Here is a 144,179-nt window from a genome sequence, read left to right on the forward strand (position 1 = left end):
AACTTATTATTTATTATTATTTAAAAATCTTACTAAGAAATTAAAGCTTTTCATGACTATATGAAAATTTACGATTTTGGACAAGTAACTGATTTTGATCTTCAATATCTACATAAAATTTGCTATAAATGCTGAAATTTTCATAATTTTATGACTATGTTTACTATCTTTCTAAGACTTTTGAACATGTGTAAAAAAATCGACCTTTTTCCATTTTTGCCATTCTTTTTCCATTTTCGTCATGTCACCGATTTCATGAAAACTGCTGTTATTTACTAACTAAAAGGTGTAGAATAAGAAAATATACAGCATTTTAGTCCTACGACAACAGTAATAAATATAGAGGACGTTTTAATTTTAATCAAAAATAGTTTAAAAACAAGGATCCAAAAAATTAATTTTCTCACAAAGCCAAGGTCCAAGGTTTCTGAATCTACATAAAATTTTCTACAAATACTGAAATTTTCATAATGTTATTGCTATGTTTACTATGTAGGAAAAGGCCGTTGAATATCTGAAAAAATAGCAAAAAATGGGCATATTTTCGACTGTTTCTTCATGTTACAGATTTTGCTAAAACTGCTGTTATTTACTATTTAAAATGTGTAGAATAAGAAAATATAGGTCATTGTAGTCCTATGAAAACAGTAACCGATACAGAGGACGTTTTATCCTTAAACCACACCAAAAATAGCTGAAAAACAAGAGTTCAAAAAATTAATTTTCTCACAGAGCCAAGATACCTAACCCTTCAAAAGTGTATATTCTATAATCTACATTATCCAATCTCTAATTATCAAATTTCTAATCCAATCTAGGGCCTTTGAAAATATGTAAGCCATATAACCAAAATTGTCATTTTTACTACTACTGTTATTTACAAATTATAATACGTAGAATATATTACATATACAAATATGGGCCATTGTAGTCTTACATGTACGGTTTTAGATGTAGGAATATTTTTAACTATCATCAAAAAGCATTTCAAAACAAGTGTTCAAAAGATCATGTTTCTTGCTTGATTTGTATAAAATCCGAAAATTTAAAAGAAACTTATAAAAAGTAATTTATCACAAGAACGTTTGGAAAAATATATTACAAGATTAGGTTTTTTCGAAAGTCTCAAAATATTGCTTTGACACTTTGGTAAAAAGACGAAATCTTTAGAAGAAAAGACACTTTCTAGATTTAGGAACGTTTCAGAGAAAAAAGGGACAGTAACATAATCCTAATTGAAAAATTCTTGTGTTTAAATATATTCGAAGCTTTTACTGGACGGCTTAAAATTGCCTACGGTCGGTTACTTTGGTCCTTTTTCTCTAAAATGCTTGTAACAAAATTAGTCGAGGAATTCAAGCCATTAAGTATAATTCGCTAAGTAAGGTATAATGAATAAATGTATGCTCAGTGTGAAGTAATTTTGTACAAGGAAGACTAATTCGAAATATTTTGTTTAATTCTTTTGGCCCTATTGACTTTAGGTACACAGTTTATTAAATTTACGATTAACTATCCTTTATATGACACTCTTTTTCAAAGAAAATGTAGGAACTGGGGTAAGAACTATCGAAAACAGGAAATATTCATCTTATCTGATAGTCAAGCAGCCTTAAGAGCGATTAACTCAGTAACCATCAATTCGAAGTTGGCCAAAGAGTGCCTAGAGAAGCTGAACAAATTAGGCAAAGAAAATAAGTCCACCTACTCTAAGTGCACCGAGACGACAACCATTCGTACCATATAAACTTTGGTACGACTGATATCGGAGATGGAGAACTAACCTCTGTAAAACAGTCTTAGATACTGACTTTTGTCAAAGCCCTGAGAATGCATGATGAGTTATAACTCGAAAGTGGGACACAATCTTCATTCCTCCCATAAAATCTACAAAAATGCGTGGAATAAATTTTAAACTATAAAATAACGGGTTCGAATAATAATTAAAATAAATTAAGTGGACAAGAATATGTCAAGAGCCACTCCGAATATAATTTTATGGAATGGCTTAAATATGGGTTCGCCCTCGTAGGTCAAAGTAATTCATTTAATTTGTGTAGCACCCTTGCTCTTCTGAATATGCAGTTTCGGATAACAGCAAAATTGTTATCCGCTCTGCCCCTCGATTAGCGAAATGTTTCACGAACAGATGCCATTAAATTACCTCATTTCACATGCATTCCCTATGAAAAGTTTTTATGAACGACGCGACGCGACGCAGCCCTCAGGCCTTTCATAAAACTTAATTTTTATGCACTATCCGATTCGGGATTTTAACTGCTAACTGCCACGTGACCAGATGCAGTTTTGCCAGGATTTGCCATTTAAAAAACAACTTTTTTCGTACAACAACAATCGATTTTCCAAATATTAGTTTCATCGTGTTTCATTTTAAAAAGGCCGATTTTGATAAAACTACTGTTTTTTACTAATTAGCAGGCATAGTATAGGCAAATATAGGACATTGTGTATTTACAATTACGGTTTTAGATGTAGGCACAGTTTTATTTATCATCGAAATTCTTTTCAAATCAAAGGTGTAAAAGTTCAAATTTTTCACCGAATCGAAACATTTAAGTCTATTAAGACTTAGGTACTATATCTTCGAAATCTACATAAAATTTCCTAGAAATGCTGACATTTTCATGATTTTATGACTAAGTTTACCATGTTTCTAAGGCCTTAGAATATGTGTAAAAAATAAATAAAAATGAGCATATTTTCTACTTTTTTCCATACATAGACATGAAAATAGTCGATTTTCGTCATTTTACCGATTTTGTTAAAACTGCTGTCATTTTCTAACGAGAAAGTGTAGAATAAGAAAATATAGGCCATTGTAGTCTTACAAGAGCAGTAATATTCTCAATCTATATAAAATTTTCTACAAATTCTAAAATTATTCTTAAAATAATATGACAATTCCTTATGTTCTCTTAGAGCTCTGAATACAAGCAAAAATGTTCAAAAATGAGCTTTTTTTATTTTAATATTGTACACAAAAATAACTGAAAAGTTTGGTCAATGGATTCCAAACCCAGCGGAATTTTACAAAAAATATATATTATTCTTATTTCATACAGGCTTTTTTCTTTCAATAACGAAATATTTAGCATTTCTAGTTCTGAACCAACCACAAAGGTCTACATTAACTCCAGTGTTTTTGTTTGTTGTTTTATTGTGTTGGGAATCCAAAGAAACGGTCAGGAGTAGACCTTTGCCAAAAATATGCAAAATAAATAATTGAGATTCTCCACATTGCTGTCTCTAATTAATTTACATTTTAATAATCCCAAACTAAAAAGGATATTGCCTAAAATAATGTTTAATTTTGTATTCTGTCTGGAAAACTTTTCAAATCGTCTCGGCTATTGTATAAATTAATTTATTTAAAATGATCAAACATGTGCATCAAATTGCTGGTGTTTATAGTTATAAAGATTTTTATAAAAAGAAGAAAGAGCAAGCTACAACTTTTTACACAGATATGTATTAAATCAAACTTTTTTTCCTTTAATCCGTCCAATTCTCTTCTGCTAAGTTTTCGGGAAACTTCAAATAATTAAAATTAATCGACAAACGCCAGATTATTAAATCATTAAAAGTTTGAATAATTAGAAGTTATATTTAGTACAAAGCTTCTATTCTGAATAAAAGTTTGCAAAAGAATTTGAGGATGTACTCGAGCTTATGCTAATTACAATTTATTAATAACGAAATAAATTTTTTATGAAGCTCGTTAAATAATTTGAATGTTTTATTTAAAACTTTTCTTTATTATTTTGACATTGTGAGCCAAATATTCTGTCCTGAAAAATGAGAAAATTTGTATTTTTGCGAGGGTGTAATTTTAGTGTATTTTGATTTGAATTATATGCGGGTGTTCTTCATCAGTTCACATTTTTTAAGTTCTACTAATAAAAAAATGGTTACACCACCATTTATTCTAAACGATAACAGAAACTTTAACATTTTGTGATTGTCTTATAATATTTAACACAGCATGTGTTATTTTCAGACTTTTTATCTGGTTAAATATGAGTCACTCTTGTCTACATACTGACTTTTTTAGTGTTACTTTCAATCTAGTTATACTTTTGCAATAGTCTCTTTACCCCCAAATGCCTTTTATAGAGGAAATATTTTTGTATTTAAATGGGTGTGGTTAAGAAAAAAACTAAAAGTTTTGAATATGTCTCATTTTTACACCACTTGACACCCTACTATCAAAAATATATAGGAAAAATAAATAATACCTAATACCTGGAAATTTTTGACTTTAAAGTGGAATGGTTTATTAGTATTAAAATGTCCCAAGAATGTATTTAATTAAGATCTTAGAAATTGTATTAGGCTAGTTTGGAAGACAACGTGTTGCCAAGCCGAATAAACAACTTTGAATTCCTCTTCTGATTTAGGTTACCTTGATTGAGGTAATTAAATAGACATAAAACGAAACCATTGTCCCATCGTATCAAAGCGTTATTAAGTCGGTTTCTAATCTAAATTTATACATAAATATGTTGAGAAATTGGAACAGATAAACGCTAATTCAGGTTTTATTTATTTATTTAGTGTTCTATTTTTGTTTGTTATATTTACAATAACATTTTGTAATCCTTATTAATCTTTTTTTATGTTAGAATTACTATTATTACTACAGGGAGCAATATTAATGTTATATGACATTAAAATTTATATTATAATTTAATTTGAAGAGCATTGCACTAGTATTTTTATGTGTATTTTTTTTTAATTCAAGATCCCAAGATAAAATCCTGACAAAAATTAGTTAATGTATTTCATATTTTTAAACAGCCACAATGCTTTAGTCCATAATTTTTATATTAGGGCTTTATTGTAATTTTGCAGAAATATTAAATATTTACAAAAAACGTCAACAGAAGTTGTAAAAAAGTCAAATATTTATATTTTTTAAAGCAATCCTTTTTTATAATATTTTTGTACATATAAATATATCTATAATAAGAAAATAAGCTGTAAAATTAAATAACTGCTTACAGCGATTAAATTTATCCTGATCATGACCAAAATAATCTGCTTAGTAAAAATATTCACAATTCAAAATTTAGTAATTTATTTTAATTTAAAATATATACTATGTACACACAACCGTAATAAAGAAAATGGGATAATTTTGAATTATATTTATATAAGTGAATTAGTGGTAAAGTGGTAAATGATAATTATTTATTTAAATGTGAAGAATTATTATTTTCAAAGTATTGAAAATTTTCATAGATATATAAACTCACCTGCTTCATAGTAGCAGCGAACACATCCCAAAAAATGCACCACAAAAACAAGAAACCAATATTCCATTTTGATCAAATCATAAAAATGCAAGCGACTTGGCACAGCACGAAATTTCACCGATCTGATTTAAAAAAAAAATGATCTAAATTCAAAGAAGCGGTATTTAGGGTAAAGAACGCATTATATCGCAGTCTGGCTGGTTATTATATTAACAGTGCACGCTTTGGCAAGCCATTATAACGTGTTCACCATATATATTCCTCGATTTGCGTTCAAACGCAACTCATTAAGAACGGTGTTAAATGTGTCGTTAAATGCTAATTTCGTTTATAAAGATGTTTGCAGTTATTGTTTTCTCTTTTTTTTTCTCGGGGCAATTTTTTTAATTCGTTTCAAACGCGAGCACTTTTACTTTGCTGCCCAATTCATACAGGGGGTTCTCAAAAAGAAATACCTATCATTTGATTAACAGAACAGATAAAACAGTTCTTTATTGTTAAACAACCGAAAAACTAGATAGATATTTCTAATAAAATAAAATATATAAATAAATTAAATATTAGTGTTAACAATTAAAAATTATCACTGTTTTAAAATATAGACACAAAATATACAGCTCTCAAATTACAAGTATGTAACGTAAACGAATGTATTGTACCGTTTAAAAAATTTATAGAAATGTTGAAACGTACAAAAACATTGTTAGAAACCTAAAAACCTTTGAATTTTCCTGACTTGTTTTATATAATTTATAATACAATTTTTATAAACTAATTAAAAATTAACATTAGCTATTTTAGCAATTAAGAACCAATACAAATACTTCATCTTTTACCACTTTATAACAAGGTAAATTGTAAAAAAGTTCAGAAATCACCTCGTTTTTAGATGCCGTTCTGTCATTTTTATAGTTTTAAATAATAACAAGAGAAACAAAATATTAGCAATTCAATTATCTGTATTTTAAAGTATGAGGATACACAAAATAATCTATTCATTTTGTTTTCTTTTTTGTTTTTTGGCATAATGGAGCTAAGATTTTATTTTATTATAAAAATTTACATGTATAATCTGAAGGGATGGATAGTAATAAATATTTCCTAAACAGCTAAGATTATCGGTTTGAGCAAAGAGACAATGGATTGAGGTGGCCTAAGTCTTTGTATAATATAGGTTTCATCCCTACACAACCCTTTTTGGGGGTAATTCCGGACTTTATGAATATCTTAAGAGAGCTTGGGGCTATCGGTTTAATCAAATGCATCATAAATTATTACATAAAATTATGAATTTATTAGTGAAAGTTTTTAAGGTTAAAATTAATTTTTTAATCGAGAGAAATAACTTTTTTTTAACCATAAAAAGTTTCACTAATAAATTCATAATTTTAGGGGATATTTGGGGATGTTTTAATATTTTTAAATAAATTTTTAATAGTAAGGGAAGAATATTCTTGCCCTGTATATATTTCAAAATGAGAGGGTGGCAAGTTTGAAATTATTTGACCTTGGCAGTAACCGAGGAAGTATATATCGCACTCTGAATATCAAATACGATCTCCCCGAAGTTTTTTTTCTTCCTTTATCCAATTCTTTACATTCGGTAAATAAGTTGTGACTGTTTCATATTGCATACGTATATAGTATATACTCATATATACGCATGATGTTGAAATTCTGATTAAGATATTGTGTTGACCCCCTCCCCCCTTTACATACAATTTTAATAAAACGTATTTCAAAATAAGAACTCTAATATTGTATAATAATTTTATAGACATTTTATTACTTATGCATATATGTGTGTATAATATTACAAAATTTGTGGCATAAAACTATTTGTTATTTTGTATCCATATAATGCTAAATTTAAACCAATCTTCAATGAAACAAATTATTTCCAGAACAAATATATAGGGATTATATTAAAAATTTATTATTCCGCACACATAACACTGGCCAGTAGAAAATATTGATTTGTTTTACAATAATTAAAAGGGTTTGGTTACAGAGATTTGATTTTATTTTATGTATTTTTGTCCCTTCAATAATATTTGAATGGTTTGGTTAGGGTTTCAATAAATAATAACAATTTATTTTTGTAAATAACCTCTTAATTTTAGGATTTATTTTTAGAGAAAATGTACAGAGTGAAATACATTTTGTTTTATGCCCCGTCAACACGTAACGGTTTACCTGTCAGTCTTACCTGTTAAGTAAATTTACAAAAACATAATATACGGATATATTACAGTAACTTTAGTAAGTGATTTTTAAAATTGTAATACGTCGTGTGTAGAGGGGGATTGAGAAATAAGAAATAGCCATCTTATCCGATAGTCAAGAAGCATTAAAAGCGATTAAGTCAGTAACCATCAATCCGGAGTTGGTCAAAGAATGCCTACAGAATCTCAACAAACTAGGCAAAGATAATAAAGTCCCCTCACTCTGGGTGCTAGACCATCAAGGGATAGAAGGCAATGAAAAAGCAAACGATTTAGCTAGAAAAGGAACCACTCCACTAACTGGACCAGAATCTTTCTGCTTCCCAAGTAGAAACTTACTTAAAGCGGAACTCAAGAACCTGGATGACCTCATCCGTAAGCTGGAATGGGAATCCTCCAACGGTCTAAGACTCGAAGAAATTTATCAGTACCTACGACTGAGACAAATCAAATATATTTCTTGAGTTATGTAAGAACAATCCAAAATAAAAACACTTAATCATCTGCTGATGATTCTAACATGGTTAGCGATACGCGCGTCCAGTGTAAAAGTAAAAGTGTTTGGTGTATTGTGGTGATTGAGTGTTTTTATTTTGCTGTGTAACACCAAAAAAAAACAACCCCTAACTGTAATCTGAGAACAATCTCCGAATGTTCACGGGATTTTTAACAGGACTGTCTTCTCAATGAACACCTCACTAGATTGAAGCTGAGAATCAACGGCAAATTCAGTTTCTGTGGGGAAATGGAGAAGCACCAGAACATCTCCTCACAGAGAGTGTCGAAACGACAACCATTCGTGCCATAAACTTTGGTACTACTGATATCAGAGATGGAGAACTAACCTCTGCAAATCGGTCTCAGATACTGGCTTAATTTTCTGTAATAGTCGCTGTAAAGTCGCTGTGATTAACCCCCATACCATTCTACATACGAACATGAGTTTTTAAAGGGGTTATGCTTTACCTGACACGCAAAACTGACAGGTAAAACGTTATGTGTAGACGGGGCTTTACTATTTAGGGTGTGCCCTGAAAAGTGATGAAATTTAATGCCAATAAATCAATTAAAAAGTAATATTTTTTATTAATTGGAATATCACAAGCCGAACAGGGCGATATTTCATCGCAGAATTATATAAATTAAAAGTAGAGTTGAAATATTTTGATTAAAATAGCACTGATTTACAGCAACGAACCGAAATATCAATTCTATTAAGTGTTTTATGTTCCGCCTTGTCGGTTAATAAATCTACTATCAAAAAAAAAATATCTGATATCTGACAGTTACACGTTTTGACTGAATTACATTTTCTTTTTTTTTGGAAAAAGTTAATTTTTGCTTAAACCATAAACCATACTTTAAAAAGCGGAAATTATATTATTAAAAATTAACTAATTTTACATTAAACATATTCACTTTTTAACATTACTTTAAATATTTTCCTTTTTACGTTCTCATATCATAAAAAAGCTAAAATAAGCTGCTGGGTATCGACTTTAGCTACAATATTCAAAACATTTCAAATACTTGTACAAAGGACATGCCTTTCAATATAAGAAAATATTTACATTCTACTGTTTTAATATTTGACCAGAACGGTTCTTAAAAAAGCCTGCAAACTCATTGAGTGTCAGGAAATATTGTCTTAGCGCCTACATATGTTTTTTTTACAAAAAAACATCGTTTTATAACAAGTTTTTTTTTTATAGAAAGTGATATCGTAGAGTATAGTTTTGGTTTAGCGTGAAATCGATATATTTACTGTAAATTTTTACGATACTCAACTCTTCTCTAGGTTTATATATCATACCTCAGGCAAAGACTGGAATATAGGGAGTAACTCAATGCTGTAACTCAATTCCATGGGGATCTACACTTCTCACCCTACCCTAACTAGAGAAACCACTAGAAATTTGCTTGACATTTGATATCCTGCCGTTGTTCTTTCTTTATAAGTTCTTGTTAGGGTGTGTTTTCTATAAAGTGTATCAGAAAATACAAATATAAATAAAAACGTGTAAGGATTATTTAAAAAAAATTATATATTAGAAAATAAGGAAAGTATTTATTAAGCATATGAAAAGTAAAAATAAGCACCTTACATTTTCTTAAAAAAATATTTTCTTCCAGACTTACTAAAAAACTTCTTTTAAAAGATTTCTTTTTCAGATAACAGGAAGTAAACGCGAACAGGACCATTATCTGCGTTTTTAATATACTAAATCTTGGTAAAAAATGAGTAAAGGTTTCAAAAAGATATAAAGCATAGTTAGAAAAATGAGAAGAATCGAGAAAACCTATATAAAATGTTAAAAATCACAGCTATTTTGGCTGTTTTGGTGTTTTTTTTCAGTATTAATTTGAATATAATATTAATATTAAATTTATTAAAATAGTAGAATGTCAAGAAAAGTTAATTTTGAAAATGTTTACAGCAAAAGTACGTTTGCAATTAATGTGTGAAATGCTACGAGTCACGCGTTCTTCATTAGTGTAATCAAGCGTGTGCTATGTGTAAAATGTAGAAACCCAATTAAGATATCAGAGTGGCAGAGTCAATAAGCCTCAGACCTGTAGCAACATTTACAATTTCAGTTAGGAATTCAGTTCTCCCGTATTTTAATCCAAGAGAAACTCAATGAACTAGCTGAAAATCGTAAGATTTACACCTTCTATCTTCTTTACTTTACTGTTTAATATTTTACATTCACCTGACAATTTTTCTTCACATTCTTGTTAATTTGCGTAAAGGAATTTTTTATTACATTATTGTCAGAAAAAACTGTACTTATTGGATTTTCTAACCAAAAATCAAAATATCGAGAATTTTGTTTTGTTTGCTGTTGAATACTCCAGACTTAAGAAGCTTTGTGGGCCAAGGCTCAAGCACCCAATTATTAATTAAACGGGAATAGCTATCGCTAAATTAAATCGCAGATACCGGTGGAGAATAGATTTTGCCAGGCAAAACTGAATAATTGCCTGAGAAGTTGTCATGACGTCATTAATGTTTCATTGTCATACAGAATTTACTTTTTTTTAACTAATTTATATATTTCATACTGTTGTTAGAAGAAGATTCTAGATTGTAGTTTGTATGGGAGTGTGAAAGTTAATCACCGAATTATAGATCTATGGTTTCCCCCTTTGTTGAGGGCTGAGATAGTTTTACAGAGCTTAGCTCTCAATCATGACATATAGAGTCATGCTCTGAAACTTTTTCTTCGAGTCATGCATGCTCGTATATACTCGAAATGTGAAGAAAAAAGCGGAGAGACACAGTTCCGCTTCATTAAGGGGCTGAGTACCAGAGAGGCTTTGTTTTCAATCAAGCTACTAATCCAGAAATGTTATGATCAACGCCAAGATGTCTTTGTGTGCTTCATAGATTATCAGAAGGCTTTCGACAACGTTAAACATGATATTCTCCTAAACAGACTGCTCGAGATAGGAATAGACCCCAAAGACATTAGAATCATACAGGAACTATATTGGAACCAAACTGCAGAGATAAGAGTTAACAAAAATGTATCCACAGACACCTTCAATGTCTGTCAAGGAGTCCGCCAGGGCTGTATACTGTCACCAATACTTTTTAATATATACGTCGAAAAAATATTTCAAATGGCCCTGGAAGGAGAAAGGGAGGAATTAAGATTAACGGAGTTCCAATTAACAATATAAGATATGCAGATGATACGGCAATACTAGCACGAACTTTAGAGGATCTCCAGCAAATAATAAATAGGATAGGGGACATGGGAAATCGTTTCGGTCTTAAAATCAACGCTGCCAAGACCAAACTTATGGTAATAGGACGCCAGCCTACAATCAACACCGCATTGACCGTGGATGGAAATATTATAGAGCGAGTTCCACGATTTAAATATCTGGGTGCCATGATCAATGAACGATGGGACTGCGATGAGGAAGTTAAACTTAGAACGAATTATGCAAAGTCGACATTTTTTAAACTTAAAAACTTCCTATTAGCACGCAGTCTCCCGCTAACACTTAGACTACGGGTAGTGAAATGCTACATATGGCCCATCTTACTATACGGCGCAGAAACCTGGTCACTCAAGGCTAGAACCCTGAACCGCATCGAGGCTTTCGAAATGTGGACTCTCCGGAGACTCTTACGTGTGTCATGGACCGCACATGCAACCAACGAAGAAGTTTTAAGAACTGCAGGCTATGAACGAGAAATGATTAATATAGTTAAAGAAAGGAAAGTCTCATACCTCGGCCATATCCTTAGAGGAGACAAATATTACATTCCTAAGCTGATTCTACAAGGAAAAATAGAGGGACGGTGAGGCCCAGGAAGAAAACAACATTCCTGGCTAAGAAACATACGGGATTGGTGTAACATCACTGACGCAGCCACCATATTTCGAAGAGCCGAAAACGGCACTCTACACATTGTATGAAGAGTACAGACAATCGCCAACGTGCGGCTAAGCACAAGGCACAGGAAGAAGAAGAAGCTCCCGAATGGTTGTCGTCTTTGCGCACTTAGTGATGAGGTGTTCTTGTGGTTCCCCATTTTCCCCACAGAATCTGCATTCCCATGGTTTCTTAGCTCCAATCTACTGAGCTGTTGATTGAAGAGGCATTGTTCTCTTAAAAAACCCGTGATAATCAGAAGATTGTTCTTACTGAAATCAAGGAAAATCTTTGATAAATCTTTTAAATTTTTGAGAAATTTCTTCGAGTGTCTTGGATGGAATCCTCCAGGTTCTTGAGTTTTGCTTTAAGTTGGTTTTCACTTGGGAAGTATAACCATTCTGGTGCAGTTAGTGGAGTGTTTGCTTCTTGTCTAGCTAGATTGTTTGCTTTTTCATTATTTCTATCTGTTTATAAAATTGTTTTATACTTTTACATCATCTTAATTGTAATAATGTATTTAATAAATAACATTAGATGTAATTAAGCTTGGGTATTTTGCTAAATTGCTATTCAATTCGGACGGTTAAAAGGTCTGTTAGCTCTAATGTTCAAAGTAAATACATAAGTTTGTTAAGTATAATTGATTGTAGCAAACAAATAGATATTCCGCACTTAAGAGGAACCGCACTATCAATGTTTACATTCGTTATATCTTCTCAGACCCTAACGTATTTGGTAAATCGATATTAACGTTCTAATTTTCTACGTCAAAAATAATATCACCATTCTATCTTTTCTAGGTGAAGCCTCACATTTATTTTTAAAATTACTTGATTATTTTTTTACTTTAAGATATGTTTACCAGAATTCAAATAAAAAAAATATCCAATAAAAATTGAAGACCTGTTTAGTAAAATTAAAGTAAAAACGATAATTTTCATGACTATATGTAGGGAGAGAAGTAAAAAATGTAAATCAATTGCTATTGTTTGATTTTTATGCCCCTTAATTAGTTAATGAGAGGAATTTTACTAAAATCTGTGACTTCGCTATGTACTTCGCTTTTACAAGGTTTAAGAGTTTTCGAAAAATATAGGAAGTATATTATAGTGTTATATTATGAAAATTTCAATATTTGTAAAAAAATTAAAAATTACAAAAATTACTTTTAGGATATATAAAGCTTGAAAAGTTTGTGTACTTTGGTTTTACTTAAAATCTCAATAGGGTTTTCAAAATTGATTTTGAACAATTTATGATAAAATCAAAAGTTAGTTTATATCTAGCACCCTATTTGTAAGGCCAAAATGGATGATGTTTCATTATTCCATGTCATTAATTAGTTAATAATATTGTAGTTTTTTTACAATCTGTGACTTAATAATAATCGTTCATTTCCTTGACTATAAAAAAAGAGGAAACATTTGTGAGACTTTGTTATCCCTTTTTTTAATATTGGGCTTTTTTCAGTAAAAAAGCCCGTGCATAGATTAAAGATATAAATTCATCAAGAACGATAAATCTAGATTTCCTGGATACAAAATATTATTAACATCTTTTAGAAGTTTTTTTTCGAGATTACAGCTAAACAGGCCATTATCTGCTTTTTAAAGTATTAAATCTTGATAAAAAAGTAAAAGAATAAAGGGAGTAAGGTAGGAACATAAAATTAAAAACACGAACTGAGTGCTTCGGTTTAATAATAATACAGTAAATATAATAAATATTAAGAGAACAAATATAAATAGGAAGTCAGTCTATTGGGTTCTAACGTAATTTGTTATAAATTAAAAAGTTTAGAAATTAATTTGTAGTATAATGTTATAATGTTTTGTTTAATTAAAATTAATTTTGAAGAAAAACTAAGAGTTTGTTTCAATAATTACTTATCTAAATTTTATCAAGGAAGAAAAAAAATTGAAGAATATTTCTGACTCATCATAATGTGACTTGAGAGAATGCGTTAAAATTCTAAAAATAAATCAAATACCTATTCCTATTAGCATTACACACAAATATTATCTAAAATATTGATATGTTTGGTCAATTAAAAGCCAATATTGCTGTTGTTAGCTATTATGAAAACACATTCGACCCATTGAATGAAAATACGTTATGACAAGGCCAGTTGGTTTAGGCAAATATAATTTAACAGTCTAATATACTCATTGCGTATGTGTTCGTCAGCCCTTGTTAAAACATTGCTAAATAGTATTACATGTTTTAAATCTGCTCTATATCTTTGTATAATAATATTTGAAATTTAGTAAGTAATTTTGGAGCTCTTCAGAAGCTTTAAGCGTTATTCTTTTCCTAAATTATTTAATGTCAAAATGGTTGTTTTTGACTTAAAGGCAAATTGATAACAATTGTGTAAAAATAAACAGAGGTTGTTAAAACATTGCTAAATAGTGTTACACATTTAAAATTTGTTCTCTATCTTTGTATAAATTTATCAAAAAAATTGGAGCCTTTAGAAAAAAAAACTTTAAGCGTTATCTTTATGCATTTTAAATTAGTTAGGTTAAAAAGATTTGTAACATATAAATGTGTCATGTTTGATTTAATGACAAATTGGTGTCCGTTGTCTAAGGAGAAACAAAGGTCGAGGAATATAAATTAGGCAGGTTGTAAATTGAAGCTAACGTGATATGAAACTTTGGGTGTATAATTATATTTAGAGCATCGGCTACCTGAAAGAAGCTGCTATAATAAACCTTTCACCTTCCACCCTTTTCACTGAAACTAATCGTCTATCAGGCGATTTGCCTTCGAGTCGCTGTAAACTGCGATGAAATATAATTCTCGATCCTTTGTCATAACTCAATCCCTTCTCAATCGGGATATTTCGGGCACTATCATCGTAGTCTTCGTCGGTTTGGTCTTCCGAATCGATGGGCTTCTCCGGCAAACCACCGCCATCTTCCTGATTAACAATTTGGAATCCGGACAGACCCATACGGACACAATCGAAGGACCATTCTACAAGGGTGAAGTCTGACCAGTTCGCCTCGGCATCCACGCAAAGGTGAACGTTGCGGTTGAGGAAGTAGACGTTGGAAAACTCGACGCAGAGAGTGATGAAGCGAAAACGGGGCAGTCGGAAGCACATAGGCGGTGGGTTTTTACCTGGAAATTCATAAAACAATGTCAGACTAAAAGGAATAAAGCAATACTCAAATATTAAGTTATATCGGAATATATCGATAACAGCTCAGATATGTAGTCGAATATTTTAAATAAGTTTGAGTAAGTAGTTTTTAAAGAAAAGTTTAAATAAGTTGTAAAAATTTGGCTGGCATGATGCAAACTATAAATTAATCTTTCATATATCGAGGTGATATCATGTTCAAATGGGTTTGTTCTTTTCAGTCTTCTAACTAAGCCATCACTATCCAGGAACTGGTAGGCCTCGATGTTTATGTGCTAATGGAGCCTCTTTTCATGTCTTAAGGCATATTTCCTGATGACGTTATCGACATCATCCACTTCTAAGTCTTTGTAAGTACCTAACAGTACTTCGTAGTACCTCGTTTTGGAATCTTTGGATAACATTTCGGTTGCTTTGATTGGTACAATCCCCGTGGTTTAATACCAAAAATCCATATTATATATTATGCCAACATATTTAGCTGTATTTTCGTAAGGAACTACTTGTTGATTTATATATACTGGCTTGTACTCGATTCGTTATTAGTGAAATGGATATCCACAGATTTTTTTTTCATTCCATTGAAAAAAAAATGATATCATGTGGCATAAAATTTCACAATGATAGCATCATATTTTTGCTGGTATTTTAATTGTAGCTTTCAAAAAAACAAAAGTACAACTTTAACATCTCTTTAAAAAATTATCATACAACTTTTGCACAAAATCATCTGGGGAGATAATATTTGACCTTTTCAAAATTTACATGGGATTTCTTATGTCCCGTATTCCGATGCACCATACGGTATAGGCCTTTTACTTTTTTTGTCACTCAGTATAACTAAACAATTTTTTTCTTGTTTTCTCAAATTAAACTCTGAATAATTCTGGATATGGACAATGCTTGAACTAACGAAGCAGTTCGTCGGCGGTTGATTTATAGGCAAACAAGTGTGGAATTCCTGAAAGATTCCGAGAATAAACAGATAAATATTGATTTTATACATTTGAATACCGTGTGCCGGGAATACACACTGGAATAACCAAAACGCCAGAACGGGTATAATCCACCTCAAGTGCTGGATGAAACTCGACAGAAAAAGTATACACGCCGTTTTCTTTTCTTTATTGGAAACCGTTTACTGTTTGTTCGCCAGCCTATCCTAAAAAGTAAGTGTTAGCAGAAGGGGAAAGGTAAAATTCAAAGGAATTTTTCACATTCAATTCCCGAAAAGTTTTTTATAGTTTTACTTTATAGTTTTTTTTACGTTACAAAACCAAAGCATTTAAGCATTTGGAGGTCCATATATTCTGAATTTACATAATGCTTCTTAAAATCTGTAAAATTTTCAAAATTTTACTGCTATGTCTACTATTTTTCCCTTTGAAAACGCAATTTTTCTGAACCGAAAATAGTTGAAAAACAAGGGTCTAAAAAATTAATTTTCTCACGGAACTAAATTACCTAAGCATTCAAAGGTATATATTTTCTGAATATGCATAAAATTTTCTACAAATTCTGACATTTTCATAATTTTATGACTATGCTTATTATGTTTTTAAGACATTTGAAAATGTTTAAAAAATAGCTAAAAATGAACATTTTTTCGACATTTTTTTTCACGAAAATTGATGATTTTCGCCATGTTACCGATTTTGTTAAAATTTCTATTATTTACTGATTAAATGGTATAGAATAAAAAAAATATAGATCAACTTAGTCTTGGGAGAGCAGCAGTGAATGTTTGGGATGTTTTAACCATCATCAAAAATAGCAGAAAAACAAGGGTAAAAAAAATTGTTTTCTTGCAAAACGAAGGCAACAATCTAAGCCTTCCAATATCGTCTAAGTCTTATGAATCTACATAAAATTTCATATATATGCTGAAATTTTCAAAATATTTCTGCTACGTTAAAACTTTACCGAAAATGAGCAATTTTTTGACTTATATAATATACGGAAAAAAGAAAAATTTATTCCAAGCTGGGAGAATTGTCCTGTGTTTCGACAGGGGCTGTAATTTTTTTATTAAGTTTTAATCTTAAGCAAATACTTTAACTGGAGGAGATTTAAAAAATTAAAATTCTCAATTCGGCAGCGAAAGAATCACCTGGCGCGCCTTGCGGAATAGAAAAAGTTTTAAGTAAACAATCAGTCGGCTCGCCGTGAATGGAAATTTTGAATAGTACTTAGCTTAAAAATTGAACTTAAGATTTTTATTTGTTCAAGAATTGAGGGTTTCCCGACAATTTTATTCTTGAAATTACTTCGCGGGCTTTATATACGCCTTCTGTTATTTTTCAGGACGCGAGACAATATTATTCATAGTTTTCTTTTTTTCACTTTAATGGCTATGAATTCAATTTTGAAACAACGTCTATTCTTCTTCGACCAGGCACATTATTTAAATAATTAGAACATTTTTATTCTTCATTACAACATGCTTTGAGCGATATTTGGGTTATTGTTATTTTTTTTGTAAATCAGGTTCAGTCTTATTATTTTAGTCTCTCTTGTCGCACTGGCATAAAATGTGCTTCGTCGTTTCTTCTACAGATTTACAAAATCTGAACATGGTTTCACCGTGACGGTCAATCCCATCAGTTGTAGATGCCTATTCAGCTTACAATGTCCTAATAGTACACCCACTACAGCTTTGAATGCTCAAGAATTCTTATTTTAATGCCCAAGTTTTATAGCCATATTCATATCCATATCTCTTACAGATTATGTAATTTCAATTAAATTGATAATAATTATTATTTTTACATGTAACAGCGATTAAAGAGGAAAATGAATTAGGGGTGAAATCCTCTGCTTTAAAAATTTCAATTCTGATTAAACGGTTTTAATGTTGCCGATGGTAGAAAACTGATTTACCAACTTCCAAACAAAAAGAGAATAATTCGTGCGTACATTTAGGATGGCAAAAAGGTGTATTATGATCCGTCTGCATTTATGCCGCATGAAATTTTTCAGCAATTTGGATTATATAATCCAAGCATGTAATCAGAATTTATCGGCCGGGATGAAATTACAGCCCGACATTTAATTCCCTTGTTTGAGCCCGAACTTTAAACAAATGATTACAGCGGCACGTGTTAAATTTGAAAAATATCTAAACATCCATCGGCTAATTTCTTTTAAATGTTAATTTTCAAATTAGCAAACTCGATGAACATAATTCGACCGTTTTTTGTGATAACCGCGCAGCTTTGAGTGAAAAAAATATCAGGGATTAATTGGGGCTTGAAATTTAGGCATTGTTGAAAAAACCAACCAGAAAATCTTTACCCTTTCATTTTTCCTCTCTCGACTTTTAACTACAATAAGGGACGTCATAAAAAAATAAATTGAGCATCCGTCTTGACTTTTTCAGTCGTCAAAAAGATTTTATCTTGCAAGGAATAAATTCATTGGCTTTACTGGATTATTTTGTGAATTTCAGCAATGTAAGATTAGATAAAATAAAATCTGTAGATGACACTACTCGTACTTGATCTTCATATATAGGGCATATATTAATAGGAACTTTTTCTTTTATTTTTATCTATAGTATGACTCACTGAAGTCTGGGACATTATTTCTTTACACCTTGTACAACTAAAATGAGAATAATATAATATACATTTTTTTTCTGGCGTGTTTTATCAGCAATTATATAAATATTTTGTTTAAATATAATTATTGTTTGACAACAATTCCAAACGACTTTCTCTACAATAAATTCCATGAAATTAGCATTATAGAATCCTTTACCCTTCGCTGAGTATTTTATTTTTTCAATCCTGCCCTATTACGTTGTCCAAAAAGCCAATTAAACGAAGATATAGAGCTGCAGGAAACCTATTCTGACCTTAACAATCCAACTTGCCTACTATATCAACCCTGCGTCCATTTCGATATGTTGAGATTCACAGACGCAGATTCATGAGAGTTGATTTCAATGGTAATTTAATGCTCTTTCAGATTATAAGATCAAGCTGAAGCCCAACGGTTCGAGGGCTAAGGAGGGACGATTTAAAAAAAAGGTCTAATTCTTTCAGGCAATTTAATTTACCGGGGACCTTTGGATTGTGCCAGGGAATACTACTTGTTTTCACAAAACAAGCTAGTTAAATCTAAGTAAATCTATTTCTGAATATAAATAAACAAAATATTTAATTCGAGATAAACAAACTATTCCAAATAAGTTTTAATTTATTAGTATTGTAAAAAAATAAACAGAATGATATAATTTATCAATCTATACTAATATATAAAATCCTGTGAAAGTGACTGACATACTGATTAATCACGATCCTGCTCAAACCACTCATCGTAAGAAGCTCAATTTTGGCATACAGGTTGATTCTAGGGTGTAGAGGTTCGATAAGAAGGGATTTTTCGAAATTCCAGTTCCAAGAGGGTGAAACCACCCCTAAAATATTACAATATTTTTTATTTAAAAACCGGTGAGTTTTTCGGAAAAAACTCTTAAACACGTATATTTTATTTTGGTGTTTTACATATTTTAAGATTTTTTATAAATTTATACAGGGTGTTTCATAAAATATGACCATTGAGTAATCACGATTCTGCTTAAACTGCTTGACGTTTAAAGCTGATTTTTGGTAAACGGATTGACTGTGGGGTGTAGAGGTTCGATGAGGAGGGGTTTCTCGAATCTCTAATTCCAAACGCGTGAAAACGCCCCTAAAATATTACAATATTTGTTATTTAAAAAACGGTTAGTTTTTCGAGAAAACGCTTGGACAAGCATAATTTATTTTTTTGGTTTTTTTACAAATTTTGAATTTTTTTAAAAAATCATACAGGGTGTTCTAAAAAGTTGGGTAATTTCGTAATCACGATTCTGCTTAAACTGCTTGACGTAAAAAGCTTATTTTTGTCAAACGGATTTTTCGAAAGTCAAATTCCAAAGAGATGAATCTACCCCTCAAATATTAACAAGTTATATAGTAATATCGCCATATTGTTTTTTCTCATGCTGACATAAATGTGAGAAAACTTATTATCCCTTAGCTTTATCATCACCATTACAAATGATTAATTCGATGTGAACGAAGTCGCTGGTACACGCTAGTATTCATATATTTACCTTACCGATTTAGGGGTAAAAATACTCTCAGTTACTAATTAAAGGTGTAGAATAATAAAATATAGGGCATTGTGTAGTATTACGAGAAAAGTAATGGACGTAGGGGACGTTTAAATATCATTTAAGGGACGTTTACATTATTTAAAAATCATTAAAAATAACTGAAAAACGAGGGTCTAAAAAATAGTATTCTCACAAAGCCAATGTACTTAAGCCTTCTTTAACTTTCACTTCCTTAAAAAAACTACATACATAATTAAAAAATACATAATTTTTCTACAAATACTGAAAGTCTCATAACTTTATGACTACATTTACTATGTTTCTACGGCCTTTGAAAATGTGTAAAAATAGTTAAAAATCGCATTTTTTAAATATTTTTCCAGTCATAGAAATTGACGATTTTCATCATCTCACAAATTTTGTTAAAATTGTTGTTATTTACTAATCAAAATGTGTAGAATAACATATAGGTCATTGTAGTCTTAGGGGAACAGTAGTGGAAGTAGTAGAACAGTACTGTTTTAACGTTCATCAAAAATAGCTAAAACAAATTAAAAAAAATAATTTTCTCACAAAGACAAGGCCTTCAATGTTGTATATTTTCTAAATCTACATAAAATTTCCTGAAAATGCTGAACTTTTCAAAATTGTTTCGATAAAACACTCTCATTAACTCTGAATAAACCTTTAATATTTTTAATATGTAAAATTTAATTTAAATATATTTTTTTAAATAATTTAACCATTTTAAAGTGTTTCAAGAAATTAAACATAATGATATTACTTATCTTTCTAAAAAAAATAAACAACTCTATTTAATTAAAAAAAACAACAGTAATATTTTAATAATCTCCCATTAAAATTTTAATTATTTGGCAACTCTATTTTATAACATTATTATATTTGGTATTGCGGTAAAAAAATAAAATTATTATTGCTAGATAAAATAATATATCTGTGCTGAATTAAATATTAGCGGTATTTACGGCCGTAATATTATACGTAAATAAACACTTTAGCATTGACATTATCCCTTCAAATTAATTGCATTGTTTTAGATTGTATTTCACATTAATTTTAATGGAAACAACAAATAAATCACTTTTAGTTATTTAATATTCTATGATAGTGGTAGGACTAATGCGATTCCATGAAATATATATTTTGTAGCTCAACTATTTTTACTACAAGCATACTCGTAATTAAAGTTCCTCTATTAATATTAGGATATTTAAATATTTTTAAAACAAAAAATCAAGGCATTTCGAGGTGCACTTCAAAAATATACTATACTTCCTAAACTTTTGAATAGTAATAGAGAATGTATTAATTAATAATAATTGCATATTCCAGTAAAATATTTGAATTCGTGATAGCGTAATTTTGTTATATAGTAATCATTGTTTGCCGTCCTCAACTGTAAAACAAACGGTTCCTCCTTATCGATACATCTTCAGTAGGGACGTGTTATACATTCCCCATGGAACGGTTTAATCGAATTAGGCATAGATAGAAGGTTGGAGAATATACCCTTAAACTTAGAATTTATGTAAATTCGCATCGAGGTGTCTTGCGGGGCGCTGACAAGCCTGATTCGCCTTTTGGACAGTTGAGCTACTATTTGATTATTGTCCGACAGCCATAACATGATCACTAATTTCGTTAAAATTGAGGTTAGGTATATTTCTAAGCCCTTTACTTTGGGGACTACGAATGACAAAGTACAACGGCATTAATTATATAACAAAGACTCCTACATAGGACCCCATTTCTCGCTGTCTGCTGTAACTTTTTTTTTATTCTTACACCTTGTAGATTTTATAGGAGGAGGAAAGTTAATCATTATTGTGTTTCACTTTCTTGAGTTACAACTCATCATACGTTCTCAGGGCCTTGGCACAAGCCAGTATCTTAGACGGTTTTTTGCAGAGATTACTTTAGTTTACATAAATTAGGATTGTTTGACGTATTCAATAATTGTTTTTGTGTTACTTCCTGTTTCACCGGAAATGACTACAACTTATGATTTTTAAATGGTACCCTCGGTATATTTTTACTTCATTCAATAGAAAATGACATTCCGAATAGAATGACATATCATGTGTGAACTTTTTACTTTTTCGAATATGGTTTATTTGAAATTGTAGCATGCGGTTCATAACGACAATTTGACTGAAAATACAAAGTGTGTGGTATTAAATTATTCGAAAAAAATGCTTTTTCTAAATATGCTTATGAGTTACCCTTATTCCATTTAAAAAAAAATCGAGATATGATTAAAAATTCGATTTGGGTATATTTTAAACGGCCAGGACAAGACACGAAAAATATTAGACAATCTATTTTTTCAAAGCTCCTTGATTAAATATTAGTATTTTAAACACAGCCATGGCACTCTAGATTGAAATTTAAAATAAGATTTGTTTTTAAGCGAAAATGTCAAAAGTTGACATGTGATATGTCATTCTAGTCAGAGATTCATTTTCTAACGAATAAAGTAAAAAATACCGCGAGTGCTATTTAAAAATTAAAAGTTGTAGTCATTTCCGGTGAAACAGGAAGTGACCAAAAAACAATTTAATACGTCGATCAATCCTAATTTATGTCATATACTAACATACCAAATTTCGTTTTCTATCTGAAAAAATAAAAAGAATATAGGGTTGAGCGACTTTTGAGACGCATCCAGTATATTTTACCTTTGATATTGAAAAATAATGTAACACATTTTTAAAACGTAACAGTGTTTAATAAACAATTTACATTAATAAACATTGATCAATTTTCTAAAAAATTGACAATTAAAAGTATATCTGTAGGGTATGTTCTCGTGTGTGATTTTAATTGATATTGCCGTTACTGTACGTAAACATCAACCCTTAGTGTTGGAAATATCAATTAGCAGATTTCATGTAATTATCTGTTGCTACAAATTAGTGGGTGTTTCCAGCATAACCCTAACTGATATTTAATTGCTAATATTCTAAATATCCCTTTAAGCTTCTTGCTAAATATATAGCTGTTTCTTTGAATGTAGTAGAAAATGATTCACTACTACTAAAGAATTTAAGACTTTATTTGTTTTAACTTATACACCTTTTGGGTGAGATATATCAATGACTGTTACCAAGTATAACTTTTAGTGTGAAGCGACAACACTGTGATGCTTAAAGTAATTGAAACAGATGGAGCAGGGGATTTTATACAAAAATCACCGGTTCTCCTTAAACGTTTAACGTGCAATAGCCGTGAATCACCCTGTATAAGTAATACAGTTAAAATAATAAAAAAAGTGAAATACTATTAAAAATGGGATACCGAATGGTTTATTACTGGCAAAATCGCTACAAATTAATCAGCATCAGTTTAAATTACAGTCAGTATTAATTACACGAAATGAAAGTTTTAAATGTACATTTTCATAGTGGTTTTATAAACATATTAAAGTTGATATATCTGTCAAGTATTAAAAAAAGCTAGATCGATATATGTTACAGCTTTATATTCGCAAACAAAATGTCATACACGATGTTATTTATACATTTGATGGAGAGTACGGGGCTAAAATATATGTAAAAAATATTGAATTTTTTTATTACGGTTTATATTAACTACATATATATATTGGCATTTTAAACTGTATCTGTTTGCCATTCGGAATATTTTAAATGAAATTCCAAACTGGCATTGCGCAAATATTTTTTAAAAGTGGACGTAAATGAATTAAAGCTGGTTTGTAGAGGGAATAAATTCTGTTTGTTTGTTTTTCTATATTAAAGAGTGCTAGAATAGCAGTTTTGTGGCCAAAGGGAATAATTGAGTGACTGGGCAATATTACAATGTGGAAATCTGGTATTAAACCCGTTGTATGTAAAGATTAGAATTAATTCATGTTTATGAAATCGTTACAAGTTAAACAGAGCTCTGAGTACGATGGTAATTTTTATATTCCATCCACATCTGAAGACATGGATGGCTTCTTAGTCACCTTCTGGTAAATACACTAGAGGCTGTTAAAATCATAAAAAAGAGTTAAAATCTTTTTTCTCTATTACAATTTAAACAAGAAGGGCTCTCAGTAAAATGGTACTTCTGATGTTCCATCAACATCTGAAGACATAGATGGAATCTTGCAACTTGCAAACCTTCTGGTAAATATACTAGAGGATCTTGAAATTGTAAATAAAGAGTTGAAAAAAACTTTTTTGTCTATATCATTATAAGTTAAACAGGAAGGATTTTCAGTGAACTGGTACTCCTGATGTTCCATCAACATCTGAAGACATGGATGGCTCCTTGTACACTCTCTAGTAAAAATACTAGAGGATGTTAAGAACAAAAGTAAGAGTTATAAAAACTCTTTTGTCTAAGAAATCGTTACAACTTAAATAGCAAGAACTCCGAGTACTATGGTAAAAATACTGGGGTATAATAACAACAAAATACAATTTTAAAAATACTTTTTTATCGAAGAAATCGTTACAACTTAAACAGGCATTTAAGTATGCTTTTAAGTAAGGCTTTTAAGTAAGGCATTTAAGTATGCTTAGTACTTCTTATATGTCTAATGACATATTCTACAATCTCTGGTAAAAATACTAGAAAAAGTTAAAAACAAAAATAAAGGAAAAAACTTTATTTTATTTAGACAAGTTTTGTGTTTGAGCAGAGAGCAGGGGTTGGCGAAATAAGTGATTTTCTTGAGCGCTCTGGGTGTTTCTCTAATAAAATTCAGGACTGGATCTAAACAAGCACCCGAGGAATTAGCTCCCTCTTAATAAATAGCTATTACACTTGTGGAAACTGAACCAGGGCTCAATGAAAATTTTATTAGGGCTATCATACAAATCTTCCTGTGAATTGGATTAATACGTCAGCAATCTCATTTAATATGTGGTCTGATAATTAATTCGCCTTTCCTTAAGAACGTCTGGATTACCAAATTATTCACGGGGAGTTTTAACAGGGAACCTCAAAGATTTCGTATTTTAATTTATAAGATATTTTAACTTTTAAGGAAAGAGGCCAAGAAATGAGATTTTAATTTCAACTCGTAGAAAGAAAATAAAAAAAAGAAATCAGGAACATTTTGTCAAAATTTTGCAGAAATTCTAGAAAACGTGGGTTTTTAGTAAGAAATTTGCGACAAAATAAACTGGGTGTTTCAGGAAACTGGATTTAGAGGACAAGGATGTCTGAAAGAAAATTTCAAGGACTGTTTTATTACTTTCTCTATTGCAAATATTTATCATTCTCCAGAACGCTGGTTATTTAACATAATTTGACAGAAATAATAACCTTTAATTTGACATGTTTCAAAAATCTTAAGTCGAGTTCATACGCATCTGCATCCGTGCATTGTTCGGTCACTCCATGCACATTGAAATATAAACTGTCATTTTTCGTGACGGATTTATTTAGATTGGTATTGACGTTATCTGCCCTTTCTGTCATCTTCCTTGAGTCGTAAAACAGAGTATATTGAGAGCGCGATTTCAGAGCTTGAGCAACTAAGGGGTAACGGTACACAGTGCGATAAAAATGTTTTACCTGAAATGGAGTTCTTGTAAAAGGGCACCCCGTTGAGGGACATGACTGCAGTGACGGCGAATTCCTCCGGCTCGTAGGTCATATTGACGCAGGCCTTTTGGTTGAGTCGGTCCAGGATGTATCCGGTGCAGCATCCGCACTGTCCCTGGGAGCAGGAGCAGGGCACACGGAACGGGGACTGGAGAAACGGTTTTCGGGTGGTCGTAGATAAGACGGCGACGGGCTTTGACGGGGCGCCGCTCGAGATTGGCTTGCCCTCCGACACATTCTGTCCTGAAACTGGAACATTATCTCGTAGGTAAAGGAATTTATGTTAAATTGGCTAGTTTCCGAGGCTGGCACCGATCGGATAAACACACGATACCCCAACTCTATTACAGAGATGTCCATTTTAAGAAAAAAATACCGATACACTCTACAAACCGCTATTTTATTCCTTTTTTATCAAACAAATTTTAAATTCGCTTTTAAAGTACGATATATGATATTGTTCCTTATAAAGTCTGGTTAAACGATTGACAACTACTATTTTTTTATTGATTTTTAGAAGCTTTCATTTATATTTTAAATAAATGACTTATAGTAGTCGATATCATCGATAACGATCGATGTCATACACTACTGTGACTCCGTATTTTTTTAGTAGGTACTTTATTTTAAATCACAGACAAAAGTAACAGTTAAAAGCTAATTTTTCCTTAAAATAGGACTCCTGATGTCCCATCGACATCTATAACTTTGCTGTCAATTTTAATTAAATGACGTATAGTGGTCGACTCGATAATATCTAATTATTATTGATAACGATCGATCTCATAGACGCTTTCTTTTTACTATATTTTAAATCAGATTTTCAAAAATGTTCGATAAGTTTAGTTTATAAAACTAAAATTGAATTTATGGCTGTTAGTGAAAACATGATTATCAAAACATAGGATCCAGATCAGGAGATAAAATGTACGATCGAATTAACAAGCTAGAACACTTTTCCTGAACCTGAGACTAAATTAATTCATAATTTTTGACTTAATATTTTTTGTCGTTTCTATGGCTAGTGTGACGCTTTTTTTTATTTTTTTTTCGATGAGTTTGCTATTTTATGAAACATTAAAATTTTCTAAAAAACTACGATCACGAACTTAACAGTTGTTTATAGAGTGATGTCGCTCACGTCAGTGATAAATTCAAAAACTTGGCCATAGCCTGCGTTGGAAGGAAAGTTTTAATAGTAGCTGGTTCAATAGTTTCTAGAATATGTTCCAAAGGTTATCCGTCAACGTTATAACAGCCCGGATATCGAACCACTTAAACGCAGTTGGAAACCACTTTCATTAGATTTAGACTCTCTGCATTATACTTTCAAATTCGTCCAGAGTAACAAATATTTTATTTATACCCATCTTGGAGAATTTTATTTGAGAAGAGGCTAGAGTCGTTCTTGCCTTTTCCCGATGATAATTTATTTTGAATATTTTAATAAATATCAGTTTTTAACTAGACGCTTTAAGTTCTCCGAAGCTCACCCAATAAAAATTAACAAGCGGAATAATTATTTCTTGCCATTTCCGTTCTAGTACTGCTTTGAAATAATACGAAAATGTTGAATAATGCCGTTTCTTAATTCTGGTTATTTGTTATTATCATTCTAGCCAACATCTCGTTTAGGTTTAGCCAGGCTTTTAAGTAAAAAATAGTATATTTTAAATATGAAGGGAGATATTTTTATTATTTTTTTTTTAACATAAGGCTCTAGGGTTACCATTAACAGTTTCTTTTTGTTCAAATCTCACATTTCTTTTCTGGTAATTTTATCTTCTTTATATTTTATATTTGCCTTTATATAATTTATCTTTTATCCTTTACTTATAATCTATTTTATCTTCTATTCATAATTTTATTACTATGCTTAATATTTTTCTAAGGCATTTGTAAATATGTTTGTTGGTTAATATTTGTAAAACATAGTCAAACACCAGGATTTTTCGACCTTTTTCCATACATATAGTCATGAAAATTGCCAATTTTCGTCATGTCACCGAATTTGTTAAAACTGCTGCTTTTGCTAATTAAAAGGTGTAGAATAAGAACATATATACGCCATTGTAGTCTTACGAGAGCAGTTAGTAACAGATCTAGGGTACGTTTTCATCAATAATAGCTGAAAAGCAAGGGTCCAAAAAATTAATTCTCTTACAAAACCAAGGTATCCAAGGATTCAAAGGTGCATATATCATATATTATAAAACTACATGAAATTTCCGTCAAATGCTGTTAATTTTATTACTATTTTGATTCTATTTCTAAGACCCACGAAAATATGTAATTTAGCCAAAAGTCATTAGTCATTTTTTCGACTTTTTTCATTCATAGCCATGCAATTTGGCTTGTGAGAACTGTATAGAACTATATAGCATTATAGTTTTATATTATTACAATTTATTGAACAATTTAAAAGTATTATCTAATCAATTTATAAAAAGTTCCATATTTTCAAAAGTTCCAGAACTGTATAGACTTTACAATATTTTGAAAGTTTATAATCAAACCGAAAATAATTATGGTATTTTTAAATACTTTCTGTACACATGTTTACCCGAAAAATTAAACACCTAGAGGAGTTTTTACGTCTTAAACCCAATCCTGTTAAAAGCAGAACGCTTGACATCGCTACATTTATAGCTGGCACGAAAGCGAGCAACAAAAATGTGAGAAATACATAAAATTCTCTTTTTTTTTCGTTTCCAATAGCTAAGAGGACGTTCAGTATCTGAGAGAAGGTTTCTTTTCTCATCAATCAAATGTTTACCGTTTGACCAAGTCAAGAGGAATAACCATGGCAAACCTTATACATGTGCAATGCTAGGAAATACCCTCCTCCCATTTTTGATTGATCCTTTTCTATATCGTTCAAAAAGGATATTTTTATAGGATATCGGTGTGTTGATATTATACATTATAAAAATATTGTATTGTATTTTAATATAATTATTCAATTTCGATTTTCTCATTTTTTTTAATGCTGACATATTGAAGAAAGTATATTATACGTTAAGGTAATATATCCCAAAGTGAAAATATTGACTTACCTATATTAATTTGTCTTTGGAACGCGATATAAACAGTAAGAAAACAGAGGAAACTTCGTGCACTATCCATTTCAAAACGTATTAACTTTATGTAAGTAATATGTCGACTGAAAGCAAGTTAAGAAAAATAATGTACTATTCTTCTTTTGCCCCACTTCAGATTTTACTTTTTTTATAATAAAAATGCTTTCTCTTGATAATATATAAGTATTACTAGTCAATATTCAATAATGGTTGCCTTCCGGCCGTAACACTTAGTATTATTGTATCTTAAAATGCCGGTGTTCAGATTTTTTTTAACTATAATTTAAAGGTAATAATGGTAATAAATGGACAACATGATAAGTCAAAATTCATTTTATTTACAACTGGTAGATTTTCTAAAGTAAAAAAATAAATAAATAAATTAATTAATTAATAAATAACGTCAGGTAGAAAGAGCATTTGAGGAATAAGGATATAAAAAATATAAATATAATTTTAATGATATTAACCAAAAAGTTTAAGATGGCTTTTCATATTTTACGGGTTATGTTTTTGTTAAATTACATCAAACGATACAATTTCAGGGATACATAAAATTTGGCACTACAAAGAAATTAACTTTTTGTTTATATCATTAAAATACTTTTATCTTTATAAACAATAAATATAGACGCCTAGCTTCTTTTCTTTTGAGAATGTTTAAAACTTCTAAATAATTCGTCATCATCATCATCTTCCTCATCGTCTTTTTCGCTGCTCTCGTCATCATCATCGGCATCATCAAATGTCTCAGCAACCCCATCAGCAATATCGTCAAATATATCTTTTCCTTCTTTTTCTGCTGTAGCTTTTACTGTAGTGGATTCAGTTGCTACTTTTTCTGTACTCTCTTCTTCACTTGACTCATCACTTTCCTCGTCACTATCTTCCTCACTATTCTTTGTATTTTCACCACTTTCCTCGTCATTAATAGCATCTTCCACTGCCTCAGCTAAAGGGTCATCTTCTTGACTGTCCTTAATGATCAAGGACTCTGTACTACTAACTTCCGTTGGTTCAGTTGCAATTGTTGTAATTGTTGTAGTGTCTAGAGGCATATCAGTCTGTTGAATTGAGTTTAATTCGATATTATTATCTTCTGTATTGTTTGGTGAAGATTTAGTAGTATTCATAGAGTCAATTAGTGATTCAGTCACATTTGTTGTAGTAATGTTCATTTCAGGGATAATTGGAGCTACAGTAGATTGTACTTTAGTTAAAGGAGATTTTGTTGTAACTTTAATAGTTGGTTTGGATGTAGCCTTCTTTCTTAAAGGTTTTGTAGAAACTGGCTTCCTTCGTCTGATTGGTGGCTTAGGTGTTGTTGTAGTTTTTCTTTTTTTGGTGCCTAAAATAATATAAAAGTTGTAAAAATGATGTACCAATGTTCAGTGAGCAATACTACAGATAAAAAGAAGTACACCTATGAACATATTCTCTAAAATGCTTCCTGAGAAAGTTACAGCTTTTTAAAGCTTTTATAACCCCTACAGCACTCACTTGGAACATATATTGTAAATGTTTAGAGCATGTCTAGTATGTAATTATATTGTTAATTAATGGTTTGAATATACTCCATTCAAACTCCATCTAGTTACCTGTTAACAATTACTACATTATCATATGATACAACTCATGATTTCATTCATTATTGATACTTTTGTCAAAGCCTTGAGACTGAATGATTAGTTGTAAATAAAGAAAGAAAGACAAAATGAATCTATAAGGTTGCAGTGATCAACTTTTCCCTTCCTATACATCTACAACCTACAAGAGAAAAACTACCCTCTACCTTAATAAAACTGTTCAGAACTGTTTTGGATTTTTACACTACCGTCATTCGCTTTGGTATTAAAGTGTGTGCAAGAATACCACATTACAAGGAAAATTGTTTACAAAAATGTTTAAAAATAAACAAAATTATTTTTGAGTACCATTTCAAGGGCTGTACGTTCCTCTGGAAGCACCTTATGGTATATGTTCATCGAAACATTTTATTAAATTTTTATCTGTAGTATCACCCACTGAAATTTAATACACTATTTTTTGCAGTCTGTACTTTTTATATTAAATCTTATTAATTGTATATAATATAATCTTATTAATATTTTTAATAGTTGTATACCTGAAGATGATGCCGAGGACGAGCTACCGCCAAAGTATCCTCCAATAAAATCGTCATCAAGAACACTGAAAGAGGAGTAGCTGGGTGAATCTACGTCGTTTTCCGAGTCATCATCTTCATCATCATCATCGTCGTCATCAAAATCGAAATCGTCGTCGTCGTCATCATCGTCATCATCATCATCATCGTCATCATCTTCATCTTCTATGACAGGTAAGGGCTGTGGAGGTTCCAGTTTCAAGCCTTCAGGCCCAAAACGGAAACAAGATACTCGCATGGCAGCTTCAACGTCGTTCAATGATCTTAGTTCCAACCCAAGGCACGCATTGAAGTTATCTCCTTTTCTACCAATATTGTAGACCCTTCCACAGAACTTTGAGACTCCTCCTGGTAGAGGCATGCAAATTGGATCAGGTCTTCTACCTAATTAAATTCAAGTTATATGTTTTCATTTGATTACTTTTAATAAGAAATACGCTTACTAGAAATAGTTGTATTTGTCAGGACTCGTTCGCCAAAGCTCATCGAAATAGCTAATCGATCCCCAGTAAGATATTGTAAAGCTGCACATCCTGGACCTCTTAAGGCGACAACAGGTATATTAAATTCTCGACAGCAGTTACACATTCGAGTCGAACAAGTACAAAATCTGTTAGTGGTCGATTCTTGTCGTTTCGTAGGAACTTTTCCATTTTTCTTCGCTATTATTCTTCTCCTGGACTTTTCCAGATGACTTTTATCTGAAACGAAACCGAAATCTATTAGATTGCGGCGAAAATAAACGTTAAGCTTAATTGTTCGTTTGGGCCAGTTTTTATCTTTTAATTAAACCTTAATGTAATATAAGGCAAAACGTAATAATAACGGGGTTAATAAGCAAGGCAAATATTTTTTTTAAACGACATCATTTTTGGTTTACTCTTTCGAGTTTAAATACGATTTTAAAGGAGGAATAATTCGAGGAATTAGAAATTCGTTTAAGGAAGAGAATCTAGGTAAATAATTATTTATTTAAGGATCTTAAAGGGCACGGGAAAAAGCAATAAAATAATTTTTGTTAAATGAAGCGTTTCTCTGTTGGAACCGTAAAATTCAAAGATCTCAATGCACCTCTTTGGGTGGTTTTACAGCGCAAAGGCGGTCAAATTACAACAGGCAAGAGACACGGGGAACGTTCAAGTTTTCCTTTAACGATCACAGATGCTTAAGACAGAAAGAAAACTCCAAAGCGTAAAACTCTTATTTTTATTGTAATGGCGGCCGATATTTTTTATGCCTCTTTTCTGGCTTGAGCTCTCCTAAAAAACGGTCTTTTAATTTATCGTACATCTTTAATTTGTTTGGAAAGCAATATAAATATCTGCATTCTTAAGTAATATGATTAAATTTTCAAAATTTTACTGTTATGTGGTGGAGGGCATAAACTTATACATTATGGAGTATGATTATTTATACTAAAAATATTTAAATTGTCAAAATTTAACATTTTAGGATATTTTTTTGGAGTTGATGGCATGTGTCTATTAGCAGTTTCCCAATAGGTGAAGAAGTATTATACTGGAAAGGAGAGGGCATACATTTCTTATGAAATATGATTATTTATGATAAAAAGGTATTTAAATTGTCAAAATTTTATCGGTAACAAAAATATTTTACTATAATTTTTAAAAGTTGATGGCATGTGTCTGTTAGAAGTTTACCAATAGTGGACGAAGTATGATGATACTGGATATGAGGACATGCACAGACTTAAAAAGTATTTAAATTGCCAATAAAATAAATATAATTTAGAGGGAAATAGCGAATGGATCGATAAGAAAGGCTATCAATTTTTGTGGGGTAAACTTAGAGATGTGGTATATAGCATAACGAAAGACACGTACTCCAAGCTAAAAGAAATTTACTACATAATGTACGTGCTTTCTCTTATAATCCAAATCGAGACAATTTCGTGGAAGAGGAGAATGGAAGGAATTGGTAAAACCGAATCTACACCTACAGGCGAGTTCGTTATTCTCCATGGCTCTAATAGAAAATACTATTTCAACCTAAAATAGATATTGACTCCAAAGCAATCGTTCTTCACTCGAACTAGGTCGCTTCAAAGTAAAATAAAAACAAACTGAGCGCTATTTAAATAGAAATAATAAATTTTAAATTACAAAGTACCCGTGTTCGTATTACACGCGAGCATCATTAACTTGCTTTCTATAACTGTCAATAAATTATTTACGTTCATTTGTTCTAATTTGCCATATTAATTGTAATACACTTAACGCAATTAGGTTAATAATATACAAACATTATTAACGTTTCGTTTAGAAATTATCTGATTTGATATTTCAATTTCCCCTGTTTATTTCAGCGGTTTTTGTTAAAACGGATTTTTTGGGAGGCCTGTTAACACAAAACTGAACGTTTCAATAGTTTCTTCCTATTTAAAAGCCCACTGGTAGCTTTAATTACTTTTTTTTGTGTTAAATAAGCCTGTTTGGGATATTTTTGTTCATGTAAAGGGTAAAGGTCAGTTCGATGCTTAAAAAACAGATTAATATACGAGCCATGGGTCCTTTCTAAAAAGTTATGTTTATATCTGTATCATTTAGAATTAGAATTTAGAATGAGTGGGAGGGGGGTTAATCACTTCGACCTTACAGATCCATTGTGTCCCCCTTTCTTGAATCATAACTCATCATACAGTCCCAGGGCTTTGACAAAAGCCAGTATCTGGGACGGTTTTATAGAGGGTAGTTCTCCATCTCCAATATCAGTCGTACCAAAATTCATGGCACGAATGGTTGTCGTCTCGGCGCACTCAGTGATGAGGTGTACTGGTGTTTCACCATCTTCCCCACAGAATCTGCATTCGCCGTTTCTTCTTAGTTTCAATCTACTGAGGTGTTCACTGAGGAGACAGTGTCCTGTTAAAAACCCGTGACAATCCGAAGATTGTTCTTACTCAGACCCAGGAAGATCTGTGATTTTTCTTGATCATAAGCCCTCAGAAACTTCTTCGAGTGTCTTAGACAATTGCAAGATTTCCATTCCAGGTTGCGGATGGAATCTTCCAAGTTCTTGAGTTCCGCCTTGAGTTGGTTACCACTTGGAAAGCAGAACGGTTCTGGTCCAGTTAGTGGAGTGTTCGCTCCTTTCCTAGCTAGATTATTTGCTTTTTCATTGCCTTCTATCCCTTGGTGAGCAGCACCCAGTGTAGGAGGACTTTGTTTTCTTTGCCTTTTATTATAATTTATTCAGCTTCTCTATGCATTCTTTGACCAATTTCGAATTGATTGATACTGAGTTGATCGCCTTTAACGCTGCTTGACTATCAGATAAGATGGCTATTTCTTGTTTCCGATAGTTCCTATCTAAGATAAGTTGTACGCATCTCTCGATAGCGTAGATTTCTGCCTGTAGGATACTAGGGTAAGTGCCCATTGGTTCGGAGTAATTAGCTCTCGGCCCAAACACTCCGATCCCTGTTCCCGTATTGTTTTGGAAGCATCAGTATACCAAGTTATGGTATGGTCTTTTAACTGCTGGGCAAGCGTTTCGCTCTTCCAATCCTTCTTATTGCTCAATACTACATTGACATGTTTGTCAAAGTTGTACGTTCTTGGCATATCGTCCACTGGGAGTTGCAGGAGAGGTATTTCCTTTTTGAGGGTGTTCCAAGCCCTTGATCTGACAATTCTCCCAGTACTAATTCCGTTAGTGACCATTCTAATCATTGTCGCATTGGCATATCTACCAATGACAATGTGCAGTGGTGTTAGATCTAGAATGACCTCCATTGCTGCTGTTGGACAGGTTCTCATGGCTCCTGTGATGCAAACACATGCTAGTCTCTGGACTTTGCATAGGTTTAGCCTTGCCGTCCGTTGCTCTAGTTTTGTGTACCAGGCAACTGCTCCATAAGTAATCATGGGTCTTACTATCATGGTATACATCCAGCGCAAAATGTTAGGGGAGCAGCCCCATCTATTTCCGGCCAGTCTTCTGCATATCATGAGAGCCTTTATGGCTTTGCTGGTAGTGTTCTTAATATGCCTGTTCCACAGGAGTTTACTGTCCAGGGTTATTCCCAGGTATTTAACTTCCTGTGTTGGCAGTATTTCCTTTCCATCTAGTTGGATTCTTTTCAAGTTTTTTAGACTTCGCCTTCTGGTGAATGGCACTATCGCGGTTTTGTCTGAGTTGATACTCAGCCCGACAGTCCTACACCATCTCTCAGTGATACGGAGTCCTCTTTGGATAATATCACACAAGGTGCCTTCATATTTCCCCCGAGCGATCATGACTATGTCATCTGCATACCCAATGCAGTGTATTCCCGCTAGAGTTAATTCATCTAGTAGTTCATCCACCACCAAGCTCCACAGCAAAGGGGAGGTTACTCCACCTTGTGGAGTTCTTTGCGTTGTTTTAACAGCTACAGTTTTGGTGCCCATCTGAGCCTCTGCTGTTCGTGTTGACAGCGTTTCCCAAAACCAGCGAATAATTGTTCTGTCCACCCCTCTTGTTTCTAGAGATCGCCTGACCACCTTATGTGGTATATTGTCAAATGCCCCCGCAATATCCAAGAAGGCACAAATCTGTGTCATGCAGTACAATCAAAATATAATTAAAAATAAAAATGCTTTTCTAATTCAACCAACTATAAATAAACAAATAGCTCATTCTACAGCTTGTTTGATTTTTTTTTAGTGTATGGTATGTATCTGTCAGCGGTTTACCAGAGCTGAAAAGTTAAGATACTGGGAAGCAGGGCATAAATTTCTTAAAAAATATGATTTAAATTATCATTGGGGTGGAGAGCCTAGATTTCTTACGGAATATGATTATTTATACTAAAAAATATTTAAAATTATCAAAATCAAACTGTAACAAAGACATTTTACGAAAATTGAACTTTATTGGATGTGTCCATCAAAAATTTTCTTTTTTTTATATATTTTATCGACATACCTGAGTACCTATATACAAATTTACCAATAATTTACTACATGCAATATTTCCTTCTTTCCGCAGAACCATTGTTAATTTGTTTGCCAAATCCAAATTTGGCAAAATAAAATAAGCTATCGCAACTGAATTAGCTCATTAGCAAATTTTGTCAGTGGCAAAAATACTGCTGTAGTCAAATGTGAGCTAGTCGATTAAAGAAAGTCCTTCTTGAATCGGAATCTCTCTTTAAACTTCTGGCGTCTTAATTTTCTTACCTGCTTAGAAGCTAAATTACTGTTTTATTCGAATTAATGCAGGTTATCTACATTTTTCTGAACTTGTCAAGCACATCAGAGGTCCTCGCTGAGCCAGCAAAACAAGAACTAGAAATATATAAATTAAACTTTCTAGCTTATAGAAAGTTCATACGAAGCAGTATAGAAATTCTTATTTACTGAAAATAGAAAGAAAATTATTAAATTTTCTATTTAACACTTCCATGATATTGTTGGAATAAAAATACATGGTCGATAAATATATGAAAAAAGTAGGTTTTAAGTTAACAACATTTTTATTTTTAATTTAGCGCTAAGTGTAAAGAGATGTATTTCGAAGAATAATGTTTATTTCTTTTTTAATACGAAGTGGAGAAAGTTGGCGATTCAAGTTCCCGGAACATGACCGACTTACATAAATATTGTAGTACATTTTACTTTTAGGGTAAACCAACAATTAGTCATCATAATTTGTACGGAAATCTTAAAGATGCAATAAACTTTATAGAATTTGAGTGACTACCTACTTTAAAACTTGCAGCAAATATAATCCGTAAACTGCAAAGTTTGAAAATTATAAATTTGATTGCAATCACGACTTCCCGAAGAGACGACTTTTATTTTTCCATTTTACATTTTATCGAGTCTTTTTCCCATTTTTTCTTGATAATAAATCAACCACAGTGCTTGAAATTGTTGAAAATAAAATTGTAAGTATCTGTGCTATAATATAGCATGGCAAAAAGTTGAAAAATCGTAAAAAACATTAATAATATAAAATAGAAAACAAATTTCTTGCAGCATAGGTATATAATAAAATTATATAAGGATTCTTGCCACTTAACTGCTGATATAGAAATTTAATTCTATGCTGTGTTTGTCATTTTGTGGATCTGCCCAAGCTCACCTGATGATGGAGTAGGGCTCCGAAACCGGTAGTGAGAGCAGGTTGATCCACATTATGACAAACACAGCGTAGAATTAAATTTAATAATAAATTATATCAGCAGTTAAGTGGCAAGAATCCTTATATAATTTTATTAATAATATAGACAAAATATAAAAAATCTAGATTTGTGAAAAAAACTCTTGGAAAAATAATCAACATAGACATAAAACTCATGTTATCGGCTTAAATAAAATTCTTAAGATTAATTCACTTTGAATTTTTTTCCAATTATAGCATTTTTTATTATTAATATTTTAATAAATTAGCTACAGCTTTAAGTTATAGGAAATAAAAATGAACCTTGTATTATAATCCCACAAAATGTATGTGAAAAAGATAGCACATCATAAATAATTCCAAAGTTATCCGAAAGGTCTTGTTTTTCTATCTGTTGCTACGTTTCAGACCTATAACGCAGCCCCTCGCAATGTACATTGACTTGCAAATTAAAAGACAATATATGTCTTGTACGATTTCAAAGTGATTTGAAAATGTCCGGGTAATAGATGTTTGAGATAATAATATTTTAGGGAATTTATTCTGAAATTTGTACAATAATATGACAGTAATATTGTAGTAAACTATTAAAATATTGAATTCATCTTGTTATTACTGTATGATTTTAATATCCCATTCTGTTTATAAATAACTAACAGTTTTATTTTATTATTTTTTTATTGAGAATTTGTTTTCGAGATATTCAGTTTTAATAGTCTTTGGGGCATTAAAAACACTGTTTAGCATTGCCTTCTAGAAGAAGATACAGCGTAGGATGGTAGACCTATACGAGGAGCTGGGATACACTGTCAGGAAATTGGAATCAGGACTGCTACAGTGATGCGATGTTGGACAGAGCGGTATATGCATCGTCAGAAAACACGTCGTAGGGGCACTGGGACTTTAAGAAGAACCAGTGATCACTAAGAAAGGATCCTAAGACTTAGTGCTTTAAGAGATCACCTCAGCACAATCATCCGTGGAGGCTAGCTTACAGGTCAACACATATGCATGAGATCGATTTATCGAAGAATTAGAGCTCATATGATAGGCTACAGACTGCCACTTCTGACATGCTGTCAAAAACAGACTCATTGGAATCAGCAGTGGAATCGGGTTGTTTTCGGTGAAGAGTCATATTTTTGTTTGTGAGAAAGGCACCAACTTCAAGTTTCCAAGAATCCTGAGGCTGCGCTTAATAGAGGCGTTAGGATTTGGAGTGCCATAATAGTTGGATGTAAGTCACCTCTATTTTTTTTGGACAGAAACATGAATGCTCAATTCTAATCTGTCGCGTTACCCTATCTTCAGCAACTGTATGATTTGGTTTGGTTTGATACCAATTTTTACTAATTACTATTTACTGGCTACTAGAAACTACTAGAAACACCTCCGATACGCTAATGTTGTCCTTCTTCAGTGGCCCGCAAAGTTACAAGAGTTATAACCTATGGGACATGTCTGGGATGTGATAGGTAGAAGTCCGAGTCGGTTGCCACATTTTATACTGGATGTACAAAGTCTACGTCACGAGGTAACATTAGCCTGGATGAATCTACCGCAGGAAGATAACGATCTTTTGATTCGCAGCATGCCACGAAGAGTTTACAGAATATCAGAATTTACATGGAGGTGCAACTCTCTATTGAATTGTTAAGAATTCTTTTCAATAAATTTGTTTGAAAATGTCATCGATTAATATTCATATTTATCTCTCAAGATATTAATGAAATCTATTTACACTTACTACGTGTTCCAATTTCTATGACACACGGTATATATTACAATATGAGTATAAAATAGTCAATATAAATGAAAATCGGACCATACGGTTCATGATACATATCGCTGGAGGTTCTAATGGACTGTTTCATTAAACCAATGACCTTATAAAAATGACGAAATATTATTCGGGAGTATGAGCGAAAGTGATGACGAAGGAAAAAAAACTGATATCAGCAGAAAAAAATAAAACAGGCCAAAGGGTGAAGTACAATTGCCTTGTTATCTTGCCCTCGCCTCACCAAATCGGTATTATAAAACGATATATCGGGCGATATAATGATTCGGCGTCACTGCCGGTGCTAAATTTTTATCTTACCTATAACTGCGGCCGATGCGGCGAAAGCTATTAAAACAAAAACTAGGAGCAGCTCAAAGATAAAAGAGAGTTTCATGCTGGAGGGCTGACGTAGGGCTGGCTAAAACCGAATTTAAACTCTCCTCTTCCTCCACGCGTCGGTCTGATTCTGCAGTAGTGCGCCACCTGTAAATGAAAAAGACGTGTTATTGCCGGCGGCGTGACGAGTACACGGTATAAGAAGCAAATTGCCGAATGATAGGGAACGGAATATCAATAGCCGTACGTCCCGGTAACGTATTCTCTATTCATATCTCTCGTATATACGTTCCTCTCTTCGTAATCAATCATATTTGTCGCACAATTTCAGTTTTCACTGTAAATCAAATTTATTTATCTAACGTTCGTACGAAACTAACTATTTTTCTTGTATTACTTGATGTACGTCATTTGTAATTTAAATATTTAGCTTGAATCTTCATTGTAACAACAGAGATTAGATTAGAGCCTTCGAGGTGGCTATCGGCCTGTTCCATTTCGACCTTTCCAGGTCTATTGTGGTCTCTTGACCTTTAGGTTACATTGTCCAGTCCTATCCTGTTCAAAAAGTATAATAACTTAGAGACTGTCAATAGTCTGCCATTGCCTGGTACAAAGAACCGCACATTTGCCAGTGAGGCTGGTCTTGTTCTTTCCCAAAACAAGACCAAGACCATTACTAGCGTCTGATCTCCAAGACTAAGCCCGACCAGTGCAAGACTTCCGTAAGATCAAGACCAAGCATACAAGAGTCTTGCAATTCTTTCTCACGTTTATATGAAATAAGTAATTCCTTATTTTTTCAAAATTATTTTTTTAAATTTATTACACAGTGCTTTCCCAAGTATCGCATAATATTTTAAAGAAAGAAATGTTGATTCAATAAAATATATCAAAAAATAAAAAAATTCATCAGAGAAATAATCCAATTTTTTAAAGTTTTCTATGTAGAAAGTACCTCAAGTAAAAATTTGTTAAGAAATGCAAGACTTGGAAGAGTCTATCTCCTGCAGCTAGACTAAGACTAGTCAAAGCTGTAGTGAATAAGCATATAAAGGTGATGGGACTGACAGAAAAAGCTATGTGTAGGTTCTGCCAATCTGAAGAAGAAAGGATAGAACACATTTTATGTCGGTGCGACAGCCTGGCAAATGTGTGGTTTTCGGTAGTAGACAATAATAGGCCATTGCCAGGGAGCTACATGGAGGGTTCAGTCTCCAAGTTGCTAAACTTTGTGAAAAGGATAGAATTGGAGAATGTAATCTAAGGACCAGAAGAGGACCACAATATATCTGAGAAAGTCGCAGTGGATCAGGCCGAGATCCACCTCTAGGAATCTAATCTAATCTAGATTAAGACCAAGACTGGACCCTGCAAAACCAGACCAAGACTTCTTAGTCTTGGTTTTACATTTGCTCATCACTAGTCCAGTCATTTCTTCCTCAGATTGACAAAACCTGCATATGGCTTCTTTGTCAATCCCATCATCTTTAGATGTTTATTCAGATTACAATGCCTTGTTAGTAGACCCAATACCGCTTTGACAGTCTTTCTATCTTTGCTTATCAGATCTACCGTGAATTTTGAAGAATGTTCTACTATGAACTTTTTCGCCTGTCTCTGCCCTGGTGAACAACAGGAAATTTCTTTCGCTCTCATGATCTAAGATTCATTATCCACATTTAAGAACATTTATGGCTTTTTGTACAACCACTGTTAATTTAACTCTAATTTTGTAGAAGAAATAATTAAAAAAATAACCAGTCTTGTTCATGGGTACAAACAGATTCCTGATTGCATGTTTCCTTCACATCTAAGGGCATAAAATACTTCTTATAATACCCCTGGTATTCAATAATTTTATTATTTATTATTATAGTTTTGCTTTATATTTTTGACCGGAAATTTGTTGATGGTAGAAACGATTTTTAAGGCTACAGTTTGAATAAAAGCTTTTAACTCAAGCTCGAATGTATAGATAAAGAAAAAACAACGAAAATACACGTATGTGGATATATGCATGTTTCTTTTCGAAAAATAATAAGTCGTGTTGCATGTAGATGTAAGCAAACCTTTATATTCAACCGTAAAAATCAAGTATATTTCAAATATCATATAGGTAAAAAAAGTTATATCAAAAGAAGAGCAAATTTATTACGTTATTAAACATGTATTTTTGTTTTAAAAATATTTAAAATTTAGATTAGTACACTTTGTATATTCTTCAATTTACTCAAAAGAAAAACTGTTTAAGAAGAAAGACCTCATCAGCTAATTCGAAATAAATAGCTGCCATTTCTCGTTGTAGTCACCTTCATTAACTTGAACTAAAAGAAAGAAAAAATATATGAAAAATTAGAATGGCAGAATAAGACAGAAGACCTATTACTCAGCGGTGCATATAATTTTTAACTTTCAGAAAAAAGAAATGAAATTCATGAAGTCATATAAATAAAAAGAAGAATAATACTTAATCTACTTTAACATCCGTATTGAACGTCTTTATACATCTGTATAATATTTTAAAAAGTATATTCTGGTATAGAACATTTCATACGTTGTTGTCAAGCAAACAAGAAAGAAATATTCTACGAAAGAGTACAGAGAGCTTTGTGAAAAAAGAATAATTGTATTTTTTCTGCGTTCTTTTGTGAAGTTTGCCTTAAAAAACGCTAATTAAATATGCCTGAACTAAAAAGACTTCGTTATTTTTTTAAATTCTATTTTTTCTCCAGTTGTATTCACTAAAAGACACACCTAAAGGACTGTATCAGAATTTAAAACTAATTAAATAAATAAAAGCGCAAAAAATACGAATTCACAGGACAGTAATAAGTAAGGAAACTATATAAACATAGTGTTATTGTGGCTTATTATTTTACTAAAATGATCTTAAGGGTGTCACACATGTCTAGGCATAGTTAATTTGTCTATTTTCTTTCGTCATTGCAGTAATTCAGTAATTTACATCATATAAATGCGACGTCTACTCTAGAAATAGACAAGAAAAACATTTCTCTTGAGGAAAAGCGTGTGCCGTATGTATTCGGTATAATTTTAGGTCATAATAAAGTTCATAAGGTTGTGACGTCTCTTGTATTGTATATTATAACAAATCGACTTTAATTTAAAAGAGCCTTTATTACTTTTATAACATTCTGAGGAATATAGTTTGCTTAAAATGACAGTGAAAATGTGAAAAATATGTGTAAAATGTCTAGTAAAGTTAATAATAAGAGATTTTTTGCTTCAAACTATGTAATATAATACATTGTAGGATTGTATAGAAGAGTTTAACTTGTTAACTATTCATGCATATTTTCAGATATGGATGTATAAATACTATATACTCTGAAGATTAGAAGAAAAAAGAAATCACGCTTCAGAAGTACTAACATGGATGGCTCCTTAAGGCATGGATGAGTTTATTGATGCTTGGATGCCTTTTGCAAAACAAAGCCGGAAGCATCAAAACAAAAGAAAGAGGGCAACTACCAGGTACCCTGTAAATACGGTGAGTCGTATATTGGAGAGTCTAAACGTCAATTTAGATTACGTACATTATTTGTACGGCTTAATGAGCAATGCTTAAAATATCTCAGTTTTAATCATCTATTGACGATACTAACATGGATAGCGAAATTCGCGTCTAGTGCAAAAGTAAAGTGTTTTGGTATATTATGTTGAATTAGTGTTTTATTTTGCTCTATAAACATAGCTTAAACTCAAGTTCACGTGGACTATGAAAAACGGTGAGCTTCGCAATTCTATTTCGGTATAGTTTTCTTGTAATATAACATTATTAGATCATTAACAACGCAGTTTAAACCTCGAAAAGGACTTTAACAATTTCAGTCCTCAAATACCTAATTTTTAAACTAAGTTCAAGGATAAGAAGTCATTGAAGAACCTATTATTGTTTAAATCTATGGTTTAAGTCTGAACTCACACAATAATATCTTAAAAAATAGCATTTTTTTGTAAACCTTGTAGCACCTTCAGCTGAAATCACGTTGAAATAGAAATTCAGATTTTTCAAAGGAGCAAAAAAAAAGTTATTTTACTTTTGAGTTTTTGTGGGGCGAAGGAAAAAAGGTTGTTTGAACATAACAATGCCTAGAAAATTTTTCAAGGAGTAAAAGAAACTGGCGGAAAATTTAATATTGCCTTTGTCCCTAGAAAATGTGTTGTTAAAATCTGTCATCGCTCGGTATTCAAGCGGGAAGTTTCGCTGGTGATTTAGGAGGGGTAATTTTAAAAATACCTAAAACAAATAGCTTTCAGACCAGATTGCATAATGTGGACGCTGGACTAAAGTTTACGTGATTTCTTGTGATTTATTTCGACAGATAATGGCACATGCCGACCGCTCAAACGCCGAATAGTATTCGAGCATCGCTATGTCTGTGCCACACGCTTTTTTCGTTTTTGTTTACACTATTATTTTCTTTTTTCTTATGCAATCAAAATGCACCAGAATTATTCATCAAATTGATAAAAATAAGTGTTCAAATACCAGTAGGTCGTCGATGTCTTCAGATATGGATAATAAATGAAACAATTCTTCAAACAGGAGTTTCTTTCTTATTCGAAGTCTGGTATCATCCATTCTCTTCTGAAACTCCACCGAATTCCAGGCAGAAATTTTCGCCATTCTACAATGCGCTAGAGGAAACAATAGAAGACCTGACATAAAAGCTCAGATAGTCAGGCGACACTTATGGTGCTCATGAGTTCAAAGGTGGATGAACTTGTAACTCTGGCAGAAAGGAACAGAGTTAAATTAATCTAGGTGCGACGAAAATTCCAATAAACTAGCAAGGCAAAGACCATTGGAATATTATCTTGGTCTAGAGCTAGTATTGGGAATATCCAAATGTATAACCTGTAGTGCAAGCATCTATTGAAACAGACCGTAAGCAAGGCCAGAACTGGAGGAACTATGCTCCCATCCTATCAAGTACCTGTACAAGCTGGTGCAGAACAAAGGTATAGATTTAATATCTAGAGGATAAAGTCAATTTCGTAAATAATATAGTTTGTGCATCTTTTACCGCCTATAAATCAGAAGAGATTTAATATAAATCGGTAATAAAACGGTACTTTACAATTTGGCGAATCGACAATGTAAAATTAATTAAAACAAATATGATACGGTTTTTAAACCAACCAAAATATGTCGATTGGTACATTCCATGCTTTATTTTGCATTTAATCGAAAGAAAAATAATCCACAATCGATGTTTTTTCGTTCGTACTTGGAGTGGCGAATTGCAATATAGGAATTATTCGTTTGAAATGTTGATTAGCGCTGAAATATTTCCAGCAGCAAATTTTAATCGATTTCAAATGAGCATTTACTGCGGTATATTCAATTATTGGAACGAAACGAAATAAATAAAACCTCGAGACCATTTTTAAATGTTACGCTACGTGTAATTTATTCTTCGTTACTCTTTTTGATGTATGCAATTTGATAATTTTACAGTTAGTATATACTTTGGCGAGAAGGATTTACTCTATTTCAGGTGATGTCAAGCGTTACAATAAGGCTTGCATTTTTAAACGGATCAGTTAAATGTTCTTTGCAACAAAACAGAATACATGATTCTTTTACTTCTGTATGTTTCACTGCTTTTCGTGTAATCTACTTAGAAACTACATGCGTGTAATTGAATCATTATCTTTTAATGTTAGCGTATTTTTTTAATTAAAGAAATAACATGTATCTAAATCAACTAATTGGTTTGGGCAAGGCTGATCGAGATATGTCTTAATAATTCCAGAAGTTTTTGATGACAAATTCGCTCGAAGAACTTCTCAAAATTACTTTCAGTTTTTTCTCGATCTTGTTAGAAATTGTGTTCGACTTTTCGCCTATCAAATTGTGCATAGTTGGAAAAAGCTTACTTGGCCCCTTTACACTTGGAAAATGTCGAGCATTCGACATCTTTCGATAATTTTAGTTGGTTCTTTAAAGCTTGTTGCAGTTTCTACGGAACATACTTTATACTTGTTTTTGGAGTTAAATATTTTCAAACTCCGTGAAAAATAAATAAATTTATTTATTTTTTTATTTGTTGTTAAATTATATAAAAATTATATATGTGTTTTTTCTCGAACAAGTAATATAAATGGATAAACATTACTGTACAAAACAAAGGTACTACCCAAGATATACAAACCAGATGTAAACAGAAACATGCCTATAATGTACAGGGCGGTCCTAATTGTATTCGGGAGACTTCGGCAGAGCATATTTTGCAGATAAAAATAAGTAAAAAAAATCGTAAAAATGTATGTCCTAAAATGCTCCGTTTTGGAGATAGAGGGTGTAGAAGTTTCAGTACTTTGCTACACTCACCAAAAGTATTCAGAGCACGTACACAATCCGACACTAGTCTAGAATTGACTTCTGTGGAACCGAGTGCTTTTAGCGCTGCTTGGGTGTCTGTGAACGATGTGTTCTTCGACTTTGATATAAGCCTGTTTAAGATATCCAACGCAGCATCCGTGAATTTACCAGGTATGCGTATTGGGGATTGCCTTCTTCCACATGTACTCCATGCTAACTGAATTCTTCTGTTGATTACTGATAGTATAGATCTTGAGCTGTGTACTAGTTATCCTAAATATATTTTATATTATTCTACTATTTCCAGTGCTGTGTTATGTATTACAATGTCTGTTTCTCTAGCAGATCTTTGTACATTATTTTAGTTATTGCTAAATTCATTTTGAGACTTACTTTATATATTATTTATATGTCACTGTAAATGTCCGAAATGCGGTAAAACCTAGGTTTTACCGCATTTCGAGTTGGTTAGCGTGGTTATTTAGAGGGTGTTAATTCAATGGTAAATCCTAGGTTTAGCGCGCTTATCCTAGGTTTTACCATATTTCGGACATTTACAGTAACATATGTAATATTTATTTATTTCAAATCATATAATATTCTATGATTTTATGTCATTTATCTTCTATTTATGTAATTTTTAAATGCTTTTGGCTTATATGGATAAATTTACTTATTTAACACTCTTTTTTTATTTTTATCAAGATCTTGGAACTTCATCACTGTGTGAATAAAGTATTATGTCAAGTCTAGAGTAAAATCATATCGTAAATAAAAACGGTTTGTTTACATTTTACTTGTATAAGTTGGGTATTAAATCACTAAACGTCATTATAAAAAGAGATCATATAAAAGGATAACGGAATAATGCATACGTAATTTTTTTTCTTCTTCAAAGCATCATTAATCTTTATAAACCTCAAGTATGAAAGAGAAATTACTAATTACAGTATGGCTTTAGTAATATTAGATGATACCCTGGCATTCTGGACTTGCGGAAGTTCTTTCAAGCCACTTTTTTTACATGATAAAAGCTTTTATTTATTTTTTAAACTTCCTTTTTTTCGCAAGGACAATTCAAAGGTGCGCGCTTTTATGGAATTCTGTTTCAAACTTTTATTCTAAAATTTAATTAGGTAATTTTAATTACTATTCAGAAAGTTATAATGTAATATTTACTGTTAAAAATAAACTAATTATAATTGTAACCTCCAAACAATATAATAGTAAACTATTTGGCTCTCTGAATATCATATCCACATAATTATCTATGTACTGTGACAAAATTTTAATAATCATAAATTAAAAGTTTTAATTAATTATACAAAAATATTCTTATCTCTGACTTCTTTTTATCAAAAAAGAGTCTCTAATTATAGCTTTAAAGCTATGTGGAAGTGTCCAACGATATAAAACCGTCTACTATTTGTGTAACAGCTCAGTCCAAAACAATCATCTCACTGCTCCAGAGTTTCAAGTTCCCTAGATCTACTCATTAAAGAGAGACGTTATATGAAACAGTTCTGTTTAAAACATACATATTAGAAACTGTTAAAAATAACTGCACACAGTTTTAATTGCAGTTGAAGATTTCAAATTGATAATATCAAATTTTTCATCATCAGTTTATTTGTTTCATAAATTTATATTATATGACTTTTAGATTATGTTTTACTGCAATTAAATGTTTTATTAACTTATTAAATGTTATATAGGGTGCTCAGAAAAATATTGTAATAAATGGAAACATTCATTTTTGCTCTTTTTATTTACCGATTTACGGTCAAAATAAACTCAACTTTGTATAAAGTTGCTTATGTGTAAATATATTAATTTTCAAGGTATTTGCAAGTTAACATCTTCCTTTTAGTAATATGCTATTTTGCTATTAGATCATAACAAGCCATGACGACTGGTTTTTCTTAAAAAAATGTATTTCTTAGTTTTGTGCACAGAGTGAGTCTTAAATAATTGCAAATATATTTGGGAGTGGTATATTACTACTTCAGGAACACGTCTATACGTTTTCCGTAAAAAATGTGAAAAAATTGGAATGTTTATCTTTATAATTTCATTATACCTCAATAGTTTGTTCAGAAAGAGAAACTGTACTCTTGAATAGTTTTTTGTGACCGTGACCTAAACCTACATGGGTTTAACCCGTTTCCTGAAGTAAAAGTTCACTAAAAACACAATAAATGTTCAAACCAATTTATCCAATGTTTAATTATTTGTAAAGTACGTTTTATTAAACTAATTTATTTTGTTTTCTAAAATGCCCCAACTCCACAAATGCGTTATTTTAAAATTAATAATACAAAACTCGCCGCATGTTTTACGCTCGAACTTTTAGTTGAATTAAACGATTTACTAAATCGGCATAACAAATAAAACAGCGATAAATGTAAACGATATGAATGTTTGTATACCTGGGTAGTTGTTATTAAAGTGGACATAAAGGACCAAAAATTACTATCCGTTATATGCCACTTGGAAAATAATAAACTTTGATTTTACTCACCGGTAGGGAAAGAAATTATGATTATCCAATAACGTATCGCAATAAAAAATGCAGTATAGCCACCATTAACAAAGTACGACTTAAAGAAAACTGAGTGGGCTTCATTAAAATAGTTGACGTATATTCTTTGGCGAAGGAATCACTTGCCGAAGACGGTGTAGCAAGGTGGGGCGGAAAATGTGGGTCAGTTTGTTTTGTTTGGGTCACGACGAGTTAAACTTGCGTCCGCTACACCAAAAGAATCTATATCGATGTTCGAAACTTTTACTTGTCTGATTATGTTTGAAAGCTGAATCGAATTTTTGATAATAGGATACGGTCGTAGTGTATTAACAGTTGGTAGCTTTCTTAAAGAAAAGTTTTGAAAAGTAACAAACTTTTCATTTTTCCATGTCACACACAATAAGTTTTTTTCTAACCCATTTATATTTGGTTTAAAGAAAAATATCTTCTAGTATATTCGCATTCATAAAAATTCTTGCCAATATACATATATGAATATAAAAAAGTCAATGCCAAGAGTAATCTATACTAATATATAAAATCCTTAAGTGACTGACATACTGATTAATCACGATCCTGCTCAAACCACTCAACGTAAGAAGCTCAATTTTGGCATACAGGTTGATTCTAGGGTGTAGAGGTTCGATAAGAAGAGATTTTTCGAAATTCCAGTTCCAAGAGGGTGAAACCATCCCTCAAATATTACAATATTTTTTATTTAAAAAACGGCCAAGTTTCCGAAAAAACGCTTAAACACGTATATTTTATTTTGTTTTTTACATATTTTAAGATTTTTTAAAAATGTATACAGGGTGTTTCGAAAAATCTGGTCATTGATTAGTCACGATCCTGCTTAAAGCGCTTGACGTAAAAAGCTGATTTTTGGAAAACAGATTGACTTTAGGGTGTAGAGGTTCGATAAGAAGGGATTTTTCGAAACTCGAATTCTAAGAGGGTGAAAGTATCCCTCAAATATTAAAATATTTTTTATTTAAAAACCGGTGAGTTTTTCAGAAAAACTCTTAAACACGTATATTTTATTTTGTTGCTTTACATATTTTACGATTTTTTATAAACTTATACAGGGTGTTTCATAAAATATGAGTAATCACGATCCTGCTTAAATTGCTTGACGTTTAAAGCTGATTTTTGGCAAACGGATTGACTGTGGGGCGTAGAGGTTCGATAAGGAGGGGTTTCTCGAATCTCAAATTCCAAGAGGGTGAAAACGCCCCTCAAATATTACAATATTTGTTATTTAAAAAACGGTTAGTCTTTCGGGAAAACGCTTGGACACGCATAATTTATTTTGTTTTTTACATTTTTTGAAATTTTTAAAAAAATCATAGGGGTGTTCCAAAAAGTTGGGTAATTTCTTAACCACGATTCTGCTTAAACTGCTTGACGTAAAAAGCTTATTTTTGGCAAATTAATTTTTTCTGAAAGTTATATAATAATATCGCCATATTGTTTTTTCTCATGCTGACATAAATGTGAGAAAATTTTATCCAGTTTGTATGTTAATGGAAATTCTTGCTTTGCTTTATCATCACCATTACAAATGATTAATTCGACGCGAACGAAGTCGCTGGTACACGCTAGTTATATATAAAAGAATCCTAGGATTCCCAATTTGCAAATTTGCAAAGGAGTACGACAGGGATACGTGATATTCCTAAAACTCTTTACAGTAACACTAGAAGAAATCTTCCGTCAAGTACACTGGACCAAAAAATTAAAAACATATAGACAATATCTTATGACATAACCCTAATTACCAATAGTCCTGAAGAACTACAAGCACAAATTAACGAACTAAATACAGCCAGTAATTAAGCAAAATCTAAAGGTAATAAGAGAGAAATATATGAGAGAAGATATTCTAATAAATATCACAACACTGGAAATAGTAGAAGAATATTTATATATTTGGGACACCTAATACACAACTCTGGAACTCTATTACCAGACATCAACAGGAAAATTAAGTTAGCATGGAGTACATAAGAAAGAAACTCAATCATTCGATCAATGTGTACTACCAGTTTTGACCTATACATACAAAACCTGGACACTTTAAACGGATTTTATAAAGAAACTGCAGGCCACCCAACGCTTGATGGAACGAAATATGCTGGGAATAACAAAGACAAACCGTAAAAAAATAGAGTGGATACGACAAAAGTTCCAGGTAATAGATGTCATCCACAAAATCAAATTCCAAGTGGCAATGGGCACCTGGCAAGACTGACAACAGCTGGACCACAAAAATCGCAGTGTAGTTCCACGAGGAATTAAGAGACCTAGAAGATGATCAAACCTAAATTAGGGGACCTTGACATTAGGAAATTAGCGGGGCTAAGTGGAAATGGTTCAGTAAGCTGAAATGATGATGATGGTGATGACATAATAAAGAAAAATAATCCATGTCAATAAATATCTTTCACATACCTCCTCTCTTTTATACACAAAGAAAAGTACCTCTGAAAATATAAAAAAATTCTTGTTCGTTAGGCAATTTTCTGTTTGAATAAGTAACCACTGAGATGTTTTCTGTTGGCATCTAACTCACTGGGTAATTTTTACTCTGTAACTGATGGATTTATTTTAGTTGTTTGTTTCCTCATAAAGAAATTTTAATTAATTTTGCCTAAATTTTATTAGAATGTAATAAATCTAGTAGCACCTGTATAATTAGATAATTGGGAGAAGTTTAATTAAAATAGGCCACATTACGAGAATAGCCAATTTTTATGGCTATGGCGTATGGAAAAAAGTCGAAAAATTGTCCATTTTTGGCTAATTTTGAAGTAGTCTAGAAAAATAAACATATAAATTTGTTCAAAGTTTTGACTACCTACTATAATCAACATTGCCTTATGTGTTTAAGGTGCTTCTCAAAAAATGATTAAAATTTTAATTAAACCTACCGAAATTCTTTAGATATTTAATTTTAGAACGCCCAAAAATATTAATTTTACATATTTTTTTTAACGCCAGTGAAATGAAAAGAAAACTAACAACGCGATTGTATGATATAATTTTTTGAAGCTTATCGTACGTATATTTTTCCTTTTTTTGATTGGCTTAATAAAAGAAAACATTCCTTTTCTTTCATTTGATTTGCGCTTTCAATCAACTTTATTCCGAAAGCCGTTAGTCGAAATCCGGATTGAATTCGGAGAAATCACGATTCTGCGTCAGATACGTGTGAGCCAAAAAATTTACCGGTGTTATTGAAAATGTCCACTTTATTAAAGAAATTCGGTCGAGAAAGACCTAAGATAAAACGAAAAATTAAGAAAATCCGATAAAGCAAATCAAAATATTGTACATTAAAAGTTTTCCTCAGGTTTTTCACTTGTACAATTCGAGGTCAGACAGCTAAGCTTTTTTTTGCGCGGAAAACATCCATCGCTCCATTCCGCAATTTTTCAAGAGATAATTCTGTTTTGCGCCTTGAGGCTTGTTCTGGCGATTTTTGACTTTTATGGTCGTTACACAAACTTGACTAATCAATCAGGAAAGTACCTAAAATAGAAAATTTAGGTCTAAAAATACCGTAGCAATTTTTAACAGAAGATTTATTAGCCTGGCCAATATTAGACAAAAAAACTGGACTTTTTTCGCATCTTTCTTTGTAAAAGTAATTTTTACCTAACAAAAAATAATATCCTAAAAAGCCTCATCTATCTAAAGGAAATATTATTATCCTAGAAACCTATGAAACACCCAGTAAATGTAAATATATTTCATTAATATTTTGGGAAATATTTGGGATAACTCTAAATAATAATCCATGACATTTCTTAACAAATTTTTGGAAAGAAATTCTTAACAATTCAATAGTGAGTTGCACCTCCAGGTAAGTTTTGATATTCTGTAAACCTTCGTGGCATGATGGGAATCAGATGATTGATATCTTCCTGTGATAGGTTCTCCCAGGCTAATATTATCACATGACGTAGACGTGATACATCCTCTATAAGATATAGCAACCAACTTATAGCCTCAGCTGATGACCTAGCGGGCCACAAAGAAGATTTAGCCACATTATGGACAATATATTATGCAGCGGCATGTGGTCTGACAATGTAAGGCGTCGCCAGAGGTTGCACCATTTTATTAATGTAGAATTGACCGTTCACGTTTCTGTCTAAAATAACAAGAGGTAACCTGCTTTCAATTGTTATAGTGTTTCCAACCACAACGTCCATAGTTAGTGCAGTCTCACGCTCCATGCAAAATTGAGTCTGCAGCGGACTCTTTTACGACCCTCGTTATCCCACAAACAAAAACCGTGACTTCACTGAAATCAATTTGATCCCACTTCTGATTCCAGTGAGCCCATACTTGGCATCATCCCAGACGTAGCTGTCTTATGACGGACAGTATGATCGTAGCCCTATGTTCTAATTCTTCGACAAATCAATCTCATGGTCTCTAAATGTACAAGTCTTAGGATCTTTTCTTAGCGATCACTGGTTCTTCTTGTTTTTCTTTATTCACTTAATTGACGTTAAACGATTATTTTGTCTTCTTACAGGAGACATTGTTAAACGATGTTTTCAATACCCCAAAGGCAATAAAACTGAATATCCCGAAACAAAACTGGGATAAAAATGTTATCGTTTACTAACTACACTTTATGCAGGCAATCAACGGACAATTTTAAATATAGTTAAATTTTAGTTTTAATGTCAAACAGTATATATCAAAAACCATTTTTATTAAAAAACAGAATATGAATAATTTCAAAAGAATTATAAAGATACTGTTTTACCGTTGTAATCTATGTTTTCCTCTGTTAGTTTTGATTATACCGTAGGACAGTAACAAATCTAAGGCTTTAGAAAAGTTTAGGCTTATTAATAAACATAAGAGCGAATATCCATCAAATCCCTAGGTAATCCCTGCAAGTCAGCGAATGTAGAAAATTTACACAAACTTTCTAGGACGGGTTTTAGAGTGAAGTGAAATCCCGACCCGTATAGGAAATAAGATGGAAAAAGAGAAAACGGAACACGCCCAAAACAAAGCTGCCTAAGCGTGAACCAATCAAGGTGAAACAGTTGTATTACAGGACGCATATAGGTTTATCCTGTGTTTTTAGAAGACAGTCAAAACATTGAGTATTTTAGCTTTTTTGAAAGCAAAAGAAAAATGTTAGATTTACAAAAAAAGAAGATTTAATTAATGTCTTGTTAAAATTAGAAAAATTTTATATTGAGTGAACAAACAGGTTACATTCATTAATTTCAAGATTTGTACGTTTTAAAGTAAGATAGCCTAAGAGTAGATTTAGAAAAACCGTGTAAAATATAGCTGCCTTCATAAGAGAAACAACAGCAGTGCTGAAATGCATACTGCACTAACGTCTCTCATAAATCACTTGTTTCTTAAGTGTCAGTAGAGTTTTACTTTCCTCGTGCGTCTACCTGCAACTAGATATTTCTTCAGAATTTCCCTTGCTTTTTGCCACCTGGCTTAATCAATTTTCGAGCAGCTACGATTCTAAGATTGCTATCCTCACGCAAAAATACCGTACTTGAAAACTTTAGATTATATTGTATGTATGGATTAAAGTCGAAAAAATCTGGCCATATTTGGCTATTTTTCAAGACGCCTAGATGTTCAGAATGCATTGTCAGAAAATTATGAAAATTTCAGTCTTCATAAAAAAGTACTTTTAGCGTATATAAGTATATGAACTAAATGCTTGGACTTTGTTTGAAATTTAATTTTAGGAGCCCTTGTTTTGAAGAGTTTTTGTTCAAAGTTGGCATATTGCCTATACATATAGTAGTGTATTAGTGAGACCTAGATTGTCTGTCTTTTCGTTTTCTAGGCCCTCTAGTTAGCTAATAAGAAGAGTTTTATCAAAATCGGTTACTTCACCAAAATCATCAATTTTCATGACTAGATGTATATAAAGAAAAATGTCAAAACATGCCAATTTTTGGCTATTTTTTCCTAGTAAACATAGTCATAAAATTATGAAAATTTCAAGATTTGTTGAACATTTTATATAGATTCAGAATATGAATACACGCTTATTTGAATGCTTTCCAGGCCTTTACCAAAGTAATAAACCTGGTCAGGAAAATTACAGTGTATATAGGAAATTTTATTTACTTATAGGAAACAGTATTTAACACGTCAGTATTTTTATAAATTCTTGTGTAGTTTTAGCGTGCATTGCTGCTTTGTAAACTGCTTTGATGTTTCTTTAAGTTTTATTTAAATAGTATTTCGAAAAATTATTAATCAGTTTAACGTTGAAAAATTCCAATAAAAAATAAAATGAAATCGCCCGGTTGGAACAAGTTTAAAGTGATATTAATGGTCGTTTGAACATTCCAGGGGACCGAATAAGAATAAACAAAAAGGTGCTGATAATTTATCATCTAAGTGGGGGCTTAAAGAACAACTCATTTTTCCGCTTTTTTACTTTTATTTTCTTTCAATTTTCCATTTACCAAATAGCGCGCCACGACGAAAAAAAATCCACCTCAGAACATCTTTATTATTTTGCCATCCTCTTCATAAAAGGAGAAATTCTAAAGAAAGTTAGACGTAACAAATTTATTTCATAACCTTTAACAAAATGATATACAATTATTTTACTCCCCCTTTTTTAACATAATAATACAGTAAGGACTGACTAAAATTATTAAACAAATATTTTATTGACAAGTCTGCAGATAGAGTTTCCATACAAATTTTTGGAAATTCCAGTCAAGTGAGCTTTGAAGTTTGTCCAACGAGACGTGCCTGACTGTGGAAGTCTGTCATTTTAATTCAGAGGTAAAATATATATATTTTCTGTTATTGTTTGGATCGTCTGGCAATATTCTTACCTGATTCCTGGACAGAGGAACATACTTTAAATAGTGCTTTATATAGTACTAAGATTTGGGTTGCATACGTTACAAATTACATCAGAATTGCATTATTTTTTGGAAGCATTATCTTATGGAAGAGAAAACTTTCATTCTAGCATAATTTTTTGGTAGAATTAAATATTCCACATTATATACCAATACTTCTAAACTAATTTACCTATTGCATATAGAATTAGCTATGGAATTAGCATGAGTTAAGTAAAAGTCTTATAGCATGCGGTTCATAACGATAATTTGACTCGAAATACCAAGTGTGTGGTATCAAATTATTCGTAAAGAAATGCTTTTTCCAAATATGCTATTGAGCCACCCTCGTTCCATTTGAAAAAATTGAGATATGACTAAAAATACAATTAGGGTATCTTTTAACCGGCCAGGACAAGACACACATTAGGCGATCAAATCTATTTTTCCAAGGCTCAGTGATTAAAAATTAGTGTTTTTTAACATAGTCATGGCACTCTAGATTGAAATTTAAAATACGATTTTTTATTAAGCAAGAATGTCAAAAGTTGACATACGATATGCCTTTCTGTTCAGAATCTCATTTTCTATCGAATAAAGTAAAATAATACCGACGGTGCCATTTAAAAATCAAAAGTTGTAGTCATTTCCGGTGAAACAGGAAGTGACCGAAAACTACTGAATAGGTCAGTCAATCCCTAATTTATCTCATATACTAACATACCAAATCTCGTTTTTTTTTTATTTGAGAAAATAAAAAGATTATAGGGGGTGAGCCACTTTTGAGACGCACCCGGTATAAGTAGACATCGTAACTATTAAAATATTCAACAAAGTTTAGTTGGTTTTATGGTTCAATGTCACGGACATTTCTTCAAATTCCGGAATATTTGACAATCCAGACATATCCATGTAAATTCGGACAATTGAAAACCCTATCTGAAAATCTACTTTAACTGAAAAATATATCTACAAGGAAAGAAATTGGTTTAAAAAATGAGATTTTTTAACTTGGATCAACTTTCTTTTTCGATGGTGTGGGATGTATGATGTTAAGAGCCCAAAACTGAAAGTAATTTCATAGCAGCGAGATGCATAATAGTATGAACCTGAACTAGACCAACATGAGGCCACTTGGCTGAAGAAATAAGGAAGGAAAATAAGAAATTAATTGACTGCGGTTCGACGGCAAGCCAAGGTGAAGGCAGCTTGCGCCGGTTGAGGCGATTCAGGTGACCTAGTGGCACTGAAAGCGGTCAAAGTCGCCTGGGCAGTACCCTGGCCGATGTCTCTTGCGTTTCGCATATTAAAAGTCGAACAGAAGTTCCGATCCACTTGATAGCTGAATGCAAAACTGAGCTCAGCTTAATCAGTCAATCATGCGGCCCGGTGTACTGATTCTAGTTGCAGTGGTGGCTGTCGGAATGCCGACTATCGCATCGGCGAACATATTTGGTGAGTTTCCGCTTCCTTATTAATTAATTAAACAATTAATTTTGCTCACATAAATTATGGTCGGACGTGCTGAAAAACGAAATTTAGTTCACGTACCATTGTTACTTTCCCGCAAAAAATGCCCGCTACGTTCGTAGTTTACAAGATGTTTTCGTTACAGCATTTTTCTTACATTTATCCGAATTAACACTTTTCTTGTAATATATTTTTTTAAATATTACTTTTGTTTTACAGTGTTTTACAATTCAGAAATGTTGCAATAAAAAAATATTTCATATTTATACTAATTTTTTAAAGCCATTGTACATTAAATATTAAAATATAAGAAACCTCTGTTATTTATAATTTATGACCATATGTATGGAGAAAAATCGAAAAATCAGTAATTTTTGGTTATTTTTCAAAACACCTAGAGAGATAGTAGACATTGTCAGAAAAATACGAAAATTTTATTTGTTATAGACATATATATAGTTATAGAAATATTTCACTGAAAAACGTATTAGAGAGACTACATTATTTTTAAACCATATTTCATATTTATAAAATATCTTTAAAGCCAATGCTGCATTATAACATTATACATACAGGGTGGCCCATTGAAAGCGTTCCGCAAGGCATAACAGCCAGGGTAATTTTTTTTTCAGAAAATCCAAAAACACGTCAATTTTCTTTGTGAGGGGGACAACTTTTGCCCCAAAAATGATTGCAAAATTTTCAACCCTCTAAGCGGGGGTGTCATCCCCCAACTTTTTTCAAATGGGAAGGTGGGTCAAGTGGCGCCGCAATGAAAAGAGCTTTTTATTTTCTATATTTTCCCGCTTCGTTTTTAAAAACCGGTCGAGTCATTGAGAAAATATGAAGGATTGAAATTTGAAAAGTTTATTTAAACATTTATCAGAGTAAATGATAAGGATAAATTCCTTCGACCAATTTGCTGTTTTTTTCTTATTATTTCTAGATGTTTACGCATGTTTTCACTTGCCACAAGGTTGAACGATCAGGTGCGGTATTTGCTAGATAGCTGTTCTGTGACTTGTGCGTTGAAGTTCTTCTCAATATCGTTAAACTTTTTAACAATTATGATGTACTCACTTGCAGAAAAAGTGGAAATAATCGAACTTTATTTTAAAAATAATGAATGTGGCAATCGGGTTGCGCAGATATTCAATGAACGCCATCCTGACAAACACATTTATGGCAAAATTGTTCGCGAGTTAGCAGCAAAATTTTGTGAAACTGGTTCCGTTATGAATAAAAAGAGGCAGAGGGAAAATCCTGTAGTAAATGAAGCTATGGAGGTATTCGTATTGGGCCAAGTTGCCATGGATAGTACGCTGAGTACAAGAAAATTAGCCAATGAGACCGGCGTGAATCGTACAAGTGTCCAAAGGATATTAAAAAAACACACAAGTTCCACCCGTACAAAATTCAGTTGGTACAAGAACTCAACGAAGACGATTTTGATCGTCGCTGGCTGGTATTTTTGGAAATTCTATTGTGAGTCAGTTTAACGATATTGAGACCGCACCTGATCGTTCAACCTTGTGGCAAGTGAAAAAATGCGTAAACATCTAGAAATAATAAGAAAAACCAGCAAATTGGTCGAAGGAATTTATCCTTATCATTTATTCTGATAAATGTTTAAATAAACTTTTCAAATTTTAATCCTTTATATTTTCTCAATAACTCGACCGATTTTCAAAAACGAGGCGGGGTAATATAGATAATAGAAAGCTCTTTTCATTGCGGCGCCACTTGACCCCCCTTCCCATTTGAAAAAAGTTGGGGGATGACTCCCCCGCTCAGAGGGTTAAAGATTTTGCAATAATTTTTGGGGCAAAAGTTGTCCCCCTCACAAACAAAATTGACGTGTTTTTGGATTTTTTGAAAAAAGAAATAACCTGGCCGCTATTGCCTTGCGGAACGTTTTCGATGGGCCAACCTGTATATACACCTAATTCGGATACCGGGTGTTTCTCAAAAGTGGCTCAATAGTTTTCGGTCACTTTCGGTTTCACCGAAAATTATTACAACTTTTGATTTTTAAATGGCACTCTGTGTGTGTTTTTACTTTATTCGATAGAAAATGACACTCTGAATAGAATGACATATCACATGTCATTATTATTTTAATTATCTGATTATTTTAGACTCACCCCATCACTTAAAATGATAATGTATTTATTATCATTTTAATTAACAGAGTGATTTTAAAATAATAATAATAGTGTTTATTGAATAAGTGCACATATTTTTAGGGGTGGTATATTTCGATCCCAGGAAAACATAATAAACTCTAATTTTCAGTTAAAAAAAATATATTTGTCCACATGTCGTCCACATAGGTAGGAGATTAAATTTAGATAAACAGAGGCACAGAAAAAATACATTGGTTCTCAAAATTTAAGCAAAAATTTATTTTTTGTAAATTTTCAAAGTAAAATAACAAAGCTATGTTGGACTAATTTGAAAAATGATAAAAAGAAAATATGTTTCTTTTGTCGAGATCTATGAGCCCTGAAAATATGTGCACCTTTTTAAGATTTACGCTGTATATATTATGAACACAATCGCCATATTTATTTAAATACAGTATGAGATATCACTTAATTTATAAATTTTAAGGCAGTAAAAATTTTATAATTAAACTATTTATAAAAAAAAACGTTTTTCAAGAGGTTTATATTAAACGACGGGTTAATTAAAATATGTTATACTGGAAATTGATTAAACAAAAACGTTACATACACCTTTCAGTTTGAAAACGACGCCCTTATACAGAGAAAAAAAGCGTTCTTTTTAAAAAATGATTAGGACATCTCGAGCGCTTTTAATTAACCTATATCAACTTACTAGAGGGAAAAAAGGGCAAAAATTCAATTTGTTATTTCAATTCCGCATAAAAAGCCTTTATGTCCGTACGAAATAATTTAATTAAAATATGTTTGCCTTTTTTTCTGGCCGGGAGAAACTTATGAAGCAGATTTTCAACAAACGTTTGGCCAGTTTAAGTTTGCTGAAGTGTAATTAATAAACTGACAACGTACAGACGACCGGCCAAATGTGATTTCGAGGCCAGCGAACAGCGAGCAAAAAAATTGAAATAAAAGCCAACGAAAAGGGGGTTAATTATCTTAAATGCCCTTAGGCGCATCCTCGACCCTCAGAAATAAGGGCACTATTGATATTGACATGTGTTCGTTTCAGGAGTCGTAAAGCAAAGTTTTTTTTCGGTTTGTCAGAAAATCATAAACCTTCGGGCTGTTCAGAGGGGGAGAATTTTTTGACGCATGTTTAGGATCCACTTCCGCAAGTTACTGTTTCAAGAAATTTCCATAAAAGAGAGAGAAATTGCAGTATTAAAAATGAAAAGATCAAATACAGGACAGAGAGAACTTTTTGAAAATATATTCCGGAAAAAAAACAAGGCAAAATCTCTCATTTTAATTAAACTTTTATGAAGCCGGACCATTCTAAACACAAAACAAAGGAACGGCAAAGAGCTGGGCCTTCGGTCGTCTTAATTTCTTTCTTAACAAACGAATAAATTTTCATCGAATTATTTTCTAGAACCGCCTTTAAAGATCTCCTCTCCACTTTTGGAAGCTCGAAAACTTTCTTTTATTTAATATGAATATTTGCCATATTCCAGAAGTTTATGGCGCACAGTTTGCATTAGGTTTATTGTCGATTTTGAACAAGTACATACAGATATTGAAAGAATATTGAAAAGTTACATCCAGACATATGCAAGAGCTCACTTGTATTTACAGAAAATCCAATAGAGAAGAATAAGGATAAATCATTTGCCCAATATAGAGCGTATAGAAAACAATGAAAAATCAGAAAATAAATATTTTATTTATAAAACTAACAAGAACAATATTTTATGTATATTTTTTGAAATCGAGTTTAAACATCAGGGAACAAAATAATCAAATCTCAGCTGACACAGTTTCTTTTCAGTTTACATGGCAGCTAACTTCCAGTGAGTTAATAGCTGGTTTGTTAATTACCAGTGACTGTTAACTAATTGGCAGTTGTAGAATATAGAATCTCCATCTTATCCGATAGACAAGCAGCATTAAAAACGATCAACTCAGTAATCATCGATTTGGTGTTGGTCAAAGAATGCCTAGAGAACTCAACAAGTTAGGCAAAGGAAATAAAGTCCTCTTACTCTGGGTACCAACCCACCAAAGGATAAAAGGCAATGAAAGTCAAACGATCTTAGATTAGAAAGTGATCTTAGTGAGTCTGAGATTATAAAAGGAGTGAATACTTTAACAGGACCAGAACCAAGTGGAAACTGTGGAAACCTTAAAGTGGAACTCAAGAGTCTGGAAGACTCCAACCGTAACCAGGAATGGGAATCCACCAACGGTTTAAGACACTCGAAGCATTTTCAGATCAAAAATTTTCCTTGATTTAAGTAAGAACAATCGTCGGATTGTCACGGGGTTTTTAACAGGACACTGTCTCGTCAATGAACACCTCAGTAAAATGAAGCTAAGAAACAACGACGAATGCAGATTCTGTGGGGAAAATGGGAAAACACCAGAACACCTCATCACTGAGGGGCCGAGATGGCTGACATGGAGAATTAACCTCTCTAAAACCGTCTCAGATACTGGCTTTTGTCAAATCTGTGAGGCTGTATTGTGAGTTATAACTCAAGAAAGGTTGGACTCAAAAAATCTGTAAGGTAGCAGTGATTAACTTTCCCTCTCCCATACATTCTACATTCTAACAGCCAGTTTGATAATTGGCAAAAAAATGAACAAAATGCTCACTAAGTGGCTAATAACTAACTCTCTGTTATCTAACTATAAAGTTACCAGACAACTAAATGGCTGTTAATTAACTGTTAATCGACTAACTAGTTCTTAACTAAAATACTGTTAGCTAAATTGAGTAATTAGCTGGATGTTTTCTAATAAAGGATTAAATAATTGGCTATTTACTTACTGGATGTAATTGTTTGTTAGTTAAGTGAGAGTTAACTGACAGTTAGTTAAGTGACACATAACGAACCATGACACAAAACATATATGACTGAACATGAATAAGGCTTTATATGAGAATTATTTAAATTAATTTGCTATATTTAGGATCAGATATAATCTCTTGAGATGCAGAATATAGATGACCAATATGCATCACAAAATTATTAAATCTTTTTGTACCTATTAAGTTTTCAATTTTCAATTTCCTCCAATCGATTGCTTTTTGTATCTCCCTGACAAGGGAATAAAATTATAGATTATTAATAATAATATATTCTGGCCTCATTTAAATTCTGAAGCGACTCCTCCCTTCAGGAGTTATATTAAGCCGATTAGTATATACGCTTAAAAATATCACAGGAATTAATTAAGGGTGAAGTATATTTAAGCGCTTTTTTTGGGGAAAACGCTCTTTCACAACTTCGTTAAAAATTAAAATGATATTGTGTTTAAAAGATACGTTCAAAAAACACCTACTTAATTCGGAATTATTCAGATACCTGCTGTTTCACAAAAGTGGCTCACCTCTATAGCTTTTTTATTTTTTCAGATAAAAAAATTATACAATATATTAGTATAGGAGGGTATAGGCCGTATAGGACATAAATTAGAATTGATTGACGTTTTAAATTATTTTCGGTCACTATCTGCTTCACCCGAAATGACAACAACTTTTGATTTTTAAATGATACCCTCGGTAGTTTTTTACCTTATATGATGGAAAATGACATTCTAAATAGAATGACATATCATATGTCAACTATTGACATTTTCAAATAAAAAAGATAGCATTTTAAATTTCACTCTGGACTCTCTGGAGAAGTAATAAATGATATACATTAGCCATAAATAAATGAAATAAATAATAGCCATAAATAAATGTAACTACAATACCAATTGATTGGAAATACCAAGTATGTGTTATCAAATTATTGGTAAGAAAAATGCTTTTTCTAAATATGGTAATGAACCACCCTCATTCCATTTGAAAAAAAAATGATTTACGATTAAAAATACGATTTGGGCATTTTTAACCGCCCAGGAAAAGGCACGAAAAACATTAGACGATCAAATATATTTTTCCAAAGTGCCTTGATTACAAATAAATGGTTTTAACACCAGTCATAGTTGATTGAAATTTTTCTAGATTGAAATTTAAAATGCTATTTTTTAATTAAAAATATCAAAAATTGACGTATCATATGTCATTTTATACAGAATATCATTTTCTATGAAATAAAGTAAAAAAATACTGAGGTTTAAAAACCAAAAGTTGTAGTAATTTCCGGTAAAACAGGAAGCGGTCGAAAGTATTTGAATAGGTACATCAATCAATCCCGATTTATGCCGTATAATAACATACTAAACTTTGTTTTATTATCTGAAAAAAATAAAAAAGTTATACAGGTGAGCCACTTTTGAGAAACACCCGGTATAGTAATATTTTCCGATTTTTGTTAACAAAAACAAGCAAAATTTTGGCACTTTTTGATCCAAATACATAAAATAAATACCATATCAGAATACTTTCGTAGTTTCCTGAGCTTATTAAGGGACAAAAGATACTATGTGTAATGTGTAATATTACACATATTGTGTAATTTTTCTATATAATCTATGTGCAGATTATGTCAATCTTTGGAAGAAATGAGAGAACACAATATATGCAGATGTGAGAGCCTGGCAAATGTGCGGTCTTTGTTCTAGATAATGATAGTCCATCGGCAAAGAGCTATACAGGGTGAGTCTTAAATAAGTGCAAATATTTTCAGTGCTGGTAGATCTCGATAAAAGACACATATTTTCCCTTTCCATTTTTTAAATAAGTCCAAAATAACCGAGTTATTTAAGTTTGAAAATTAAAAAAAACGATTTTTTTGGAAAAATTTTGAGAGCCACCTGATTTTTTCGGTATTTGCATCCCTTTGAGTGCCGTAACCATAAAGAAAAGCTGTAACTATGGTAATATCAGAGATTAAGAAATTATACCGTGGGAAAATTTGCGGTGAACAGGCAGTTCTAAAAAGTTTTCGAAAAATATATAGGGAAATTGGTAATAAATAAAAAAATATAAAAATGGTAGAATAGCTTACAGCTAAACTTCGCCCACAAATTGTAACTCTCTTTTTTTCATAGTACAATAAAGACGATTTATTATTATTATTATTATTATATAAATTTATAACAAAATGCACGATTTTCAACATCTTTTTTTTGCGAAAAAAAAACTCATAGACGTGTTCCTGTTGTCGAAATATACCACCCCTGAAAATATTTGCACTTATTTAGGACTTACCCTGTATAAAAGGTTCAGTCTCTAAGTTGTTAGGCTAAAGGTCGCAGAGAAACAGGCCGGTAGCCACCTGAAACATCTAATCTTACCAATAATTTCCAGCTACTTATAAAGTTTATGAACTTTTATTTAAAATTCCAAGGATTGATGAAGTGTTCACATTTAAACTAGACAAATGTAAATAAAAGTACTTAAAGTAGAAAAAACAGAATGGATGTTGAATGAAAAATAAAAATGGAAATGGCGAGAAATATATTTCTCAGTGATTAATGTTTGTGTATAAAGGGAACGGCAAACATTGCTTTTGAAGTGTCGGACTGTTCAGTACATTTAGATGCCGTTATTTAATGAAAACGCTTTCGAAACTATATTGTATGTTAACGGACTATTAAATTCGACACCTTTGCTGTTGTAAATCTATGTTGTTTCCTGTAAAATATAATACTGTAGCAATACTGGCGAGCGGAGTTTGGTTCAGAACGGAAACATCGCGGATAATGTGGATTCGGCCGCCTCGGATGTCGATGGACGTGAAGTGCTTAATAACAATTGTCATACTAATGAACTACAGTTAATCTGGGATTCCAAATTTTGATATATATTTCTGGTTCATCCTGGAAGCGTTGAACGCTCACCCATACTAATAAATCAGGTTACAAATTGTAAAGTAGCGATAACATTTAATCCAAACGGGTGTTATTTTACGTAAACTGCCTAACAATCTAATCGATACCACTTTAATTTTCTATAAATTATTTGAAACTCCTAATATATAGTTTGATCAAAGTTTAACTAATAATCCTAACCGTTTTCACCTCTATTCTACCACTTATTTTATTCTTTTGTGGCCCCTCTTTATTTCAAGCACACCTTTTAACTAACTGTCTAAAATAAAGGCAATTATTTTTAACGTGGATGTTTTAATGAAGCAGAAAAGAACACATCGTTCAGAGTTGTCATATTCACGCGTCTACGGGCACTCGGTTCCATAGGGGTCAATTCTAGACAAGTGTGGGCTTGAGTACGTGCTCTAAATACTTTAGGTGAGCGTAGCAATTTTATGTTAGCCTGGGTAACAAGGACAACGAAAATGCAGATAAAATTGCTAAACCAAGTTCATTAATGCTATTCATAGGCCGCAGAAGGGTTTCAGCGGTGATGCAAAAGCAGTTACAAGAATTACCACAAAACACTGAGTGACAGCAAATTTCTAGAATGGTGAGGAAACCATTAAGGCAGAGAAAATGTACTGCAGACTTGATAACTAAAGACAGGAATACAATCACAGCTGTAATATGTCTACTAACAGAATATTGTCAACTGAATAGGCATCTAAATTTGATGGGATTGACGGACAAAGCCATGTGCACATGTTGTCTATCTCCACATGGTATGAAGAAATGACAGAACACATTTTATGTCACTGTGATAACCTGGTAAATGTGCAGTTCTTTGTATTAGGCTGTAATAAAAAATTGACAAAAAACTATATGGAGGGTTCAGTTTCCAAGTTATTAGATATTTTGAAAAGGTTACAACTTTAGAAGGTAACTGTATCTTTAAAGAATCTCCGTAGTGAATCTAATAATTATTATTGATATCTAATTTTAGATTTATCAATGACTGGGAACCTACTACCTCTCACGTAAGAATCTACATAATCAGACACAACTACATAATCCACTAAAGTGAGAAAATAATAAACATACCAAAACAATTCGTTTTTCGAATACATATTTTTTAATTTTATTTTTTTTTATATTATAAAATTTCTGAATAAATCGAATTAATAACTTCACTTTTAATTAAATAGACTATACCGATTTTTAATTGTTTTCTAATAATATTATGACTGTTACAGCTAGCTTCTTGAAGGAAACTTTGAACTTGGAAGCTGCTTAAAATTTTAATTGAGAATTAAAGCAACTTGAAAAACTGCAGCAATTTTCTGGAAAATACTAAAAATTTCTACCTATTGTTTGAAACTTTTAATTAAAAGTTTCGCGAAATGTAAAAGCTCTGTTAGGTTTTACACCTTTCCCAGAACGGTTTAGTTCTGGATACACGAAATGTACCGATTAAACTACTTAAAAAAATAAAAAAAATTAATGAAAATGTTTATAGAATTCTTTTTCTTTTCAGAGTACCTATGGGCAGATGGATCAGGTAGTTCTGAAGTTCAAACTAGACAAGACAATGAGGGTATTAGTACATGTGATTGTGCCGGACCTGCTTGTCAATGTTGTGTTGATTTTAACTTGACATATATCGATCTAGGAGGACCAGGTAATAAAATTTACAAATATAATCCATTGCTTCTACACTGTCCTGGTCAAAATTCATTTAAATTCTTGTTTAAAGATCGTGAAACAAAAATATACCGTGTTTTGTTAAATTTATTCGCGAATACATAATTATTTTCGTAGCGACATAAATAAAGAAGAAAGGAAATATGTAAATGTATAAAATTTTAATAATCTAGATATCGACGAATCTGTCTTGTGACGTATAAATATATACGTAAAGTCACTCTCTCGCTGAAAGATATGAATGTAAATGATCGGTATGACAATGGCGTACGACAATACAAATTTTCTAGGTCGTTTCTAAAAACGTAAATTTAAAATTCAAAGGAAATTCAGTTCTCCCTTCCTGTCCTGATCAATATTGACTCCCAACACCTAACATCATTATTACTTTTAACGTGGTGTGAATTTATGTTTTGATGATGTATGGCAAGCCGCTCAAGAAACTTGATTGATTTCCTCTTGACACTGTGTTATTATGCTTTCACGATGTACTTTGCTCTACCTTCTTACTAGTTTTTCTTTCTATATCGATCCACCAGTTTCTCAGATTCTTCAAGAATATTATTTCTTCACGTTATATATAAATAATACTTTCTTACACAAACGGGATATAATTTCGTCATTGCTAAACTAATTACAAAATTTAATGCATGATCAAATTAAAACGACGGCATGGTAGGCGTTGAAATAGTTTTTCTAAGAAAAATTATAAGAAACTTATAACAAGTATTTTCCTGATATGCTTAAATATCTAGAACCCAATGTACAGGGTTATTAATTTTGTAAAAATAAGTACTGTTTTATATAGGGTGAGTCTTAAATAAGTACAGATATTTGCAGGGCTGGTAGATCTCGATGAAAGAAACACATTTTCTCTTTACTTCTTTTCAAATAAGTCCAAAATAACCGAGTTATTTTACTTTAAATTTAAAAATATATATATATTATTTGCTTAAATTTTGAGAACCACTCTGGATCTTTTCCGGGTTTTCTATCTTGTAAATTTAATCTACTACCTATGTTGCCATATTATCAAGAAATTATGTTTTTTAACTAAAAACTAAAAAAGTTCCAATTTTTTTTCAAAATATTCCAAATTTTCGCGAAAAAACCTCATAATCGTGTTTCTTGGTTTGAAATATATTACCCCTTGAAATATTTACGCTTATTTAACGCTCACCCTATATATCAAATTCTTTTTAAAAGTTAAAAAAAGTATTTGAAATAACAAACATATATTTGATATACAGGGTGAGTCTTAAATAAGTGCAAATATTTTCAGGGCTGGAGGATCTCGATAAAAGAATCTTATTATATGGTTTTATAAATAAGTCCAAAATAACGGAGTTATTTTACAAAAAAAATATTTTTTGCTTAAATTTTGAGAACCAGTGGATCTTTTCTGGGTTTTCTTTCTTGTAAATTTAATCTACCCACAATGTTGGCATATTATCAAGAAATTAATGTTTTTGAAAATCCAACTTTTTTTTAAATTCTAAATTTTCGAAAAAAAATTTCGAGAAAAAAAACTCATAGTCGTGTTTCTGGGGTCAAAATATTCTACTCCTAAAAATATTTGTACTTATTTAAGACTCACCCTGTATATGCATTAGCTTAAAATATATTTTTAGTTTAAAAATATAACTTTAAACCGCTATTACTTAAATTTATTAAATAATAATTCGGTTTGAAAACGTATTGTAAAAGAATCAACATAGAAAAATTGATAAAATTTGCCATTTCGTATTACACGTTTTAAGCGCGTACTTATTTCATATATTTATTTATTTTCCTATAAATCTAGTTAATTTAAATAGCTGATATATCGTATTCAATAAAATCAAATATAATATCCCGGCGTACAAAAATGAATTAATTTATAAAATCATTCTAACTGCACGCAGATGCAGATTTCTCGTTTAATAGCAATCGAATCAATAATAGAATTTGATTTTTTCCCTCTCTTGTTCAAGAAACGTTTTTTTGTATTTTTTTTGTTCGGAACATGATATCATCTGCATTTTAACCAAAATCAAAATCGAAAAACGTCAATTCCTGTTGTTAGCGACAAATAAAATTTTGTGAAACGATGAATTTAGTTGTTTTTAAATTTATTCGTTGGCATTAGAGAAGCGCTGCAATAATAATGTTGCAAGGTAATCCATCGCATTTGAAATATTCCGTTAACTGGAAACAAAATTTCATTTACATTTGACCCGTCAGTTACTAAAGTATACATAACATTGGGATAGTAATACTCTAGCCGTCTTTCAGGCAGAGGCAAAGGGATTTTGAGTTATTTGTATTATTCACGAAACGGTGGGGTTCTTTTGGACGTGCAACAGACCACAATTCCCAACCAACCTAACGCCTTTAACCAAGATTCCATAAATCAGCCAGAGTGTTAAATATCCATACCCTAGTAAATCCGTTGAATAAAATAATAATATCGGTTAAGGCGCGAAAAATTATGAAGATCCATAATATTTATGTTTTATTAGAAACTTAAAAATACATTAATAAATCGCAAAAATCTTATGAAAATAACCAAGAAAAGATTGTTATAGAGGGGCACGAATTGCCCTAGAGAATGCAAAACTCATTTTTGCTTTTCGTGATGGCACAGTTTTTGCAGATTTACAATGAAATTACGTGATCAGTATTTTTTTGGAACAAAATGCACAATATCATTTTTCATTTTTCCCGTTTTGATTTCCACGGGATTTTGCCTCTAAATTGGTTCATTTATCCACTCTATCTCACTGAACTGCATTCAGAGCCTAAATATTGCGTAATATGTTTTAAAGCGATCGCTGTAAATAAATTGAATTTAAACGGCTCTTTTTAATCTGTTTTTAATTAGGATGTGTCCAGATGGAATATATATCGCAAGAAGAAGGTATTAAGCTTAATGTGTCTTACGGAGATAGTCTGCTGCACAGCCAGCATGTTAAAGGACCGAAACCCAACGCAACTTGCATGGCATTATTAACGAATATCGCTGACATATGTGCCAGGTTCTCTGATTTGCTACCGCATAATGACGGTTTGAGAGGATGCTTGTTACTGGAGCCCAAATTACTAGGCGCAGTAACAACAACGTTCAGAATAGGTTGCTTTACAATGGGCCCAAAAGGTATGATTTTAGAACAACACAACACCACAGCCATTGAAAATACAGTATCAAATGCTACAGACGCAACTGAGAATCAGTAAGTAATGTTTATGTTCTAATAAATAAAAAGCAAAACACATACTAAACTAAACTAATGAAATTTATTAATTATATTTGAAATTTTGGCGAATTTGAAAATTTACTTATTATATACCTAGGTATATCAACAGGAGTCCATCGATTTATGGTTATGTTCCTTGAAAACACCTTGTATATTGAAACAAACTTTTTAGTATTTAAATTATAGGTACAGGGTATGCCTCAAAAAAGTACAAATATATCACCCGACAGATTTATGAAGTTATTTTCGTTAAAAAATAACTGTTTTCCAATTTTTTTTTCGAAACTGTTTCATTTTTTTTTAATATTTCCTATTTAATTTTATATTTAAAATGGAATTAATAAATCCTGGTATCAAAAATGTAATAGCATATAAGCAACACCGCGTATAAATATGCCGCGTAAACTGAGGGCCTCCTGTATAATTTAGTTATCAAGAAAACAGAAGAATTTGGACTCTACTAGTAAATAACAAGTTAAACTAAATTAAATAATACTATAATTTAAACCAATAGAAAACTAATTGGTTGTGAAAAATGACAGTGAAAGATAAAAGCGAGAAGTGGTAATAAAGAGACTGAAATATTTTAGAAATGAATCGGAAATCATCAATGGGAACCTGCTGGCTGTAGTAAATGAGACTGCGGAACAGGGGTTGGCATTTCTGGGCAATCTATTAGGGCTGGCTTTCAGCGAAACTGACGAAATTGAGGCAGACAAGGAGAACTCCACGACAGCTCAAATTGCAACGACCCTCGATAACTCCACACCTGGCAATGTTAAAAAATAAACCTAATTAATTTATTACTTTATTTATTTTTTTATATTTATTTGTTTTTATTTAAATTATTTTAGAAATATGCAAAGTAGAAAACATTGTGTTAGATGCAAATAAATTATTATATCATTTTATTTCAAAATCCTAAAATCCTAAAAATTCCACGAATTTTGGTCTGACCACGGTTTACTAAATAATATTGTAAACTTTGATCTTACCCAGTCGATGTTATTACAAATTATTGACATAGAAACAAATAATTTTATTATTATATCTCAATAAGATAAAAATTTATAAATATTCAAAATAAAAGGTATGTGGCGAAAAAATCTTCATAATTTAATGAAATACAATATTTTTTGAATAAGTAACAAGCTAGCATTTTTCTGCTTGCTTCTGGTTTGTATATCTTGGTTATCATGGTCATGAAATACTAAAATTTGACTATGATAATTTAGATTTCTCTTAATTTAAAGTATTATTTGAGTTATAAGGAATACCTCATTCAAAAATTGAATATTAAACACGCTAATGATACAACGCTGGAAGTTATATTAATAAGACAAACAGAAACCAGGCTAAGAAGCCGATACTTAAAATAGGCCCGAATCAGCAATGTTAATTATTCCAGAGAAAATATATTCTAATTAGTTGTTAAAATATTTACAAAAACGACGGTATAACCCAAAGAGAAATCAAACCTGAGATAAACTGAAAATGGCAAGGGAGTAAATAGTAGAAGATGTACTGTATAAATTTATGTTTGTAACAAAAAATGTTTACTCGAACGACATGGTAACTTTGCTTTAAAAATCGCGGATACAGTAGCGGTTATATTAATAATAATGAATAACAACTCTTTAAAAAAATGTCTCTAAAATATTTAATATGATTCCCGTTAATTTAAAACATAATAATACATGATTCTGAATAATCAAAGTTATAGTCTAAGAGCTGGCTACATAAAAAAGCTTATCATCATTACATGGCTAATTTTTTGTGTGAAGTATCGTTTTGTGTAGCCATTATGAAATAGTCATGTCTGCCAGCGCGATCTCGGAGCTTAAAGCGGAGGCGGCCAATCGAAAGGGTGAAATTTTTACACTAAAAATATTATAAGATACACGAGTTATAATTGCAAAAACAGCTTTTATTTATTATTAAGAAACGCGGAAAATTGTTGGCAGACATTTTTCTAGTCGCTAAAATGCCGACAGACAACGCGAAAGAGGCATGAAATTTTAAAAATTATTAAAAAATGAAATTTGAAGAATGAAATAAAATATGGCATATTTGCATGCCGATTGGTGAAATGTCATATATTTATTTATTTGAAAAGCCGTATGCAAAAGGGCAGACAAAAAGATCGTGACTAAATCAGCTCCAGACAGTTATCAAAAGCGCGATATTACTCTAGAGCTTTCAGAGAAGCTGAATCCATTTATGTATAGATAAATCATATAGTATACGATTATATTGTCAAAATTCTATGCCTCTTTCGCGTTGTCTGCCGGCATTTCAGCCACGAGAAAAATGTCTGTCAACAATTTTACACGTTTCTTAATATTAAATAAAAAGCTATTTGGCAATTATAACTCGTGTACCTTATAATATTTTTAGTGTCAAAATTTTACCCTTTCGATTGGCCGCCCCCGCTCTAAGCCCCGGGATCGCGCTGGCAGACATGACTATTTCACAATGGCTACACAAAAGGATACTTCACACAAAAAATCAGCCATGTAACGATGATAAGGTTTTTTATGTACAAATATCTGCAGGGTAATTTTATTTCGGAAAGCTTGGTTATGCTCTCCGTCTATTAACACATTAGCCAAAAGTTCTTTTGTTATGGTTATATTTTAATTTTTAAATTATTTTGTACTAAGAACAATAATTCTTCTTTGAATGTGGTAGACAATGATTCAGTATTGAAACTAAAGGAATTTCGGACTTGTCTTTATTTATTTTATTTTAATAAAATAAGACCGAGAAAAATCAAAAATTTTCTTTGATTTAAGTAAGAACAATCTTCGGATTGTCACGGGGTTTATAACAGGACACTGTCTCCTGAAAGAACACCAGATTGAAGATAAGAAACAACGGCGAATGCAGACTCTGGGGGGAAATGGGGAAACACCAGAACACCTCATCACTGAGTGCGCCGGGACCATAACCATTCGTGCCACTTTGGTACGATTGATGTCGGAGATGGAGAACTAATCTCTGTAAAACCGTCTCAGATACTGGCTTTTATCAAAGCCCTGAGTCTGTATGATGAGTCATAACTCAAGAAAGGGGGACACAACAGATCTATAGGGTCGAGGTGATTAACTTTTCCCCCTCCCACACAACCTACAGTCTAATTAAATATTTTACTCATATACCGGAATACAAGTTGTAAATGAACTAAAATATGTTTTATATAAAGTAATAAAAATGACAAAGGTGGTGTAATTTTGTCCGTTGCTGTATGCGGCCGCATAGCGTGTGTTTTTCACTAAATTAACAAAAATTGTTTTGTTTCTGCGATCGCATAATATTCTGACGTGTTTTCCGGGACAATTTTGCCCGGAACAAGGCCCGGAACTCGGCAAATATATGCTCTTGTTGTAGGTATATACGCCAGGCATATTATGACATTATTTATGCCCTCCGTTGGACTAAGTGTCCCGTTGCAAATTTTACCATTTAAATTGAAATTGAAAGCCCATTTGAGATTGTGTTAATGTCCTCTGTACCGTCCATACGTATCCTCCAATAAAAATATATTGTTATATATTTTATATATCGCCTAGATTCCTAGATGGAGTCTTTTTTGGGTTCTTAATAAAAGTGGAAAATAAAACACTAGTTCACCAAAATACTTTTTTTTGCACGTTTAAAAATCAGTCGATTAAAAATCATTCTCCATCTCCTGATCAATTATACAATTATTTACTTGGGCAGTGGGCACTTTCTACTTAATTTCTCATCTTCAATGTACTTCTTAAGTACCTCTTCAAAACGATGTAACAAAGATGTTACAGCAAGTCGTCCAGCTAATCCATTACTTTTTTCATCATTATTGTAGTCTCCGTCAATTAACGAAAATTGAAGCATGTCTCGAAGCATGTTTTGGCAAAATCCTCCCTTAGAGTCAACTCAACATCGCCATCATTTTTGACATTGGTTGCTGAATGAATAGAGCCTTTATTTAAAAGAATAACTACTTGCATTATAAACTCTTTTGGTATGCTATTTGAGTATGGGAGGACTTCAGTTCTTAGTAGCTCTATTATTTGACAATCATATGATAGATGGAGTCTTTTTTGGGTTCTTAATAAAAGTGGAAAATAAAACACTATAGTTCACCAAAATACTTTATTTTGCACGTTTCGCTATCGCTATCGTTTTACGTTTTTAGACGCGCGTTTCGCTATCCCGTTTATTCTTAGTTTTATCTTTTTATTGTTGCTGGATATTGAAACGGGCGTCCAATGCAAAAGTAAAGTGTTTTGGTGTATCGTGGTGAACTATAGTGTCTTATTTTGGTGTGTTAACACCAATCCAACCCTTACTTGTAATCTTAATGAATTATTAAACATATATGGTTTAAAATAATACTTCTTTGGAGATACTTCAAATAAAAATATAAGAAAAAGTTGTTTCCTGAGGAAGTTGCACTCTTTTAAAGAGTAGACATACATAATATATTATGTTTACTTTTAGTTGAAAATAGTTTCAAGTGTTTGTTGAACAAGAATTTTCATTTAATTATCTGCATTTATAGTACTCAACTGTTCAAAAAATCGAGATAAAGTATGATAATAAAACAATCAGCTGTGTGGATTTGTAATAACAATTTTACTCGAGGCCAACATATTTTCTTTTAAACTGGTATAAATATTTTATTCAAATTGTATTACCTTATTCTTTAAGGGGGAATACAGAAAGCCTACATTAGCGACATCTAGATCATAGAAAAGTGAATCTAAACCAAACATGGATAGAGATATACAGAAATCTGAGAAGTATGTACTGGAGTTGCGCTATCGCGACGTAAGCTGGCGAGAGCATATCGATTTTATGTAGATTTTATAGCTTAAATACTTCTGAAATACAGTAAAACTTAAAAGTAATGTTTCAGAATTAAAAAGAAAACACCATAAGATAGTCTAGCTTCAATAAGTGCTCATAAAATTACTATTATTTTCTATTTTAATGTTAAATACATTATTCTTTTAGTTACTGGGGTTTCTTACGACAAATAAAACAACTAGATTGTTATATATTAATATATTCATATTCTACGAACATTATAAGAAACTTAAACATAGATACGGATAACAAATTCTTATAAACAAAACAACAGAGCTTAGTTCTACAAATCACATTTTTACAGAAATCCATAAGTCTGTAATAGAAAGGAAACTAAAAGCGCTAAAATTATATTAATACTTTCGCAAAAAAAACTCCTAAGAGTTTTTAGTTTATTTACGTACAAAAGAAATTCTGATTATCTCGAATATTCTCCTTTAAAACTATATTTGATTATATTATATTAATATACATATTGACTTGTACTTCTCTTTTAATCAGAGCGCTCTGCTTCATATAGAAGATATTTTTATCAAAAAAAAAGATAAATATATTTTAATTTGAAATAAAACGAATTACTTTGAAAAGTGCATAGTTTCAGATAAAATATAATCAACAGAAGTATTAATGGCACTAATGGCAGTTTTTTTAAATTTTACTTATATACTTTTATTATAGAAAGGAATAAGAAACTTAGTGGAATGTGTTACAGTGCAGAAAAATCGTGGAAAATATTTGCATGAAAAATAAATATAACTGGATATACATATATATTTTGTCTTACTTATGTATCTTTCTTCAAAATAATCAGATTTCTTTTGCGCGAAGAATAAACAAAACAAGTTTATAATAACAACATAAAAGATATTTATAGTACAAAATAAATATATCCTGTTAAAAATCTGCTGAATTTAATTACAAATTCATTTCAATATACTATATATAGAAGCAGATCAAATAGCAAATCCTTCAAAACGAAATAATATTTAAATTATCATAGCAATGGATATGACATTTTACTGGTACAGGTACATGCACAATAAAATTGTATGGAACTTTATACAGATAAAAAAAAACTATGTCAAATAATATAGAAAAATGTCTGGGCTAATTTGATCAACGCAACTTTAAAAAATGTCATATTGCTTCGCACAGTTTTTTTTTCTCAAAGAAAAACAAGCTAATATTAATCGTTTTTTGTCTATTAAATAACTGAATTTTTCACCAAATTGTTTTTGCTGCTAGGGGGTTGAAGTAAATCACAGAACTGTAGAAGTGCCTCCCTTAAGGGTCTAGATACTTGAATTGATGTGGTGGTTGTACATTCCACCAAATATGGATATAAAGAAATTAACTGTTCCCATGCTTTATTGTCATCTGAAAAATACAAGAATAAAAATAATAATGAAGTATTTTTTTCATATCATCAATATTACCTTTAACTGCAGTAGATTTTTTCATAGATATGATAAGGGTTGTTAGAGCTTTCAGGACAAAGGAGATTTCTGAAAGGCGGTACCTATAAAATAAAACATATAAATTATAAATCAGTCTCTATCTCCTGATCAATTATACAATTATTTACCTGGGTAGTGGGCATTTTCCACTTAATTTCTCATCTTCAATGTACTTCTTAAGTACCTCTTCAAAACGATGTAACAAAGATGTTACAGCAAGTTGTCCAGCTAATCCATTACTTTTTTCATCATTGTTTATAACAAGATTATTGTAGTCTCCGTCAATTAACGAAAATTGAAGCAATGTCTCGAAGCATGTTTTGGCAAAATCCTCCCTTAGAGTCAACTCAACATCGCCATCATTTTTGACATTGGTTGCTGAATGGATAGAGCCTTTATTTAAAAGAATAACTACTTGCATTATAAACTCTTTTGGTATGCTATTTGAGTATGGGAGGACTTCAGTTCTTAGTAGCTCTATTATTTGACAATCAGTTTGTTCATCAGACACCATCTCATCTAAACCTTTATCTCCTGGACTAGGAGCACAACTAAAACAAATAAAGCAATTACAAAAGTGTCAGTTTAAATTTAAAACCATCTGTAACATTAAAATTTTATGAAAGTATTTAACTATTACTATTAAAACATTATCAATACTAAGTTCTAGTAAGATGTTTATATAAACTCTTTTGTCTTAAAATCACTCAAAGAATCACATTCTAAGGTTGGGCTACAGATTCTGACATATACTTATACAAATAATAATTATATACCTATACAAATAATAATTATATACTTATACAAATAACTTACTTAGTGGGAAATAAGAAATCATTCAACGTTTCTGCTAGTTCATTCCACATTTTCGAAAACTGATTTCCATGAGATCTGGCTACTTTTAGACCTACTTTTAAAACAGATATTAGACTACTTGCAGCTAATTTCCATACACTACTAGAGACGCAGTTGTATTTTAAACCTAAGGGAGTATGCAGGGTGCCTATTATTTCTTTTAGTATATTTCCATTAATCACTTCAGTACTATCTGCAGTTTTTTCATACAAACTAACAACCATATTAGTAGCTTTCTCTCCAAATGGAATATAATTCATTGTCACCCAGTCAGACACCTTGGTATGTCTATTTTCCATTTTTGTATAGCTAGGAGTGGAACAGGTAAATTTTGAGAACACCAATAATAGTTTAAATATTTCTGGAATCATTTTACTGTTGTTCCTTTGAAGGGCTTCTTTTTGCAAAAGTTCCATGGCATGGAGAACACCTCCATGTAAGGGAGTCAAGCTTACATCAGAAGCTACAGAAATTATATAAGGAGATGTTTCTCCAAACACTGGAACACATACTGCATTGGTTAAAACTACCCCAAGTTGGTTCAAATCTTCTAGAGTAAAGCTGCTTTTAATATGGTGAAAAATATTGGGAAATATCTGAACAAGGGCGGTCAAAAATGTTTGACTTGGCAAGAAAAAATTCTCACTGTTTTGGTTTTCAATGCCTTTTATAGGAACTGTAACGTCAGTTCCAATTTTCAGCCATATCCTCCAGGTGACGCTCCATATTTCTTTGTCGTCTGACGCGATTTTATTGTCACTGCTTTGATTTTTGCTGTTAAAAAGAATTTCTTGGAACGATTTTAGAGCTGCAATGCTCACTTCATTATTTTTACTTAAAGCTGCGTTTTCAATGAACTCTAAGAGTATTGACCAAGCTCTTGGGAAATCGCCTAGTGATTGTAGGAGCTGTCTTTTTGTGTTAAACACTCTGGCAACTCCAGAGAGCGTGAGCACTTGAGTTTCAGACCACTGCTTTTGAGCAGTATTTCTCGAGTGATGTATTAGAATGTTTCCTCCTGCGTCCACTTTCTCGTTGCTCGCGTTGTTTGAGTCGTTTTTAACTTTATCCAAGAGTGGGAATAAAACTCGCCAGATCATCACTTCCCATGTTGACTGTTTCAGTAGACCTCCATGAGCAGAAATGGTTGAGAATAAAGTTTGACTAGCCGATTTTCTCACAGCTGGACGACTGTCTACGCAAAGTTCTCCTAGCCTGCCATAAAGACACATCCAAAGTTTGTCAAAACTTGGCATATCTGGTGTACCAGGGAAATTTGGCAATACTGTACTATCGTCACTGAGCGTCTCACTTAATTTACCTTGATTTTGATGGAAATAATCTGATATATTCCACTAAAAAGAAATATAATATGTAATATTTTAACATAATTTTTTAAGATCCCTACACATAAAATTTTACCTGTTCAGTAAAATTGTACCAAAGTAAAACCATGTGTCTAGGCGAAAAAAAGCACCAGTTGTAAAACTCAATGTCGGTTCAATTAAAACAGACTGTTATTTCATCTAAGATGTTTTACTTGATAAGTTTTGCCTGAGCAGGTAGGACTGACATGTAAAATGTCGTGTGTAGATGGAGCTTTAACGAACAGTTAAGAACTCACCATTAAGCCTACAGATGTAAGAGATATGTTTAATTCTTGAGTTTGGCTACCAAATTTAGCAACAGTGTCTACACATTGAGGCAAACACCTCCATGGCATTAAAGGTAGGAAGTCAGTTATCACCAGCTGAAGACCCTGAAAAGCTATCCTTATTAAATTTTCTCCATGTTGGTCATTAACAGCCCCAATAATTCCAAGAATCAATGGCGAGCCATGAGAAAGTATGTCGCCATTGGTGTGAAGTATTTGTAAAACACACTCTAATTGTCTTTGTCTAACATCTCCATGAGGAACTGAAGACAATTCATACAGCGGCCCAAGCAAGAGAGTTTGCAGTTTTTGATTTTCTTTCAGTGGTACAGCATGCTTGTAGTGAAGAGCTGCCTTCACAAGGTATGTTATAGCTTCAACGCCCCACTCCCTCATGCGGATATGTGGATGATGACAAACTTCCAATAAATGATTTGTTAAAGGTCTCCAAAGAACTTCTACGCGAGACATATTTACTAAACCTAATAATATATGAGATTAAGTTTTCTGTATTAAATTTTAATTTAAAGAACACTGTTTACCTGTCTCTAGTAATTTAGCAACAGCAAATAATGAAGGCTCTCTGTTAGAATAAGCCAACTCCATAGCTTCTTGTGACAGTTTACATAAAGCATTTATTAAATGATGAAGAGCTACGTCATCTAGAAACTGGCTGGATTCAAACAGTCTACTCAGCATTGTAGAAAGTACTGGCAAATCAGCCATTACTGAAGTTGTTATCACTGCATTTGTGTCTGAGGAAGTTCTACCAGCTTTCAAACTACCTCCTGTAGATGGTTTTAAACCTAGAATAAAATTATTAGATAAAAAAATATTATGGTTTATGTATATAATAATTACCGAGAATCCATACTAAATGCTGCAATGTCGTTAAAACAAGATGCCAGGAAGTCCCTAAAATACTACCATGACAATGAGCAAGGCTCAATAGGGCTCTCATAGACTGCAGGTTTTTTGAAGTAAGCATAACTGGGCCCTGCTGAGTACCAGCAGGAACTGATGATGTAGGTAAAGGAGTGCCAACTGCAACAACCTGTTGTCGAAAATCATTTTCACCATATTGCATTAAAACATTATGAACTTCCCCTACTTGACCCTGTCTTAAGGTAATACCAGAGGATACAGTGTTAAGGACGGTTAGGGCATAATGAGGTGGAAGGGAGGATTTGCAAATAGCAGTAATAAAAGCATCTCTAGGCGTCTGTAAATCTAGTAAACCACAAAGAGAAGTGTAAGTTTGCATTGACTTTAGGATGTTTTCTGTAATAGACTCATCTGTACTGGCATCGACCAAAGGACTGAGAGCAGATAAAAGACCACACCAACTTGAATTGATCAGTTGACAGTTCAGTTCCTTGCTGTTTTCTTTTCTTGGAGGTTCTTCAGGCGTGTCGGGCTGCTTTTCTGGACTTATGGTGATTTTGAGAGATCTGATAATTTCCATTAAACATGCATAAGCTACTGATATTCCATACCCATCAGGAATTACAGGTGGTTCAACTTTCTCCAACATTTCCAGACTATAAATATAGAAACAAAAATTTTAATTATTCAGATAATTTTATAAACCTTACTATGTGGATTTTGCTTGACCAGTAGGGAATGTTGCGACAAGAGTAAGCCATACTCCTCTCAAGAGAAATCCAGGTTGTGGGGAAATACCTGGACCAGCTGGCAAGCCTGCTAAATATACTGGCGGTTGAGTTTGAGTCACTGGCACTAAAAAAAAAAATATAGTAAATAAAATACACAAATACACTATTTTTATTGTGCTTACTGGAAGCACCCATATGCAACTGTTGGCTGACAAAAAGTGATTGAACATAGGCCCCCAATGAATTGACAATATCTTGAAAAATACTAGTAGTGTGTTTGTTCAAATCATAGCATTCACAAAATGAGACCAGAAGTTCAGGCTGTATAGTCATTTTATGTAGTACTTCCAACGCTAAAGATCGTTGCCATGTTGGCTTATCTGGATCAAGAAATTTCACTATAAGAGAGAGGAATATTTCACATTCAGTTACCTGTAAAAAATAATACACTAATGAGAACTGCATTAAATTGGCAAATATATCTATACTTACTAAAAGACTGTGATATTTTTGTATTAATATGGACACAACCCTTAATAATCTCATACTTATAGGAAAATAAGGCTTTTCAAATGATGTTGCTTGTTGTACATTGTTTGGGACATTACTCCTATACTTAATATTTGGTGAAAATAGTTTTATAACTAAAGCACACACTCGCTCTTTCAACAAGAAGCTGAACTCTGGAAACTAAACAATAATTTAAATTGACATATTAAAAACAAACTATAGAACTTACTTTATAAAATACAGAATAAAATTGTGTTAAAACTGACTCTAGTAAAGCTAATCCAAAAGTTCTAGTCATTTCTGTCATGCCAATAAGCCAGTATGGTTGATCAGCATTGACTAACTGCACCAAGTCTTGAAACAATAGGTAAGCATCGCCTGCACAGGGAGGTAGTCCTAAAAGACACAAAAAACATAACATAAGAATTAGTATTTGATATAAAATATTTACCTTTAGGGGGAGCACCACTGGGTGACTTAAGTTCTTCAAAATTAACAGGAAGTTTCTCAGGCTTATCTATTTTAGATAAATGTTCGTCTTCAGCTACCACTCTTTCAAAAACTAAATATACCAACTGTCTTACTGTAGCACCGGCCGTGTTTATTGTTGTAGAATTTTTTGCAAAGTGTAGACGAAAACAGAGAACTAGAGTCTAGAAAAAATATATATTTAAATAAGGTGCTAGTTTAAAATTATTAACAGAATTACTCTTGCTAGGGTTTCACCATGAACTACTGTATTTGTAGTGAGCAGTAACAGAATTGACTGCAAAATTCTTACTTCCTCAATACCGGACTCCATTAATGACCAAAGGGCATCGGTAACATACACAGCTCCTTTTTGATCAATCAGTTGATTTGTTATTAGTTTCTGCATAATTTGCAGACATACCTATAAAAAACAACAATAACTTAATTCTTTATTTATCTCAGTATATGAAAGTTATATATAGTTACCTTAATAAGTTTAACATCTTTGGTTTCGCAACCTTGTGAGATAGGATAAATAATTTGATTTATGAGATAATAGACATTGGTTTGAGGTGTTGCCACAGCATTCTTCAGCTTTGATATAGCCTCCTCGGAAGCCTAGAATGATTAAAAAGCTTAGTTTCATAATGATATACCAATCATTGCGAATGTTTACCTCTTTAACTTGAGGATATTTCTTCTTGGATTCTGAAGCTAGGGTCTTGAAATCTGCTTGAAGGTGTTCAATTAAAGAGGATGATAGTTCTACGTTTGTATTTCCTCCCTCGAAAGCCATTTGTCTTGTTAATTTATTTAAATTTGGGATATTATAACACGTATTAGTAAATATATGGAGGTGAGCTGGCACTTGTCAAATTGTCACTAATAAAAATAAAGAAATTTGTGGCCATTTACACACATTGAGTAACAACTGCTTAGTTAAGTTTGTTATATAAATATTCTCTAAGTAGTATATATTCTCTAGTACTTAATTTAAGCAGTCATTTTTGAGAAAATCGGCTTTTTAATTATGAGGCTTTCAAAGTGTACAAAACAAAACTTGACAGCTAACGTTTTTAACCTCAATTTTTCTCTTATCGCCACTCCCAAATTTATATGAATTTATGCCAGAAATAATTATTTATTTTCATCTAGTTTTACAAATAATATTAATGTAATATCTTTGAGATATTATATGGAGTAAATAGTATAGAAAAATAATCATTTCTAAAATAAAAGTTGTCTGTATTTTTAAAAATAGTACGACAAGCTGTTCATAGAGGGCAGATCATGGATTTTACAAGGAAAAAAAATAGAAGGTATTTTCTTTAAAAAAGAAATAAAAACATTGAAAGTTTTTTGTTCATTCTTTCTATTGGCGAAATTAGAAAAAATATATACTAAAGCCATAGATAAAAGATTAAAAAGCATAGCCTACTAATTTTTACTAAAATCGTCTGTTTTACATGTTTTATTTTACTTTTGCGTGTTATAATTAGGTATAATTTTTTTAACTTTATTTGCATATTATTTAGTTACTAATCTATTGTGTCAAATATAAAACTTTACCCATTGTGATTTAGTGTACGAAAAGACCATGGAGATTACTCAGGGTAAGTAATCTGTTATATTTTATTATTAAATCTATTTTACTATTATATAAATGTCTACTATATTGTTATCTCTTAAAATCCAATTATTTTCTCAAATATGCTCACTTAGAAATTACGAAGCTGTAGTAAAACACGACTTATAATACACAGAATTATTTTTATCATTATCAGGCCAAAATGGCTACTATTTTTTTTTATATTTGCCTTTTAGTTTTTAATAAAAGTAGTTTTATCAGAATCCGGCAATTTTACCAACATAGGCAAATTTTATTGATTGAAAAAGTTGAAAAATCGTTATTTTTGCATGGTTTTTCAAAGAATTTTTGGAGTAGCTAGAAAATTAATAGTCACAGAATTATGAAAATTTCAGCATTTGTTGAAAAATTTATGGTGGAATATATAAATATTTAAACGCTCAACTGTTTTGGATATGTATTTTTTTATAACTTAGCACATTTAAAATATACAATAACTGTTTAATATTTTGAAAAATATAATAATTTTTTGAACTCTTTTTAAGCAAAACGGTTTATATTTACACATTCTATAATTAGTTAATATTAATATCCTGTTTCTATCTTCAAATCAGCGAATATAACTTGATTTATAACTGGAATTAACATAAATATAAAATATCTTGACAAAAAATGACTGATATAAAGATAAATAATGCAAAGCGTATATAAACAATATCTTAAAAGAGCTTTTTTGCCAATTTGAATAGGAAGTTAATAAATCTTGGCGTCCTATACCTAATATCTTTAATGTACAGCGACAAAAAATGTCCCTTTTCCAAGAATCTATACTTCTTCCAGGATAAATGATACACCTCTAGAAACTACCCCTCCATTTGCTTTGGTATGTCCTTTAATTCGGATGATTGATGATTAGCAATCGATCAGTGATCTGGGGTGTATTCTTTTCCCGAATAATATTTAGATCTGCTTTATAGCTTAATTGATTAATAGGCTTGATGTTGACGAGAGTTATTTTTTATACGAAAATAATAATTATTTTTAAGACGATAGACTGTTCTTCATGAAACGTTGTTTTCATTAATTTTACATAAATATACAAATTTTCAGTCATTGAAATTATTTTTTTTTCACTATTTTTAACAAAGTTTTTTTCTCGAGGTAGAAGCAAAATGTCATCATGTTTTTCCACTGGACCCTTCATATGTAATTTATTATATCGCTTAAATGCGTAAAAAATGCAAGAACAAGACCAAGACCAGTCTTGTTTATTATTACATCAGGGTGTAAAAAATTATAAATAACTGAAGGGAGAACAATAATTTTTTTCACCTGAAGGTATATAGTGTAAATGCAATAAAAATTGGTGACAGTGAAATTAATTTAGAAAAAAGGGTTGCAGACGAAAAAAAATTATCGCGAAACGGAAATGAAAAATAAAAATTAAAAAAAGCGTTAGCCAAATTACTTCAATTTATAAAAGTCCGGCAAGCCTTGGGGGTGGTGGCAATTTGGTCATTTGCGCGAATTCATTGGCAAATTCGATAGAATGACCGGTAATTAAAATAGAAGTGCCACTTGCGGGCTCGCATTCCCCGATATTAATAACTTTTTGTTTTGATTATTAATTTTGCGTGTCGAATGGCAGGTCGGCCATTGTGTCAGAAATAGGCCTATTGTTTCAACATGTGCACGTTAATATTGTAATAAGGGGACATCCTATTAGTTGGACTTGTGTCAGTGCTATATGTATAGATTGATTATTTCGCTACATCGGCTTTCAATATGACCTTAGGTAAAACAATTCGAGGAGGTATTCGTGCCCTAGCCTATATGACAACCTTTGTGGGGATGTCACGTAGGATGGTATTATGCAATTTTAGCAGACTGTCAGGAAACACACATAATACGTGTCATATCACGTATAATACACGAATTAGACTTTAATTTGCTTTCTGAAAAGAAAATGCTGTATAAATTGTGTTAATTAAAAGTGAAATATACCCTATTATCGAAAAAAGGCGTCAAAGACTGCTAGTGATTGACACTAGATGATAATTTTAGCGAGGTCAATCTCTAGACGTCATTCAGGTATACTAAACATGCATTAACATAAAACTTGTCAAAAATTAACATTAATTATAGAAACATTAACAAAATAGAACGTTTCCAGACACACAGATCTATTTCTAAAAAAAAAACTGACAGATTTCGCAATCGCTGCAACCATCCAGAGACATTGGAAATGATAACACCACATATAAAACATAATTAACGTTATATATTTGCAGCTAAACTTGATATAAAAAACACCATTCTTAATAATAATAACTAATAATGATTAGAAGCAAAAATAAACATAATTAAAAAAGAAACAATTAATAGAGGGTAGTTCAACGTTATTTTGTTATATTTTAGGTTTGTTTAAATATTTAAATATTCATAATCATAACACCTTATAAAAATAGCCTTGATTTTTCATGCAGATACCTTGAAATTAAGTAAATATATTATATCTTTTAATCTTTTAATCCTTAAATCCCTTTCTGAAATATATCAATACCTAAATAAAAATATCGTTTCATTACAAACAACATAAATAATTGTCAAAACCCAAATGTTTTGCAGGGGTGGATGGGCCATATGGGAGAATGGGAAAATTCCCGGTGGGCCGGTGGAAAGATGGGCCGGTGGACCGGTCCCGATCAGAGCTCAAAAAAGATTGGATTAGCAAAAATTAAATGGTTAATCTTCTAACTAAAGTGACGTAAGATCCTTAGTGATCCATAACTAACTAATCAATTTGCATCAGTAAAATCGTCAGTTGCTTTTAACATAAACACCAATTTGTAAAATAACTATTGTAAAATGTCTTTCTCTAGGACACTAATTTTTAATAATCATATGTTGTTTGTTCGGTTTGAAAATTTTGATTATACAAGGTGAGTCTATAAGTGCAAATATTTTCAGGGCTGGTAGATCTCAATAAAATAAACATAATATATTCTCTTTATCGAGTTTCAAATAAGTACAATCGAGTTATTAAAGTTTGGAAATTTAAAAAAATAGATTTATTTTTAAAAAATTTTGAGCCACCTCAATTTTTCGGTATTTGCATCTCTTTTAGTGTCGTAATATCAGAGATTAAGAAACTATACCGTGGGAAAATTTGCGGTGAACAGGAAGTTCTAAAAATTTTTCTAAAATATACAGGAAAATTTAAAAGAAAATGCTCGATTTTGAACATCTTTTTTTGCAAAAAAAACCTCAGACGTGTTCCTGGGGTCGAAATATACCACCCCTGAAAATATTTGCACTTATTTAAGACTCACCCTGTATAGTTTTATCCACTATTCTTTTATTAATAATTAATAAATATGACTGACTGGCAACAAAAAAGAATGATTAGCATTAGGTAAATTTAAATACTCTCGATCTAAATGTATATTAAGAATACGGTAGCGTAGATTCACAACTGGGGGCCTCGTTGCAATATTTTTTCGAGCTCCCTTTGAAAAAAGGTAGACGAATTTGACGCGAACACCGCGGTTAACGGAGAAAACATATATACAGGGTGGTCTGAACTGTATTCCGGAAACTTCGGCGGCATATTCTGCAGATAAAAATAAGTAAAGTTCGTATAAATGTATGTCCAAAAATGCTTAGTTTCGGAGATACAGGGTGTAGAAGTTTCATTTTTATTTCGATTTTTTCCAAATAATTTTGAAGTAACGTCAATACTTGGATGAAAATTGGTGTCTGGAGTTTTTGACATGAGGAATTTAATTTTGATGTCAATATGACTCCTACTGGTGAGAGCGCCACCTACATATTTTTTAACTTGTTTGAAGAGTAATAACTTTTTGTCCGTACCTGTATAAAACTACTGAGTAAAAAAATATACATTTTCGACGATTTCTTCGTAAAAAAGGTAAAAATCGCTACGAGTAATGGTTTTCGAGATATTTGGAATCGAAATAATCAATACCTGTCATCACTGACATAAATTAAACATGTTGACTAAATATTTATTAGACTGAGATCATAAATTTGAAATGATTTTGTGCCAAAAGTTCAACAAAAACTGTTTTATCATTAACAGTTTTTTATCATTTAACATTTTATTAATTTAAAAAAAATAAAAATTTCCCAAATTTATTATTTCAGTGAAATAACTATCTACTCAACGTGTTAATTTTTCGTCAATAATGGCATGTATTGACTATTTCCATTCTAAATATCTTAAGAACGGTTGCTCGTAGCGATTTTTACAAAGAGATATTTTTTACGTAAAAATCACAGAGATGTATATTTTTTCCCTCGATAGTTTTATACAGGTACGGACAAAAAGTTATTACGCTTCAAAACAGTTAAAACACATGTAGGTGGCGCTCTCTACAAATAGGAGTCATAATGACATCAAAATCAAATTTCTCATGTCAAAAAACTATGAGACACCAATTTTCATCCAAATATTGACGTTACTTCAGAAATTATTTGGAAAAAATCTAAATAAAAGGGAAACTTCTACACCCTGTATATCCGAAATTAAGCATTTTAGGACATACATTTATACGAATTTTTTTACCTATTTTTATCTGTAGAATATGCTGCCGAAGTTTCCGGAATACAATTCGGACCACCCTGTATATGCTTGGCTTGAATTGGGGACGGACTAAAAGCCAAGTCTAAATTGCTGTTGCTAAAATGAATTTGCTAAAAATTACTGAGACAGCAGAGAAGAGTTAAATAAGGTTTAATCTAGATTAGATAATAAAATATTAATATGTCTTAGGATCTAAATATTCTTATTATGGACTGTAATATAGCATTACATCAGAACACATTTATATCCACTGCCTAGGTATTGCCCAGTTTTTTTTTCGTTTGCCAGACATACAAGATGCTAAATGTAGAAAAATATAGAGGAAAAGTTTCGTGATAAGAACTATATAATAACCTAAAAAATGCTGCAGTTTTAATGGCGACCGCGGTTAATTCAATTAAAAACACGTATACACGACGAGGCTGCTGCTGTAACAGAAAAGAGAGAATTTCTTTGTACAATGTGTAAGAAAGTATATACCCGAAAAGCTAAAAGTAATGTATTTCACAGAGGATTGGGTCAGCTGAACTGAATCAATCAGGAAGTCTTAAAGTTTCTCAAAATTGTGACTCAAAATCGTAGCCTATTCAAGATCAAATTACCGTTATCGATAATGGAAATAAAGCAGTAGAACCCTGTAAAACTGAGCCATTTTGTAGTAAAAATACAGATGTCCGACCTAATATTGGTCTTTACCAAAATTTTGATCAAGACAATTTATTTTTTTTTAAACCGGAGGCCAAAGAGCTTTTTCGCACGAGCGAAAAACACCCTTACTTATATATTAATAAATAAAATATGTTTCTTTGTTATGGTCATTTTGTTTTTGTGGATTTGGGCCGGTTACCTGTTTTTCCCGGGCCGGTTTCCACTTTTCCATCCACCCCTGCTGTTTTGTAACCTTTGTAAATATCAATATCAATCTCTATTCAATTTTATAATCGCCCCCCGTAGCATAGTCGTCAAGTAATAAGTAAAAGGGTAATACACAGAAGTAATATCGTCGGGACTAACAAAATTAAACCTCGTATATCGCCGAGAGTTTCGTGCTGTCAGGCCAGTTCACCTAAATTAGGCATCAAGCGACAAAGTTTTGATGGTTTAATTTGGTGGACTGTGCGGCTAGTGCTACATCGTTGCTGACGACCTTGAAAGAAAACTCGAAATTGGCATTTTTTGGCCCCCATATACGAACATAAACATTTCCAATGTTAATATTTTTCTCGAAATTTACACTACGTGTTACAACCTTCTTAAGGCCATCTGGAATAAAGTGCCATTAATACATAAAGAAAAGTACCAAGTGAATGACGTCTAGGGCTTGACCTCACCAAAATTATCATCGACCGTCATTCCCCAGCCGTCTTTTTCCATCGTATGGTAATTTTTATTAGTAGAAATTAATTCCTTTTTATTTTAGTTGTATAAACCACTTAGCTAAATAATCTCAGGTATATACTGAGTTGAATTATAATGTGAGATTAATCAAATATTTAATATAATTATAAATGAACTCGAAGAGATATAAGGGAATTATAAATATCAAAGTAAATGATTTTCCGGGTGGATTATTTCCACAGGAAACCGATTAAGGAGGGAAAATTGAAACGTAGTCATTATCAAAATTAATTTTCCTGCACTCAGGTTGGTCCAGTCCATAGGTTTTAGAATGTTATATTTAATATTTGAGATTAGGATTATCAATACTACTTAAAATATAAATCTTTATACAGGGCGAGTCTTAAGTAAATTGCAAATATTTTTAGGGTAGGTATATTATTATTTCGACATTCATAAATTTTATTAAAATTTAGAATTTTTCGAAAAAAAATTAAAGAATTTTTATCGATTTTTTTTTATTTTAGTTAAAGAACATAATATGGCAGTAGATTAAATTTACAAAAAAGAAAACTCAGGAAAAATCTAGAGGTTCTCAAAATATGAGCAAATATTATTTTTTTTTTAAATTTCAAAATTAAATAACGCGGTTATTTTGGACTTATTGTTTGAAAAACATGTTTTTCTTTTATCGAGATCTACCAGCCCTGAAAATATTTGCAAAACATAAGAAGGATATTTCTGTTCTTCTATCTATTTCTGTTCATTAATTTATTATATATTGGGTAAAGAAATCTAAGACTAACAATATATTAAATATACAGGGTCTTAAAAAAAAAGTGTACCAATTTTCAGAGGTTGTACTACAGATAAAAAATAAAATAAAAAGATTCTATATGAACATAAATATGCCTTAAAATGCTTCCTTGGAAAGATACACCTCTTGAATATATCTTGTAAATTTTTAGTGCATATCTGGTAAAAATATTTAAAATATATTATTTTTATCTACCCTTTTCAGGGACTAAAATTCCCAAAAAATAGCGTCTTTTTCTTTTAGTTTTTAGTTGTAGTAACATCTACTGAGTTTGGTACACTATTTTTACATTCCGTATTATTACGAACTTATAATATGTTATAATTTTAGATATCAGGAAAGTATTTATAAGTCACGACATTTTTACGGCTGAAGTGAATGTAAAAGTTAAACGACAGTTGGCTATAATTACATAAAGGCAGTTACATTTTGCAGGATAAAATTTTGCTTAGTGATGCCACTATTGGATGTCAGCAGGATGAATTAGGGCAAAGTGTCGGTATACATAAAGGACATTAGTGGTTTTCAGGAGGCCATATGTTACACCGGACAATTAATTTATAGTTTTATATAGCGAAATAGATAGATAGTCAATATGGTTTTGGTGGACCACCGGGGTCTTATTAATTAGTCATCGCATGTGAAGCATATCCAATAATTAATGTCAATTAATTCCAGTAATTAGGTCCAACATTGCAACCCTGTTAGGGCGACATTGCCATATACCTATTATTTAGTGCGGTATATAGCGGGCCTATATGTTACGTGCACTGGCCTCCAGATATTAATCCATTAAAAGTTATTTTATGTCTATTTTTAACTTTTGCACCATATTTAATTTTTAGAAAAAAAAATGATTTGATTTGTTTTATATTACCACAGGTTGTTTATTTGCACACCACAGTTGTTTATTTGCACTTATAAAAACTTATTTTATATTTTTGTTGTAGATACACAATAATATTAAAAACTTAACTTATCATAATGTAAAACTTATAATAAAACTTATAATATTATAAACTTATTTATATTATACTTATATATTTTAACTTATAATATGTTTATATTTAATATTTCAATTTTTAATTGGATTATGGTCTTGCTAAATATACATTTTTCAATTATTATTAACTATTCTCAGAATATGAGACGTAACTATACCATACGATCGAAAAACGGTGTCAAAGACTGCTGGTGACTGACAATCGATGATAATTTTGGCGAAGTTAAGCCCTAGCCCTAGACGTCATTACTTGGCCCGTACTCTATTTTCTGTCAGTTAGCCTTAAGAAGGTTGTAATTTATTTTTATATTAAGTAAAAATGGTTTTTAAATGGTGTAGTGTTAAATTCTAGGAAAAATATTTTTTTGGAAATAGATTTGTGTGTCTGTGAACGTTCTATCCTGTTTTAATCTTTCTATAAATTAGTGTTAATTCTTATGTCAATATTTTAGTGAATGACGTCCATAGATTGATTTTGCGGTATACTTGTTGATTTTTACCTAAATTGGATTCTGTTTTTTACTGAAAACGTAGACAATCATTTATTTTAACGTAGTTTTTAGCGTTTACGAGAAAGAAAACCGTAAATTACAATCTTAAGCATAATGTAAACACATTACACAATTTTCTACATAATTAGCATAAAAATTGTCATTTAAAATTTATGATGTAATAAAAGAGCCCAATGGTGCGATAAATAATTTATACAAGAAAAATTGAGTGATTTGTTGCAATGAATATTCATCAATGTCTATTTAGTTTATTAACTTTTCAGAAATTTTATAGTACTGCATAATTAGTTAGGTACTAAACACGTTGAAAAGTATTAAAATTCTTCATGTTGTAGCTTAATTTATATCATGAAGCCTCAAGCATCTTTTATTTGCCATTTTTTGATTATTTCTCAGTGTAGTAATTAATATTTTAATTTTCCAAATAGAATGTGGTGTAAATATTCATAAGGTCGCATTGGCATAATCAGATCCAGAAAGATAGCAATAGAAAAATCCTTAATTGCCCATCATCAATATCCATCCTAGCATAATAAGTTTAGATAAGGGTCAGCGCTGCAGTGGCGGGATTAGACAAAAGACGAGACGCGAAATGAATAAAGATCAGGCAATAATCGTTATTAGAGAACAAAACCGTAGCCCATTTATCCAGAAGCGAAGCTTATACAAGCAATCAAGAGAAGCGATTATTCTTGCGACGACTAGTTGGAAAGACTTCCGCCTTCCGCTAGTCTTCACTTCCAACTTCCGCTAGAATCAGGTCTCGTTTCGATCCGGATCCCAGTTATTTGGTCCTCTTCTTGCTCTTGCAGCATCACTGCCCATATTTTCTTAGTTAATGTTTATTGCTTCAGCTATTTACTGTTCCGACCAATAAATTCTCTCGTTGTTTTCGTCACTGTGTTGGCTCAGTCAAGCGAATGCGATGGAAAACCTTCCAAGTTTACGTTTAAAACACAAAATATTTCAGAATAAATTATTATGATCGTTTCGTTATGAGGTTAAGTTTTATTTAGATTATTATCATAATAACCAGTTTTTTTTAGTCTGACTTTTTTTGCATTCAAGTTTTAGATTAGATTATACTCTTTGGAGGTGCTTGTAAATTGTAGGTTGTATGGGAGGGGGGAGTCAAAACCACCGCAACCTTATAGATCTATTGCGCCCCTCTTTCTTGAGTTATAACTCATCATACAGTCTCAGGGCTTTGACAAAAGCAAGTATCTGAATTATCTGAGACGGTTTTACAGAGGTTTTACATGGCTCTCGTCTCGGCGCACTCGGTTATGTGGTATATCCCCATTTTATCCACAGAATCTGCATTCACTGTTGCATTATACAGTCTCAGGGCTGTGACAAAAACCAGTACCTGAGACTACGATATCAGTCGTACCAAAGTTTATGGCACGAATGGTTGTCGTGTTTTAAATTTGTTGTGAATGATAGTAAATGTAATCATCACTCACGTTGTTCTCTTTGTCTATCAGCATGTGTAATTTACTTAGAACGTATTAGCTATTTTACCGGAATTGAATTAGTGTAATTGTAAAAATGCTCACCAGAAATCGCTGTTTAATGGTATAAAATGTCCTTAAATCGGTACAACATTGTTGCCTTTACGGTTTGAACGATTGCCAAGCGGGCTTTAATGTCATCGCGTTCAGGAACATGGCCGACAGTGTAACAAGTAGTAAATTAGATTTCGCTAAGTTAATAAATCAATGAAGTAGATGGAAAGCGCACTTGAAACTTTCGCAATAACTTCAAGGTATAAAACGATCTGAAACTCGATAAGCTCAGCCTATAATCGCATGGAATCTATCAAATTAGGTGACGAGCAACAGTTTTCAGTATTTATCACTGTTTCACCTTTAGGAGCATTTCGTAATTACTTTTATTATTAAGGAATAGACAAGAAATAAAAGGAAAAATTAAATATTTGTAACTTTATTATTTTTACTAGTAGGGAATTTGAAATTAAAAAAAAACAAAATTGTTATTTTGAGTATCAATATATAAAAAAAATGTGGTGCACTATGTACGCATATTTGAAGTGAAACTTCTTACTAACAGCTATTAAAATGTGTGTAGTTTTAAATATTGAAAAAGTAATAAATTAAAAAAATATTTTTTCGTGTAACAAGTAGTTATTTACAAACAAATCTGATCTTGCTAATGAAACATTGATTTATATTTTTTCCGTCATTAACTTATATTATTTTCTATTAATACAGTCTTTGCTTGAATTATGCAGGTATAATATTTCTTAGCTTAAAGTTAGTTCTTATAATGGTCCTTAGTTCTTGTTGCTGGATATCCTGGCTATATAACATATCATTATCGAGTTATAAATAAAGAGCTTTGAATGTTTTCTGACCATTATTTAAAATAAAATATCGATATTTTCCAATATCGATATATTTATGGATTTCTATTTGCCTCTACTATAGAGTAAGGAATATATTCTTAAAAACAAAGAAAAGCTTCAGTGTTTTTATGTTAACAGGGATGCTTTCAAGACCTTTTATAGGAAATTCCATTATAGGGAAAGGTATTAGAGAATTGTTCTTTATGACAAGGCTTTTGCATTAATCCAGTTATATTTTCCATTAAAGCACGGAGATAATTCTATATCGACGACAGTAAAACCCGCTATAAACTGAAAAACACTTAAATCAAAAGGAATTGTCCGATTTTATCTGATTCTCCACTTACTAAGACTGTCCAAAATGCGCTCTCCGATGATAGAAACTTGTCCGAAATGTAGGCTTTTACTATGGAGGCCATAAGAGCCGCTCTTATGCTATACGAGCAAATGTGACTCGAGATAACCGTATATATACGCCTCATAAATTTTACTGTATTGATTTTATTGCAAATAAGGCTCAACACTTCAACTTATATATCGTCGATCACCTTTCTTTATAGTCGTACTTCCAACATATTGAGCAGAAACATCTGGGACAGTCCGTAGAATTACGCGATTTTCCTGCTTTTGTGTTTTCATTTCACCCTTTTTTCTGCTTACGTAGCACAAGTGTTATTCGACTTTTTCAACACTTTATTAAATCTTTATTTTGGAATTTAACGTTAATTTTTATAATTATTTTATTAATTTAAGTATTATTATGTAAATTTTAGTCTATTTTTTTTTATGTATCTCTTCTTGATTGATCTGTGGAGTAATTAATAAATATTGCCAGGTTAGATTAGATTCGAGGTAGCTATCGGCCTGATCTGCTGCGACTTTTTCAGATCTATTGTGGTCCTTTTCTGATTCTTAGGTTACATTCTCTAGTCCAATTAGTATTCAAAAAGTCTAGCAACTTGGAGTCTGAACCCTCCATATGCCTTTGTGAATGGACTGTCATTGCCTAATATAAAGAACAGCACATTTGTTGGCCAGTCTGGCATACTAGGCATACGGATCTAAGATGCATGTTCTGTCATTTATTCTTCAGATTGACAGAACCTTCATATGGCTTCGTCCGTCAAATCCCATTAGTTTTAGATGCCTATTCAGCTTACAATCTCCTTTAAGAGTATTCACTACAGCTTTGACAGTTTTTCTGTCTTCTTTGCTTACAAGGTGTCAAATTATCAGAAATATTGCTAACCGAAGGGGATAGTTGCCAAGTTATCTAAAGTCCGAGATATAATTTTATATTTACTACACATCGGTACCCTGTCTGCAAATATGTGTATCAAAAATATCCATAAGGAAAATGCATAGATATCTCCAACTGATTGTAAAATGGATCCCGGTCCTCGGTTTTTGGTTATTGTATTTTTTACGATGCAAGATTAGGGACTCTGTAGAAAGGAATCCCGTGGGATCGGGATATGGAATATTCGCGCGATACGGTATTATAACTCATATTTGCATATCTCGTTCCTAAGTAGATGTAATACATATCTTTTGAGTTTTCGGCTATGTTTTCCTTGCCCATATTTGATTGAATTCTTGAAAACTTTCGTAATTTTTTGTCTTAAAATGTTCTCTTTTAATACTTTGTTTTATTAATTCTTTCTTTGAGAAAGCACTACTCCAGTTTTTTTAACAAACACTTTTAATAAGTAGGAGGAGTAAACGTTTGTCTGTTAGAATATAATTTATTCTTCTTTTGATTTTTGTCCTCATTCTTTTAAATTTAGCACTGTAATGATCAAACTGAATGCACCGACAGCATTCAAATTTCTTCTGTGTCAATATAATAACAGGTAAAACATTATGTGTAGACGGAGCTTTATAGTTTTTATGTAGCTGTAGTCTCTGTATTAGCTCAATAAAAAACTATTTTAGAGTGGGTATAAAGTCATCGAGCGCAGTTAGGGTATTTTATAAAGATTGCTTTATACTTTTACATTGTAAAGGGTAATTAACAATGTGAAATGGACGTTTTACAAATTCATGGTCTCTACTAAATCTCTGGAGCTCGTTATGGGCAAAAACGATATTTCGGTCATAATCGGGTGTACGAGATTTACAGATTACTACTGAACTTTGTCAATTAAAAGAACAATTACCGTTTTTATTATTGGCTCGTACAGATTGGACATCGACGCAGCTTCAATACATTGTTTCAATCCGGTTTTAAGCTGCTTTAAAAACGCCTGCATGTAATCGTAAAAAGATTTTTGAAATCCAATAATTTAATTTAGAAAAGCCTGTTTCATCTTTATAATTTCAACTAAAATTCTAGAAAATTATTTATTTGTGAAATTTTTTTTTAATTATCTTTGGAAATTATTACGGTATTGTAGAATGTTCTGAAGGCTAGAAAAATGGTTATAGTAGATTTATTTTTACTATATTTTTAATTTGGCATGGATGTGATAAAATTACTGGCATTGTTTATTTTTTATTATTCTTTTTTATCATAAAACTTGCCACTCTATCAAAGCAAAGGTAATAAAATATCTATTTGATTGTCCATACTTCAATACACGATACTGTATAATATATTTATCATTTTTACAACAGAATCTATTAGTTTTCATAAAGTGCTAAGTATTTTTAATTTACAATATTTATAATAAAGAAATAGGAAAGCCATGTTTCCTTTATGTTTAGATATTTCTTTTGTTTTGCTTAATCAGCTTATGAACATAAAAAATAAATTTCCGAAAGATTTGTTATGTATGTTGCATCAACATTATCACGTAAGAATATCAAAGGTGTTGGATAGAAAACTTGGATGCCTGAACACCAAGACTTATTTTATTACTTAAAAATATTTCATTTGTTTAATTTTTCACATTAATGAAAAATAAAATAGTGAAAGAAATAGCAGAAAAAAATCTTTTGTGTTGTGTATATCAAGTTACGTTATGGTAAACTAAAAGCGTTTGTATGTAAGATGACGATATATAAAACAATATTACATGGTGACGCCCTTTTAAATAAAACATCTCTTGCAAATTTCCATGCTTATCTATCGAACAAAAACCTATAAACGATAAAGAGTTTTAATATTAAAGTTACACTCGCTGCACTTCTCTTAGTCTCAAGTTTGCCGTGTCTGCATTAAATACTTTTCAAGCCGTCATTTATAATGGCCGAAAATGCACAAAATAATGTGATAGTGACCGAAGTAGTGGTCGAATCTGTTCCTAAAACTTCGAAAAGCGAAGATGGTCAAGAGAATAACGGATCAGATAGCAGTATTGCTTCTAATGATGTCGAGTTCAATTTGCAATATGTCTCCAGCGACATCAAGAAACAACTAAACAAATGTGAGCAAGCCTTCGTCAAACAACTGGACAAAAAAACCACCCCCAAAGTTAACGCCAAAAAATCGAATTTTTTCGATAAAATTGAAGTTATTGAACTAGATTTGAGCAAGGACAACGAGACGCAGAACCCAAAAATCACATTTTCTGATCAACCAATCGCAGGTGACTATGATTTCTCAAGAAGCACCCCTCAATCAAGGAAGTTGGGTATTTTCTCATGGTTTTTCGTTGCTGTCTTGTTCATACTAATTTTTGGGCTCTCCGCAAGCTTGACGGTATTTTACACTAAAGGAAGAAGAATTTACGCTCCTTATAATAACACTAAGGAATACTACATGGGTTTATATAACATGACTGAAGAGCAATTCGAAATTGAAATCAATGGAAACAGGTCAGTAGAAAGACAGACGTATCCATGGAATCCGTATTTGTGGCTGCCTAGGTTTGGTCCACCGGTCATCATGGGTTAATTTTTTCTGGGACGTTTACACTACTTGTTGTTTTTGTACAGCATTTTAATTGTGTTATGGATTTTCTTTATAAGTTAATTTGTAACTATCATCATGTATAAAAATAAAAATAAAATAAAATGCGTGGGAATTTGAAATTAAAATTTTTCTGTTAAGCTCATTTATTCATCTAAATTATACCAAATTCAAAATACACATTTGTATATCTAGATGTCTGTTGGGCTGCTTAGTATACCAAATGGATTATCAGATTTTGATTACAGTTAACAAGTAAAGAATTTTACAGAGCGTAACAATGGCTATTTTTCCTTTATTTCTTTTTGGTCTTGTTTATGTTTTTCCGGACAGGACTGGGTGATATTATCTTTATCTGTAGTTACACGCAATCTGTTGTTATGTATAAAAGTTATCAAAATTAATTAATTGTCCAAGATAATCTCCTTAGATTTATGCCTATTCAGAAGAACCTGTTAACGGCTGGTAATATGTGTGTTAAACACGAATAAATTATCACTATTAAAAGTTTATATTCTATTCAATTCGTCTGATATAATTGTAGTTTTACATTTTATATACTTCTTGGTATAATTATGTTTTATTATTAAAATTTATGTTATGTGGTGTTAAAAAAAGCGATAGATATTCATTATAATTATATATATTGGGGTTAGAAAAACATTTTTTTCAGAAAAAACTGTTATTCTTCAACTTTTTGGCCTATGTTTCATAAAATGTTTTCAAATTTGTCAAACAATATGTATTTTTAATTTCTCCGTACTTGGAAGTAAGCATTTCAAAAAACTTTTATATCATAATTATTCACGAAGATTCATAATTATATTATTATATAATTATATATAGATTATATCATAATTATTCACGATAAATTCAGTTCATGAACAAACGAAAAAGTAAATAATATGATTCATTTTTTAATGATATTAAATTAGTCTTCCATAATAGTGGCTAAACAAAACGAGATAAGATTTCTAATTTAATTTTTGAATTTTTGAAAGCCTCTCAAAACAAATAAAAAATATAGGCTGTATTACGGACCCATAACACCATAAGTTTTATAATAAAACGCATATTGGAACTATTTCAAAAAATATTTGTTAGAAAGTATTTATCCAATATGATAAATCTGTTTTAAATTTAAAAGGTAAAATATACCTTTATATGAGCTTACTTAATCTTCTTTTGCTAGTTTCTGGTTAACAGTATTTTGAAATCTACACGTATTTGATATTAAATTGTACTCAAAATGCAATTCTGTATTGATTAAAAGTTACGATTATGGAAGTACTATTTATGTGTATTAAACACTAATTTTATGAAAATATAGTATTTTTTTACATTGAAAAACATGTCGATTTTACAAAAACAACAAAGTCAAAACTTGTAAATTTAAAATTAATTGATATTTTTTGCTGACATTTTTCGATGGATAATTTGTTTTTCCATCGGTACCAATCACTAATCCTAAAATCCTGGAACACAGTTTTGCCAAACTATTTCCTAAAACCAAACTGATCCTTAAATAAAGTAATGGCCCAATTTTCCACGACAACACTGATATTTTCCCTGGAAATATTTTTAAAGAAAACACAGTACGTAACAGCACTTAAGAATTTCTATATATTTTTCTTATTTATAGCCAGTATTATTCGGCACAAGAGTGCATACGCTTTTGCCATTTGCCTTTAGGAGTATAAGTGGGATATGTTATTTATGACTTTTTCTGTTCAACGAGCACGCTAGAATTTTTATTTCAGTTAAATGTGCCCTTTCAGATGCCGATGCGAATAAAAATTTATTCTCCCATAGCTTCGCTACTGGAATTGGATGTTTAGTGCCTCTTTATATCGATGCTTTATTGCTGACTTGCCTTTGTTTATTTTCAATAGGCGTCCAATTATATTTATATCTGTATACAGTGGAGGAAATTATCTCTGATACCTACGTGATATATGTGTATCCCCTCGTATAAAGCCTGACAAGTTGTAAATTGTCCAGATACACGATAGTAAACATACAACAGCCTATATATCAGCTTTTATTTGTCGCAAATTATTTAATATTATATTATCTAAATTATCTACATAAACATAACAATATCCATAGATTAGATTGGACTCTTCGAGGTGGCCATCGGCCTGATCCATTGCGACGTTTTCAGATCTATTGTGGTCCTCTTCTGATCCTGAGGTTACATTCACCAGTTCTAAGACACCCAAAGTTGGGTAGTGCCGGATTCCTACCGGCTAAAGAAACCCTCCTCCAACTACCACTTTACACTGGAATCCGCTCTCGCATTGCTTCAGTGCAAAGGGTGTCTAGATTTATCTTATCATGCTCTTTGTCTCTCTTCGCTCTCTTTACAATTTATGATATTTCGGACTATCCGATATATTAGCGTCCATTGTTCTTCCCCTTCAACTAAGTATATGATAAATGTGGGTATGTCGAAGTCCTTACCGGCTTCCATACGGAATTGTTCCCTAAAGCACTGTCATCGATCGCACGCAAACAATGTATGCTGGACATCATCGACCTGACCGCAGTAGGTGCATGATGCACTATCAACCCTACAACGATCATACAAATATTTTTTAAAACACCCATGGCCAGACAATGCTTGACTCATGAAGTAATCCACTTCTCCGTATGATCTGTTCAACCATAATTGAATATTGGGTATTAACTTGTATGTCCATCTGCCATATGTTCCGGTATTCCATTTGTCCTGCCACTGTTGAAGAAGTTTTGTCCTCGCTAGATCCTGATCTATCCCATGGTATCTATCATACCGTTCCTGTATAAAACCCCTATAGCCTCTCCAGATACCGTTTTGTATGTGTTTTGCATACTCTAATAGACATGATACGTTGTATTCTGCGTAGTCTTTGTGTAAGTTTTTGATTCTTAATGACTTTATGCCATACCGGGGCAGCATATAACAGCTGCGAGTGTACCACACTAGCAAGCACTCTCCTTTTGGATGCTCTAGCTCCTCCCACGTTTGGCATGAGTAAGGCTAAAGCGGTGACAGTTTTTTCAGCCTTGGTGATCGTTTTATTAATATGGTCAGAAAAATTAAGTTTGGTGTCCAGCCACACTCCTAAGTATTTCAAAGAATTACTTGGATGAATTATAGCTCCTTGTATATAAAAATGCACCGGGGATATTTTTCTTTTTTTGGTCAATAATACTGCTTCTGTTTTATGTGAAGCTACGGTGAGTCTATTATTCTCCATCCAATTTACAACTCGCTGGATTGCCAAGTTGACGGTGTTCATCAGTACAGCTTCATCGCTTGCACATGCAACAATGGCAAGGTCGTCTGCGGAAGCGACTAGAGTTGTTTTATCTGGCATTTCTATCCTCAGTAGATCATCATAAAGTACATTCCAGAGCATAGGTCCCAAGACTGATCCCTGTGGTACACCGCTATTTACCATCACAGCTTTGTAACCCCTCGGCCTCGATTATAATTTTTCTCTCTGATAGGTACGATGCTATAATATCGATTAGACATCGATCTATTTTTCTTTTTTTGTAGGTTATTCAATATAAGTTGCCAGGAGGCGTTGTTAAAGGCATTTTTGACATCTATTGTGATCATTGCACAAAGTCTACGATGCTTACTTGTATATGCAGCAGCTTAGCTGTTGCATCTAGCGGCAATTCCAATACCCTGTCTGCTTTTAGCTCTTCGATTACCTTCTGATTTTCAGAATTATACGTCTGGCTTATGTGCTATTGACCGTGAATTAACGTGTGCATAATAGATCTAATATATAATATTAATTACCTTAACTGCATTAAATGGAGGATTTAAGATCTAATTGTCAAGCTAACTCTTACTGAAACTTTTTATTCAATTTTTATAGACAATATTATGCAATTTATAAAAATATAAGTAAATAGCTACATTTTTATGACTGTCAATGTTCCAAAGAGCTCTATTTTTAATGATTAATTCCATAAATTGCAGAACTATCATCAGAATGTAATTTTGTTAACAACAATCGACGGATAGGTTGTAATAATTTATGTATGCTCCGATGTGCGCTTTCTGTTAATAAGCTAACTCAATTATACCAAAATCTCGTATTTAAACGAACATTTAGCTCGAACTCGGTGAACGCTATACATTATTACAACCCCAGTGATGCATTGCCGTTTTACATATTAACTAGGAAATTATACTAATCGTTCAGGGTTGTAAGTAGCCCGCACAACTCCACTCATGTCAATACGCAATTTTGATTAAGCTTTGTCTTGATTTATTATACGTGTATCATAATATAAAAGCTTTAAATACAGACATTTTGAAACAAAGGTTTTGTTATTTAATAAAATACCATAATCACTATATAATAATCATAATATAATGATCTTTCTTATATTTTTTTAATAAATATTTGGCAATCTGGATTATCTATCTACATTACTTGTCTCTGAGGAGTAAACTATATATATATCATTTTTGACCGCAATATATTTTGATTTATTGAAGCTGCTGACCGCTTTTACGTGCTGGGACAAGTAGTGGACCATCTTCGGCCTACCTGGCATTTTTAAAAATATATGAACGATGCGTTGCAACACGTTTAAACTCGGCGAGTCTTAACAGAGCGACCAAAAACAAGTTTCGGTATAGTTTACCTTATTTTTAAATTATCATGCAAAGGTATTCGATAGGTTATAACTTGTTTTGTATCTCGGTAAGTAGGTGGTACTATCTCGTGTTGTATTAGTTACATTAGTAGAATAAGAAAATATAGGCCATTGTAGTTTTACGAGAACAGTAATGGATGTAGAAGACGTTTAAACAATCATCAATAATAGAGGAAAAACAAGGGTTCAAATAAAAAAAAAACCTAAGGCACCTATGCTTTCAGAGGTGTATATATTTTGAATCTGCATGATATTTCCTACAAAATTCTGTAATTTTTTTAATTTTACGACTATGATTTCTATTCTCCAAACGCCCTTTAAAATTTGTAAAAATAACCAAAAATTGTCAGTTTGTTCCACTTTTTTCCATATAAATAGTCATAAAAATTGGCCATTTTTATCAGGTTGCCAATTTAGTTTAAACTGCTGTTATTTACTAATTAAAATGAGTAGAATAAGAAAATATAGGCCATTGGAGAGGCCGAGAGCCATAGCAAGGGACGTTTTAACCATCATCAAAAATAGTTCAGAAACAAAGGTCAAAAAAATATTTTTCTTACAAATCCAAGGTCTTGAAGCTATCAAGTGTTCTGAAATAAAATATTCTGGATCTACATAAAATTTCCTGCAAATGCTGAAATTTTCATTATTTTATGACAATGTTTACTAGTTTTTTAGACCTTTGAAGATGTGTAAAATATAAAAAATTTAGGACACCAAACCAAACCTCACCTAAAATTTTTGAAAACTCTAATTTAATCGTGTATTAATTAAATAAATTCGCAGTACTAAACATTTGCCATAAGGTGAGATTAATTAAATAAAATATGTTTTGATGCAAATTAGGTAGTAAAAGCCCTATCTAGAATTAATTCGATAGGGATACGTATCACAAAGACGAAATAGATCCCAATATATCAGGGTCCGGTTGTCGCTAAGTCCGTCGGTTTGAATTAGTGGCAAACTGTCAACTGAACAAATCTGTTTTCTCCATTAGGATATTTCACTAAAATTACATCAGTCAGGTGGAATTTAATACTTGTATGTGTTTGTGTACAGTTCGAGACAACTCCGCATGTATTTACTATTTGTACATTGGTAAAAAAAATGGTGTGTATTAACATTACTGAAATAATAAATGAGCCCATCATTGCACAAATCAACGAACTCCATAAAACAATAGGTTGGTTTTTAAATTCCCTGTATGATATATATAATCAACCAAATTTTTTAGAATGTATAAATACAGTTGTAGCCTTACAGTTGTAGCCACATCTAAAAGCACATACATACAAGAAAGAATAGTGCATTTCATTTACATCATTTTAACGATTTCTATTAAAATGAGGATTTAGTCAAAATGATGATCTCTGCAATAAAATATTTCTTATTCAGTTGCCAAAAAATAATTCTCGTTTAATGGGGGTAACTTTTAATGTTTGGAAAAAAATTATGAATATAAACAGTTAGGAATATACCAAGTGGTTTTACACTTAACTTTAAGATTTTTCAGAAAGTTGAGTTAATCGATGTGTGCAGTGAATGGCTTAAATAAAATATGTATAATAAAAAATGTAAAGCAGAACAAAGAAAAAATTTATCAGTATATATTTAGCTTAATTTTTATTATATAATCACAGAATAGGACGTATAACGTTTTCCAGGAACGAATGTAAAAGATAATAAATTATTACCGGGGGATTTGAATTTTTGATTGCCAGACTGCGCTATTTAAAACTCCCTCTTTTACGGGCCATAATATTATAAATAAAAGTGAGCACTTATCAAATTATAATACACGGATATAATAAAAAGCTCATAAAGTTTACAATGATTGCCGTAAAAGTTTTAATTGAAGTTATCTCCGAATTTAGAGTTGCATCGCAGTCAAAATCAAATATCCAGAGCCAACTCCCCCACTCTCGCACCCATAAAAACAATGATCTAGTTTGATCCAATCAAGCAAAACATCGAGTAAAACTCGATGGGCGGAACGTATGTTAAAATGTGCCCTTAGACCCTTAACTCTCGTTTTATTGTTACGGTTTTAGGTTACAGAGACATTTTTATCTTTTTGTGCAATAGCCTAAGCGTTCAAATGAGCTGATAAAGAATTTAGAATGGTTCCCAATAAAAGAAATGTCAGTTGGTACGGTTTAATTAAATCGGAATATTTAGGAATTTGTCTTTTGAATACTATGTCCTTTTTTTCTAAAAAAAAACTTAGTTATCGAAAGTTATATATGTATCACAAAGGTTTATAGCAGGGATGGACAATTTTTTGTGGAGTCAAATTTTGTTCTTTTTTTGTAGTAGTAGCTCTTTCTACAAACGTAACTGAAAATATAATTACAAAAGTGCATTTTATCTCAAAATAGTGCCCTTAAATATGGTTATTTGCTTTGGTTTGACCATTTTTTAGCAAACAACGATATTAACTCTCCTTAATTTCAAAAACTACAACCGCATTCTGTCGTAATTTGCGTAATTTTAGAGCTGTAATGATTAAATAGAAATAGACAGCATTTACATTGTTTTTGAGTCAGTGTATTGCTTGAAAAAACACAAATTGAATATAAATTCAATCTACACAAACTAGAAAATCTAAACATACCCGCTTCAACAAACAAATTGTTGTCTAGCAATCATCAGAGTTCAAAATCTTGCGTGGATCAGTTTTTGACCCACGGGTCATAGTTTTGCCGTCACTGGTCTATAGAGTAATATAGATAGAGTGGATAGAAGATTGGAATAAGACCCATAGCAATGTAGGACAACAGAGATGAGCTACAGAATTAAATTCCTCAAATGTTAATGGTAGGTGGTTTAGCGAGAAGAACAGATAGAGACAGACAAACAGAGGCTTAGAAGTACTAATGGAGATCCCTCAATCTGAGATGAGATATACAAGTATTAAGAAGATAATTAAAGAAAAGTAATATAGCATCAACTTATGTAAAACATCATTTTAAGTTGACGAGCTTACTTTGTTAACTTTTCGACTAATAGAGATCTCGCGAGTGTTTTGTCAATGTGATTTATTTCATTTTTTAATACCTATAGCCATAAATGTTTATGGACTATTTTATGGCTGTTGTTTTGTATAACAAAAACATATATGAGGTACATTTAGAAAAATTAAAGTATCTTTCATTTTACGATTCTGACAATGTATAGTTTACGGCAAATAGTAAAAAGCTTCGTTCGTTTAAATAGTCAATTAAACCCTGGAACATAAACATCAAAAGGCTTTTTTTCGTCTAGTTTAGGACATCTCGGAACCGAATTTTATTTTGCACGTAAATGAAAAGCTTTGTTTTGCGTTTTTACCGCTTTTTTACCAGACTGATTTGACGCCGAACTGACACATTGTTTCTTTGCTTTTTTTACGCTCTAACATACACTAAAACCTAAAAGATAAATCGGGTAAACAAAATGGTTTTTCATTAAAGCAAAATGCGCAAAAATTGCAAAGCGCGGCACGACAAAAAGACCCCAAAAAGGCGTAAAACATTTCAATTTAATGCTGGCTCCTTTGGTGCTTTTCGATGTACTGCCCGGCCCGTTTAATTTTATGAAAATGTCGGATGCGCCTTGTCCAAACTACAAAATGAACGCGTATTTTCAACCCTGGACAGTTTAAACCCTAACCGTGTTTGAGAGAGGACATAGAGCGAATGATGCGAACCATAGATCTACCATACTAACTAGATACCGCCAATCATGAGATTGTAGATTGTATTGGAATGTTAATCACCACGACTTTATAAATCTATTAGGTCCCTCTTTCTTGAGCTTTAAAACTCTTCGTAAAATCTCAGGGCTTAACAAAAGCCAGTATCTGAGACGGTTTACAGAGGTTAGTTCTCCATCTATCATATCAGTCGTACCAAAGTTTATGGCAGAATCTGCATTCGGCATTGTTTCTTAGCTTCAGTTTACTGAGGTGTTCATTGGGGATACCTGGGGCATATAATGCCGAACAGAAAATATCAAGTCTTGCTTCTTTTGATCGAAGGCAAAATTGAAAGCCGGAGAATATCCGAATGAATAAAATGCCTTGGCTTAGGAATATCAGACAGAGGACAGCGCTACATGACAATTGTTAATACATACCGCCAGGAATAGAGAAGCATCGGAAAATGTTATCGCAAATATCCATTAATGGATTTGCATTAGAACAAGAGCAGACCCATAGCGAGAAAGACTGAAAGTCCACTTCTTTAGTTCTGAAAATGACAAAAAAAATCCTAATTTAAGAAGAGACTACATTGAGAAACATACAGCTAGATCAGAATAGCATGAAATGACACAACGACGAAACATATATGGTAATTTTTTGCCCTGAAATTACGTCAGGAATTCAATTTACTTGGCTTCATTCAGACTGCGAAAGTGTGTTCTATGTTTTCGAAGGTTTATGGCGCAAATGAAAATAGCTCTATTGGATAGGTTTGATTTTTGTTTTGTCCCGAAAATCGGCTTTTAGTTTCGAGCATCGACTGTGTTCCAACACGAATGGTACGTTGGAATTAATTAGTATTATTTGACCGGACTAATAACAAAATAGAATTACCCACCAATCATTGTCAGAATCATTTGGTCACTAGCATGGACGTACTCGAACGCCGAATTTTAGGAAAACGTCAAATTTAATAGAAGTCTGGTATTTTTTCATTAAAAATTTGATATTTTTGTTTGGGATGTGGAACGCAGAAATATTTTAATTAATTCAGAATTGTTGAATTGTTTAATTATGGATTGTAATATTTTGAATTACTTTTGTGGCCCATCTGATGTCCGTTCTTCTTGCCAGGTGTCTTGCCTATTGCCACTTAAGGGATTTGATTCTGTGGACGGCATCTCTATTACCTGGGTCTTTTATCATATCTACTCAATTTTTTACTGTCTTTCTTGCTTATTTCCAGCATATGTTCCATCGAGCGATGTGCGACCTGCAGTTTCCTTATAATGTTCGTTTTAAGTGTCCAGGTTCATGCCTGTTCGTACACATTGGTCCAATGTTTTCTTCTTTAGATAAAGTGGCATTCTAGATATGAATGTTATTGAGTTTCTTCCAATTAATTCTTCTATTGATTTCTGGTAGTAGATTTGTCTAGGTCTGCCATTATTTGCCCCAAATATATATATATTCTTCTACTATTTCCATTGTTGTGTTATTTATTAGAATATCTTTTCTGTGTATTAGTTCCTTGTACATTACTTTAGTTTCTGCTAAATTTAATTTGAGACCTACTTTATTGCTGACTGTAATTTGTGCTTGTAGTAGGTACTTCAGGACTATTGGCAATTAGGTCTATATCATTTTTTGTATTATTTATGTGTTACTTTTATTTAAATTAATAGTAATAATTAAACTCGTATCGTACAAACATATCTAAAAATGATAAGCTTGAAATTGCTGTCATATAAAGCTCGCAAAGCCGGCTAATTGTATACATATTGCATCATTACCGCATTATTCTTGTTAATAAAATATCTATGAAATATAGAGGCGCGTTGCCTGCAGCAAAACAGAACAAATATTTTAATTTAACCATACCGGCAACTTGTAATTACATACGCAAGAGTTAATGACATTAAAAAAGGACAGGAATTAATATATTCGACGATATTGCGGAAGCGTACGCGTATAATTAATCATATCGGCAATAACAACAATAGAACAATTTGTTTCTGATTAGTTTCAACGGTTCAGAGCCAGATGAGAGCTGTCTAATTAGCTGAACACAAGCTGGACTGTCCCCGCACTTATTTCAACTAGTTTTTGAAACGAATTTGAATTGATTGGACCCCACTTACTCGTACTTTAGGCAAGCTTTTGATTTCTATTGTATTGAGGCTTTTGTACTATTTCAGTATTATATTTGAGTCACTTTAGAACATTGCGATCGCAGATTGAATAGTATTATAATATTGTTTTGTCCTAATCCATGTGTTTCAGAGTTTTGTTACTAAGAATATATTTGTTATATGTGAACAAACAGTATTCCGCTTAGTTTCAATAATTAAAACCTTATCAATATTACACATCTTTCTTTTCATAATAATTATATTGACTTGGTAATTACACGGCTATATTAGTAATCGAAATAGTATAATATGCATTATAATTATTATAGAAATAAAGCCCCGTTCACATGGTCGACTTGTCTTAGACCAAGTACACTTGAACGCTGCCATATAACTGTACTTATAATAATGTTGCGCGTGTCTCACTTGTACGCTACAGGTAATCGTATTAACTGTTTTATACAAGAAAAGTTGGAAGGCTTCGTAACATTCAAGTAAGTAGCCTGGCTGCCTTTCTTACTTGAATGTTAAGCCTGGTTGACACGGTCAAAGTGTACTTGGATCAAATACACTTGGACGCTGCGCGCGTCTCGCTTGGACGCCACTTTGGTTACAAATCACAGAAATTGGTTGATACGATCCAAGTACACTGTGATTGTGTCAATTTGACTTGGTTAAAACAGATGATAAAAACGGCGTACAAGTGAGACACGCACAATATCCATGTACGTATACTTACATAGCAGCATCCAAGTGTACTTGATCCAAGTATACCTGGATGCTAAAACCTATCTAATATTGATACGGTTACTATAAATGTTGATAGGGAATTGATTAGATAATAATTTGTAACAAGGTTGTTGAATAGATGCTTCTATAAACATTCCCTAAAGTTACTGACTTGGTTTATAGGAGATCTCACAGCTTTTTGTATAGGGAAAGAACTGCGTTGCGAGACTTCTGGGATTCTATTTTATGAAGAGAAAAAAGTATGTGCTTATTACAGAGCTGTAGGAGTGCTTTAAAACATGTTAATTATTTTCGCTTTGAACTAAACGAAAGTTCATAAATTACTATGTTGAACGAGTCGGCCACTTTAAAAAGTGGAAAGTGCCCTGTTAAGCCTGTCAAAGGGTTAAATGATCCTTCAAAAATGCGGACATCCATATTGGAAAAAGTCCACTGCCTCGGACACCATATTTGACGCTTTATGGACCTTCAATGACCTTCCTACGTAGCGGGATTTGAATAATGGCCCTTATTAGGGCAAGCACCCGTTTCCAGCCGCTATTTTCGCATTGCAAAACTACACTCACCGGCACGAAAAACGGGCACTTTAAAATGTATTTTAAAGTTTTATATATTGTGTTCTCTGTATTGTATAAATTTGTAGCTAAATTATCTAACTTTTTAGTATTTCTTTCTAAATTCAAAATGAATCTATCCATCTGTCAATTATATGAGGGATCATAAAAGGTTGTTATTTTGGTGGAAGTTTGGAACGCTATGGGAAATAACCTTGTTATAAAAGCAAGGAATTGGAAAATTATGTTATCATCGAGGTACATCTTTCCTCGATAGTATATTTTTTTGGTTCATATCAATAGCTTTATTTTTTTTGGAGATATTCGCTTTTGAAGAAGACACTTTTTTTAGACGCAAACATTTTTTCGAAATTTTTAGATTAAAATTTTACCATTACTTTTGGTCCCAGTCAACAGAACTATGAAATAGTGTTTATAATTTATGTAATGTCACTGTTATAAAAAATCATAAATATCATTTATTATCGTCTGTTGCCTGTCGGGCAGTTACTTTAGCAGAGATGGTTTTATGTCCAGAAGTTGTATCCGCTATAGTTGCTTTCATTGAAGACGATAGAAATGAAAATCACAATGACATCTAAATAAAGGGTGTGCACGAAGTATAGTGTAGTCGCTTTCTCGATACAAGCTCATATGCTAGACGTCTAGGAACCTTCGTATGAGAAGTTCGAATCGAGACGATCGATTTATTGTAAGTTTATCGCTAAGAAACCGCTGTTTGTGAGTTTTTCAAATTTATAATGAATTGCACTTAAGGAACCTACATGTAAGTTGACGGACTGTAAGAAGAAGATTAAACGAAGCAAATCTTATATTAAGAAGGTCTGCTTCGAGACCACAACTTACTTGGTCAGTTGACTGGAACCAAAAGCAAAGGCATGGTTTTGATATAAAAATTACGAAAAAAAGTTAGTGCCTTCTTCAAAAGCGATATATCCAACAAAAATACAGCTATTAAGATGAACCAAAAAACCTACTATCGAGAAAGGATGTACCTAGATGATAAAATGATTTTTAAATTTTTTGTTGTCTTTACATATTCCATAGGGTGATTCAAACTTTCAGAATATTAATATTTTGTTTTTCCTCGTATAATTGACAGATAGGAACTTTCATTTTCAATTTAGAAAGAAATACTAAAAAGTCAAATAATTTAGCTACACATTGTTTAAAAAATCATCAAAATCGGCACACTAGAACAAGACATATTAAACTTTAAAATACATAAAAAATTTTAAAGTGCCCGATTTTCGTGCCGGTGAGTGTACTATCAACGTTGAAACGAGAGGAAAAAAACTTTTGAGTGGTTTTAGACGCTTTTTTTCACCTGCCCGGCGGTTAATCAGTATTTTGTTCGAAACAAACAAAGCAATCTTATTATTGTTAACGTGGAATTGGTCCCGGAGGGCCGCGATAGCCGGATTTCAATGAGCTACTTGAACTTGAACAAACACAAGCGTACGCCAGAATTGCAATTAATGTCAATAGATTCACAAGTACAATATTTGGCAGGATAGGGCCTAATGAATATATAAACACCAATTAGGATATGCGTTGCATAAGGCCCGTGCACCACGTGACCTATAATTAAATCGTGGCCGTTTTGTTTGCGCATTAAATGTATAAACTTAATAACGAAGATTATACCGCAAATGCACGTTCAAATTCATTAACAGTAATGAATCTCACTTGAACTAAGCAGGAATGATCTTGTTTAATTACCAATAATTTTATCGCCCGAGGTAATAGGTAATTTATTATCTATAAAATTGAACTATTTCAACATATATTCGGTATAGGGTATTTGACACTGATCATTTGATTTAAATAAGTTAAAGTAAAAAAGAAAATGTAATCAGAAATGTTACAATTTTTATGTGACTATTGGCGTTATCCGATTTGGCAAGTGAAAAAAAAATAAAATACAATTTAGTTAAAGATATATACAAGTTATTTTTTCATATTTGTTTAACAGGTGTAATGAATCTCAGCAGAAACACATGTCTTTCCTTGTTTTCGTTGTTACACTGTTGCAGTTATATTTTTAGGATAACTTATTCTTAATAATAATTAGACTTTTTAATAATATTAGACTGTGAGAAGCTGTGATTGACTCTTTTTTTACTTTTAGTCTAATAGGATGACTATAAGAAAATCACTGTTATTACTCAGCAGGTTACAGTACGTTGATTTTAGTAGTAACAATTGATAGATAAGTAGAAGGAATTTGAAGGGTTTATATTAAAACAATTAACAACGTGATACCAGATGGTATACCAGATATGCTCTGAAAACTTACCAGATATGTTGAAGTGAAGGTTGTAAGGGCTGTTACTTCCTAAGGAAGCATCTTATAGCATAATATGTTCAAATAATTTTTTTTCTCGGTAGTATCTTTTTACACCATGTATATAAAGCTATACGTAGGTGTACGTAAAATCGACAATTTCCAACTTTCCATATCATCTGGCAAACAAAGGGCTAAGAAAATCTTATATTTGCGGTGGCCGTTCAGGAATATTTACTAACTTGTGAACCGTTGGGAATTACTACGCGATTTTCCAGGCATTGGCACGAGAAACGCATTGAATGCGCCGTTCGTATGCAATTAAAACAGCGTCGAATGTTTTCCCATCCCCCCGTAAGGGGGAGGCCGACAGCAGCCCCCCCTTTGCAACGGAGGGTGCAAAGGGATGACGTTCAATACACGGGTACGTACATACATAGGTCCGACCCTAGGTTTTATAAAAGAAAAATCCGTATGACTTTTTCAAACTCTACATAAATGATTGATTGAATATTACTGAAAAAATATTATTTATTAATAATTGTACTTGAGTCCTTACTAACCACATTTAAATGTTATGGCCATATTAATTTTAAGTTCACAACTTATTTTTTTATGTGGTAAACAATGATTCAGTATTGAAACTAAATGAATTGAACTTCCATTGTCATTATTTATTTTTACTTCACTGGCCGTTATCAAGTGTAAACTAATCTGATTTCTAAAACTACTGTGCTTTTATACTACAACCAGGCATTTACCAGTGAGGTGTCCACTAAGAATGCCTGCCCCTTTATCAGTGGGTGCCATATCATGGATATTTCCGTACTAAGATTGCTAAAAACTTTGTTTGCCAAGTCCTACATTTATAGGACGCTATTTTTAATGGTTAGCTTTAATTTTTAGAGTCATTGTATGATGAGAAATACATACATATCGTACATAATATTAAGAGAGTGATATTTTTTGTTATCCCAGACTATCTTTTATTGTCACCTTCTGGCAAAGTTTGGGGTCCCTTTTTTACGCTCGAAGACCTCCAAACTTCCCATTTTGTCATCGCCTGACACGTCCACATTGTTACATCGTCACATGATTCAATAACTTATTTCCTTTCAGTTTTCGCTTCGAAATGGGAAACTAAAGAACTGTTCCGGAAATCTTGTAAATCCCTTTCTTGTTTTCTAGATAAACGTATAAAATTCTCCCTTCGTTGCTATCACTTTAGATGACATAAAAAAGAACTTTTGTTTAAGAAAAAAGGAAAACTGAGAACTCCGGTCGAGTGAATTATAGAAAATTGTGAATACAACTTCAAAGTTGTATTCGTGATAAACATTTATATTTTATAAACATATTTTCATACTTTTTTTCATACTACTAACATTCGTTAAAGTAACAAATTTTGCAAACTATTGTTTATAAATAATAGTTCTAAAATAACAAAGAGTCTCCAAAGATCTTCAAACTGAAGCATCTCACTTCTCGTTGAACCCTGGTTTGCTCAATCCCTTGGAAACACCCGCTGTTGTTAAAGCAATTAATTAAGAACACTAGGAAATACATTCGTCTAGTTCGTTGAAGCGGATTCATGTGTTTGGCGGCACTACAGATAAATATCGGCAAGACCAAACAAAAGGGCATGCTTTTACAAGCAATTTACTACCAAAAATCTTTATTAATTTACTAACGATCTCTGACCAATTACATTATAAATTGTAGGTTTACTTTAAGTGGTTTGACCCATATTAGAAGCCTCCACTTTATTTGTATAACACCTCTTTATCTGCTTTTAAAATGTATCCCGGCAAAAAATGTAGGATTTTTATACGTCCGGATTTATTCGGGTAAATCCGGGGTTTTGAGGAGTCCGGAATGGTCCGGCTGAAATTTGAAAAAATGTCCGAGAAATCTAACCGTTCAAACAACTTTACTTTGTTTAATATTTTAATCGTTACACTATGTCACATATCTACTAAATTGATATTGTTCGAAAGTACCCATATCCATCTGGTCAATTTTTGGTTTTCGGTACACTCGTGTTTCTTAGTTGTGAAATTCTTTTGTCTTTATTTTGCCATGATTACGTGCACTTTAAGAAAATAAATAATCTGTCCAATGATCCATGACAGTGACAGTTGTGCCCATCATTTTAATTCACAAGTAATTTTTTGAATGTCATCTGTAAAAATCTTTCCTTGCACAAACAGACTTTAGCTCTTACTAATTGTATATAACCATCATTAAATTGATTTGGAAGTAACGGTATATAAAGTACAATATGTAATTTAACTAATAAATTTAAGCATTTAATAATGTCAAACCGAAAATGTGTAGTAACCTCGGTAGTAATTAATAAAATGCTCAAATATTTCTCTTTTATTAAAAAAGGATAATCGAATTCTGACATATCAGAACCACATCAACCACGAAGAGAACCATGAAACCACATCAAAGACTCCAAAAACTGTACACACAACTATTAACATGAGGCCAGAAATTTATTTCTCATGTTTATGTCAAGACTTAAATATGCATAGTTTTTAAACAAAATTACAATTTGAACATAACAAAACCGAAGCCACGTGCGCGCACCTGATCGTATCCAGATAAGGAGGAAAAGGGCACAATTTGAAAGTTAAAGTTCCGATTTAAAATTCATATTTGGACTCGAGAAGGTCCTACTAAGAGGCCGATTAGAAATAAAAACGCGCCACGTGCTCGCTTAAGAGAGGTTAGGCCATCTGCCGGCCTGGTCCAAGTGGTAATGTGTCAATCGGACAGGCTCGAGGCACGTGCCGTTCGAAAAGACAAAACCTCGGGCCTCGCTAACGACGTTAGACATCATGTTTACAAAGCTCTAGGGTTCGTTCGCTTTCCTCCGCCGAACAATCGCTAGCATTATCTCCTCCAGCTTTGATTCGTGAATACATTAACGAGGCAATCCAAGATGCCCTCAGCCTCCATTACCTTGATGACAAAGCAGCGTCTTAATTCGGTTTCAGGGCCCCCAGGGCTCGCGTCCCTAATTGTTACCATTTACCACATTTCGGCGTCTTCGATGGTCTTTTCGTCAGGAACAGCCAGGACCGGCTCTGTCTTACTGAGCTCACAAATTTAATTATCCTTAAATCGCAGGATATCAATCCTATCCTCTTCAAAAAATCTAGCAACTTGAAGACTGAACCCTGCATGTATCTCTCTGTTAATGGCCTATCATTGCCGATTATCGAGAACCCCATATTTTCCAGACTATCGCACCGATATGTGTTCTGTAGTTTCTTCTTCAGATTGACAGAATCTGCACATGGCTTCGTCCATCAGTCCCATTAGCTTTAGATGCGTATTCAGCTTACAATGCCCTGTTAGTAGAGTAGTTGTTGTTGATGGTGTGGAATTCTGGTTGGTGCCACCTGATGGTATGTTCCATCCACTGTATTGTGTTTCTTCTTGTTTACTCTCTTGTATTTTTACAAGTACAATCGTAAAAGAAGTGATTTCTATATATAATATTGCCCCTGATGGCATTTTTATTGGCATCTTGGTATTTCAATTTTTAGTGCTGTCCGAGTAAGTTCCTCAGAAGTTAAATAGGCGGCATTTTGGATACATTGGTGTTTCTGATGGTATATTCTGTTTTCATCGGAAGATCTGAATTTTAACCTTTATATTTGTCGAAGAAGATGTTAAATAGTCGAGGCCCTGAGTACAATGATTCTACTGATGGTATGTTTAACCCAAATATGAAGACATTTATTACTTCTTCCATAATAATTCATGATATTACTGATATTCTTACACTTGTTGTTTTCGAAAAAATGTTATGAAGTGACAATGTAGAATTCTGGATAACAATGATGCTCATGATGATCTAAATCTGATAATATGGATGATTATTCTGTATATTCTGATATATTAATATTTATTTTTGTCGAAGAAGTCGTTAGTAGGTTAAATAGTCGATGTTCTGAGTATATATCGTATATATATCGTTGCTCCTGATAGCAATCACATCATCCACATCTGAAGACATTGATGGATTTTTATGATGATGTAACATTTAGTTTTATCAAGTTGCTAACAAGTTAAAAGGTGGGTTTCTCTGTAGAATTGTGCTTTTTTTTTGGACACAATGGTGTTTGGTTACGTCGGGAATCTCAAAAACCTAGTTTCTTTTTCTAAAAAATTATTAGCATTAAAAAAACGTTTAAAAAAATCATATCTCGACTTTATTATTCAGTTTGAGATATGTAAATATTATATTATCTTTAGTGTTGATTTTCTCTGGAAAGGTTCTAAAACCAGCCCTGGAGAAAGGGTTGGCAAGACGACTTCTAGCTTACTTAATATTTATGCGTCCATAACGGCCTGTTTAGGAGCGATAAAATCCGCCCTGGGGCAGCCGTGTGAAGTTTAAAGCGTCCCTTAAAATATTTAAGACAAAAGGGAAGACGCCAGGAATAATAAAAATTACTTAATTTTACCTTAAGAGGTTCGTGGTTCGGTAGTCTTCACCACGCTTTAGGAATTAATTATTTCTTGTAACAGTGTGTTTAAGTTATCTCAAATTTTGCAACTAATATATGTATATACAGGGGTGGATGGGGAAGTGGAAACCGGCCCGGGAAAAACAAGCAACCGGCCCAAATCCACAAAAACAAAATGACCATAACGAAGAAACATAATTTATTTATTAATATTGTATAAGTAAGGGCGTTTTTCGCTCGCGCGAAAAAGCTTTTTTCCCTCCGGTTTGAAAAAAAAAATAAATTGCCTTAATCAAAATTTTCGTAAAGACCAATATTGGGTCGGACATCTGAATTTTTACCGATAACGGTAATTTGATCTTGAATAGGCTACGATTTTGAGTCACGATTTTGAGAAATTTTAAAACTTCCTGATTCATTCAGTTCAGCTGACCCAATCCTCTGTCACAACCTCTGTGAAATACATTACTTTTAGCTTTTCGGGTATATACTTTTTTACACATTGTAGAAAGGAATTCTCTCTTTTCTGTTACAGCAGCAGCCTCGTCGTGTATACGTGTTTTTAATTGAATTAACCGCGGTCGCCATTAAAACTGCAGCATTTTTTAGGTTTTTATATAGTTCTTATCACGAAACTTTTCCTCTATACTTTTCTACATTTGGCATCTTGTATGATAATGCCATGACTCAAACGAAAAAAACTTAGGCAATACCTAGGCAGTGGATATAAATGTTTTCTGATGTAATGCTATGTTACAGTCCATAATAAGAATATTTGGATTTTCCAGACATACCTATTAATATTTTATTATCTAATCTAGTTTAAACCTTATTTAACTCTTCTCTGCTGTCTCAGTAATTTTTAGCAAATTCATTTTAACAACATTTTAAACAACAATTTAGACTTGGCTTTTAATTCTCAGACTTGACTTTTAGTCCGTCCCCAATTCAAACCAATCATATATATGTTTTCTCCGTCAACCACAGAGTTCGTGTCAAATTAGTCTACCTTTTTACAAAGGGGAGCTCGAAAAATATTGCAACGAGGCTTAGAAAAATATTGCAACTACCGTATTCTTAGTATACATTTAGATCGAGACTATTTAAATTTACCTAATGCTATTCATTCTTTTTTCTGCTGCCAGTCATCCATTAATAGTTATTAATAAAAGAATAGTGGGTAAAACTAAACAGAGTGAGTCTTAAATAAGTGCAAATATTTTCAGGGGTGGTATATTTCGACTTCAGGAACACGTCTATGATGTTTTCTTGCAAAAAAGATGTTAAAAATCGAGCATTTTCTTTTAAAATTTTCTGATATTTTAGAAAACTTTTTAGAACTTCCTGTTCACCGCATATTTTCCCACGGTATAGTTTCTTAATCTCTGATGTTAAACTAAAAGAGATGCAAATACCGAAAAATTGAGGTGGCTCAATTTTTTTTTAAAAATAAATAATTTTTTTTAAAATTTCCAAACTTTAATAACTCGATTTGACGTATTTGAAACTCGGTAAAGAGAATATATTATGTTTATTTTATTGAGATCTACCAGCCCTGAAAATATTTGCACTTATAGACTCACCTTTATAATAAAAATTTTCAAACCGAACAAACAACAGATGATTATTAAAATTATAAGTGTCCCAGAGAAAGATATTTTACAATAGTTACTTTACAAATTGGTGTTCATGTTTAAAAGCAACTCACGATTATACTGATGCAAATTGATTAGTTAGTTATGGAGTCACTAAGGATCTTACGTCACTTTAGTTAGCTGATTAACCATTTAATTTTTGCTAATCCAATCTTTTCTTGAGCTCTGATCGGGACCGGCCCACCGGCGCATCTTTCCACCGGCCCACCGGGAATTTTCCCGTTTTCCCACATGGCCCATCCACCCCTGTGTATATATTAGTCAAATAATGCTTAGAAAAGGTGAACAGATGCGGTTAAGAAAATAAAGGGTGGGTGCCACCTACTCTGGGTGCCAGCCCACCAAGGAACTTAATGAAAAAGCAAACGATCTAGCTTGAAAATGAGCGAACATTCCACTAACTTGACCAAAACTGTTCTTCTATTCAAGTGGAAACTAACTTAAAACGGAACCCAAGCACCTGAAAGACGCCATCCATAACCTAGAATGGGAATCCTCCAACGGTCTAAGGCATTTAAAGTAATTTCTCAAAACTTGCGACCGAGAAAAATCAAACAAAGAATCTTCGGATTGTCACAGGGCTTTTAACACTGTCTCTTCAATGAACAACTCAGTAGATTGAAGCTAAGAAACAATGGTGAATGCATTCTGTGGGGAAGATGGGGAAACAACAGAACACCTCGTCACCGAGTGCGCCGAAACGGAAACCATTCTTGCTATAAACGAAGATGGAGGCTAACCTCTGTAAAACCGTCTAAGATACTGGCTTTTGTCAAAGCTCTGAAACTGTAGGATGGGTTATAACTCAAGAAAGGGGACACAATAGATATATAAGGTCGCGGTGATTAACTTCCCCCCGGCCATACAATCTACAATTTACAATATATGTATATATTCCTTAAGACCTAAAATATAAGTCTGAAAAACTGAACGAGTGTTTCTAAGAAAAGTAGTTATATTTATTGCGAGTATAATATTTTAAGCATTTCCCGAGAAAGCGTAAGCCAGATAATCGAAAACCGAAAATAATAAAGAGAGAGGGAGAGCAAGAAAAAAAGAAAAACAAAACGTCCGGTAATGAAACGGAATGAAATTATGAGCGGCCCATTTGTATTCAAATAAACTCGTACGACTTTTATGAACATTCTTCCGCGAACGGCCGTCCATATGAATAGGCATTGTATTGGAGGTGTAATAAAGGACTTTGAAACGAGTTTTTTAATCCTTTCGGTGACGCGGACGCGAGTCCGAGTCGTTGTTGGGGGTGCAAATTGAATTTGCGGGGTTGGCGAGACATATTTGTCCATGACGCGTCCCGTAATAGCATTCCTGATACTAATAATGAAATAGGCATTGTCCGTTAATGCACAAGGGATTCCTAATTGTTTGTATATTGTCAATTTGCATGTGATGAATTTTACGAATCCGTATGACGACGAATCGACGCGTCGGCGCTGATCTCATTAACGCGTCCAGCCTTTTTCAATTTCCAAATCCCAGTCTCGATTGACGCACCAATACAACTTAAATTAGCCGCACTGTTCAGTAAATAATCATTTAATTTCTAATATTATTCCATATAATCGATTTTTATTACTTTCTAGTTTTAGTATTCTAAAATATCATTCAATAACGTAATATCAATTGTTAAACAAAATCCCTGTCAGCCGTTAACTGCACAATTGGATTAACTCCACTTTATGAAAAATATTAAGTGTATATTTATAATTTGTTATATTTATTTTTCCAAACATCAGATGTTACGATTTCTCTAATGTTTGAAAAAAATGTAGAAAGTTATGAATATATAACGTGAATTTACAGTTAAAATTAAGATTTCAAAAGTGGAGTTAATCAAATTGAGCAGTGAACGGCTCATATGATGAATACTTTAAGGGGAGTCCATTAATTACGTAACGAAATCAAAGAGGAGGGGGTCAAACCGAAAGAGGGGACAAATATCACGCAATTTTTTTAATTATTTTGGGACAAAAAGTACAAGACAAAGTACTGTAAAATTGAGAGAAAATCAAATTAATTTAAAGTAAAACATATTTCTAGACTGAAATATGTCGAAATCTGACACAATTCTTCTGCATATTAATATCCATGGATAGATGCAAAGTTATTCATTATTGTTATATAGAAAATATGGTTCCCGATTCCTTATTGGTTGAAAAATTATGGCGCTTTTACTGAAAAAATAAACGATTTTACTGAAAATCACATAGATTTGTTAGTATGTACCAACAACCACCCATTGAGACCCATGCACAGTCTCCGTGGACTGAATTAAAATATTCCCTATTAATTTCAGTAGTTCCCATTTAAGTTAGGGGAGCAGGGAGGGGCTCGAGATAAATTTCACCAATGGGGGGTCAAAATCGTCAAAAATGCCTCACGTAATATACGGGCGCCCTCTTACCTCTTACACTGTATGATTTTTTCCTTAACTAGTTTTTTCTTGAACACCCTGTATATATATAATTGAGGTTTAATCATAATCGAGTTAACCTTTGCGCGTGTTATTTAATTTTTTCGCCAGGCAGTTGCACTCCATATAATTTCTCGCTCCTAATAGAAAAGCTCGGCATAAAATCCTTGCACGCTTGCCTACTCGCATTGCCAATAATGGTTCAGTTCTCCACATGCAAATAGGGCAATAAATTCGTAAATTGCACCTTGGTGGGCAATAACTCCCGTGAATTAGACAGTTCGTGTCGCTAGTTTCCTGTTATTTTTCTAATGGGATAAAGAAATTGGAAAAGCTTAAGTATTTTCGATATAGATTGCCGTCCCGCTGAAGAATGGCACAAAACTAAATGTTTACCGACCCAATCTCTTAATTAAAGCCACTAAGGGAATGAAGATTTTTTTTGCTATCTTTGGACACGGAAATCTTAATTTACTGCTTTTGTGTCGCTGAATTATTATATTCCCTAACTAAATTGAATTGAATTACTTTTACTCTATCTATTAGGTTTTATTAAAAAATAGAAACAAATTATAGTTGCCAGTGTATTTTATGTTTTTAAGAACATTATCTTATAAAAGGGTCTTAAATAGTAGTGTGCATATATTTTCAGTCCAAAATTGAGTTATTTTACTTTGATAATTTGAAAAAATATATTTTGGCTTAAATTTTGGAAACTACCATATTTTTCCTGTGTTTTTATTCCTCTAAATTTAATCTGTCTAACCTTTGTTGTCATATTCTGAAGATATTACATTTTTAATTGTACTAAAAATGTTAATTTTTTTGGAGAATATTTTTTTTGTGGAAAAACCTCATAAACATGTTCCTGGAATCGAAATATACCTTCCCTTAAAATATGTTCAGTTATTTACGACTCTGCATGTATATTTGCTAACCCAAAAAATATTAATAAGTATATATTTTAACAAACTTTAATTTTCAATTTTTCTTTGTTTTGTACAGTAATATTTGTGTATTTTTATTATTTATCTCAGTTCGTAACTCAATTTTCTATTATTTTTTTTGTTATTAAATGACAATGCAATATAATTTGCGTTACATTTTGTAATAAATCTGAAAATGCATTAGAAAAGAGACATCAATCTCCATTTGCATAAATTATAATTTTTCTTACTATAAAATTATATCCTTGTTAAAGATTTTGGACTGTGATAAAAATTCTTTTATACTAAAATTGACGACTATATTTCTAGTCTACTATTAGGTGTTAAATTATTAACATTTCGTTTTGCCTTCTGTTAAAAATTATGGATATGGATATCAACAAGTGGTGGCAATATTAAGCATTCAAAACTGAAAAGAAACTATATATCACAGTCTAGACTGCTTTACCCTATAATTTAGTTTAATTCGTTTTGTATAACGCTGTTAAATTTCTCTTGTTAAGTAGACAATATATTTTTATTGTATTCCAGTTAACTCTAAATAGCATTGTGACTTGTCACTGTATTCGTGGTAGTTTATTATATTATTACACGTTGACTATGTTGATAGTTACAAGTTACAAACTAATTTAACCTAGGTTATTTCTTTTTTGTTACAGTGGTGACGTTTCCAGAAGTTTGTCAGGAATGAAATCTCCATAAAGGTAACTATATACATCAAAATATATATAGATATTCAAACGATACTTTGTAAGTGTCTTTGCATGAAAAATTACGATTTCAAATCGTACATATATATGATAGGGAGACAGCGATTGCATTCTGCATCTCTTCTTGCAAGGGGGACTTGCATCGTTGTCATGGTTACAATACAAACTGGAGACATTCAGATGTGTATGTATATGTCAGTAGGTATATAGGTTATATCAAGCACATATGTCAAAGGGAAATAAAGGGTTCCACAACGGATATTAACCCCCAGAGGATAAATCTTTTTTCTCGTACGAGAATATGGGAGTAATTAGAAGGCCTTTATGGAACATGCACGATAAAGAGAATTAAAGATTTTTTGTTCAAGTACTTGCAAAGGTTTTCAATATCTCTGTATGAATTTGAAATCAATGAGAACACAAAGCTGCAATATTAATTCTTATATAAAATACTATCTAAAAAAATACTTTTATCAAACCTATCTAGGCATTTATTTCATCAAGTACGTTGCAAAATCATCTGGTTGAAGAGATTCAAAAGGGAATTAATGAATAAAAAACACTCTAGGTCTCTTTTCACGGTGATTAATGATCCAAGTTCATCAAAGCCCTGCTCCTAAAGTAATATGAATAAACAGTTTAAAAGGGCTCGACAGATTTTATTTTATATTCAAATTTGGGATTCTCGGGTCGGACGGTCCATTTGACAGGTATTATAGATATAAATTGACTTGCAAAAGTAGAACGTTGTTCTTTTGTCCCTTGACCATTTATCACGTGCGAGAGCTGTTTGACAAATTGTAGGGCACTTGAATAAAAATCTTAATTTCAGATGTAGAGTCTCCTTGTGCTGTATTAAACATATGGGCTTTATTAAAGTTATCAAGCTGTACAAAACGGTAGATGTATTTATAACTTTAACTTAGTTGCAAGATCTTGTTTAGAGGCAACGGTTTATTTAATAAATATAAAGTTACATGGCGCAGTACATGTCTTATTAAGTTTGTTATGAAACTCCTTGTAGCTGCAGACATATTTCAGTATAATAATTTGAAGATTTTATAAGACAAAATATAAAATACACATTTTTATTACAGCATTGAAACTAAGTATATAGGATTATATTATTTATCTGAATTTACTAATTGGAAATATTGTTTAGGATCATTTTTCTAAAGTTGATTTTTTCTGAAAATCATTTTTAATACCAAAATGTTTTTTAACTCAAATATGTAGGTATCACAGGGGCTCTTACTTCTATTACTATTACTTCTTTGTCAATTGCGGAAATATCTTAAATATTCTCATTGCTATATTATATTATATAGTGTGAGTCTTAAATAAGTGCAAATACTTTCAGGGCTTGTAGATTTCGATAAAAGAAACATATTTTCTCTTTACCATTTTTCAGATAAGTCCAAAATAACCGAGTTATTTAAGTTTGAAATTTAAAAAAAATGATATTTTTTTGAAAAAAATTTGAGAGCCACCGGATTTTTTCTGTAATTGCATCCCTTTTAGTGCCGTAACCATAGAGTAAAACCGTAACTATGGTAATATCAGAGATTAAGAAATTATACAGCGGGAAAATTTGCGGTGAACAGGCAGTTCTACAAAAGATTTCGAAAAATGTACATCGAAATTTAAAAGAAAATGCACGATCTTCAACCTCTTTTTTTTGCGAAAAAAAACTCATAGACGTGTTCCTGGGGTCGAAATCTAGCACCCCTGAAAATATTTGCACTTATTTAAGACTCACCCTGTATATTTACGATTTTCTTGAAGAATTAGAATTTGATAAAAATGTGCTCTAAATATTCTCACATCCGAGCTTGTAGGAAGACTTTAAACAAATTCTCAAGTGAAGCAATAATAGGGTCATTTGTATGGGATACCTGGGCATCATATGGTATCCTGAACAATTATTTGGATTGACAAAAGACAAAAGCCTCAGTGCCGTCAAGGCACTGAACCTGCTCTAAAACTGGCAAAATTTCCGTTAAGATGTCGAAAATGAACAGCTCAGCGTTATGACCTTATCGTATAATGATTATTATCCATATGACAACGACAGGAAAGCTTCAAACAGTTCAGGTGACAAATTATGGCAAGTGATTGAAAATGATGATACAAATCTTCTGAAACCAACCAGAATTGAGAATACTGAATAGAAGTTTAATTTTGAAGATAACAAATCTCGTGGAAGACAGATATTTGAGGAACTCAAGAAGTAGCCTGAGAGACAGGATCTGTTCTTTTCTATAGAACGTCCACTTCGGGGAAGTTTGGAATGTCTTCTCTAAAAATCTACATTATAGTAGCTGGTCTCAGAAAAGCACAACTTAATCTTCGATTAGAAAAAGATTTATTACAGTGAAGATTGCTTTTGCATAGGAAAAATAGATTACCAATAATTTATTTTGGATATCTTCATAAATTATATTATTATGCTCGTATAATTTAGAAATGTATTGTTGTGTTTGGATGCAGTGGTAAAAGATATCCGCTCTGTTAGGTAGAGGGGTCATACCGCAAAATTAATAAAGCGCCTATTGCGAAACCTAAGCTGGAAACCGCGTCTCCGGTAGCAAGTTGGCCGGATGAATAATGTATCAAGCAGGTGAGACAAAATGAGATTAACAGCGCTAATGGCGTTGATGTTGACAGACACTGGAGACAGGAGACGGGCCTGGAGAGTAGGCATTGGCGATTAGTGTGCATTATGCTAAATAGCGCGTCGCTTCTCAGATTATGTGACGGTCCCTAATCAATGGCGTGACTGTAAATTACATCCCCGATGGGATAGAACGCTACGACTAATACATGCATCAAGTAGTTTCTAATAACTGCTTGATAGCTGCGATCTGACTTATGTACTGTAACTGATCTCGCGTGTTTCCTTCTTAATAAGCCTATTGATTGATTGATGGTATCCACAAACAACACTAATTCAAAGTATAGTCCTTTAGAGATATTGCAACTCAAGACAGCTCATCTTCGTATTTTTATATCACAGAAAATAAATAACTCTTAATAAACAATGACATTTTAGGCTCTGTAACTTCGTTGTGGAGAATAATATTAATTTTTACTAGTATTATTATTACTATAAAAATTCTAAGGTACTAAGAATGTAACAAATGCCTCATAACGTAATTCTACTACTAAAAAGTTTTGAGATCTGATGGTAAAACCAAGTCAGTTTATTTTATTTAGTTTCTATTGAACCTATTCAACAATCTTATACATTCTTATAAATTGTTAGTATCAATATTAGACATATTTAATAATCATAATGACTTGGCAATTGTACGGTATGATATTCTACTAATTATAATACTTTATTCTTAAGTGCACTGTTAATATTTACCTAGTAATCGAAATGTTAGGTTATTCTTTCATAATTATGGTGAAGTTTTAGGGTCAATCATATGTGTGGATAATCAGGCCCGTTCCTGGGGTAATAGGTATCTGGCGCCTACGTGCAGCATTCTTTGGTGCGCCCTTTTTATATTTAAATCAATTATATATTTTAATCTTAATCTCAAAAATTTAAAGAATTTATATTCTGCGACAAACGAGCAATATGTAATTGGAAATGTAAAAAAACTATTCTATTTAAAGTATAAAAACATTTCTTAAATAAAGAAAACAAACAAAACCACAAAAATATTTAGTAACAAAAATAGTACCCTAAAGAAAAAAACTCACCCATTTTATATGAAATACATAAAAACAATAAACTAAAAATCGGAAATAATATGCATGTACTGATTTCTTTCGAAAATCGACAACTATGAAACTATGAACCCTTCCCGGACACAAACGGTACATTGTGAGACAGAAAATTGTAGAGAGAAACAAGCCCTATAATATAGGATACAACATTTTAATGAACAGTGCTTTCCATAAAATCAATAAAATGAAAAATATACGAAATAATATACATGTACTGATTTCTTTCGAAAATCGACAACTATGAAACTATGATCCCTTCCCGGATACAAACGGTACATTGTGAGACAGGAAATTATAGAGAGAAACAAGCCCTATAACATAGGATACAACATTTTAATGAACAGTGCTTTCCATAAAATCAATAAAATAAAAAATATACGAAATAATATACATGTATTGATTTCTTTCGAGGAAATCGACAACTAGAAATTATAGAGAGAGAAACAAGCCCTATAACATAGGATACAACATTTTAATGAACAGTGCTTTCCATAAAATCAATAAAATAAAAAATATACGAAATAATATACATGTACTGATTTCTTTCGAAAATCGACAACTATGAAACTATGATCCCTTCCCGGATACAAACGGTACATTGTGAGACAGGAAATTGTGGAGAGAAACAAGCCCTATAACATAGGATACTACATTTTAATGAACAGTGCTTTCCATAAAATCAATAAAATGAAAAATATACGAAATAATATACATGCACTGTCTGTCGAAAATCGACAACTATGAAACTGTGATCCCTTCCCCGACACAAACAGTATATTGTGACACAGGAAATGTAGAGAGAAACAAGCCCTATAATATAGGATACAATATTTTAATGAACAGTGCTTTCCATAAAATGAATAAAATGAAAAATAAATAGATGAGATCAATGTGTTGCCGACAGATTGCCCTAGACTTGTTTATTCGGTGCGGCCAACGCAAAAAAGACGCTAAGCAAACTTTATCTTATGATGTATGTTTAAGTATTTGTTTATTAACAAGAAAGCGTATCGGTTTTTTGTTACAAAGTACTGATTGACACTTCGATTTTGCGCCCCCAAAATGTTGCGCCAACGTGCGTGCACGCACTGCACGCTCGCCAGGAACGGCCCTGTGGATAATATTTTAAAAATAACCAAAATGAGGTGAGGTAAACTCAAAGGAAAGTTTTAATTAAATAATTAGTTTTTATTAATCTATTTGATTTAACCTACTATTGTAGACTGGCCAATTTGGGGAATTGTAAGCTATAAAAAAACCATTGATTTATTTCAACTGGAGTATCATGATTAATTGCATTGTTGAATATTGAAAGTAATAAGTGTAGGCACTATCTGAAATTGAATCACAATCTAAAGCTAATAAAACAGTCAATAGTGTAATTGAAGTGTTTTTCATCCGATACCATTCGAATAGACGTTAGATATAGAAGTTTTAATTATTATATTAACAACTTGTGCCGATAACAACAAAAAAACGTACGCGAGGCGTTTACATTTCCAGTTTAACTGTTATTAGGGACTTTTTCCCATTAATTAGAATATATCTAATAATTAAAATAGAATAAAACGTTACTCGTATGATTTATGAATAAACTCGGAGATATATTGTTTCCTCTAATTTAAACAGATAGGTAGCTTTTAATGATCACGGTTGGTAATAAATCAATAGGTTTTTACACTTGCATTCAAAAATCGGAATATTTATTGTTTCACCAGACCAGCGGTTATCTATATTGTTTGTAAATTATCGCTCAGGGTTTATTGTTTACCTGTCATCTGGCTTGCTGTTTTATTTTTGCGATTGCTAATATCTCTGGCGATCTATTTTTGAAAAACTGTCTGTATCTCGGTCTGTGCTTTACCTGCTTAAGAGGTATTCTGTAAGGCTTTCTATGATAGAAAAATATTATTTTGTTCTCCCCGAAAGCGGTACAAATAAATTCCAGATTTTTTTTTACTTTTCTGGAAATGAACCTCGTCAATTGCGGACTTTGTGAAACAATGACAAAAAGCTTTGTACATATTTAATGTGAGGCGTCTATACGTTGGTAGCCGCTTTATACGGCATAATAAAAGAGGTGTAATTGCTACTGATACATTTGGTCATTTGTCTGTCCAGCGGACACAGGCAAAAAAAGAGATTTCGCAGAAATACGTACATCCAAAATACGGTATGGTCAAATCAATTTGTAATTAAGTAATTTAAAGCCTTTAGAGTATTATTCTTAGTAAAAATCAAGTATATAATAATAATAATAATATTTGGTGGGAACAAGAGAATAATAGAGCTTTGCTGGGAACAGTACACATACTCCGAAAGGATTCATCTATTACCGTCAATTAAGAAGACGAGAAATGAATGGAATAATAATAATACTAATATATCTTTTTTGCATGCTGAATATTATTAAATAAATATATTTCGACAACTCTAAGAACTGTCAATGTTTTTGAAATATGATGATATATCATAGGAGTGATATAGGAGTGAAGCAATCATGAAGCAATGCTAAAGCCACAGTTGTTATTTACCTGAAACCGAACACTTTCGTTAAAATACACATCTATGTTGCATATACACTTGTATTTACTTATATATAGCTTTGTATATACACGAAAATACACCTAGATTCTGGTATATACGCATTTATACATCTGAATATATCATATATACATCTACATATAAATTGTCAAACCCATATACACCCTGTAGGTCTAACAATATACACATAGTATATATCAATGTATACAATACACCAATATACATGTATCATCATCATCATCATCATCATCATCATCATCATTTCCAGCTTATTCAACTATTTCCAATTATGATGTAGCCTCTCTCACATATTTAAATATTAATCTCTTTGTAGTTGGGCCCCTATTGTCTATTGTTCGCTATGCGGGCTCAACTTATTCCTGCTAATTTCCTAATATCATAGTTCCATCTTAGCTTTGGTTTTCTTCTAGGTATCTTACTTCCTTGTGGATACCATCATTTACCGTCATTTTTGGTCCATCTGTTAGCCGTCCTTCTTGCCAGGTGACCATTGCCACTCTCCAAGGGCATTTCACATACTGGAGTGGCAAAAGATTTTATATTCTAGAAAGTTTTCTGTTACATATAAAAAAAGGATTCAGGAAATGTAATTTTAACGTTATCGTTATTTTGGCTCGTGCCATCGCAAAAACTCAGCATTCTAGTAATGCACTTGCGGCCATGCTTATTGCCCGAAGTGTATCGGAATTACCGAATGCATCAGGGGCCCAATGCATCGAAAATGCATCGCGCCTGCTTATAAAAGCGCTCGACGGCATTGTTAGGCCTTTTTATTGGGTGTCCGGAAAACCGAAATTATTGCAATTAAAAGTGGGAATAAATACGCGCCCTGGGTCACATAAAACACGGTTTCCTTTTTTAGCTTTCCACGCTTTCCATAAACCCCAGTTATTATTTTTCCGGCGAGAATGATTCAACCAATCGCGAAACTATACGATTTTATTATGTTCGTAAATGTTTACTAATTATATAGTACAGTTCTCGTAACATTAAAATGGTCTATATTTTTTGGTCCTGTAATTAGTTAATAATAATGGTTTTACCAAAATCAAGAAAAAATTATCACTTATATATTTTTAAAGGATGTCAAGGCGCTCAACATAGTATATAAGATAGTAAAAATATATAAATTTATATAATCCTGTAGGATGTTATGTGGACTTTTAGATTATATTATATTGATTATATTAACACTTGTTTTCGAAAAAAAATGTTGATGATGCTTAAAACTTTTTCTACATCTAATACAGTTCTCTAAAGCCAAAAATGATTTTATTTTATTGTTCTACACATTTTAGTTAGTTAATAACAGCATTTTCGTTATATTTAAAAATAGAGCAAAAACATATATTGTTGTATACAAGGTGAATCTTAAATAAGTGCAAATATTTTTAGGGCTGGTAGACCTCGTTAAAAGAAACATAGTTTCTCTTTAGCGTTTTTTAAATAAGTCCAAAATAACTGAATAATAATTGTAATTTGAAAATTTAAAAAAATAATAATTTTTAGCTATTTTGAGAACCACTGAATCTTTTCTGTTTTTTTTTGTTGTATAATTTACTACCTTTGTTGCCATATTATCAAGAAATTAACGTCAAAACTAAAAAAAATGTCCAAACAATTTTCCAAAAAAATCCAAATTCTGATTTTTTTTGCGAAAAAAAACTTCTGGGGTTAAAATATACCACCCGTAAAAATATTTACACTTATTTAAGACCTGGACATAAATAGTAAGACAAAAATTCTAACAATTATTGCAAGCTCATTCTCTCCTGACATCGAATATGATCCCATAAATAAAAAAAACTCACCATAAAAAGATCCAAGTAATTAGATGTTCGTTAGTATTAATAGTTTGCTGAATAGAAGCACAAACCAATAAAAACTAATCAATTTTCATATTTTTCTCCTCAATTGCCAGCGAAACCTATTACATTTTAAACCGTTAGAGCTATTACAGTAATTATTTGAACTGGATATTGCACTATCTCATTTGGAAGTAATTTGGGCCAATTATAATCTTTTCTCCAGCGCTGTAACGGTTTATATTAGCGCTTATTACATGAAAACGCTAAAAAATACATCTTCATTATTGGAACAAATAAAAACAACTCGATATGAAGCGTTCCAATAAATTTTGTACACTAGAAAATACTTATAGGGATATTTATTTGGCATTTTTAGTAATATTTAGTTGATAGAAAAGATAGAAATTTCTCCTAATCCCTGACATTATGCTATATTTTATTCTTAAAATAAGCTGGATGAGAAATTGTTTTGCATAATTTGTATGTACTCTACTTCAAAAAGACAGTGATTCCCGACAATGCATTTGAAACTTTAACTCTGAACATGTAGAAAGATTTAAAGATTTTAAAAATGTATTCAGTAGAAATAGTTAATTTTATAAAATCACAAAAATTGGTAGAAATCGCGTTAAAAGGAAATTTAGGCGTTAAAAGATTCATACTAATCTGAAATGTACGGATTGTCGGATTGTCCGATTGTCCGTACAATTCGAAAAATTGTTTCCAATTCAAAAATTTTGCTTCAACTAGAATTATGTTTGGACAATTTTTTTTTATTTAATGAAGTACATTTTTTAGAGAGTATAATGAAAAATATTTAAATTATTATTCTCGATATATATTTTTGATATTTAAATACGTTTAGATGTCTTAATATTTTTTAAGAATTTATCTGGTACATAAGCAAACGTGAGAGGCAACATAAAAATTGTCCGTCAACGTGGTATAATAAACACTTAAATTTGACCCTTTTTGACGAAAGGTCACCGGTTAATTTTTCATCTATTGTGCAAAATACCGGTGTATATACGGTTCTTGGGCCAGCCAAGAGGAGAGCCAACCTTGTAAAAATATAAGTAATAGGCATCATTTTTAATCTTTCTCGTCAACCGGACTACAAAAGGGCGTTAATGTCCGTGACGATATATGACAATATGGGTAGAGTATGATTGATATGGCCCGCTTTTATTTTGACCTACTGGCGAAACTCACTTTATACAAAATGTAAATTACTATAGGCGTCTCTCAAGTTCCCCTTCTTCTTTTTAAAATTACGTATTAATATACAGAGCTTTTATTGGACCAGTTATACTGGGACTCTCCAAACTGCCATGACTCGACAAGTAATGATATTAATAAAGAAACTGTTCTTTATTCTACAGGGTGTCGTCGACATTTTTTTCATATCTTTTTATCTATATATTAGAGGTACATGGGCCGAAAACTAAATATTCCGAATCAATGTGCACCTACCCCAGTATTCTTGGGGCAGAAATCTTATCTTAGATAGGAACTATCGGAATTAGGCAAAGATAATAAAGTCCTCCTAACCTGGGTGACCCACCAAGGTATAGAAGACAATGAACAAGCAAACGATCTAGCTAGAAAAGGAGCAAACACTCCAATAATTGGCCCAAAAGAGAAAATTTAAAGATTTTCTCCTTCATTTAAGTAACAATCTTCGGGTTGTGACGAGGTTTTTAACAGGACACATCTCTTCAATGAACACCTCAGTAGACTGAAGCTAAGAAACAACTGCGAATGTAAATTCTGTGGAGAAATTTGGGAAATGGCCTGATCACTGAGTGCGCCGGAACGATAAGCATTCGTGCCATAAACTTTGGTACGATTGATGTCATAGATAAACTAACCTCTGTAAAACTTAGTCTCAGATACTGGCTTTTACCAAAGCCCTATGATGAGTTATAACTCAAGAAAAAGGGACACAATGCCATACTTCCATACGTTCTACATCCATTTCAAAAAATCTAATAACCCTAGTTCCTGGTGCCTCGGTACCCAGGCTAACGTAATATAGCAACACTCACCCAATATACTTATTTAGAACACTCACACAATCCCACATCTATATCTATGTTAATAAATTAAGAAAAATTTAGAAAAAATGTCACAATTAAAAACATTGTTTATGATATTGCAAGGTAATTAAAATGGTATTATCTGCAAATTCTTTATCTATGTAAAAGATAAGCCCACCCCGGAATCCCAACATAAAAGCGAAAACGGTTAATTCAGGCAATAACTCAACAAATTTGATTGACATTACGATAAGATCTTCCCCACGCATCGCCCGATAGGCATCTCTAGTTTTTTTGTGTGCCTGTGTGTGCCTTCCATATGGCCGTGGCTACTAAAAGGGTATATATCACCACCCTTTGTGTCTGAACGGGGTGAATCGAAAAACAAAAGTAATAAAACACAATAGAACGGAAATCTTGTCAAGTTTACACTTTTGTGTTACGGAAAGATAACCAATCTTGCTGTCATCGTAAATATAATAAGGTAGAAAAATATAACTGATTTTTTTGTATCTACCTACGCTCTTTTAACGATACGAATAGAGTGATAAACTAGAACAATTGTTTCAATTTTTCTTTTTGATTTAATTTTTGATAAGTAGTTTTTTGTTTGCGTTTGTTACGCGATTATATTATATACATATAGTCTCAATGCCAAGTTATATTAGACCAGATAGAGAGATATATTTCGAGTAAAAACAATGGCCACTAAGTTGTCCGTCGATAGGGATCGTTTCCGAAATCCCTTAAGCCTGGATGCACGCGGGCTATCAAGCGTTCCTGGACACGCATACGGCCTAGCGTCCAGCCCTGGGCACGTTCGATTGTCCGGACAGGATCCGGGATCTGGACACTAGCAGTGGCCGGCGATAGCGGTGCTGAATTATTGATACCCATTTGGCTTACGAAGACAACTTGATGTATGGCACGAATTTCGAACTAAAACCGCGAAATAACGTAATTTACGTCGCCAAGGATCACTCCGACAGCGTCGAATAGATCATGGAAAAATTTAAATTTCATATTTATATTCTGCACAGAAGACCTATTATAAAAAATACACATATTGTCAATTGGCTAAGCCACAAATATTGCTTAAACTGCTTCGCCATGCTATTTTTCTCAGCATCTTCAGGAGAATATTTGAAAAATACATTATCATTTCTACTTATTAGGTTACTTATCTTTTTCTGATAAATCGCCACTTCTGTCCTCTGCAAACATACCAAACCAAAGAGGGAAAATAAATATTTGTTGATCTTTGATCAGATAGAATAGAAACAGCTTCTGAAATTTTACTGTTTGTTTAGATACAAAATGTACATAGGGATCAACAAGATTGTCTTAAATAAATTCAGTTATCTTAGTGGACGATAGATCTTTTTTTGGTACTTCTGGTTCTTTACAGGTAAGGTATATCGCATGCAACAACAAAATATTTTATATGTAGAAACTCTGAAGCTTTATGTTTCTAAGTTATTAAGTAATAGTCGTCATGTATGTTAACAGAAAATTTGGTTTTAATACTTGTGTATAAAGGATCTTTCCCTGTATATACAATACTACACCTTCTACACCTTCTAGTTTGTACGTTTAAACGTAACGATAAAATTATGACAAAATCAGAATTTGTAGGAAGTCTTATGTACTTTTAGAATATAGTAATTTTTAAAAGCTCGAATATTAGGATTTTTGATGACGGTTAAAAAGTTGTTTCCATCAAGTATCGTACAGTACTTTGGCCAAGAGGGACTATATTTTATATAACTAACTGGAACAGAACCACCAGAACAGACCTCATCACTGACTGCACCGAGATGACAATCATTCGTGCTATAAACTTTGGTATGACTGATATCAGTGATATCGGAGATGGAGAACTAGCCTCTGTAAAACCATCTCAGATACTGACTTTTGTCGAGACGCTGAGAGTGTATCATGGGTTATAACACAGGGTTATAAACTCAAGAAAGGAGGACACAATAGATCTATAAGGCTGCGGTGATTAACTTCCCCGCTCCCATACAACCGAAACAGTCTTCTACACCAACAGTATTTTTATACGCAGTCTTTAGCAATATTCAAAATAATAAATTATATAATAATCGAAATAAACGTGTAATAGCTCTGTTTCACCCTCGGCGAAGTGAAAGTTAAGTAAACACACAATTTACCGAACATATTACGTATATTCCGCAACATGACACGTCGAATTTTAAAGCTCCTACACTTCCATTATCCCGGTGCGATGCATATACATATCCGAAAATAAATCGTTTCCAGTTAGAGAGCAAATAGACAGCGAGTGCTTTGGAAAATATCGCACCGTCACCGAAGATTCGATGCGTGAACGGACGCATCTCGACTTTTAATTAATCCCCTAAACCGAAGGGATACTGTTCCATTAGATTAATAGAAAATAGAACATGTGGCGCCCCTAATTTTTCCGCCAATCGACGTGTCGATCGGAGGTAATTCGACAAGTACTATTGTTCGGGTACAACGCTAACACCGCCTGAAATTCTAGGGCTAATCTCTTCCTCGTCATGTCCTGGTAACCGCTAATAAACGTATTTTTAAGCGTCTGAGAACCTTAAAAATTTCAACGTTTATAGAAACTTTTTAGTTCTTTTAGAGTTTAATTATGTAAGGAAACTCTATATTTTAATCACTCATTGGCATGAAAACAATCGATTCTTAACAATCAAGTCACAAATTTTGATCACTAATATAATTAAAAGGTATAGATTAGCAAAATATTGGTATTTTTGGCTTCAGGAATACTGCACTTGATGTAACTTTTTGATCACCATCAAAAATCGTTCAAAACATGGATTGTAAAAATGGACATTCATTCAAAATCCTAATATTTAAGCTTCTAAAGGTTTATATATTCTAAAAGTGCATGAAATTTTCTACGAAACCTGATTTTTTTTATAATTTTATCATTATGTGTATTCCTTGAGATAGGTGCTGTTTCCTCGAGCGCACTGAAAAGCGTCTAAAACTAGTGAAAAATTGTTAATTTTTCAGCTTTTTTCTATACATGCTTTTTTCTATGCAATACAAAAAATTGTCGATTTTCGTCTTGTCGCCGATTTTATTAAAACTGCTGTTATTTACTAACTAAAATGTGAAGAATAAAAAAAATATAGGCCATTGCAGGCTTACGAGAACAGCCATCGGCGTATGGATATTTCAACCTTCATCAAAAATAGCTGAAAACAAGGGTTCAAAAAAATTGTTTTTTCAAAGCCAAGGTTAATTTTTTCAAAGCCAAGCCTTCAAAAGTATATATTCTGAATCTACACAAAATTTTATGTAAATTCTGAAATTTTCATAATTTTATTACTATGTTTTCTTTGTTTCTAAGGCCAAAAAACAGCCAAAAATAGACATTTTTTCGACTTTTTTCCATACATTCATGTTACCGATGTTGCTAATACTGCTATTATTTACTAAGCAAAAAGTGTAGAATAAGCAAATATAGGCCATTGTAGTCTTACCACAAAAGTAATAGGGGCAAGGGACGTTTTAACCATCATCAAAAATAGCTCAAAAACAAAGGTTCAAAAAAAATATGCTCAAAAAATCAAGGTATCTAAGTCTCCAAAGAAAAAAAAAATAGAATTTCCTACAAACGCTCAAATGTTCATTTTTTATGGCTCTGACTACTATCCGAATGTTTTAACCATCCTCAATGTTTTTAAGCTATTTTAACTTCCTCCACATCTAATAATGTACCTCCTAAGACCTGCTATAGATTATATTTCTTTCTAACACCTTACTGTTTGGCTGCCTATGTTGTTAAGGTGGTATTTTTAACGCCCGTCCTGGAAGGCAAGGAAATAGAGCTAGAGCTGGCTGGCTTGGGGTGCCAGCCAAAGGTTGCAATTAAATATTCAACCGTGAACCGGACACCTGATAAATTACTTACCGCAACCAAACGAGTCTATAGGGTCTCGCTGAACTAGAATTATCCTTATTAAATCGCCCACAAAAGAACAAGTTCATCCGTCTGACAGGTAATGCGTTATCGCATGGGAAGGAAGCTTTACACAGGAAAAAGTAGCTAAATATTTTTTAAAAATTTTAAATTTAAAATAATAGTCATATAGAAAAAGTAATACAAAACTGACAGATACTCAAAAAAAAATTCAGTCTCTAGGAGAAACCATAAGAGCTATCCTTTCAAAAAAAAATGTAAAAAAACAAGAGGCATAGTTATAAAACCTGTTAACATTATCTACATTTACTGGCTGGCAAATTTTATAATTTTATTTGTAAAAGACAATTACTATTACAAATCTCCCAGTGTAGAATTTTTAAGAAGGGCAGAATGATGGAGAATGTACGTAGTCGAAAGTCATCTCTATCGATGAATATTCATAGTGTGTTCGGTTTATTCCACATCGCTGGTCCAGGCGAGTTTCAAAGCACGTTGGAGGCATTCGCACGCATCATTTCGTCACATATTAAAAAGCTTAATTGACCTCAAATTATTGAGAGTGGAGAGCTAGAGGGGGGGGGGGCAGAGAGAATTAAAATATTAGGCAGGGCCACAGCCCATACAAATCGTGTTTTAATAAAACTGTATTAATACTTTTATGTATTCTATATTCTAAAACATGTTTTTTTTAAATAGTTGTCATTTATACCCTTTAACAATATATTAGCATACGATCGAAAAAAAACGGCGTCAAAGACGACTGGGGAATGAAAATCGATAATAATTTTGGCGAGGTCAAGCACTAATTCAGTTTAAAATTTGAGACAAAACAATTTTTGAGTTTATCCTTTTTTATTTTTTTGTCGTTTCAGAAAATCGACAGGGGGTGATGAGAATTTTTTTCGAAAATTTTTGGAAAATCGAGTTTGAGTTCGGGTTCGGAAAACAGAAAAAATATGTTTATTGTGGATTTTCTCAAATAACGCAATTATTAATGACGCTAAAATTATCACCGATTGTTATTTCCCAGCCGTCTTTGACGCCGTTTTTTTTTCATACGGTACCTACTATTTCAGCTAGTTTTGTCTACTACTCTAGTGGTTTACAGTTGACGGACACATTTCATCTATTTCAAATTATCCAAGTATCTTGAAGTGTTACCACTTTAGTTAAATTTTGATATTTAAACAATTTTTTGCCACATAGTCTATTACTCTATAAGATATTTATACTATCTCATGTATGATGGAATAAGATTATTATTACAGAATAAGGATCTAACTAGTACCATTAGGTGGATACAGCTACCATCAGCTATAAACCAATAGATGAGTAAGTTTGATGTCGGATTGAAAAGTTTAAATAAATTACAGAACAAAATTGTTCTCACAAAAATATAATAAAATATATAAGTATATTGTAAACATTTTAAGATACTGGGTCCCTATGAATTGGAAAGTATATGTTGTGAATATCAGACAATGAACCATTAGCTGAAAAAGTATCTTATTTGTCTTGAGAGCGTTTGTCAGTAAACTTAATTTTACAAAAAAAAAACATTTTTTTTGTAACTAATTTCTTATACTTCTTCTTCTTTTTGTTAATAATTAAATTCAACTAACCAATTGAAATCAAATTTTATTTTAAAAATGTTTAGTTTTGTAAATCACCCAAAGGCTGTCTGACAGAAACTACTACTAGTTTATGCAACACTTTACTAAAGTTATTATTTAAGATTAGGTCGAAACGAGTCCCGGCTAATCCCTTTTAAAATACGCATCGGAGGAAGAAAGAGAGACAAAGCAAGCGAACTGCACTTGCAGGGGATTAGGAAAGTTAATAAAAACAGCATTTGTCCCAATTACCGAACAGGGCATAGTCTGTGTCAGCGAATGCGTCCTGAGGATTATGAAATGGGTATCGAAATGACGATTAGTTGCGTGTTGAATCAATATCCACCCAGGGATACGTGTTTGTATTTATAATAGCAGTCACTAAGTGCCTTTCTCTGCGTATTATGCAAATGAGGGATGAAAGCCATCTCAGGCCCTTTGTCCAAACAGAATTATGCAACAGACTACGGACAGAGACACTGAGATGTTGTCCTAATGAGTTAATTTATGGAATGTTATTTCACAAACGTTTTGATCGCAGTGTCAATATTTGTATCACTCGGAAAAAGAGAGTGTGTCACCTTGGTGGGGAACCGATAATCTAGAAAATAAACACATCCACTCAATGTTGCGGAATATGAATAAGTCTTTCTGCAAAGGGAAGCATAACAGCAGAGAGGGGAATAAAGGGGAGGGGGTTAAAAATTTAAAAAAATCGTAACTCCAAAATTATAGTAGCTAGCGAAAATTTCAATTTAAGATTAGGAATATTTGCAGCAAAATTTGTAACAACATCAAAATCAGTCAAAGTCGCAGTTTTTCAGATATTCCGTGTTTTCGTAGTCCGTTTTTGAGAAAATCCGTGTGGAGCACTCCAAACTCCCATCGGACGCGACCCCAGGTGGCGGATAGGAGAAATAACCGAGGACCGAAATTGGAAAAATTCCTTTACTTTGAAACTAAAAGAACTGCCCACCGACTTTTTATTAACATATTTTAGTATGGGCGGCTATACGTGCCTCCCGGTGCCAACTTTTTTTATTTGTAGTTTGTATAGATATTATTGGTACAGAAACAAGTAAATAATACATACTAATAATATATAGAAAAAGTGTTACTGAATCAATAATATATTTTAACCATTATAATATATCTAATAATCATATACGATCTTCTTTAATACATATTTTTTTGAGACGAAAATAATTTTGTTTGTTCATAAGCTTATATTTTTTAATTAATGTTGCAGCTCTTAAAATAAAAAAAAAGTTGTAATGTAACAAATTAATTATTACTAGGTATAACAAAATAGAAAATGCGACACACCTTCGGTACATTGTGGCTTCTGCACCACCGAACAAGCGACTTGTCGCATTAATAATAATAAACACCCCCATGGTACCTATCGTTGCTCGTAGGCCCTATAATAGGAATAATAAATACACGGCAGGGGGGGTTGTAGCAATGGACCTCTCTCACTGTCGCTATCTCCACTGATAACATTGGTTATTTGATGGTTATTGACAACCATAAAGCGTCTATTACTGTAGATACTCTGACGGCTGTATCTAATTCTGATGAAACATTCCCTAACGACGATAGGGTACGTTGGAATTCTTTCTAATGACCGCCCCCATTGCATTGCCACATAAAGTTCACGGTTTATCCCGTTTATCTGGTCACATTTTCTCTATCATTAAAGTGTGTATCGCTTGATAATATCAAAATAGACGCACTTTTGACGCAATATTTTTGACTGTTTTGGTGTAATTTTTTAACATTGGAAATGTTTATGTATACGGGGGCCAAATTTCGAGTTTTCTTTCAAGGTCGTCAGCAACGGTGTCGCACTAGCCGCACAGTTGACCAAATAAAGCATCAAAACTTTGTCGCGTGATGCCTAATTTAGGTGAACTGGCCTGACAGCACGAAACTCTCGGCGATATACGAGGTTTAATTTTGTTAGTCCCGACGATATTACTTGACGACTATGCTACGGGGGGCGATTATAAAATTGAATAGATTGATATTGATATTTGCAAAGGTTACAAAACAGTACTATTTTCGTAATTTTTGATTTGGGTTTTGACAATTATTTATGTTGTTTGTAATGAAACGATATTTTTATTTCGGTATTGATATATTTCAGAAAGGATTTAAGGATTAAAAGATATAATATATTTGTTAATTTCGAGGTATCTGCAGGAAAAATCAAGGCTATTTTTATAAGGTGTTATAAAAAATAGATTATGAATATTTAAATATTTAAACTAACATAAAATAAAAAAAATAACGTTGAACTACCCTCTATTAATTGTTTATTTTAATTATGTTTATTTTTTCTTCTAAACATTATTAGTTATTATTATTAAGAATGGTGTTTTTTTATATCAAGTTTAGCTGCAAATATATAACGTTAATTATGTTTTATATGTGGCGTTATCAATTCCAATGTCTCTGATGGTTGCAGCGATTGCGAAATAAACACATGTTTATTGATTAATTTACATGTCTTAAGAAAAATATTCACTTTTTTGTTCTTTTTTTTAGTGTTTATTAATTCTCAACACCATGAATATAGAAGAGTTCATTATTATTTTTAAACTATTTTTGATATGACAGGAAAAAAGTAATATATTTTCATATAATGTCATACTTAAATTTTTATGGTTATAGTCTCATAAGAGTCAATCAAGATGGCGGTATGCCCAAAACTGGATTTTACATTTTTAATATTTTTTATTTTATGGTTGTGTACATTCAGAGCTAAATTTTATAACAATTAGTCTCTGCATAAGTAAGGCGGAAGCAAATTCTGTGTGGCATTTGTGCAGAAGACAGCGTTTTACTTTACAAAGAAATTAAATTCCATCGAGTTGCTGTTTAATTTAAAGAAAACCGCAGAAAATGCAAAATTAATGTAGTACCATATCAGGGCACCGACTGCGACTACACTATATATTAAGCTCCCAATCTAATTTAAAGAGAAACAGGAATGTTACACGGTAAAGTGTCCGATTGTTAAACTGAGAACAATGGAATTTGCAAAATAGATGTACCCAGTTCTATTCTGAGCAATTCCCATTACAGGACAACACGTTGGTGCGCGCCTGAACAAAATGATGGCGGAAGGGGCTAATGTTCTGGTTTGTGGGTGTGTGTGTGAATAGACACGTCGATGAAAGGACAACCTGTAGAATATTAATGGAGGCGACTGGAGGGGTCCAGGAATTAAGTTAAAATTACGTTGCGGTCATGGTATCCACTTAATAATCGTCCTCTTGGGTTCTGCTCAGAATAAAATATCTTTCCCAACTCTCCCATAAAAAAACAATTATCCTGCAGTTAAAACTATGTGAAGACATTAAAAATTCAAGAAAAATATGTTGTTTCGTTAAAATATTACTTTCGTTGTAAGTATTAACTACACTCACCGGCACGAAAAACGGACGCCTTAAATTTTTGATGTATTTTAATGTTTTATACAGGGTGAGCTTAAAAATAAGTAATATAAACATTTTCAGGACTGGTAGATCTCGATAAGGGAGAAACGTATTTTCTCTTTAATGTTTTGATACCACTAACTCTGAGACCCTATGGGAAAGTTGGACTGTTAACTATTTGTATCATTGCTGTTAACTGCTTATATTAGATAGAATAAAGAGCCAAATAATTTAGCTACAAATTGCTGATAAAATCATCAAAATCGGCCAACTAGAACAAAATATATTAAACTTCAAATACATCATTTTAAGGTGCCCGTTTTTCGTGCCGGTGAGTGTATATTTATATTATGTATTAAATTAATGGGGGTAATAGAAACAGCTTTGTAAAAATAAATAATAAGTGCACATTCAGTAAATATCTTAATGGAATTTGTTAGAGGATTTTTATGTGTTAATGGTACTATAAACGTGTCATTTTCGAAGATAAGAAAAGTTCCGAATAGAGAAAGAAATTTAATGGATTATTAGCGGTCGAAAAATAATCTTCAAAACGCGCTGGTTTTAACGGTTTTAAAATTGATGAAGTTTTCGTAAATGCCGATAAAGTGCATTTATGATCCATTAGCTCATCAATCCATTAACGGCCGTTTTGGGAAAGTAGCGATATTTTACAACTTTTACAATAAAAGAGGGAGGAAAGTAGACGGAAAATATCATCAATCAGTAAAAAGATAATTTCATTGTCGAATTGAATTTTAGTGCCCGGATTAATGCAGTAAGTCATCGTTGGAAGTCGAGCAGATTTTTTCAACTTGCCAATGAATTAGGGGGTGGTTGTTCAACCTACTATGCATACAAACTGGCCAGAATTAACCATGCAGTGCCAGAGAGAGAGTTATGAATCCAGCATTATTTGAGCTCTTGGATTCGTCAGTATTGATGATACAATTTTGAGGATAATTTGAATTTTTGATTTGCAAAAATAATTTCTGGATGCTAGGATGAAACGCACCAATAGCAAATGTTAAAGCGCTGTTCTGGATAGGGTTGAGTCTTTTGATATATGACGATGCAGCTGACAGGGTCATCCTACACAATTTCTTTAGGAATTTCGCATGCATATATCATGTCTGGTAGTACACATCGGACGAACAAGTGGCATTTTAGATTTGAAATTGATTGAGTTTCCATAATATCTATTTCATTCTGACTTAATTCTTCTGTTGATTTCTGGTAGTTCAGATCCTGAGCTGTGTATTATTTGTTGCAAATAAATATATTCTCAATTTCACTCTATAATAGATAATAATATAATTTTTAAATATTTAGTGTATTTATGAATTATGGTTATGAATTCCGGTCAGCTATGATGATAGTAGGGCTAGTTAATAGATAATATGCAAGTCATAGAAAGACGACATGCAAGAATAACGGCATGAAGTGTGTTGTAGTTTTGACGCCATCGTTATATTGCGGCGCGTATAACTGCGGATCTTTAATGGTGTTCACGAGGGCTAGAGCTTCATTATCTTAGACGAGAGACTTTTGATGAATTGCCCTATGTTACTTAGCTTGGCACCGATAGAAAAATTAATCATTTTGCGTGTCCAGAATACCATCTGTACCTCGATTGGCTTCTAATAATAAATTAATTCTGATAAAATAGAAAAAATTGCAAGTATGCGCTCCCAATGCGTATATAACACATTTGGAGCGTATACTTGTCAAATGTCTTTATTATCTCCACTGCAAATTATATTTATCTTTAGTCAAGTGGTGTAAAAATGAGGCATATCTCAAAACTTTTAGTTTTTTTCTTAGTTACAACAATTTAAATACAAAAATATTACTTCTGTAAAAGGCCTATTTAGTAGTAAAAGACCTATTGCAAAATAAAAATATAACATAAGTACCCCTAAAAAGTTAAAAAAGGTAAAGGTAAATTTACACCACCAAAAAACAAGCTTCTCATGCTAACAGGACTTAGTTTAAATGTTTTTTTTAATTCCTTTAATTATTAAATTTATTTCATTTGAATGTCTTATTTTTTACTTAAATATGACGTGTCCCATTTTTACACCAATAATGATAATTGAAATGAAATTGCTACATTGTCAATGATTGAAGGACAGAGCTAAAGTAACAATGTTTTACAGCGGTATAACTGGAAAATATTTGTGAGGTATTTACAATGACAGGGCAATTGACATTGTATGTCCTATGATATATTGCAAGCGCGGTTGTTTAACATACCGCATTTACGATGGGAGAATATGGAAGCCGTTCGAAAAACTCCGTGCCAAAATGGCATATCCCCCTGCAAATTTGTTAGCCAAGTGATTTACACATTTTTTAATAGCGACGCTTTGTCCAGCTGTACAAGTTTGGACGTTCAATAAATCATTGGGTGAGATCAGTTTTTGTAAATGTACACGTATATCTGCCCCGTGTGAAACGGGTTTTATATTTTAAACCAGTGGCAGATATACTAGTGGTATATTAGCTCGTAAATAACTGGTTACTTTTATGATATGAGGAATTCGTTGAAAGGGCAATAAAAATTTTTGTTTTAAGCTCACGTTCGACCCTGCTTCGTGCAATCATTTAAAATATTAAAACACTTTTGTTTCTACTCTTATAATCGTAAATGTATCGCTAAAAACATAAATAAGTGAGATTGGTACACGTATAGTCCAAAATCTTTTTTAGTGTATAATTGCACTGGGGTCTCATAACTTTAAAAAGTTGATCGTTTTGAATTCCTGCTTCTCGATTTGAATTTGCTGTAATTGATTTGGAGCTGTTATGGTTTCACTTAATGTACTATATACACGCATGATTTGGTAGATGCTATTTGTAATTTCTACCTAATACTCTAGATTCCTTGTTAATTACCTATTTGATACGTTTGCTTTTGGTCATTTGATGGTATTTTACATATCTGCAGATGCTCACCTAAAACGATTAAACATTTAAAGTATCTATTTATGGATTCTATAATTATTATTAATTAAAGGGATTAGTGGAGGTATCTTATATAAAAAACACATTAAATTTCTTAGGTAATTTTTGGGGTTCTGAATACGAAAATATCAATGAAATTTAAAATTTATTTGTAGTTATGAAAAACATTTTTTTAAATTTTATTCCTGTTAAAATAAGAAAAAAATATATATTTTATATTTTTAGAGACACGTTTCTGGAGCATCTCTAACAAGAGTATAACAACAGTCCTTGAGCATAGAAGGATCCCAATTTCCGTATATTACCGCGTTCGGCGTGTAAATCACTTACAGCTCAGCAGTTATGAGGAAAAAAAGTATATGTGTGAGTGTAGAAAATGTATGTTCAGAGACATATTGCATCCAATTTTTTGATAATCCGATAGCATATATTAAATCTGATTTAATCATACGATTTTTTATTTCCTAAAAAAATAGTGAGCAGCAGGTGAAAATAATTCCAAGCTTTTTTCAATATCTGTTAAAGTGCTGTCAAAATGTTCGTCATTCAGGATATTTCGGATTTGAGGCCCAACAAAAATACCTTCTTTAATTTTTTGCTGCGCTAGAGAAGCCTTGAACATTTCTGATGCAGGCACTGAAAATCTCTAGCTAGAGCTTTAACAAAATTTTTCATTAGACCCAATTTGATTTGCAATTATGCAAAACTATCTTATCGATTTCATCATCTTTTTTGTACGAATATACAAATAAACCAGCTCCTTCTTGCAGTATAACGAATCTCATACTCAAAATAGTAAAATCTTGTTGATTTTATTTATGATATATTTTGACTGATGCCCAGTGTTAATTTTAAAGTCGATATTGATCCTTCTCGAAATAAAAATGAATTTAATTTATTTACTTCTGAGACGAGTAATTTGCAGAATGGTTGGGTAACTGCAGCGATTTCTTTC

At 32.2% G+C, this 144,179-nt stretch overlaps 5 protein-coding genes across 5 annotated transcripts in view; 1 reads left to right on the forward strand and 4 right to left on the reverse strand.

Moving 5' to 3' along the window:
• LOC115882403 overlaps nucleotides 1–5,542 on the reverse strand; it is a 19,138-nt gene extending 13,596 nt beyond the window's left edge. The window contains exon 1 of the mRNA XM_030900458.1: nucleotides 5,277–5,542. Within this exon, the coding sequence (XP_030756318.1) occupies nucleotides 5,277–5,343 (67 nt within the window). The 5' untranslated portion in view covers nucleotides 5,344–5,542. The remainder of the gene's footprint in view (nucleotides 1–5,276) is intronic.
• An 8,288-nt stretch (nucleotides 5,543–13,830) lies between these two features.
• LOC115882456 lies at nucleotides 13,831–28,872 on the reverse strand. The gene is made up of 3 exons (XM_030900523.1): nucleotides 28,788–28,872; nucleotides 25,702–25,980; nucleotides 13,831–15,025 (listed from the first exon to the last, which is right to left on the reverse strand). The coding sequence occupies exons 1-3, from the start codon at nucleotides 28,855–28,857 to the stop codon at nucleotides 14,586–14,588; spliced, it is 789 nt and encodes a 262-aa protein (XP_030756383.1). The 5' UTR covers nucleotides 28,858–28,872; the 3' UTR covers nucleotides 13,831–14,585.
• Nucleotides 28,873–29,147: 275 nt separating this feature from the next.
• Nucleotides 29,148–48,213, reverse strand: LOC115882501 (coiled-coil domain-containing protein 1-like). The gene is made up of 5 exons (XM_030900585.1): nucleotides 48,100–48,213; nucleotides 39,206–39,370; nucleotides 31,419–31,676; nucleotides 30,937–31,359; nucleotides 29,148–30,159 (listed from the first exon to the last, which is right to left on the reverse strand). The coding sequence occupies exons 2-5, from the start codon at nucleotides 39,279–39,281 to the stop codon at nucleotides 29,447–29,449; spliced, it is 1,470 nt and encodes a 489-aa protein (XP_030756445.1). The 5' UTR covers nucleotides 39,282–39,370; nucleotides 48,100–48,213; the 3' UTR covers nucleotides 29,148–29,446.
• Nucleotides 48,214–56,219: 8,006 nt separating this feature from the next.
• On the forward strand, nucleotides 56,220–70,168 carry LOC115882539. Its single transcript, XM_030900690.1, has 4 exons — nucleotides 56,220–56,426; nucleotides 65,871–66,014; nucleotides 68,901–69,249; nucleotides 69,864–70,168. The coding sequence occupies exons 1-4, from the start codon at nucleotides 56,351–56,353 to the stop codon at nucleotides 70,060–70,062; spliced, it is 768 nt and encodes a 255-aa protein (XP_030756550.1). The 5' UTR covers nucleotides 56,220–56,350; the 3' UTR covers nucleotides 70,063–70,168.
• A 4,182-nt stretch (nucleotides 70,169–74,350) lies between these two features.
• On the reverse strand, nucleotides 74,351–81,775 carry LOC115882180 (protein MON2 homolog). Its single transcript, XM_030900071.1, has 15 exons — nucleotides 81,367–81,775; nucleotides 81,177–81,308; nucleotides 80,929–81,111; nucleotides 80,671–80,872; nucleotides 80,449–80,615; nucleotides 80,202–80,399; nucleotides 79,892–80,141; nucleotides 79,689–79,833; nucleotides 78,955–79,634; nucleotides 78,636–78,899; nucleotides 78,064–78,575; nucleotides 76,401–77,794; nucleotides 75,713–76,135; nucleotides 75,564–75,646; nucleotides 74,351–75,504 (listed from the first exon to the last, which is right to left on the reverse strand). Exons 1-15 carry the CDS (start codon nucleotides 81,484–81,486, stop codon nucleotides 75,332–75,334), a joined length of 4,926 nt encoding a protein of 1,641 aa, XP_030755931.1. The 5' UTR covers nucleotides 81,487–81,775; the 3' UTR covers nucleotides 74,351–75,331.
• Between the last annotated feature and the right edge of the window lie 62,404 nt (nucleotides 81,776–144,179).

The sequence above is a fragment of the Sitophilus oryzae genome, unplaced genomic scaffold, assembly GCF_002938485.1.
Source record: "Sitophilus oryzae breed Bouriz unplaced genomic scaffold, Soryzae_2.0 scaffold_177_pilon_pilon, whole genome shotgun sequence".
NCBI classification, from domain to species: Eukaryota; Metazoa; Arthropoda; class Insecta; order Coleoptera; family Curculionidae; genus Sitophilus; species Sitophilus oryzae.

Excerpts from the sequence above, each read along its gene's own strand:
- LOC115882456 (XM_030900523.1), bottom strand. The coding sequence starts at position 28,857 with ATGGATAGTGCACGAAGTTTCCTCTGTTTTCTTACTGTTTATATCGCG. Across the intron at positions 25,981-28,787 it reads CCAAAGACAAATTAATATAG|TTTCAGGACAGAATGTGTCG; the intron begins GTAAGTCAATAT and ends ATAATGTTCCAG. Across the intron at positions 15,026-25,701 it reads TTACAAGAACTCCATTTCAG|GTAAAAACCCACCGCCTATG; the intron begins GTAAAACATTTT and ends ATGAATTTCCAG.
- LOC115882501 (XM_030900585.1), bottom strand. The coding sequence starts at position 39,281 with ATGAAACTCTCTTTTATCTTTGAGCTGCTCCTAGTTTTTGTTTTAATA. Across the intron at positions 31,677-39,205 it reads CGCATCGGCCGCAGTTATAG|ATAAAAGTCATCTGGAAAAG; the intron begins GTAAGATAAAAA and ends GTTTCGTTTCAG. Across the intron at positions 30,160-30,936 it reads GTCCTCGGCATCATCTTCAG|GCACCAAAAAAAGAAAAACT; the intron begins GTATACAACTAT and ends ATATTATTTTAG.
- LOC115882539 (XM_030900690.1), top strand. The coding sequence starts at position 56,351 with ATGCGGCCCGGTGTACTGATTCTAGTTGCAGTGGTGGCTGTCGGAATG. Across the intron at positions 56,427-65,870 it reads CGCATCGGCGAACATATTTG|AGTACCTATGGGCAGATGGA; the intron begins GTGAGTTTCCGC and ends TTTTCTTTTCAG. Across the intron at positions 66,015-68,900 it reads TATCGATCTAGGAGGACCAG|GATGTGTCCAGATGGAATAT; the intron begins GTAATAAAATTT and ends GTTTTTAATTAG.
- LOC115882180 (XM_030900071.1), bottom strand. The coding sequence starts at position 81,486 with ATGGCTTTCGAGGGAGGAAATACAAACGTAGAACTATCATCCTCTTTA. Across the intron at positions 78,576-78,635 it reads TGCTAAATTACTAGAGACAG|GTTTAGTAAATATGTCTCGC; the intron begins GTAAACAGTGTT and ends ATATATTATTAG. Across the intron at positions 75,505-75,563 it reads AAAATCTACTGCAGTTAAAG|ATGACAATAAAGCATGGGAA; the intron begins GTAATATTGATG and ends TGTATTTTTCAG.